Raw genomic sequence first — 126,365 nt, forward strand, 5'->3', positions numbered from 1 at the left:
ATTAAAATATATAAACTTACAATTAGATACATTGTATTAAATCAAAGGTAACAAGTACTAAACACTTATCACTTCCCAATTATTTTTCTATAGCTATTATATCTTTCTATGTGTATAGTGGAAATTCTTTATGACAATGTACTACTCATGTTCATAGCAGTGGACCACGTAGGTCTCACTACATAGGTCTCTAGAGCTGATTTAGTTACCATACTTCCTGAGACTCAATACCACTTTTCCCTGGGGCGATATGATTTTATCCTAAAAATATGTCTTTATTTGAACTAGTGACATTTCTTTGTATTTCTTGCAAGTTAATGTGCCTTAAAAAAAATAAACTGTTTCAAATTCTGTTTCTGATTCCAGTATAGAAACTATATAGATGTAGGGCAGAATATCAAGGTGCAAGTCCTGATTGTGTGACCCAGAGAAGATTCTTTAACTGACAGTCTCTCAATTTCTTCATCAGAAAAAAGTTAAAACTGCAGACATTTTAGTGGTTTTTAAGGTTTAAGATTTTACAGAAATGTTTCAGGCCTGGCTATGGGAGTTTAGAAGGAGGCTTTAAGTTCACAACGTCTGAACACCCTCCTATGTTCAGCTGGAAACATTCTGCTGTTATTTACTTTGTATTGGGGGGTTTCTATATCAGATTTCTTTTGACAGTTTCCAGTCGGTACTCCCCAGCCTACCCCTAAGAACTTTATAAGTTTACAAACTTTCCAGATCAATCTATCTCTACATTCTTTTCAGGCTGCTAAATCTTTCAAGGGCAAATATAAAATGTTCACATGCATATTACAGAAACATTTAAACATTTTCCACTTTTTCTGTTCTATTATTTATACTGTCTTCTCTGATTAGAGAGTTGCAAGGAAACCAAGGTGGTCCCATAACACAGCTCAGCCCAATCTGATAGCCTGCTTTGCACAGACATATTCATTTACCAACGTACTTCTTCCTGTGAATTCTGGCCCTGATCTGAAAATTTTGCTCAGCACAGTGTTCTGCATAAGCAATACCAATCGATTGGCTTTGGCAAGAAATGAAACTGGTTTGCCATCTCACTAAGCTTCTGTATGTATGTATATGGACTTACTTTATGCTATATTTGATTTCTCTGATGGTCCCCTCTTGGTGTTGATCTTCCCATCTGTTCTGAAGGCTGCCCTTCTGTTTGGTTATCTGCCCTTTCAGCAATTTCCCATCCAACACCTGACAGTTTGGGATCAGAGCCAGAGACAAGGGTATATAGTGGTTGTACCACCAGATACCTACTGGGTCTGTCCATATGGACATTGTACAGGAGAAAGTGTTATAAGTCAAAGAAGGTAAAACACTGAGTTGTGGCTTAAAGTTCTTGTTTTGGTATTTTCTTAGCAAATAAGGAAAATATCTACTGAGCATCTTCTTAAAGGTTTTCAGGCACTAAAAGCCTTTTAGTAAGATACTCCTTGGTTAAATCTCTTCAGGCTATATCAAAATTATCTACCTTTTCCATTAATTTCCAACTCTTCAATCAACCCTTCATAATTGAGCCAGTCCTCTAGTATATAACACATTCATGTAAGAGCATTAGGAAGAAAATCTACTTTTTATTTCATATAAACTTTTTATTGAAGTATAAGACGCATTAAAAGTATATACAAATTATAAGTAGACAGATTTATGAATTTTCAGGGTGAAAACACTGTCTACTCTGCATCAAGATCAAGAAATAAAATATGAACAGAACTCCAGAATCCCACTTAGCCATTTTCTAGTTACTTCTCTGCATCAGAGGAAACCACTATCATGATTTCTTATACCACGTGTGTGTATGTATGTATATGTATATATTGTTATTGTTTTTGAACATTATAAATGGAATAATATACTTGAATCTTTTGTGCTCACCTTCTTTGACTCAACTTTCTGTTTGTGAAACTCATCGACATGAATGCATGTAGTGGCCGCTCAGTAATTTCCACTGCTACATAGCATTCAGTTGTGTTTGAAAACACCACACTTTTAAAAACCAAATCCAAAAAATAATAAAAATAAAAAATAAAGATAGAAACCATATCTAGGCCACTGTTGATAAACATGTGGAGACGTTTTAGTCTTTGGCCCCTTACTACTATCTCTCTATGTGTCTTTGGGTACAAATAAATATTTATTTCTGTTGAGTGTTTCACCTATGAGTGAAATTAATGGGTGATAGGGTATACATGTGTTCAACTCTTGTAGTTACTGCCAACAGTTTTAGAAAGATTGTATTATTAGTCATGCTTGTGTAATGGATGGTCATTATATTGCTCTGAGGGTATTCTCTTTCAGAAGACAGCTTTTAATGGGCAGAGAAGTTTCGATCACTATAAGGCATGGAAATGACTATGGGGCAACTGAGAAAGGCCTCACTTATTTTCAGGCACGAGAAGGCTTTGCTAATAGCAGGTCTGAGCGGCTATTCCTTGTTTCCCAAATATATAAGAAAACAAGTTCTTGCCACCCAATGGAGGACAAAAACAGCAAGAATTGAACAGTGAGACACTTGGCAAAGACCCTGGAAATCATATAAAGTCAGAAACTATATAAATCAGCCTGGACAGATATAATAGTCAAAGTGGGCTTATTTCTTGTCTTAAAGTTAAGAACTTAAATGTGTACAACTGACAGCTTGGTTGTTGTCACCAGTGAGATCTGTAATAACAAAAAGGAAAGGAAGTATCAAGGTCAATTCACTGACCTTCAGCCATGGATCGTGCTGGGATTCCTCAGAAGACCAAAAGAATCTGATGGAACCCTGTTGCTTTAAGGCTTGAAGTCCAGCAGGATTATGCCAAAATATGATATGTACAAGGAGGACTTCAAATCACAAAATTTATTATTCCCAAATCAACCCTTCTCCACAACCACACTCTATCTCTGATCCTTCCTTGCCAACCCCTTGCTTTCTCCTTTCGGTCTTCTGTTTGCATTAATTGTATTTCCAGATATGCAACTTGGTTTATCAGCTCCTTTAGCCTCCGATGAAGTACTTTATTTCCTTGTCTTCTGAATTGCCTTTCCATCTTGGCCTCTTCCCCCTACAACGATAAAAAATTCCCTTCTTCATTTAATAAACATTTATTGAGGCCCTACTCTGTGCCAGCAGCTGGACTAAATACATGCTCTGGCCTAATAGAACGTAGACACAGCTTAGTTTAGACCAAGGGGGAAAACAGGGGACAAAACGCTGTCAGTTTGTCTTTGGGGGTAGAAGATAGTCAAAAGAAAAAACAGACCCTTAGTGACTTGGGTCATTTGTTTTCATAGCACTGGATGCTGAAGAATGGAGTTCCAGACTCCTAGTGGCTAGCCCCATGAAGACCAAAGACCAAGAAAACACTGTGACCCCAGAAAACACATCTCTCCCACCACTTTCTCCTTTAAATTTGTTAATTGTACCTGAAGATGGGGACAATATGTATGACAACTTTCCCAAGAGACAAGGGACTTCCTGAAGCTTTGCTCTTTGGCTGGTAGCTTCCCTCTGTCGGAATTGAGTGCACCTGCTGGTAGGGGGCTCGTATGCCCCGATGTAGAACCTTAGATAAAACTGCTCCTTTTTTTAACTAGTCAAGATTTCAGTGTTCAGAGTGAGTAACATAAGGTGAGAGGAATATTTTAATAGGAGTTTTGTTAAGCAAGACATTTCTGCCTAGGCATGACACATATTACACTTAAAGTTCACATTTCCAAAATGTAAAAGTCACTCATTTTTTGCAATTTAAAAAGTAGTGAAAAGTTAAAATAACTAGGTGATAGTATGGAATTTTAATAGGGAAGTAGTAAAGCAATTGTAGGGCAGTTGTAGGTTTTGAAAAGAGAAATGACATGTGAAAAATGCTCTGAAGTATTTATATATGCTTTACTGGTATGCTTGGAGCATTTTGGTTAATTCGGACCATGAGCTTGGAAGGTGATCACCTATTCAATTCTATTATTGTATAGGAAACTGTGTCTTCCAAAGCATTATAAGGTTATATTACTGAGACAGCAAAATCAAGAGTCCAAATCTTTTGCTGGCTAGTTTATCACTCTATATTGATAAATATGCTTCCTTGAAAAACCTTCTTTTGGCTTGATCCCTGCTGTTGTAAACATTTAAAAATGCTTCAGAACATTTCTTTCTGCTTAGACCATAGTGAACATAAATGAATGTTTTTTTGAATGTGTAGACTCTCACTGTGGAGTAGGGACATCTTTGGATATCATTAACGTGCAGGAGAATTGACAAAATTTGAAGAGGGGCACCTGGGTGGCTCAGTTGGTTCATCGTCTGACTCTGGATTTTGGTTCAGGTCATGACCTCTCAGTTCATAAGTTTGAACCCCGTGTCGGGCTCTGCACTGGCAGTTCAGAGCCCTTTTGGAATTCTCTCTCCTTCTCTCTCTGCCCCCACTCCACTCGTGCTCTCTCTCTCAAAATACATATATAAACTTAAAAAAAAGAAATTTTGCTTTTCGAGGGAAAGTATTGTGGACAGTTATAAACAGAATAATTTTTGCATACAGAGAGAGCTCTATCCAAAGCCCTGCAGATACTTGACAAACCTAAATCCAGCACCTCTCACAGCGGAACTTGGTTTCTAGCCAGAGAAATGACTTGCAGGGGCTATATTAAATTTATTTGAGCTAGAAAGAACATATATGCGTACTTGAAGTGCGTAGATGGAGACTTTCTGTCATTTTCCTGATCTGTAATATGATGCTACTGTGTTACCACCTTAATTCCCCTTAGAGCTCTTCGGCTTTTAATATGCAGGCAATAAAAATTCATCAGTCTGTCCAAGAATTCTGCCATTAGGCCCTGTTGGAAATTTATGAGGAAATCCGGAAATTGTGTTCAGTTCAAAGTAAACAATGCCAGAAAAAGAACTGTGTTATATATCCACAGAGTAAATGTTTCTTTAGGAATACTAAAATTTCCCAAAATTCAGAGAAGGCAGGAATTGAAGGAATCTTGGTGATAATACAAGGAGGCACTGAGCCTTCCTCACAGCATTATTGAAGAACTACAGGATAGAAGTAAAAGAAACATAACGTGATAGCATCCTAACATAAGCATGTTTTTGTTCATCTGCTACAGAGGATTTTTCTGTTTAGTGACTTTAAGAAAATTCCATTAGCCTGCATTAAAACAAGATATAACTGAGGTGTATCTTATGGATTACTTATAGGCAAGGGGTTCATGGGAAATGGAAATAGCAGGCTTTGTGTCAGAAAATCTCATTTTGTTTGCCCTTAGTCTTTATAAGAATTGCCTGAATCAACTGATCTAATTCCCTTTGGACTGCAGTTCAATTGAGACAACTGGATTTTGTCATTTACACCCTTAGACCCAGAATATTTTAAGGGATCCTGGCACCATTCCAGAGTCTAGAGACCACAGCTAGCATTACTCAGCCTGCCAAAATTGGGCCCAGGGGCGAGGAAGTGATGAGAATGTCACATACACTTTCTCACAATAGTGACACTGCCAGTGTAGCAAACCAACTTGTATAGCAATTAACAAAAATAGATGACACAATCACACTTATTCTTTTATATTTATACCAACAGCCTCCTCACAAAAGGGTATTTTTCAAGACACTTCTGATTTGTTGGATTAAGGTATGGTAATGTTTAAAAAACAACAACAACACCTATTAACCCTAACTAAAAATCGTTAGCATTCCCCCCATTAAAAGTCCAGAATCTGTCATCGTGTAGTCAAAACAGCCTTTGACTTAACCTGCCATCTTGACGACTTGAGCCACGCTTCTTTTTTATTTTACACCTGAAGGTGCAACTGCAAATTCTTCGTGACCTGTCAGGGGCCTTGACTTTCTCCGAGGGGTGCTACCGACGATCCAAGACCCACCCCGGCGTGCCAAGGCAAAGGGCCAAGGTAGCGGAAGGACGCCTGGACACCCTCGCCCACGAGGGCTCTTTTAAGTTCTGCTGACTTGGCCGTAGCCTGCGGTGTTGGGTTCTCGCGCAGTCAGGTGCTGCCGGGGGGCAGGCGCAGTTATTTGTGACTGCGGGGTGGAGACCCGAGTGCCGGGCGGAGGAGTAGGCGGGATCCGCCCCCTTCGCCGGCATCTCGCGGCCGGAGACCCCCCGGTCGCCCCAGCTGAAGGCCCCCTACAGGGTACCCCAGGCCGCACGTTTGTAGGGGTCGCTCTCGGGCAGCATCGAACCTCCGCACACCGACTTCTCGCGAGGTTTCGGCGCCCCCCCGCCCTCCTCTCCCGCCCGCTCCTAGTTCTGGTGCGGGCAGCTCCCGCAATGGCTGCACTGCGGAGGCTCCTGTGGCCGCCGCCGCGGCTCCCGCCTCCGCCCTCCCCTCACCATCCCTTCCCAGGGGCGTGGGGGCGGCCGGCGGGCATAGCCCCGGGCCCGCCTGGCCGGCCCTTCTCCTGCCGGGAGGAGGAAGAGGGGGCTGTGGCTGAGGCGGCTTGGAGGCGGCGGAGGCGCTGGGGGGAGCTGAGCATCGCGGCGGCAGCCGGCGGGGGTCTGGTCGGCCTCGTGTGCTACCAGCTGTACGGGGACCCTAGGGCCGACTCCGCCTGGACACCCGCCCTCGAGCGCCCCTCGGAGAGCTCGGCCTCAGAGCCGGAGGATCCGCCCCGCGGCCGGGGGCTGATTCCCATCCCCGTGGCGGCTGCTAAGGAAACGGTAGGTGCGTGAGCGCGTGCGCGCTCTGGGGCTGCCCCGAAGGTGACGCTGGAGGGTAGGGCCCCCAGGTGTTCCACCTGAGCTCGGGGAGGGGACGTGTGACAGTCATGCTCGGTGCGCTGGGGACTGTGGGCCCCTGTGACACCGGACATCGGAGGTTGTGGCAGCGTGAGCTCTGCGGCCCCAGACGGGGACCTCCTGTGAGTGAGACTGAGACCTAGGCCAGGCGGGCAGCCCAGGGGTTGGTCACCTAGCTGTTGGGAAGATACAGATGATGCTGCCATCGAGGCCAGGACCTTAAAGGTGGCTGCAGGTACCACCTGCCAACCAAAACCTCAAACCAAGACAAAATAAAACGAGAAAACGGCCGCCAAGAAGTCAACAGGCAGAAAGTGGGGAGCTGGGTATTTGAGAGATAGGAACTGTCAGGCTGGGCCGGACAACAGCAAATGATCCAGGAGGTCCAGTGCCGTAGGAGGAGCTTTGAAGCAGTGGTCTGAGGTCTTAGGAGCGGCTGCATTATTGTATAGCAGTTTAGTAGTCCCAAGGGTATTCTACTTCCGGCCCCCCAATTCCATCCTCAAGACAGAAATTCTTTTAAGTATAGGACAGCACAAATAGGAAACTGAATGAAGCTAACTCCTACAGAAGATCTTCAAATGGAAATGTTCAAGTATCATTATGTCATGAATAATATAAGGTAAAGATGAGAGAGTAAGACAAGTGAGTAAAGGGGTACGATGTGTTTTTTGTTTTGTGTTTTTTTTTTTTGTCCTATCAGTATGTTTAATAGTCATGTAAATGACTAGGAGTTATCTAGGAAAATTTCCTTTTTAAGACTTAAGAGTGTGAAGGGCTTAGATGACAGTAATTTAGAAAAGAGACAGCTATTCTGTTTTTAACTTTAATGAAAGGTATAGATGCTTTATTCTTTGCCCAAATATATGTTGGTTATATGATGTAAGTGCATTAGTTCTTTTGGTGGAAGTTAATGCATTTAAACCCAGGAATCTACTATATGGACCTTCTAATTGCAAATCACAAATACATAGCATAAAGTACTTTCATATGATGAATATTTAAAATACTAGCAGCAGATACCCTCAACTGTCATCTCCTACTCCTCTTCTCCCTTCCTCCTGATTGACCAAGACAGAATTTTTAATCAACCATGGTTGATCTGGGAACAGATTGGGCAGGTAGGGAGCATTACAACAGTATTTTCTTCTTTTTAAAAATTAATATTCCTTTTAAAGTTAAGAGACAGTATCATGTAGTTTTTTGTTTGTTTGTTTTTTGTGTTTTTTTTTTTTTGACAGAGAGAGACAGTGTGAGCAGGGGACGGGCAGAGAGAGAGGGAGACACAGAATCCGAAGCAGGCTCCAGGCTCTGAGCTGTCAGCACAGAGCCCGATGCGGGGCTCGAACTCACAAACTGAGATCATGACCTGAGCCGAAGTCGGAGGCTCAACCAACTGAGCCACCCAGGCGCCCCAGTATCATGTAGTTTTTAAAAGACCACGCTTAATAGTGTCTTCCTCATAGAATTAGGGGAGTTAAATGAGTTAATACATTTTAGTTAAAATTGTAGTGAGCATTACACTAGCATGTAGTGAGGGTTCAGTAAATTTGTTTTTGTAATTTTATTCATGTATTTACTTATGTATATTTATTATGACATAATTAGTGTTTGTAAAAATTCCTGTAAAAATAATACCAAAGCCCTTTTGTCTTACTCTTCCCGAGTCTCCATTCATACAATTTGATTGTTACTCCTTTGTAATCGACTTTTTTCCCTGCTCTGAAAACTTTTATAATTTCTTTTTACCCCTGGTATTTGAAACTTTCACAATAATGAGCTTTCTGTGGGCATTTTTTTCCCATTTATTGTATTGGAACTTGAGGAATAGAATATGGAAATTCATGTTAAAAGTTCTGTATACTTTTCTTGTATTATTTCTTTGACAATTTCGCCTTATCCATTTTCTCTGTTTTCTTTTTCTGGAACCTCTGTTAGCTTGAAGTTATACCTCCCAACAGATCCTAATCTAATCTTCTATTCTGACTTTTTAATCTTTTTGTTTGCTTGCTTGTTTGTATGGGAAATATCTTTGACTTTATCTCCTATCTGTCCTGTTGAGAGTTTTATTTCAGCTAGGCTGGTTTTAAATTCAAAACTATTTTTTGTTCTCTAATGTTCTTGTGGTGTAGCATTTTGTTTTATTTTTTGGCTGCTAAATTTATGGCTGCTAATAATCTATATTAAGGATATTAATTATAGTTTTGTTTTTAAATTCTCTTACCCTTTATGCATTGTATTGTTTCTTCTAGGTTCGATTTTATTCTTGTTTGATTTTTTAAGCCCTCACTTTCAATTTGGAGGTTTTCCTCACATATCTGGGGTTGTTGCCTATCTATATATGAGAGCTACTCAGAACTATTTGTTTTGTGTGTGTGTGTGTGCATTAAAATGTTTATGCTGCCAACCTGTGGTCTAAAGCAAAATTGGGGTAATCATAGAAATTATTGAATATAAAACTTAATATGCTTGTCTATAATGCTGTTTCACGATGTCTATTTGCTGATATATATACTTACAATTTACCTTCCTTTCTGTCAGTATATTTTCTTCTCTGAACTATTCAGAATGGATTCAGCAGCATTGGCTACCAAGAGAGTTTGGGTAGGAATAGAGTATGCAGCAAGCACAATTAAATGCATTTACATGCAAAACTAAGTAATGTGCAGAATTTAAATTTTGCCTTATCCTGCAGATAGTTTTTAATACTTGTATGTTCTTCATACAGAAGAAAGTGTTCCTTGCTTCACAAGGTCATGAGATTCTCCTGGGGCCCACAAATGCTGAGGCTGGACTTCTAGGCCTGATGCCTTTATATTGAACAAAATCAATCTTCCAAACCCCACTTCTGTTTGAACTCCACACTGTTGATTTTTCTCTTGGAATGGCAGAAAAGGACAACTTCTTCTAGAAAAAGACAGATACTCACAAGATAAATTTGTATAGCATCAACTGCAGCCATCTTTACCACATTTGGACTGTAGATGTTCAGTTAATTGGTCCACTTAAAATTTTGGTGAAAGCAGGGAGCTATGAAATAGTACATATATAATATAGATTTTATTTTATCAATTTAAAACATTTAAGTGTAAATGCCTCTGTTAATTTGGATGTGAAATCAGGTTATTTTCTTTGAGGAGGAGTCAAATGATTGGTGTTCTCCTTATCTTTGCATAAGTTGCTTCTATAATTTATCACCTGTAATTTCCAGATTCATTTATACAAAGTACATTTGTAAACTAATGTAATCTCAGAACCCTTCTAGATTGCTATGATTTGTTTTTAAAGCCAGGTATATTGAGTTATGTTTTTTGGGTGTATGTGTGTATGTAATCACCATCTGTCACCATACATTATTACAATCTTACTGACTGTAGTCCCTATGCTGTACTTTATATCTCCATGACTTATTTATTTTATAACTAGAAGTTTATACCTCTTAATCCTCTTAACTATTTTGCTTATCCTCCCACCCACCTCCCTTCTGGAAGCCACCAGTTTTTTCTTTGTATTTAAAGTCTGTTTATTCATTTGTTTGTTTTGTTTTTTAGATCCCACATAATCATGAAATCATATCAATTTGTCTTTCACTGTTGGACTTATTTCACTTAGCATAATACCATCTAGGTCCAACCATGTTGTCACAAATGGTAAGGATCTCGTCCCTTTTTATGACTGAGTAATATTCCATTATGTATATGTGCATGCCCCATCTTCTTTATGTATTTATTTATTAGTAGACACTAGGTTGTTTCCATGTCTTGGCTATTGTAAATAACACTGTGATAAACATACGAGTCATGTATCTTTTTGAGTTAGCATATACCTTTAGTCTTATACCTTTTTTCTTTGGGTAAATGCCTAGTAGTGGAGTTACTGGTACTCAGAAGCTATTTGTACATGAGGATGGCTTTTAATTTGGTGACCTAGACTTTTTAATAGAGTGGTATCCAAACGTCAGTGTTTTGTAAGTCCTTTTCTCTGGTGTCATTGAGTTACTTCAAAGAATAGGAAAGGTTGGAGGAGCTGTAGTCTAGATGCAGGTGCACGCGCACCTGTATGTGAGAGCCTGTGTGTTGGAGAAGTCTCCAGTGATGTTCTTACCTGTCGTTATCTAATGCTCTGTTTGCAGCCCCATCACTTCCTCTACTTTCACAGCTCCTTGGATTCCCAAGACCTTCCCTTTCTGGGGTCTGTAACTCGAATCAGCTTACTTCCATTTGGTCTCTTCCTCCACGATACTCCTGTATTGCGTTTGTTCATCTAACTCACTTATCACTGCTGCATCTCCTCCATTTTATAAAACTTTCATAAATTCTCTTAATCGTTTTGGTCTCCTTTTCTCTGGCTTAGTTCATGTATGCTTGTACCTTTATTTTTTTAAATTTTTTTTAATGTTTATTTATTTTCGAGAGAGACAGTGGGGGAGGGGCGGAGAGAGAGGGGGACAGAGGATCCAAAGCGAGCTCCGTGCTGACAGCAGAGAGCCTGACATGGGGCTTGAACTCACGAATCACGAGATGATGACTTGAGCTGAAGCTGGACGCTTCACCGAATGAGCCACCCGAGCACCCCTGCTTCTACCTTAAAAAAAAAAAAATTTCCTTTACTGTGATATTAATGTGTTTAAGAGAGGAAGGGGTTGAAAGAAACTCATGAGGTCTGTCTGCCATTTTGTCAGAAATATTTTAAACCTGTGTTGCCACTTCATTTATTATGCTTTTCTCCCCCCCTTTTTTTTATTATGCTTTTATTATGAATTTCTTGAGGTAGTAGAAATGATTCCTTTTGAGGTTTAAAACTGTACTAAGAAAGTTGATGCTTAAAGCCTCTTTTACTCATCATGTTACACTAAATATAAGCCTAGCAATAAATTAACCTGTACATGTGATGAGAGTGTATAATTTAACTGATAGGCATGAACAGCAGTAGCTTACAGATCCACAGTTCTATTACTGTAACCTTGAAGATTTTTGTTTTTAAAACATTGCCTCTCAACTTCCTGCAGAAGGCTTTCCCTTACTCTATTAAAATACCCCTGCTTATCCTACACTCCCAGATGATGACTTTTGCAATTCTATGTTAATTGTCTTCTCTGCTTTTTTTAGCCCTTTAAGAGGCATTGTGTTGGTCTTGGTCACCTTTATATCTTCATTGCTTGGTACGGGGCCTAACCCTGGTAGACACACAATAAATATTTGTCAAGTGAATAAGCCCATGCTAAACATTTACATGGGACACACACACTGAAAAGCACAACCACATTCTGTGAGAACTAATAGTTTTAGTATTTTGTTCCACTAAATGCTGGTTATTTATAACATTAGAATTGGGAAGACTTTAGTCAAGGTCAAAATTCCAGGCTTTGGGAGACCAATCACGTGACACTATTTATTTTAATTGTGCAAGTTTGGCCTGCCAAAATTTCTCAGTAGACATGGCCTTTATTAATATTATAAAAAGATGTTGACAAGATTCTGCTTAGAACCTTACAAAAGCATTATTTTTTATTAGGGGAAAAAATTTTGTTCTAGAACTGCCTTTTTGTTTAAGGTCCAGAGTAAAAAAATTTAGATTGCTTAATACACTTTCATCCATATTTTACTTATTGTACAGAACACATCTATTTTTGACTTGCATCTCTTAAAAAGTTTTAAGCAACTTAATTTAGTTTTACTCTCAAATGGAGAAGACAACAATATTTGTATCTCTTTGGTAGAGTTCTATAATAATTGCCAATAATCATGCATTTTTAATTTATTTCACTGTATATCTTTCCCAACTTCTTTTTAAGGTAACGCATTTTGAGACATGAGGTTATGCTTATTCTTTCCCAGAATATTGAAGAATTTGCTAGATGTATAAATGTAGAAGATTCCCAACTTTTTATAGACTGAGAGAAGCCACAAAGATGTAAAACTGAAGATAGGCTAATTCTGTGTAGAAGAACATTGTTGTAGAGAAGGCTAAATTAAGTGCCTGATCCCCTCTTTGGTCACTCTGTGACAAATCCACCAAATTCTACCCTCATTCCTTCTAGTGGCCTGTGTTACAGATTCACATACTATGATTTGGGTGTATGTATATATCTTTTTTCTAAGTAAATCACAGAATAAAATTTGGATGAATTTGAAAAAAAATATATCCTCTTTCTGGTTACATCAAACTAAGAGTTATAAAACCATGTGCCTCTTTTGTCTGGGTTGCAATGAAAGATAGTTACAGCATTTTATAGGTATCTTTTTATTCAGATTCACGCTGGGAATTAGGAATTGAAACTGTCATGACTTTCCACTTAAATTTAAAAAAAAATCTCATCTCTAATTCTCTTCTAAGACTTGGAAATTGTCAAATAATGCACAGCGGTCAGTTTGAATGAAGGTGTATACAGGTATTTTCCTTTGATCTATATAATCTCCCCTTAAAAAAAAAAAAAAGAAAAACATTTAATTCTATTTTGAATTGGAATTCAGGTAAATAGTATTTGGGCTTAACGTGACTTCCTAAATGATTCTAACATTCTCACATGTAATTCTGTTTATGTAATTTGAGACTGGACTGTTTATGAGTACTAAGTAAAATGTAGCTTCCCTCTCATTGATTGAATAAATAATTTATCTTTAATAATTTTTGAAAAATGGATGCCATTTTCTACCTAATGATTAAAGACACTTGAGATTATTAAAACAATTATATTAGTCCTAAATTTTTGAAGTGCCATTGAGAGAGGTTTCATTCATTCGCCATACAGGACATAAGCTTTGTAGGTCATAAGGTTTTAATAAATTCTTATTTAATAACTGAATGACTGAATTCTAAATCCCGAAATAAGTTATAATATCTTATGATTACAGTTCTTTAGAAAGCTTGCTTTTACAAAATCATCTCATCCATGCAAATTTGCATTTGACTTTAGAGATTAGAAAATTAGTGCAAGATAAAATAATGGATGTATTACCTCATTGTGTTATCTGTGAGGATTAATGATTGGACACGGAGTCATAGCATTTGTAGTAGATGTGAATTAATAACTAATTTCAGTTTCATGAAGTAGTAAACGCAGAGTACATACATTTTTGTTTCCTTCTCTCGCTCTAAGCATATGAAAAGCCAGAAGATTTATTCTCTTTCGAGTCCTTAGTCTTTCAGTATTAAATACTTTGTTTATCTTATTTTGAGATGGTTGCTTACTCTTGATTTTGGCTCAGGTCATGATCTCCAAGGTCGTGAGTTCGAGCCCCACATGGGGCTCTGTGCTGGCCAGCACGGAGCCTTCTTGGGATTCTGTTTCCCTCTCTCTCTGCCTCTCCCCTGCGCTCACCCTCTCTCAAAAATAAATAAATAAACATTAAAAAAGAAAGAGGCATAAGGATACACTGACGGATTTTTAGCATGAGGCATGAGGATGATATAATCAAATTTGCTTTTTTGGACTATTACTTGACTGGATGGGGAATTAGAGGGAGGGATGGAATGCTAAAAAGGAGGAGGCCAGGTAAGATGCTGTTGCTTCTCTGATGAGAATGTCAGAGGGTATGATTCTCTATATTCTTTAATTTAAAAAAATGCATGTTGGACAGTTTTTATCCGTAATATTTCTTTAGACAATAAATGGTTATGACTTTAGTAGAAGAATAGCAATGAAGCAATGAGAATTTGCCGCATTGGAGAGAGATTAAGGAGGTAGGATCAACAGGATTGGATTTTAGGGATGAGAGAGTTGGAAGAGTCTGGGGTGATACTCACGTGTTTGTCTTGGGCTCTAGGTGGACTGTGCAGCAAGTTCACAGAGACCGGGTCCTCAGGAGGAAAAAGTTGGGGGGAGTGTGCAAGGATTATGTTTTTAATTTGTACAGTGGATCAAGGTGTCTTTTGGACAGCGGAAGAGAAATCTCCAGTTGGATACACATAGGTCAGAAGCTCAGGGGAGAAATCTGTACTATAGCAATAGATTTGGAAATCATCAAGTGTTGAAAGTCGTAAGAATGGATGACATTGTTCAGAATATGTAGAACATGAAGAGAAAAGCACGTAAGGAAAGAGTCCTGGTGAGCATCAGTGACTTAAAAGACTGTCAGTAAATAGAACTATGCAAAAAGCCGAGAAGTAAGGTCTAGACAGGTAAAGCCAGGAGAGTCGTGGAAGCCAACAAAAGATAGTACTTCAGATAAGTGCTCTAGTCAGTTTCAGTGAGCTCAGCCAGAGGAGGTCGTCATAGACGAGAAAGTGAAAGTGTTCACTGGATTCAGCAATGCGATCATGGGTGATCTTGGTGAGGTCTTAGGGGTGAAAATCAGATGATAGTTGGAGAAGTTGAGATAAAGTTAAAGAAAAGAGGATGTGGGCAAGATAAGGTATGTGTTGGCAATCCTTTTATAAATTTGGCCTTGAAGGGGAGGAAGGAGAGACAGTAGTAGATTAAGAAACGTGGAATTGATTTTTTTGCTTTTGGATGAAAGATCCTTAAATATGTTTAAAAGCTGAAGGAAAGAAGAGGAACACTAAACCCCAAGGAAGAAGAGGGGATAATTGATTTGCCAGGGACCAAGATACAGATGAGAAATGAAAGTTAAAGCCCAAAAGAAAAAATGTAATCTTAGATAATAGGAACAATGCCATTTCCAGTGTGTAGGAGGAAGGGATGGGAAGACGCGGAGATTATACATGTTCACTGGCAACTACCTGAAGGAGTTCTTGCCTGATGGCTTCTGTTTGCTCTGAAATAGAAGATGATGTCATCTTCTGAGAGCAAGATAATAGAAATTTGTAGAGAAACCATGATAGAGATTTGGGGGAGAGTGGCATATTGAAATGGCCATTAAAAAAACAAACAAACAAACAAACAAGAAACCAACTAGAAAACCATGAAATCTTTTAATTTCCTCATGTTTTCTATTTGCAAGGTTAAATATGAGTTTTTAAATGGCAAAATGAGTTTTTAACTTGCTCATGAAATGTAGTTTTTCAATGAATATTTTTACATGATCACAGCTTTTGCTGTTTTAATTCTTCTTTATGTTATTCCACTTTTTAAGATATATAAACCTTAGTAGTATGATCTAATTAGTACTTTTTTTACCCATGATGTAATATTTAACTCACATAGGAAATGCAGCAAACTTATAATACAGTAGAGATTTTATTCTTCTGTTTAAACTTGATGGGCAAGTTTAAACTGGAGATTATTAATTCTCACTGATCTCCTGTAATTGTTGTAGCAAACACTGAGAATTTGAGTAACTTTGCTTTGTTTAGTGTAAACACTCTTGTGTTGAAGAAAAATGTGTTTAAAAAAATCAAACAAGTTTTATTTGTGATATTATCTAGCGTTAAAAAAAACACTTAGTCATTTGTGTACTAAACAGGATTTTCTAGATATGCTTTTTATCTTCCTCTTTGAGTAACCCTTTACCTCTTTATTCTCTGACATATTGATAGATTATGTAAGCTAAGTGAAATGTGGAAATTCAGTGCTGTATCATTACTTGATTATCATAGTAAGTGTTCATTGAAGAATTATTTTTCCAAATTGGGAAAGTAGAATTCATGTTTTCTGCTTTATTCCCCATTCACTAAATTACATTTTACTCATTTTAATACTCAACTCCATCTCCAGAATTTAGAATATAGCAAGTGTGTATAAAAGAATTTCAAATGATTCCATTTTTTCTGCTCTTTGTTAAGGATGATATCTATCAAATTGATAATGTAAATATTCCGTAGTTGAGATATTTAGATTATCCCTTTCTCTGGAAGGGATATAAGGGATTATTCAAACGGCTTGGAACAATTCAAAATGAATTTTCCTAACCAGCTTCACATCAGGTCAGAAAGGTTCCCATGGGTTTAAGGTCCAGTTTAAGCTAGCTCCAGCCTGTTAAAATGAGTTATATTCAAATAGGATCATCTAAACTTCTTCCAACTACAGCTGACCCTTGAACAACAGGGGTTTGTATTGTGCAGGTCCACTTATATGCAGGTTTTTCCCCCGTAAATATGGTACCATAAATGTATTTTCCTTATGATTTTCTTAAAACATTATCTTTTCTCTAGCTTACTTTATTTTATCATAAGAATACAGCATATAATATAACACAAAATATTTGTTAGTCGACTTTTCATGTTATAGGTAGGGCTTCCTGTTAACAGGAGGCTATTGGTAGTTAAGTTTGGGGGGAATCAAAGGTTATACATGGATTTTCAACTGCACAGGGTTTGGCGCCCCTAAGTCCTGCGTTGTTCAAGGGTCAACTGTAATTTTATTCTAAAACTTTACTACTCTAAAGATGGGATGAGACTTATGATTCTCTCTCTCTATACAAACAACATTTTTCGTCCCCAAGAGATTAAGAAAGGTTTTGAAGCTATTACTATGTCAACCTTAATGATGGAGCCCTAAGGGCAGTGGTAGGCGGCTTTTGGACCAGGGTTTGTGGTGAAAGGAGATCAGTGTGACTCAAACTTTCTTTGTCACATGGCTTTCTCCATACTGATTCCTATCCAAATATCCAAATAAATGGGTTACATTAGGATTTTATGTCCTCCTCGTAAAGAATACAGTCCTAGTGACTGTACCGGTTCAGTGCTGTGCACATGTACTGTACATATGTTCTCCTCTGATCTGCCAGCCCTGGTGATTACGTGATCCTCATGAAAGCCAGATAAGAGTTTTGATTCAAGTATTTTATAACACAGACTTAATCAAAGTGAATACATCCTATTTGGGGAGTAAGATTAAAAATCTCTAATTCGTACTTTGATCTGATATTCTAAGTTTTATTAGAAATACAAATACTGGATGTTATTATGAAGTAAATATTTAATTATCAAAAAGTAATACATATATATCACCAAATATTTAAAACGTAGAATTTATCCTGAATTATTATAGTAGTTATTGTCAAATTTTTATAAAACTGCAGGCAAGCGGGCAAACTTATCAAGGTTCCTGCCATTTGCTGGCAAATTCTAGGAGAGTAGCACTTTGTGCCTTTGGTGTTTTACCCGCGTCCCTCGCCCAGCAGAATTCAGAACATGGCTTAAGCCAGAGATTGGGTTGCACACTGATCTTTAGTAGAATGGTGAAAATTGAAAATTGGAAGGTTATGAAGAAGTGAACCAGAGAGGGATTATCTGAATGTCAGATAAATAAGAGCAGAAGTTACTCAGGTACCCAGGAGTGTATTATTTGATTTTAGGCTGATAGAGAAGTTCTTAAAATGGGTCTCTTTCGTATTTTTCGTGGTGTGTTTTATTAAGGAAGTTCTCTTAGAATCTACAAAGATAGTGGCTTTTTTTTTTTTTTTTTTTTTTTTTTTAGAAAGCTGCATTCTTTTTTTTTTTTTTATTTATTTTTGGGACAGAGAGAGACAGAGCATGAACCGGGGAGGGGCAGAGAGAGAGGGAGACACAGAATCGGAAACAGGCTCCAGGCTCTGAGCCATCAGCCCAGAGCCCGACGCGGGGCTCGAACTCACGGACCGCGAGATCGTGACCTGGCTGAAGTCGGACGCTTAACCGACTGCGCCACCCAGGCGCCCCTGCATTCTTAAATATACTGTAAAATTCAAGTATCTGCAGCTCTGCCTTCTTAATTATAGGAGCGCAGAGTGGCTCCCTAGGGAGTTAGTTTAATTCCTATGGTACTAGTACTAGGACTCAAGGTATGGTGAGACAGAGGGGTCAGAGGTACCTAACCTAGAAAAATTGGTGAAGGAGGGCACTGTGGTATCCTGCTGGTTCACTCATAGCACCACATCCTAATCCAAAAGCGATTCTGATCCTCATGTAATTGTCTAGCTTGGGACGATATAGAGCTTCCTCCCTTTCTTTTCCCTCACTTCCTCCCTCCACAATGATCTGCTTACTCATTGCTACTTCTGAGTGCCCTTTCCAACAGCTTTAAACTCAGGGATTAAAGAGATATGGAAATAACATAGGCTGAAATAAGAGAAAACAAGGTACAGTAAAGAGCAGATGGCTTGGGATCAAGAGAAATGAGTCAAGATAATGACTTTGCCTTTACTTACCTTGACCCCCTGTATAGCAGGGTCAGCACCTTTTAATTGCCTTTCACAAGTCTCAAAAAAGCACTTTTATTTACATTTTATTGGCCAGAATATAGTCAAAATAGTCATTTTTTTTAGCTTATGTAACTGCAACAAAGCCTGATGAATGTTACCTTTATTTTATGTGCTATTGTGCCTAGCTAAAAATCAGAGTTCTCTTTGTAGGGAAAAAAGATAATGAGTAATAGGTATCTATCAGTCTTTCTTAGGTGTGAAGTATATTGTATTAGGAAAATGACTTTTTTTTTCAAACTGACTTCTAAATGAAATGAAAATGCTCATAAATAATGAAATGCCCATTTAATAAAATAAATGGTTTAGACTTCTGGTTCTTGTAATACAGCGTACTATAAATCTGTCATAAAAATATTTCAGGCATTCTTTTAAATACCTTACTGTACTCAGGAAATTAAGGGAAATTGCCAGGGGCAGAAATAAGGAGGAAACTAACTAGAACAGCATGAGCTGTGGCTTACGTGGGCGAGCGATGGGTTATTATTCATAGAATTATAGGGACTTGGATTTTAATGCCGACTTAAGGATAGAAACAAGACCTTGAAAAGTTGAAGCTGAGACACCTAGAGCCCTCATCAGAAGAATGGACTAGAAAAATATCATTCCTCTCATTTTGATGACAAGGAGACCTGTAGATGTCTGCCTGAACTCCACATGGGAAAAAAAATCTGAGAATGTATAAACAGGGTCCCTTACTACCTCATATGGGTTCAGAGTTAGAACTTACGTTACCCAAACAGAAAAAAAGCTGATGTCGCTGACAGAAAGAAATACAAAACTTTTTTGAAGGAAATACCTTGAACATTAACTATATGTAATTCCTACAGAGAAGGTCTGGAAGAGGATAAACTCATAATCCAAAGGTACAAAATATATGAAGTTTTATTAAAAAAAAAAAGTTAAACTGAATGGATTCCTAACAAAGAATAGGATAATTTGGTTGAATCTGTAATTTAAGTATTTGAGAATGATTAAAGATAGTGAAAACTCAGTATGAAAAAGAATAGGTAGATTATAATAAAGAATCAAATAGAATTTCTAGAAATGTGAAATATAGACATTGAAGGTTAGGTAGGTAAGGCAGCATATAGGACATAATTGAAGAGGCAATTAGTAATCTGGAAGATAATTTTGAAGAAACTACACAGAATATAACACACTTTTAAAGAATTGGTAAATAGGAAAATTTGAGAGACATGAAAAATAAACTGGGTCTAAAATTTGTCTCTTAAGGGGTTACAGACTGAGAGAGAGAAGCAGTGTCCTAAGAGAAATAGTTAAACAGTTCTCAGAAAAGAACAAAGATGTTAATTCCCAGATTTAGAAAGCATAAACAAAGATACATCTGTATTTAGTCAGAATGTAGGAAAACTGTAAAATCAAAGATAAAGAGAAGCAGGACAGGTTTATACTAGGGATAGTAGTTGGCCTGATTGAAGGAAGGCTAATTTGTGGCAATGGATAGAAGCCCGAAGACAGTATAATATGTCTTCAAAATGCTGAGAGAAAGTAACTGCCATCTTAGGTTTCTATACCTAACTAAATTGTCATTTAGGAATGAGTATAAAATAAATTCATTTTTAAGGATTGAAACAGTTTACCAGTTTCAGATCATCTTTGAAAGACCTATTAAAGAGTGGATATGAGGAAGAAATTAACATAAAATAAAGGGTGAAATTCAAGAAGGAATAGTGAATAAATAAATAAATAGAACTACTCTATAATCCAGCAATTGCATTATTAGGTATGTACCCAAAGGATACAAAAATACAGATTCGAAGGGATACACACACCCTGGTGTTTGTAGCAGCATTATCAACAATACCCAGACTATGGAGAGACCCAAATACCAAATGTCCGTCGACTAATGATGAATGGATAAACGAGATGTGGTGTATATATACAATGAATATTACTCAGCCATTAAAAAGAATGAAATCCTGGGTTGCCTGGGTGGCTCAGTCAGTTAAGCGCCCAACTTCAGGGTCAGATCATGATCTTGGACTTTGTCAGCACAGAGCCCGATGTGCAGCTCGAACTCACAGCTTGGAGCCTGGAGCCTACTTTGGATTCTGTGTCTCCCTCTCTCTCTGCCATTCCCCCACTTGCTCTCTCTCTCTCTCTCTCTCTCTCTCAAAAATAAACATTAAAGGGGGTGCCTGGGTGGCTCAGTCGATTAAGCGTCTGACTTCAGCTCAGGTCATGATCTCACAGTCTGTGAGTTTGAGGCCAGTGTCAGGCCCTTTGCTGACAGCTTGGAGCCTGGAGCCTGCTTTGGATTCTGTTACCTCTGTCTCTGTCCCACCCCTACCTATACCATATCTCTCTGTCTCAAAAATAAATAAACATTAAAAAAAAATTTAAAAAAGAATGAAATCTTGAGTTTTGCCATGACATGGATGGAACTAGAGTGTGTTATGCTAAGCGAAATAAGTCACAGAAAGACAAATACCATATGATTTCACTCATGTGGAATTTAAGAAACAAAACAGAGCATATGAGAAGGGGGGCAGAGAGAAGAGAGGGAAACCACAAGAGACTCTTAATGGTAGAGAACAAACTGAGGGTTGATGGAGGGAGGTGGGTGGGGAGATGGGCTAGATGGGTGATGGGTACTGAAGAGGCACTTGTTTTGATGAGCAATGGGTGTTGTATGTAGGTCATGAATCACTGAATTCTGAAACCAATATTGCACTGTATGTTAACTAGAATTTAAGTAAAGATTTGACCAAAAAAAAATTGGTGAAAAAATGAGGTAATTCTTAAACATTGCATCCTACATCAAAAATAATAATATTATATTGAAAGTAGTTAAAACAAGGTAGCTCTCAAATATTGAACAGTGATGATAAGATTTGATTAAAGGTAAAGTGTTCTATGTGGGAAACAAAAATAAACTTAGATGTCTACTTCATGTCATAATAATCCAGGTGTCCTAAATATGATTTAAATCCAGAGTCCTAAATGTGATTAAAAAAAAAAAAAAAAACTTCCAAGATACTGAGAGGAATATATATGAAGATAAAATTTTGACCCTAGGTGGGGGAGGATTTTCAAAACAAGACAAACAGCACAATCTAGAATGGAAAATACTGCTACATTTCACTTCATTAAAACAAAAATACCTAATAAAATAGAAAGAAGTCTTGGAATGGCAGAAGATATTTATAATACATAGGACTTTCAAAGAATAAGTATCCAGAATAAATAGCAATGATCTGCAAAGCAAATTTGAAAAAAGACAATACAATAGAAAAATGAACAGGGAGTCTGAACAGGCCATTCAAGAGAAAAATACTCAGAGGACCAAACACATGAGAAAATGTTCAACATCACTAATAATAGGGAAATACAATTATAACCATTATGAAGTATTTAAAGTTTTTTCAAGTGTATTTATTCTTGAGAGAGAAAGCGAGCACATGAGCAGGGGAGAGGCAGAGAGAGAGGGAGAGAGCAAATCCCAAGCAGGCTCCATACTGTTAGTACAGAGCCCAAAGAGGGGCTCGAATTCATGAACTGTGAGATCATGACCTGAGCCGAAATCAAAAGTTGGATGCTTAACCGACTGAGCCACCCAGGTGCCCCTGAAGTACCATTTCTTATTAATTAGACTGATAAAATTAAAAACACTGACAATAACTTTTGGCAACAAAAATTCTCATACTCTCTTGGTAGGAATACAAATCTTTGGAAAATAGGTTAACATTATATAGTAAATTGGAGATTCACGTGTCTAATAACTCAGAAATTCTATTTAGGTATAAACTCTTGAGAAATGGAAACCTGTGCACAAGGAGACATGTTTAACAGTTTTTTACATGTCCCCAACACCTCAGTTTTTAATGCCACAACAGCGACTTGAAAATGTGTTTCTCTCTACCTACAGCACACCTCACTTTGCCCTGTCTCAAGTGAATGACCTCCATTTTTCACAGAGGAAATGATCTATCAGAAGTAAATTTGCTCATTTATCACTTCTTCACAACTAAATATGCCTTTATCTGTCCCTCACTTCTAGTTCAACAGGAATGAAGGAAACTTCCTGCAAAACTAAAGAAAGGAGTTTACAGTCTATGATTTTTCTCCAGCCGTACCCAGTAGCCCAAGAGGTGGAATGATAATGTATAATTCTGTCCTTGAGTTTTGAAGTTGGGAGTCAGACAGCTTTGAGGCTAAGTTATTAGAGGGGGCCATCTCCTTGAATGTTGAAGTTCTCTCTGACATGATTTGGAGTGATGGGGAAAATCATGAGTTAGGTTTTAGAGTCCTCTTTAATAAGTGAGGAGGAATGCCTGCAGGCTGCCATTGACAAGGTGGTAAATGATAGAACCAGGGCATATCTGCCTCCATCAGTATTAGTGACTCAGAACTTACTTGCCAGATATTAGTGCCTAAGTGAAGTTGGTGGCAGAGAAGAGCAGAGGGCCTTTGTCCTTTCAATGACAAAATACATAAACAAACAAACAAAAAAACAAAATTGATAGAAGACAGGCGACCAGATTTATTTAGTTCCATAAGAATGTTAAACTCGTGGGAGTATGTTTAAGGCAAAGTTTTACTGATTAAGGAAGATTCTTGAAAATGAAAATATTCCACCCTTGGCCACATAAAATCCTTGGATAGCTTCTCCTTAATTTGTAGAATATATCACATTTGTAATGTACCCTTCTCCAAAAAGAAATACTAGAATATCTAATTATAAACTTTCATTTTCTGTTTCTTGTCAAGACATTCACATCGTCTCCAAGATTTAGGATCAATTTAATGTACAGAATTGTATTCAAATATGATCTTATTAGGGTAAGCTAGTTTATACTAACGAGTAGACTTTCAGGTTTCAGTGGATTAACCCAAATAAAAGCTTATTTATTGTTTATGTGATATTTCTAGGGTTGTGTGTAGGTTGATAGAAGTCTCCTGTATGTGGCTCACCTTCATGCAGTCATTCTGAGATGTAGATTGATAGTGACTCTACCATCTTCAACAAGTGGCTTCTAAGGTTCCCCAGAGTGTCAACAAACGAGTTAACCAAAAAGGTGGTGGTAGTGGTTGGTGGTGGTGGTGGTGGAGCAGAGAGGAATACGCAGGGACAGTTTCACGGGCCAGGCCTGGAAGTGGCACGTGTCACTTCTAAACTGAGTCAGATGGGTCATATCTAAGTGCCAGAGATCCTGGGAAATGTACTCTAGCTGTATGCCTAGGAAGAAGGATTAACGACTTCATTAATATAATTAATATATATTTGTACCACCAATTACTTCAAACTTTTTAATTCTCATTATAGGAACTGTTAACTCCTCAAGTTTAAATGGAATTTTAATTGAAAGTATGTATATTAAATATCACAATGTTACGTGTAGATTTTATGTTGTCCTCAGGTAATCTGAGTAAATTGCAGTCTGCAAAAATAAATGTCACTGCACTGATGAAACCTAAAGAGTAAAGGAGAATCTGCCTCCCTACCTCAAGCCTTACAAGTTTCCTTGTGGTAGGAGAAATTCGTTGGCTTAATATCTACAACCACCACCTCTTTGAACCTGATCTGGAGCCACTTTCCAGGTGTATACTTCATAATGTGCTAGAAATTTATGAGCCTGCTATGGTTCCTGCAAAGAAACACTGCATAGTTCTGAATTTGGGGATAGCGAAGAACTTATTCTGTTTCCTTGAGCATCAGCCTTTTACTCTTTCTTCATAGGCAACTTTCTAGATGGGAATATTTAAACTTTCTCCTAGATTATGAAACTGAATCTCATATAATACTCTCTAAGTATAAAACCTTGGGAATGAAGTTGGAAACTATGTATTAATTATGCCTTTAAAAATGTTTATATCTCCGGGCACCTGGGTTGCTGTTGGTTAAGCATCCGACTTCAGCTCAGGTCATGATCTCATGGTTCGTGAGTTCAAGCCCCATATCAGGCTCTGTGCTGACAGCTCAGAGCCTGGAGCCTGCTTCAGATTCTTTGTCTCCCCTGTCTCTGCCTCTCTACTGCTCACACTCAAAAATAAACATTTTTAAAAATTGGGTTCAGGTTTAGTGTTCTGCCACAGTCTGTCTTTGTAACAGTAACTGAGTCATTTAACCTTTCAGGGTTATCACTCTTCTTGAATGTCATAGGAATCTATGACTTCTATGAAATGTCATAGATAGCATGATGGATTTGAATTTGTAAGGCCCATTTCAGCTATATAGTTCTTTAATCTTAACATCACTCTATTCTTCTTAATATTTTGATTATTACTAGTAGTTGCTTTAATCTTGTTCCCATCTTTTAATCCTCTCTAAACTTCATTTTTTGAAGTTTTTATTTTTATTCCGTTAATTAACATGCTATATTAATGTTTGAGGTGTACATAGCAATTCAACATTCCATACATTACCTGGTGCTCATCACAGCAAATGCACTCCTTAATCCCTATCACCAATTTCACCCGCACCCCTGCCTACCTCCCCTCTGGGAACCAGCAGTTTGTTCTCCAAAATTAAGAGTCTGTTTCTTGATTTATCTCTCTCTTTCTATTTTTTCCCTTTGCTTGTTTTGTTTATTAAATAACACATATAAGTGAAATCATGTGGTATTTGTCTTTCTCTGACTTATTTCGCTTAGCATTATACCCTCTAGCTCTGTCCATATCATTGCAAATGGCAAGATTTCATTTGGCTGAACAATATTCCATTGTATATATGTTTTAAATCCGTTTTATAAATTAAAACATTAGTTTATAAACTTTGTCCCAGATAATGCTTTTGAAGCTTTTATTCTTATTTATTCAAGGGACATTTATGTTCTCTCAGAAAATAAAATGCCAGTGTGTTGGGAATAAACTGCCAAAACTAAATAATATTATATAAACTTGTTAATCCTTTTCAATAATAATTTCTACAATTGAAAAATTGAATTGTTTTTAAGATTTTATACATTTAGTGCTTTTTTCTTATTCTCTTTTTGAAGTTGTTTTTGCTAAATTTAAAAGGTATGTAAATATTGTACAGTTGACCCCTGAACAATTCAGGGGTATGGGTACCAACCTCCTGTGCAGTCAAAATTCCACATATAACTTTTGACTCCTTCCAAACTTAATAGCCTACTGTTTACCAGAAGCCTTACTGATAATATAAATAGTTGATTAACACATATTTTGTATGTGATATGTATTATGTGCAAATATTATAATATGCATACACTTTATTCTGACAACAAGGTAAGCTAGAGAAAAAATGTTACTAAAAAGATCATAAGGACCTGGGGAAGATGGTGGCGTAGGAGGACACTGGGCTCTCTGTGTCCTGCTGATTGCTTAGATTCCACCCACATTAGCCTAAATAACCCAGAAAACTACCAGAAGACTAGCAGAATGGACTCACTGGAGAAAGCGTAGACAAGAGGCCCATGGAAGACAGTAGGAAGGGCAGAGAGATAGTGCATGCTACAAGGACTGGCAGGAGGGAGCCGGGGCGGTGGAGGGGCAGCCTACCCGGCAAGACAGAGCCCCCAAGTCTAGCTTGCAAAAACAGACGGGCTGGACTCCGTGAGTTCTGACAGCCAGCGGGACTTAAATCTGGAATGTTAAAAGTCAACAGCTCTGCTCTCAGGTAGCGGGGAGGGCGAGAGGACACCGGGAGGGAGAGTTGTTGAGCCCTGGAAGACAGAGCTCAGCTCGGCAGGGGAATAAAGGGGCTGGTAAGCACCATTTCCCTCTCCCATACCCCAGCTGAAATCCCAAAGGGAACCAGTTCCCATCACCAAACTTGCTTGCACCGTGCAAACGCCCAATGCTGTGCTTCTGTGGATCCATCCCTCCGATGGGCCTACCTCTTTCCCGGTGCTGCGGAGCCCCTCCCACAGGGGACCACCAGGGGCAAAGCGAGCTAAGCCTGCCCCTCCCGCCCCTGTGCACCTTGCGAATCTACCCTGGCTAATATGCCAAATCCCATCGAAGCAACACCACAAGTCTGGCAGTGTGCAAGTAGCCCAGGCAGGGGCCACACCACTCCACAGTGAGTCCTGCCCCTGGGAAAAGGGAAGATAAGGTACACACCAGTCTGACTGTGGCCCCAGTAGTGGGCTGGGGGCAGACATCCAGTCTGACTGCGGCCCTGCCCACCAACACAAGTTACTCCAGACAGCACAGGGGAAGTGCCCTGCACTTTGGAGCCACCCCAGGGACTACCCAAAATGAGGAAACGGAAGAACTCTCCTCAAAAGAAACTCCAGGAAGTAGCAACAACTAATGAATCGATCAAAAACGATTTAAGCAATATAATGGAACAAGAATTTAGAATAATAGTCATAAACTTAATCGCTGGGCTTGAAAAAAGCATAGAGGACAGCAGAGAATCTATTGCTACAGACATCAAGGGACTAAGAAATAGTCATGAGGAGCTAAAAAAATGCTATAAATGAGGTGCAAAATAAAATGGAGGTGGCCATAGCACAGGTTGAAGAAACAGAGGAGAGAATAGGTGAATTAGTAGATAAAATTATGGAAAAAGAGGAAGGTGAGAAAAAGATTAAAAAATCCAGGAGTATTAGGGGAGAATTAGAGAACTAAGTGATGCAATCAAATGGAACAATATCCGTATCATAGAAATTACAGAGGAAGAAGAAGTGAGAGAAAGGGGCTGAAGGTGTACTTGAACAAATCATAGCTGAGAAGTTTCCTGATCTGGAGAAGGAAACAGGCATTGAAATCCAGGAGGCACACAGAACTCCCTTCAGAGGTAACTTGAATCGATCTTCTGCACGACATATCATAGTGAAACTGGCAAAATACAAGGATAAAGAGAGAATTCTGAAAGCAGCTAGGGATAAACAGCCTCTAACATACAAAGGGAGACACATAAGAGTAGTGGCAGACCTATCTACTGAAATTTGGCAAGCCAGAAAGGAACTGCAGGAAATCTTCAATGTGATGAACAGAAAAAAATATACAGCTGAGAATCCTTTATCCAGCAAGTCTGTCCTTCAGAATAGGAGAGATAAAGGTTTTCCCAGACAAAAACTGGAGGAATTCATCACCACTAAACCAACTCTACAAGAGATCCTGAGGGGGATTCTGTGAGTGAAATGTTGCAAGGACCACAAAGTACCAGAGACATCACTGCAAGCATGAAACCTACAGACATCACGATGACTCTAAACCCTTATCTTCCAATAATAGCAATGAATATAAATGGACTAAATGTTCCAACCAAAAGATATATGGTATCAGAATGGATAAAAAAACAAGACCCATCTATTTGCTGTCTACAAGAGACTCATCTTAGACCTGAGGACACCTTCAGATTGAAAGTGAGGGGATGGAGAACTATCTATCATGCTACTGGAAGTCAAAAGAAAGCTGGAGTAGCCATACTTGTATCAGACAAACTAGACTTTACATTAAAGGTTGTAACGAGATGAAGAAGGGGCATTATATAATAATTAAGGGTCTATCCATCTGGAAGAGCTAACAATTATAAAGGTCTATGCACCAAATACAGGAGCCCCCAAATATATAAAACAATCACAAACGTAGGCAACCTTATTGATAAGAATCTGGTAATTGCAGGGGACTTTAATACCCCTCTTACAACAATGGATAGATCATCTAGACACAGGATCAATAAAGAAACAAGGGCCCTGAATGATAACATTGGATCAGATGGATTTGACATATATATATAGAACTCTGCATCCCACAGCAACAGAATATACTTTCTTCTCGAGTGCACGTTCAGTATTCTCCAAGATAGATCACATACTGGGTCACACAACAGCCCTTAATAAGTATAAAAGAGATCATACCATGCACGCTTTCAGACCACAATGCTATGAAACTTGAAATCAACCACAGGAAAAAGTCTGGAAAACCTCCAAAAGCATGGAGATTAAAGAACACCCTACTAAAGAATGAATGGGTCAACCAGGCAATTAGAGAAGAAATGTAAAAATATATGAAAACAAATGAAAATGTAAATCCAACAATCCAAACGCTTTGGGATGCAGCAAAGGCATACCTGAGAGGAAAATACATTGCAATCCAGGCCTATCTCAAGAAACAAGAAAAATCCCAAATCAAAAATCTAACAGCACACCTAAAGGAAATAGAAGGAGAACAGCAGATATCCCAAACCCAGCAGAAGAAAAGAAATAATAAAGATCAGAGCAGAAAAAAACAATATAGAATTTAAAAAAAACTGTAGAGCAGATCAATGAAACCAAGAGTTGGTTTTTTTGAAAAAATGAACATAATTGATAAACCTCTAGCCAGGCTTCTCAAAAAGAAAAGGGAGATGACCCAAATAGATAAAATCATGAATGAAAATGGAATTATTACAACCAATCCCTTAGAAATACAAGCAGTAATCAGGGAATACTATGAAAAACTATATGCCGACAAACTGGACAACCTGGAAGAAATGGACAAATTCCAAGCACCCACACACTTCCAAAACTCAAACAGGAAGAAATAGAAAACTTGAACAGACCCATAACCGGCAAAGAAATTGATAAGTTATCAAAAATCTCCCAACAAATAAGAGTCCAGGACCAGATGGCTTCCCAGGTGAATTCTACCAACATTTAAAGCAGAGATAATACCTATCCTTCTCAAGCTATTCCAAAAAACAGAAAGGGAAGGAAAACTTCCAGACTCATTCTGTGAAGCCAGCATTACTTTGATTCCCAAACCAGACAGAGACCCAGCAAAAAAAAAAAGAACTACAGGCCAATATTCCTGATGAATATGGATGCAAAAATTCTCAGTAAGATACTAGCAAATCGAATTCAACAGCATATAAAATGAATTTTTCACCATGATGAAGTGGAATTCATTCTTGGGCTGCAGGGCTGGTTCAACATTCGCAAATCAATCAATGTGATACATCACATTAATAAAAGAACCATATGATCCTGTCAATTGATGCAGAAAAAGCATTTGACAAAATTCAGCATACTTTCTTAATAAAAACCCTTGAGAAAGTCGGGATAAAAGGAACATACTTAAACATCATAAAAGCCATTTATGAAAAGCCAACAGCTAATATCATCCTCAGTTGGGAAAAACTGAGAACTTTCCCCCTGAGATCAGGGACACGACAGGGATGTCCACTCTCACCGCTTTGGTTTAACATAGTGTTGGAAGTTCTAGCATCAGCAATCAGACAACAAAAGGAAGTCAAAGGCATCCAAATTGGCAAAGATGAAGTCAAGCTTTCACTTTTTGCAGATGACGTGATACTATACATGGAAAATCCGACAGACTCCACCAAAAGTCTGCTAGAACTGATACATGAATTCAGCAAAGTTGCAGGATAGAAAATCAATGTACGGAAATCAGTTGCATTCTTATACACTAACAATGAAGCAACAGAAAGACAAATAAAGAAACTGATCCCATTCACAATTGCACCAAGAAGCATAAAATACCTAGGAATAAATCTAACCAAAGACGTAAAAGATCTGTATGCTGAAAACTATAGAAAGCTTATGAAGGAAATTGAAGAAGATATAAAGAAATGGAAAGACATTCCCTGCTCATGGATTGGAAGAATAAATATTGTCAAAATGTCAATACTACCCAAAGCTATCTACACATTCAATGCAATCCCAATCAAAATTGCACCAGCATCGTTCTTGAAGCTAGAGCAAGTAATCCTAAAATTTGTATGGAACCACAAAAGACCCCGAATAGCCAAAGTAATTTTGAAGAAGAAGACCAAAGCAGGAGGCATCACAATCCCAGACTTTAGCCTCTACTACAAAGCTGTCATCATCAAGACAGCATGGTATTGGCACAAAAACAGACACATAGACCAATGGAATAGAATAGAAACTCCAGAATTGGACCCACAAAAGTATGGCCAACTCATCTTTGACAAAGCAGGAAAGAATATCCAATGGAAAAAAGTCTCTTTAACAATTGGTACTGGGAGAACTAGACAGCAACATGCAGAAGAATTTGAAACTAGACCACTTTCTTACACCATTCACAAAAATAAACTCAAAATGGATAAAGAACCTGAATATGAGACAGGAAACCATCAAAACCCTAGAGGAGAAGCAGGAAAAAACCTCTCTGACCTCAGCCGTAGCAATTTCTTACTTGACACATCTCCAAAGGCAAGGGAATTAAAAGCAAAAATGAACTATTGGGACCTCATCAAGATAAAAAGCTTCCGCACTACAAAGGAAACAACAAAACTAAAAGGCACCCAATGGAATGGGAAAAGATATTTGCAAATGACATATCAGACAAAGGGCTAGTATCCAAAATCTATAAAGAACTCACCAAAAACTCCATACCCGAAAAAAAAATAATCCAGTGAAGAAATGGGCAGAAAACATGAATAGACATCCAGATGGCCAACAGGTACATGAAAAGGTGCTCAACATCACCCCTCATTAGGGAAATACAAATCAAAACCACACTGAGATACCACCTCACATCAGTCATAGTGGCCAAAATGAACAAATCAGGAGACTATAGATGCTGGAGAGGATTTGGAGAAACGGGAACCCTCTTGCACTGCTGGTGGAAATGCAAACTGCTGCAGCCACTCTGCAAAACAGTGTGGAGGTTCCTGAAAAAATTAAAAATAGACCTACCCTATGACCCAGCAATAGCACTGCTAGGAATTTACCCAAGGGATACAGGAGTGCTGATGCATAGGGGCACTTGTACCCAAATGTTTATAGCAGCACTTTCAACAATAGCCAGATTATGAAAAGAGCCTAAATGTCCATCAACTGATGAATGGATAGAGAAATTGTGGTTTATGTACACAATGGAATACTACTTGGCAATGAGAAAGAATGAAATATGGCCTTTTGTAGCAACATGGATGGAACTAGAGATTGTTACACTAAGTGAAATAAGTCATACAGAGAAAGACAGATACCGTATGTTTTCACTCTTATCTGGATCCTGAGAAACTTAACAGAAGACCAGGAGGGAGGGGAAGGGAAGAAAAAAAAGTTAGGGAGGGAGGCTAACCATAAGAGATTCTTAAAAACTGAGAATAAACTGAGGGTTGATGGGGGGTGGGAGGGAAGGGAAGGTGGGTGATGGGCATTGAGGAAGGCACCTGTTGGGATGAGCAGTGGGTGTTGTATGGAGACCAATTTGACAATAAACTTCATACTAAAAAAAAAGATCATAAGGCAGAGAAAATACATTTACAGTGCTATTTCAGAAATAAAAATCTGTGTATTGGTGAACCTGTGTTCAGGTGTGAACTGTATATCCCACCACTCAGAATTAATAATTGTTAACATTTTGATATTTTTTTCTAGTTTTCTTTCAGAGATAAGTACCGTCTATGTGTGCTATCTTTTTTAATAGCAATATTGAGGAACATTGGCCTCTAATAGAGTTTCTCTTCACTTTTTTTTTAAATAAACCTATAGTTTTAAGACAAAAACTGACAATGTGGTAGGAAGTTTACGTTTAAACAAAGTTTTCAAGGAAGCCTAACACATGCCTAGCAAGATTTTATAATGGATTTTTAGATGCAGGTCTAGACTGTGTCAAGAACTAATGGATCTCATGATTGAAGACAGCATTTCAGGTATCAGGTAATTCTTAGGATTAGAAAAAGTCTTGTTTTGTGTTCTAAAGTGAACCACTGTGCCAGTGTGAATGTTTAATGTCCTGAGACCAGGGCTTTTGAAATCATTCAACTTTTAAAGTGCTTCTGTGAGCTTGTGCTGTCAGTGCTGCGACCAGTGGCTTTAGGGTTCAAAATTCAAGTAACAGAGAGGCTCCAAGACTCTTCCATTCTGAGAGCATGGGCCTTTCTTCCCTACTTTCCCACTTTCTATACCACCTCTTCCCCTCCCCAAGTGCCTTGGCCAGTGGCTCGGATGAGCAAGCTGCTATTTATAACTTTATAATTGAAAAAGAAGCGTGTTGTCAACATCAAGAGTTAGCACTGCTAAGACAGAACAGTGGGCCTGTATGTGCTCCGATAGAAGACTTTCCCTCCTCAACCAGTTTCCATCCCACAAGTGGCAGCTGGTGATTTATTAACTCACTTAGTTCTTTCCTGGGAATAACATTAAGCTCAGGCAAGGAACACCTTGGGTGATAAGTTTCAGGCATTTTAAATAGTTTCTTATAGTCCTCATTTAGGTCACTGGTGACATTTTTTTTTTTTTTTTAAGATAAAATATTCTGGACGTAGAACAAAATCATCATTAAGTTGTTCTCTCCATTGTTACACCATTTTCCCAGTCAGGCCCCAAATTTTAATAAAAAATGATCCTACCTATCTCCCTTCGTACTCCATCCCTTGTACCCACAAATTACATACCAGTGATTACCAAAAACTACACTACACACACGCTACACTGTAAAAATGCAGCGTTAGCACTTTGGGGAAGCAGGCTGTGGGGTGTGGAGATGGTCTTTGAAGATCTACAGTATCTTTTGCTGTCCCACACACCCATTCTGCAGGTTTTGTCCTTCATGGAAGGCCTTCTGCTTTTCTCAGCAGAACCCAGAATGAGCTGCCTTGCACTACTTCTCCCCCTTCCCCTCCACTGGGATGGGTGTGCAAACTCCATGGCGTGGACGGGCTTTACTTGGGCTGCTGTAGAGCACAGCACACTGTGCTGACTCTTCAAAGGACATCCTGTCAAGCCACTCCTGTGGTGTCAAGGCAAGTAGAACTCCCTCCTCCCCACTTGAAGCCTGCAGTCAGGTATGACAGGGGCCGGTACTCGCGAGAGTGCATTCTTGTCATCTCTTTGTCACCATCCTCTGAAAGGCAGGAATGCCACATCAGCCTTTCCTCAGAGAAGGGTATGACCCCTTGCCCCCTGCCGTGGGCACTTGACATTGGCTTCCTTGGTGGGGACCAGGTCGTCCTCGTCAGATTTTTTCCATTTCATCAGGAACATGAGTTCTCTGCTGGAGTCTGTAGCTCCAGTCATCTGCTCCATCCAGCTCCAAACCACTGGCAAAGTCCCATGGCTTTTCTGACTCTTCTTTCTTCTTCTTTGGTTTGTTCTCTCCCTTATTTTCAGAGCCAGAGTCAATTTTGTGCTTGCCTTCCTCTGATTTATCTGTCCCATGTACTGTTTTCTGTGACTGTAGAAACTGGGCATTGAGGTCAGGGCAGTCCGGGTTGTCTTCTGGCTCCCATGTGTTGTCCTCCTCTCAGGACCCCTTGCACTTCAGGAGTATCCACTTTGCCTTTTCCACTCCATGTTTGGGAACCTTTTACACCCACGAATTCTTCCCCCTCTTCTAGCACCTCCTCCACTCTCTTCTTAATTGGTTTCTTCCCCACAGTGCCCGCCAGCTTTCTGGTCTAAAGGATGATGCTGCTCAGAGCTGTGCCCAAGAGCATGAGAGGAAACTTTGCCACACTGGTGGTGTGTCAGGCCGGTGGGGAAAGTGGCCTCCAGAAAAGAAACAAATCTCTTCACTTTTTAAAGCTTGTTTTTGTCTTAGCAATAGAAACAAAGGTCAATACAACATGATGGTTGAGATGTAGTCTTTGGAGTCAGAATACCTAGATTTGAATCTCAAGTCTTTCACTGCAGAACCGTGCCAAAGCTAATTAAATTTACATGCCTATGCCTCACTTTCCTCATCTGTAAAGTAGGGATAATAATAGTACCTACATTACAGAATTATTAAGAGAGCTTAAAATGGTCAGGCACATAGGAAGGTCTTGCTATGTGTTAACTTTTTTTTTTTTTTAATGTAATTAGATAGGGACTTTGTGTGTGGATAGCAGCACGGTTACTATGTCACATAACCTTCAAATCTACCCTTCATTGCCCTGCTTGTAATGCTGGTGTTGGAACTTGCCAACATTTCTTTTTTGCCAGTAGAGCTTGCAGCAGGGAACTGTAGGAGAAGTGATTTCTTTCTCGGACACTAGCGTACCTCTCTTCTTGTTCCTGGGGCAGCACCGTGAAACACCCAGTGACACTCATCTTCAAGCTGTTCTGTGCCAGGGGCCAGTCAGAAGATGGAAACCACATGGTAATTTGAATGCATAATGTTCAATATGAAGAATTATTAACTATTTATGATAGGAAAGCTACTGAGAAGGAATCAAAATTCAAAAGAATATTCTAGGGCCAAGAGAGAGAACCTAAGGAAAAAACAAACGTGGAAGGGCAGCTGCCTCCCCAGGTTGGGATTTAGGCCTCGTGAGAAAAAGTGTGTTCACAGCAAGAGCTTTTCCGCAGTGGCTGGGCTGAGGCTGGCAGACAGGGAGATACCAGCTAGAACTGGCAACCTGGAAGTCGCCTGCTGGTGTGCCCTTGGGCCAGTGTTGGCAGACAGGGAACCATGTGGTGGAATGTGCTTGCAGGAGATCTCCCACTGGGATGCAAGTAGGCCAAGGCTGGTTGGTGGGCAGGGAACTTGAAGTTGTGACTGGTAAGCGGGGAACCCCTCCACAGGGATCTAGGTAGGCCAGAGACTCTAGGACTGATCTTACTTAATGTTCGCTTGTTTGTTTGTTTGTTTGTTTATAAAGGATCCGACAGAATGGGTTCCTCCCAACTCAGATCTCCCAGTATTCGAGTTCCTCCAGAATAAAATGCCAGCTTGAGGGAAATGACCTGCCAGAACATTTTTAAGACCTGTATAAGTGAGTAGAGAAAAAGGGCCGATGAGTCACTCTGTGGTTGGTGTTCTGGACTGAATGTTTGTGTCCCCCCGAAATGTATATGTTAAAACTCTAGCCTCTCGTGTGGCTGTATTTGGAAATAGCATCTCTAAGAAAGTCATAAGGTTAAATGAGGTCATAAGGGTAGGCTCCTGGTCTGATAGGATAAGTGTCCTTATAAGAAGAGACACAAAGAGAGGGAGCTCACTCACACTTTCTGAGTGTGCCCACACACCGAGGACAGGCCATGTGAGGATACCGGAAGAAGGTGACCATCTGCCATCCAGAAGGACTTCTCACCAGAAACTTTCTGTGCTGGCACCTCAATCTTGGACTTCTAGCTTCCAAAACTATGAGAAAATGAATTTCTGTTTAAGCCGTCCAGTCTGTGGTATTTTGTTATGGCAGCCTGAGCTAACTCATACAACTGGGTAAGTTCAAGGTGATTCATTTAGGGTAAAATAGTACAGACTATTAATGGTGTGTTATGTTCATTTCTTTGACTTGCAACCTAGAAAAACTATCTTAGAGTCATGTAGGCAGGCCTAGAAGACAGTGGCTTAGTGCACAGCTAGAGATTTTGTCATTAAGGGTCAGCCATCGCTCTTAGGAAATAAATGAAATACCTACCACATACCGTATAATCTAGATGTTTGGAACTGAGCCAGAAAAACTGAGCAAAAGGTGCTAGAGTATGAGGCAGATGGGAGCCTCAAGGAAATACCAGGCCATCGGAATAGTTTTATCATCTTGAACATATTTAGAAACTTCCAACTGACAGTGCCACAGAGGCACTTGACATCGCAAACTTTACTCATGGAGCTGAGCTGCCCTAAGACTATTTCTGGACCCTGCTGATTAACAGAGGATTCTCGATGAACTGTTTCTGTTGGCCAGGGGAGAAGGAATTGTTCTCATGTAGTTTTCATTTGTCTTTGTAATTTGTGGAGCTAGTGTTTATTTGTCCATTTGACAGTTGAAAATGCTAAGGTTCAGAGACCTTATTTTTCCCAAGGTTACCTAACTGGGAAGTGGTGAACATAGGCCTGAAGGAGTAGAAAACAACGCACTTTTATTCCAGTGTGCCAAGCTGTCTAGAGTAGAAAGAAGAACACTGGATTTGGTCCTAGACTCGGGTTTCTCTAGGAAGGTTTCTCTAAACAAAGCTAGTAACTCTTGTCTAAAATTGGGCTAATAATATATGTGCTGTTTGCTTTTTAAAAAACAATACTCCATTCCACAACTTTTTCTAAAGTCTGTGTGTATGTGTATTTCTTTAAAGTGTGAATTTTGTTTCTCTTTTTTACCCATTCTTTCTTAACTTGGTTTATTTCACCCACTTACGTGTCCTCTGAATCTTACTATAGTGTCACCTCTTTTTTTCCCCTTTTTTGAGAGAGGGAGGGAGGGAAGGAGGGAGAGCAGAAACAGGGGAGAAGGGCAGAGGGGAAGTGAGAGAATCTTTTTTTTTTTTAATTTTTTTAAGTGTTTAATTTTGAGAGAGAGAGGGAGCATGAGCAGGGGAGGGGGAGAGAGAGAGACAGAAAGACAGACACAGAATCTGAAGGAGGATCCAGGCTCTGAGCTATCAGCACAGAGCCCAGTACAGGGCTTGAACTCACGAACCGCAAGAACATGACCTGAGCTGAAGTGGGATGCTTAACCGACTGAGCCAGCCAGGTGCCCTGAGAGGGAGAGAATCTTAAGCAGGCTCCATGCTCATTGCGGACCCTAACGTGGGGCTCTGTCCCCACAACCCAGGAATCATGACCTGAGCCGAAATCAAAAGTTGGTCACTCAACTGACTGAGCCATCCTGGCACCCCAGTGTACTATCACCTCTTAATCTACCATATCCTTTTTTAATAGCTATAGACTACTCCATTATTTAACTGTTATCTCACTCATGGAAATTTTGATTGTTTCTATTTTTTCAATATCAGAAACATTGCTACAGTGAATATCAGGTTTCTATGTAGACACACATGTTAAATTGCTAGGTCCATCGCTACTAAATTTTAATAGCAACTATTGAATTGTTCTTCAAAATGGTTGCATCCAAATATACTTCATCCCGATCGTCATGAACTTCTAGTGTCCCCTTTACTTAATATTATCAAATTTGATTGTTTACAATTCGAGTGTGAAAAATGTTTTGTCATGATTGTTACAAATTACATTTCTGAAAAAAAAGTTCCATTTCTGTGATTCCTGGTGACGTAGAGAATTTTTTTGTTTATAGTTTCCTGGGAATTGCCTTCTAATATCTTCATCAATTTTTGTTTTTTATTGACTTCTAGGACATGGCAAAATTTAAATCCTGTTCCTACTTTATAGATCATAAATGTTTTCTCTCATCTCAGGCCTTTAAAATATATTTACAAACCTATAAACTTAAACACATATATCATTTTCTTCGTAACACATATGTGACCATACTGTCCCTATTGTTCTTGCCTTTTAGACCGATATTATATTAAGAGATTATTATATCGATAAATCATAGATCTCTGATTCTTATCTTATATTTAGGTGCTATTCCAAACTATGGATATAATGTAACTTATGTTTAATATTGTTTATTTCATTTTCAGTGCTTTTTAAAAATCAGATTTGATAGGGGTTTATTTTATTGGTCTTTTCAAATAATACTTTTTAAAATTAAATTTATTTACTGTTTTATTGTTTTACTTCTGCTTTTATCTTTAGTAATTATTCCCTTCTATTTTCTTCAAATTTATCTTAATTTACTTTTTGGCTTATTGTATTGAATACATAGTTTATTTACTTTAAATTCTTATTTCAAATTCTTACTTTAAATACATTTAAGGTTATTAATTTTCCCCTGTCAGTAATGGCTTTGACCAAATTACACAGATTGTTAATTGTAAATCCTAAGTGTCATTTATTTTCAAAAAGCTTGTAATCTCAGTTTTAATTTCTTTTTTAACCCAAGAATTTCCCAGTTGTGTAATAGTATATCTTAAATTTCCCAAAGTGGTCTTTTTTATGTTGGGTTTTTTGCTAATAACTTTTAGCATTTTTCTATATGAGGGAAGGAATAAAACTTGAATGATTTTTTAAAATGACATATGTCCAACTTTCAAAAAAACAGTACATAGATAATATAATGCGTAGCTATAGATGCACTGACAGCTTAAAAAATAAACTGTTAGCATATATACCTCTGTCATAATTCTCTCTTCCCCAAAGAGATAACCACTGTTCTAAACTTGATTTTTATCATTCTTGTGCAAGTTTTCATAATATTATTATAAGTGAATGTACCCTTGAATAATATATACTGATTTTATAGTATCTTTGTCCAGTTTGTATTTTTACTTAATATTGTCTTTAAAAACCTTATCTGTATTGATACAGGTACTCCTGGTAAATTTATTTTTCCTATTCTCTAATACTCTATGAATATTTCATTGAGCCTATATAACTTCCACATTTTTATCTTATTGATATTTTTATGAAGAATAATATATGGTCAATTTATATATTTTGTTTATTAAAAACAAATAAACATCTTATTTGTTTTGTTACACAAATTTTTTTCTTACATGGTTTTGTCATTTGACCTATCCATTTCTAGTAGAGATTTGTTGACATCTCAGCCACGATTGTGAATTGGTCAAATTGCATTTTTGTAACCGGTTTTCCATTATAGAATTTTAAACTGTTTTGCCTTATGTGTGTAATAGCTTCTTGGTGAATTTTTTCTTTGCCCCATTTAATGCTTTTGGCCCTTAATTTTGTGCATTTTCAAGAATTCTTGGCAATGTTTAATTCTGGCTCTTGTAAGGAACATTTATATGACTTCTTAAAAATACAATGTGAGAGTTGCTCTTTTTTTTTTTTTTTACTGTTTATTTATATTTGAGAGAGACAGAGACAGAGTATGAGCAGGGGTGGGACAGAGAGAGAGGGAGACACAGAATCTGAAGCAGGCTCCAGGCTCTGAGCTGTCAACGCAGAACCCGACGTGGGCCTCGAACTCATGAACCATGAGATGGTGACCTGAGCTGAAGCTGGATGCTTAACTGACTAAGCCACCCAGGTGCCCCAAGAGTTGCTCTTTTTTAATGAGAATTTAACTCACCTATATTCATTGACATATTTGCATCTGTTTTTGCTGTATAACATGAGCATGTATAATTTTTTTCTCTTATGCCCTGACATTATATTAGTCCTTTTTTTTTTTTTTTGATTCTTTTCTCTCACTCTAGTGACTTGAAAATTATACATCCTAATTCTAGTCTTCAAGTGGTTACACATGCTTTTTGTTTTGTTTATTCATTTTTGAGAGAGAGAGAGAGAGAGGTAACAGGAAAGGGGCAGAGAGAGAGGGAGAGAAAGAGAATACCAAACAGGCTTCACACTTTCAGCACAGAGCCCAATGTGGGGCTCGAACTCACAAACTGTGAGATCATGACAGGAGCCAAAATCAAGAATCAGATGCTTAACTGACTAAGCCATCCAGGTGCCCCGGTTACAGATACATTTAACAGAAATTTTTAATTTATATATCTGAAATTTGAGGATAAATCCATATCAAAAAATTTCCCATTCCACAAAAGACAAATTATTGAACATATTTTACTGTATTGCCTTCCCAACAGCACAGTTTTGAAGTCAATTACATTGTTAATACCAGCTGATTATTGAGTTTTTAATATTATGTTTTAATTTTTAAAGGAATCCTTATTTAACAGTTATAATAAGTTTTATAACCACATTCATCCATTCATTTATTTAGCAAATATTGGAGAACCTGCTACAGGCCAGAGACTCTTGTAGGCTTTGGAGAAGCAGAAGCTTACCACTGTAAACAAATTCCTGCCTTTGTGGAATTTATATTAATTCAGAAGGGTACATGTAAAAATTTTGGATTTGTTAGTGTATTTATAATATGTAAAAACTAGATGAGATCATCAAGGGGGTAATCACAGATTTTCAAAAGAGATGAGGTCCAAGGACTTGCAGAGAAGCTCCAAGAAGGAACTGCCAGAGGAGTAAAAGGAAAGTCAAGAGAGTGGTATCTTGGAAACTGAGACAATTATTTCAAGGAAAAAAGAGATATCAACTGTGTCAGATGCTGTAAGATGAGAACTGAGAATTGGCCTTTGGATTTAGCAACAAAGAGGTCATTGACGCCCTTGGTAAACAGTTTTAGTGGAGTGGTAGAGGGGAGAACCTGCTGAAGTAGAGGAAGTCAGAGACAGGAAATGAATGCAGGAGAGAAGGTGGGAAGAAGGGAAGGGTAGCTAAATGGAGAAGTGGGACAGGAAGCCTGCTAAGACGGAGGAATACCAACATGTGTATGCTGGAGGGAAGTACCCAGTAGTAGAAAAATAGTGAGTTAGGTAGGCAGGGCAGGGGAGGTATTGCTGGAGCAAAGGCCTGGAATAGACCAAAAGAGACGCGATGTACGCAGTAAACCACGACGCATATGGCCTCGTTAGAGACATGCCTTACTTACATCATCCTCCTATCAATCGTCCTCAAAATACTGAGACAATATTTGTGAAAGTGCTTTGTAAACTTGTAAAGAACCTTAAAATGTACGCTACTATAACTACACGTAGAGACTTTAGAGTAAGTGGTCAGTTGCTTTTTTTTTTTTTTAATTTTATAACTTTGTTTGATCTCGGCCCAGGAAATACTATTGGCTGGTCTTCAGCTGTGTGTACTTCCACATGGACACACGTACCTAGCATCAAAACATTTCACCTAGAGTACTTTGGGATTTTCCCACACTGGGAATTTGATACTTAACCTTTCGACCACCCAACAAGCAAAGAAAATATTACCCCTTTTATCTTCTTAGAAGCTTTTAAATGAGCCTCAAGCCATTTGAGAAAGCCAAGTGTAGTACTTCCATGAACATCTTTTTAGCCGGAATAAAAATAGATGTGAATAAAATTTCATGATTCTTATCCTAAAAAATATAAAATAAAAGTCTAAATTTAAAAGAGCTTTGCTGTTTGGTGTTTTATGAAAATGTTAGTACAGTTGCCAGTATCAGGTGCGACCTAATAACAAATACTCAGCCTTCTACATGAAATCAAATAAATGCTTAATCATTCTTTATTTTTAAAAATTAGTATTGATTTGATTTAACATCAAACAGTTTTTTTAAAGAAACTAATAAGGATGAGTAATCAACATAATTTTGGTTAATACAAATGGTTTTTATTTTTCCTTCCATTTTTCGTTCTCATGGCTGTTTCTCACTGCTAAAAGGTAATACATTATACAGTGTTTAGATAATTGATATAATTGTTTCAAGTTACCTCTTTAGGGTATTATCAGCTTGTAGGCATCAGTTTCTCTAATTGTCAAGTAGTGAATCCTTTATCTGGCATTTAATCTTGCCTCCCTGGGAAAATCAGACGTTACCACAGGGTAAATTTTCAAATTGCTGACCTGAAGTAACATGAGACTGTGCCTTGGCAGTGAACCTTCCCTTTCTGTTATTCACTGGAAGGATAATGATGTACTCTGTTGCCTGCAGGCCCTTGTTTCACTACCTTAAGAAGTAACATCTAAGTACTAGTTGCAGAGGTCTGAGTTTGGAAATTCCAAAGAAGAAAATTGCGTTGACACAATATTTTTATTTCTTTTGGAAAGATGAGGTAATTAAAAAATGTAACTTTTATCATTTCTACCACTTCTTAGACCACTCATTTTGCCCATGTCAACATGACTCAGACATTCCACAAAGTTACCTAAAAGTGATCATTATTTGTTTTTATGAATACATTATGTATTTCATTTTATAGGTGTGTTTGAAATTTTCATTTCCATGTAGACTCTCCCATTTTTATAAGTAGGAAAACTGAGATTAAAATGTAGCTCACAATTTTTCAGTAAGACCAAAAAGACAAAGCTGTCTAGAGTTAGAAAAATAATTCCCTGAATGTTGTTAGCAAACTTGAAAAGAATATTTAGCAATTCCCATAAAATAATTTCCTAGGAGGTATAAAAGATAATTTCCTAGGAGGAATAAAATGAAAAGGCAAATTTAAATTCTTTTACCTTCAGGTGTCTCTGATTTCATTTTTCTGCTCTGTGGCTTTGCGCTTACAAATAAGGTAGCTTGTGTGGCCAACCCTGAGGTCCGTGCTTGGGTAGTTTTCAGTAGCAGTTTTACAAGATCTTTTTGACACGAAAAATTCAATTATCTTCACAAAATTTGCCCTATCTAAAACTTGTGCAGTGATGCCTTCCCTTAAACTTAAAATGTCTATATTTTCCTTGGCCCGCATGAAGCCAAGAATTCATAATTGTATTAGGTTTAATACAGTTAATATTTGTCAAAGTCACATATGCTGTAGTTTCATTATTTTGAAGTTTGATGATACTTTATTTTCGGAGTGAATTTTACTATATTAATGAAAGAAAGTTGTTAGAATTTAAAACGTGTATGTGTGTGGGGGGGGTTTTCAGGCATTTTTTTTTCTGTTGCTTAGACTTTCGATTTAGAGTTTTTTATTTTGATATTTTGATATTTTTAGTATATTTTGTTTTTAGGTTTTTTATTTTGATATTTTGAGTATAGCGATCTGTTACCAAATTTAGTTTAGGAATAACTCAGTTTTAGAATTGCAGAGCAAAAATTTGAAGACCATTATATTTTTCCCTGTAGATCATTCAGTTCGGATTTTGTAAAGTAAACTGTAGGACAGTAATTACTTTTTGGCCTCCCATAGATGATGCGGGGAGATCTGTGGAGGGAGAGCACAAAGCATCTGTTTACACTCAGCAGCTCCCACCATCGAGAATAGAGGATCAGACCCAGTGTTTTCTTAACTTCACTGCAGTGTTTTGTGAAAAGGTCAGAGATACATAAAAATTTTGCTAAATTTGGAAATACAGAGCTAGGGAGAGTGCACATGCAAACATTAAACTTCAAGCCAGTAGCGGCTGTGTCTAAGACTTTGGGAAGAGATACAGAATGCAGGAGATAAAATGTGTGGAACCGTCAACCTAAGTCAATCACAGCAGTTTAGTGTCCTGCAAAATTGATAAAGGTGATTTGGAAGTGTTCCCTCCCCTGAGGCTTCCAGTCCTACAGAAGTGGCTTGTTCTAGAAGTGAATCTCTCCAAGTCTTTGTTAAACGTACATATAATTCTAATATTTTTCTCCCTTGTCCTTTATATCCCATGAGTTGTTGATGTTGTTACCCCAAGTTGGTATGACAGACTGCAAGCTGTTGACCATAATCTCTTTTCTTCCCCCAAAATAGTTAGGGTTGTGGATGCCCAGTTGTTTTGTTTTGTTTTGTTTTGTTTCTTCTTCATTTTCCTTCATCTCTTAACACTTAAGTGTGGCCATGTGACTAAGTTCTCTTCAACTGCATGTGAGCAGAAGTGATTATACCACTTATAGGCTTGGCCAAGAAAAGTTTCTCACATGAACTTCTTGCATACCACCCCCCACCCCCTCCCGCACCTCAGGTGATAATGACATCATCTTTAGTCTCTGAATCAGAGTTCCCTGATCCCATCCCCAACCCTGGTCCTGAGCTCTTATGAGAGTAATGAACACACTTCTGTTGTGTTTGAGCCATTACATTTGAGGAATGTAGCCTATCCTATCTTACACAGAAGAGAAAGGATTGATTGGTGAAGGCTTTGATCACTGAGAAGGGAGGAAATGATTATTTTTTGATGAAAGTGAATTAATTTTGTCAGCTGGACTGGTCTCCTATATTCTTCTCATATGAAAGCTCACCTAACTAGACACCTATTAGGTTTACCCTGACCACAGACACTAAGACAAAGGAGCTTAATGGCTAATTGGCCACTTTTGACTTTATTAATGGAAGTGATCTCTGTGATTTAATTCTAGTCTTATGGATTCCTATCTTATACCCCAATGGCCTTATGCCAATTTTCTGGGGACTAAATTTCTTCTTTCTGAATCCAGGTTTCTCTTAACTTGGTCTACTCATCTCTTCTTTAAATAATGGCCTTAGGCCAATTTGCCTGCTGCTTGAATCTGCCTGTGTCACCTGTATTCCTGGCAGATACCACAGTCTGGGTCTTGTACTGGGTTCAGGATTATGCCAAATAAATCATATGCTCTATTTCCCTTACCTTTTCTGTTCTGGCTTCTCTTCCCTCCACTGCTGTACCCTCCTTTTAGTCCTTCATGTAGCAAAAAGGGTAACCTACCAAATTTGAGCATCTTCTAAATCATATTTCTATTTGTGTTTTTCTCCAACAATTACCACATACTTCTATGTTATAACTACCAGTATTCATTCAAATTGGAAAAGCTATATTCTCATCTCTCTGGCCTTCCCTAATCCATATACTGTTAAAAATTTCACCAGATGTACTGTCCATTTGTTTTTATTCCTATAATCAAAAGTTAGAATAATTTGTGAGTTTCATTAACCCCTTTTGGAAAGATATTATAGAAGCAAAAATTATTCTTTATTGTAGAAAAGAATTGGTAATATGTACTGAAAAACGCTAAGTGAAGTAATAGGCAGCTGGTAACATTGCAATTAGAGTTGACCCTTAAATAACACAGAGGTTAGGGGCACCACTGCCACCCCCAGCTGAAAGCCCCTATGTAACTTTTGACTCCTCCAAAAACTTAACTACTAATAACCTACTGTTGATTGGAAGACCTTGCCAATAACATAAGCAGGGGATTAACGCACATTTTGTGTATTATATGTATTACATACTGTATTCTTGCAATAAAGTGAGCTAGAGAAAATGTTAAAATCATAAAGAAGAGAATGTACACTTAAAGAGCTGTACTGTATTTATTTTTAAAAATTGTGTAAGTGGATGTGTGCGGTTCAAACCTGTATTGTTCAAGAGTCAAGTGTACTTTAAAATTTTAAGTATGTGGAACCATTTTAAAATCCAAATATGCAGTTTTTTATATGTTGTAGTCACTTGGGAGGGGTGCCTGAAAATTGAGTGTTCTACATTTTAAGACTCAAGCCACAAATTATTTTTGCCTGCATCCCTACTTAAGAAGATATTCATTTAACCAGAATTTTTACTCTATTAAAATAAGAAAATGAAAAATCTCATATGTCTTCTTATTACAACAGCTAAACTTAAGCATTTACCAGCATTAGTTTTTTTTTTTTAATTTTTTTTTTTTAACATTTATTTATTTTTGAGACAGAGAGACACAGAACATGAACAGGGGAGGGGCAGAGAGAGAGGGAGACACAGAATCTGAAACAGGCTCCAGGCTCTGAGCTGTCAGCACAGAGCCCAACGCGGGGCTTGAACTCACGGACCGTGAGATCATGACCTGAGCCGAAGTTGGACGCTTAACCGACCAAGCCACCCAGGCGCCCCTACCAGCATTAGTTTTAAAGATATGTTTGAACAACTTTTAAAAAACAGACACCCATAGGGGCACCTGGGTGGCTCATTTGGTTTAGCATCCGGCTTGGCTCAGGTCATGATCTCATGGGTCCTGAGTTTGAGCCACACGTCCAGCTGTATGCTAATAGCTTGGAGCCTGCACCCTTTTTCGGATTCCATGTCTCCCTCTCTCTCTGCCCCTCCCCCGCTTGTGCTCTGTCTCTCTCTCTCTCTCTCAAAAATAAATAAAAACATAGAAAACAAACAAACCAGATACCCATAAATTATGCCATACCTTTCTCACTAAAACTTTAGAGTATCTTTTTTTTTTAATGTTTATTTTTTAGGCAGAGAGAGACAGCATGAGCAGGGGAGGGGCAGAGAGAGAGACAGAATCCGAAGCAAGCTCCAGGCTCTGAGCTGTCAGCACAGAGACCAACGTGGGGCTCAAACCCACAAACCGCGAGATCATGACCTGAGCCGAGGTGGAACGTTCATCTGATTGAGCCACCCAGGCGCCCCTAGAGTATCTTTTATCATCTCTGTCTGGATTCCTAGTTTGGAATCAGAAGCTTCTCTTTTGATTGTGTCCTTGTTTACCACCTAAGGCAGACTCAGTCAGTATTCCTTTGCTAAGGAATCACGTTTTCATCCACAAGCATATATTTGTTTACTTCCACAATCATCATTTACCAAGCCTCTTAGATGTGCCAGGTGTTATGTTAAACACTGGTTAAGTCCTTATAAACATAAGAACTACTCTTCCTCTCAAGGAATTCATGGTTAAATGGCAGAGACAGATATGTAAACAGATCGTTGCAACTCAGTAGGACTGGGGGAAAGGAGTGCAAGTACCAGACCAGGGATGTATAAAGAAAATAACTAGGATTTCTTGAAAGTATAGTATTGACTCTCAGGGAACTCTCAACACTCTCACTGTTGTCAGAATTTCAGACATGTTATTACAAGGGATGTGATTAATTAGGACTGATTCGGTGCAGTATCTTAGGAGAGAGGGCATGGCAGCAGAAGTTTTCTGGCAGGTATCCTTTCTGAGAGTCTGAGCTGAAGAATCACGTAGACCATTTGATATGGAGCAAAGATTCATCTTCTTGGTAATAGCTGCAAAAGTATCAGGACTCACTTCCAGAGAAATTGAAAAGCTGAACAGGAAGCTGAAGCTAATTGAAAATACTATTGGAGCTGACTATAGCTCAGAGACTATTGTAGTTCCCAGGTACAGAGTGAAATTAGACTCATTCTTGTTTCTATGAACAGGTTAGGACCAGATGTTGGTTACTTATTAGCTTAGTTGGTTCCATGAGGTAGCGGCAGTAGACAGCCATGTTGCTAACTAGCAGATCTCTATAGCAGACACGAAAATAAAGCATCAAGGAGACCTGATAAAGTAGCAGTTTAACACCAAGTACTGAGGTGGGGATAAGCATGCATTGTAATCCCAGGGGAACTACTGAAGTATTCAGGAAAAGGTCTCAGGCACAGGTTGGCAGGAACGCAAGTACTGAAAGTGGGAAATAAGGGATGCGTTCTGATAATAGGAAGGAAATCGGAAGCTCAGTTCTTGGTTCCAGAACAGAAGAGACACCACCATCCAAATCTTCAAGGTACAAATAATATTAATTATATTTAATCTCCAAGAATTTTTTATTAGAACACATTTTTGAAATCGATAATTAATGAGCTATATACTTCACAGGTTGATGTGCTCCTTACTGCCTAACAAAAATTATGTTTCAGTCTCCTGGATTTAAGAGCTTCTTCATTGGGTCTGCTGATAACAGCAGCTATCTTTCACCTGATGTATTCCACCTTATAATAAGCCATTTAAAAGAAGCATCTCCAGGAAAGATGGAACACGGAAACTTTGTATGAAACTTTATATTGTGTCTACTTTGAAGAAATTATTTCATAGAAGCATACCAGTCTTCAGCTCTGTGTATGCTTCTGCTACCCTCCAGCTTCTTGGAGAGGCCATTTCCCTTATAGCCATTATAAACTTGAGGGTTTTCTCTATAATACTCCTTAGCAATGTGAAGGCTATCACTTCCTCAATTTCCCAAATGTGTGTTTTTTAGTTTGACCATCAACCTATGGAAATGAAGAATTTTTCTTAAATGACCATGACTTCTAACTTCTGTCAGTGTTTTCCCTGCAGTTCACAGATGGTCTAGTTATACTTTACCACTTTTGAAAGCTTATTTTTTAAGTACATAATATTGGATTGATAATAAAGATTTTCATTTTGGTAATGTTTTTACACCTAATGGTATATAATTCAGGTTTTTTGGTTTTCAGGTTAGTTTTTCCAATCACCTTAGGTACATTATACTTATGAATGAGTTTTTCTCTACTGGGAATTTGTGATGCAAAAGTATTATTTACTGAAACAGTACATGTTAATGAAAAATGTTTAGGTTAATTTTAAGCTTTAGGAATTAACTTTAAAAAGATATATTGGATTGAGATGAGCAAAAAAAGGTATTAAAGTAGATCAGCCAGTGAATACACACGTACTTAGCCTGTCCCTTGTAATATCAGGATTATCCATAGATTCACACCAATTGCTACAGGGAAATGGCTGTATTTGTTTTTTAAAATGCTCAGAACATTAACATGATACAAGATCATCGTCATTTGTAAGCTAATAAGGCTTCCAAGAGGATTAGTAAACTGGTTTGAATATCATTTTTCCCTTTATTTATTGGTTCTTATTTTTGAATGTTTATAATAGTGATGTTAGAACTTAAAAAGGTTTAGATTTTCTAAACTTTAGAAAATTCAAAAGCAAAGCTGTATCTTTTAAAGGTCTGAGAGTTCTATCTCATATTTTGGGAATCTACTAATATGAATCTGTCCCTTTCCTCTGAGATTCTAGTAATTCATGGACCGCTGCTCCTTATCAACCTCCTAAACACTTTAAAATTTAGTGTGGTTAGAATTGTACCACATTAAAAAAAAGAAAAAAATTACTAAATTCTTCGTCTGTGCCATTAGGTCATTCATTAAGAAAATAGTCTGTTCATAAACTCTGGAGAAAGAAGCACATGGACAGTTGGAAGGTTTGAAAGTGATTAGGCATATATGTATGTAAAACATGATCAAACTAAGATTATTCATATTTGACTCTAAAACAGTTTTAGATTAAGTGATCTTCCAGCTGATTATTTTATAATGAACTCATTTGCATATAGTAGGCGCACAAGAAGTATCTATTGAATGAATGAATTTACATTAGCTCATTAGTTGATTTTAAATATTCATCTTGGAAACAAAATTGTTAAAAGATTATATAAATAATAGAGTTTGTCCAATAACTTTTGAGTTTTTGTTTGAGGATTTCTGTTTATGCTTGTACTTGTCTAGCACATTTAAAATTTTTGTTTGGGGACTCATATTTATGCTTCTGTTTTGGTTTAAGAAAAAAGGTAAAGAAGCAAGAAGACCAGATGATCTCTGGTCATGACGACCATTCTAATCCAAATACATTTATTTCCAGGGAGCATAGGAAAACAGGTAAACACCCATTGCTGATTTCAGGTAGACGATAATGATCAACATCAACAGCAGACATTGCATTTAGTGGCAATTCATTAGAAGCATTCTCTTCAAAACATGGCACAAGATAAGAATGCTTACTATTACTGATAACTGTTCCACATCTTATTTAGAGATGTGGACCTCTCATAATTAAGGCAATGAAAACGACTATAAATATTAAAAAGGAAAAACTACCAACTGTCATTATTATGAAAGAATTTATGATTCTTTACTTAGAAAATCCAAGGAAAAAATTATTAAAATGAAGGAATTTTAAAAGGTAATTGGATACAGGGAAAATATACCAAAGTCAGTAGCTTTCCCATTCATTAGAAATAGCCAGTTGAAAATGTAACAGGAATAAAATGTTCCATTCACAATTCACAATTACATAGAAACTATAAAATGTACCAAAAATCCACCAAAGATATTTAAAACTTATATGAAGAAAACTGTGAAACTTTACTGAGAGACATAGTTGAAGACCTGAATAAATAGATCTCCATCTTCCCAGATGGGAAAAATAAAGTCTCCTAAGTTATACCAAAATTGAATGTCATCCCCAACAAAATGCTGGAGGTATTATTTAAATAGAACTTGACACATTGATTTCAAAGTTCAGTTAGAGGAGAAAATTGAGTATCAATCACCATGAATATTTTTAAAATATTGATAATAAGATGAAATCTCACTTTACCTAATATCAAAGCATAACTACATGCTATAGTAATTACTGAGTACGAAGAGACAAGTAAGTCAGTGGAAATGAATAGAGAATATAAAGCCAAGGAAAGGGGGTGCCTGGGTGGCCCAGTTGGTTAAGCGTCCAACTCTTGATCTCAGCTCAGGTCATGATCTCACAGTTTGTGGGTTCAAGTCCCGCCTTGGGCTCTGGGCTAATAACATGAAACCTGCTTGGGTTTCAGTCTCCCTCTCTCTCTGCCCCGCCTCCACTTTCTCTCTCTCTTTCAAAATAAATAAATAATAATACGCTTTTTAAAAAGCCAATGAAAGCACTGATTTCCTGTTTTGTTCTTCATCTCATCGCATTCTTCAGCCAGATGAACCCATTCCTTACAGTTGATGGTAACCAAACTGTTCTAGGATCATTCTAGTATACTGGGTTAACATGGGAAAATTAGTTTTTACTTTTTACCAGTTTATGTTACATTTGAGTAGTTCCAGTATATATTACTACACTATATCATTTATCACACTAAATTGAGAAGAGGCAATGGAGGAAGTAACAAGTCTACAGTAGTAGGAGGTCCATTTTAAGCACCCAGGCTCCAGTTATCGCTTTTTTTATTATTTTATTATTATTTTTTAATGTTTATTTATTTTTGAGAGAGAGAGAGAGGCAGACTGCAAGCAGAGGGAGGGGCAGAGAGAGAGGAAGACACAGAATCAGAAGCAGGCTCCAGGCACTGAGTTGTCAGCACAGAGCCCGATGCAAGGTTCAAACCCACAAACCATGAGATCATGACCTGAGCCGAAGTCGGTTGCTTAACCAACTGAGCCACCCAGGCGCCCCTCCATTTATCTCTTATACATAAATCATGTTCTTCCCTTTTAAGGTATATTTTTTTTTGTCTGGGGCACAAACCATTCCAAATGCCTTCCCAGTTCTTCTTTTAAGGTGGTGGTAAATAAACGTGAAGTCACCACCTTATGCCATTATCAAAACGATGGGTACTATTATTGCTAAGGCAACAGTGGGTAGAATTCATACAGTGGAGTTTTTTTGTTGTTGTTTCAAAAATTTATTTAAATTCTGGTTAGTTAACATATAGTGTGATATTAGTTTCAGGAATAGAATTTAGTGACTCATAACTTGCATATAACACCCAGTGCTCATCACAACAAGTGTCCTCCTTAATGCCCATCACCCCTTAAACCCATCCTCCCGCCCATCTCCCCTACAGTAACCCTCAGTTTATTCTCTATAGTTTAGAGTGTTAGAGGGCACTTGGGTGGCTCAGTGGGTTGAGCGCCCAACTCTTGATTTCAGCTCAAGTCGTGATCCCAGGGTTGTGGGATCGAGCCCTGTGTTGGGCTCTGCCCTAGGCATGGAGCCTGCTTAAGACTCTCCCTCTCCCTTTCTCTCTGCCCCTTCCCCTCCCATGTGCTCATTCTCACTCTCTTGCTCACTCTCTCAAAACAAAAAAAGAAAAAAAGATAAAGTCTAAGTCTGTCTTATGGTTTGCCTCTCTTTTTTCCCCCGTTCATCTGTTTTATTTCCATATATGAGTGAAATCATGACATTTGTTTTTCTTTGGCTGACTTATTTTGCTTAGCATAATACACTCCAGCTCCATCCATGTCATTGCAAATGGCAAGATTTTATTCTTTTTGATGGCTGAGTAAGATTCCAGTGTGTGTGTGTGTGTGTGTGTGTGTGTGTGTGTGTACACACCACAACTTCTTTATCCATTCATTAGTCAATGGACATTTGAACTCTTTCCATAATTTGGCTATTGTTGATAATGCTGTTGTAAATATCAGGGGACATGTATCCTTTTGAACCAGTATTTTTGTATCCTTCAGGCAAAAACCTAGTAGTGCAATTGCTGGATCATAAGGTAGTATCGTGGTTTTTTTTTTTAATTTTTTGAGGAACTGCCATACTGTTTTCCAGAGTGGAAGCAACCAGTTTGCATTCTCACCAACATTGTAAGAGGGTTCCCCTTTCTCTGCATCCTCACCAACATCTATTGTTTCCTGTGTTGTTAATTTAGTCATTTTGACAGGTGTGAGGTGGTATCTCATTGTGGTTTTGATTTGTATTTCTCTGATGATGAGTGATGTTGAGTATCTTTTCATGTATCTGTAAGTCATCTGGATGTCTTCTTTAGAAAAATGTCTATTCTTGTCTTCTGTCCATTTCTTAACTGGATTATTTGTTTATTGAGTTTGCTAAGTTCCTTATAGAACTTGGATACTAACCCTTTAACAGATATGTCATTTGCAAATATCTTCTTCCATTCCAAAGGTTGCCTTTTAGTTTTGTTTCCTTTGCTGTTCAGAAGCTTTTTATCCTGATAAAATCCGAGTAGTTCATTTCTGCTTTTGTTTCCCTTGACTCTGGATCTAGTAAGAAATTGCTACAGCTGATGTCACATTTAGGTCTTCCATCCATTTTGAATTGATTTTTGTGTATGGTGTAAGAAGGTGGTTCAATTTAATTCTTTTTTGCATGTTGCGGTCCAATTTTCCCAACACCATTTGTTAAAGACACTGTCTTTCCCATTGGATATTCTTTCCTGCTTTGTTGTAGATTAGATGACCATATAGTTTTGGGTCCATTTCTGGGTTTTCTGTTCTATTTCATTGATCTATGTGTCTGTTTTTGTGCCAGTACCATACTGTTTTGATTACTACAGCTTTGTAATATAACTTGAAGTCTGGAATTGTGATACCTCCAGCTTTGCTTTTCTTTTTCAAGATTGCTTTGACTATTCAGAGTCTTTTGTGGTTCTGTACAAATTTTAGGATTGTTTGTTCTACCTCTGTGAGAAATGCTGCTGGTATTTTGATAGGAATTTCATTAAGTATGTAAATTGCTTTGGAAAGCATAGACATTTTAATAATACTTGTTCTTCCAATTATGAGCATGGAATGTTTTTCCTTTTGTTTGTGTCATCTTCAGTTTGTTTCATACAGTGGAGTTTGAATGAAAACCTTAAACTCTTCTTGGTCAGATTTCTTTTGATACCATTACTCAGGTGGTTAAAGGATTCAAACTGTGTTTTCTCTTTCTATCAGTAAAGGATGGATTAGAGGCAAAAATCACAGGTAGGGCATTACTGTAAAATTTTAGAGAAGTAGTGAGTGCTTAAACAAAAATGGTGGCAGGGGTGGATGTGAGAAATTAGAGGGAGAACAATAGGTTTTGTTGATTGATTGTTAGTAGAAGTTGAGGAGAGGGAGAAGTTATTAGCATTAGGGCATGGAAGGTGGATCCCATTCCTAGCTGCAGTGGTCCAGCAGGTTTGGTGTCCTGGGACCAGTCACAGCCGCTTAGGGAAGAAAGTTTGATGAGAAAACACAGGTACATCATGAGCAGTAATGGCAACAGCAGGTAAGGGCAGAAGTCACAGATCAAGTCCATATTAGGTCATAACGAATAAAGATGCTAGAGGCAAAAATTGTGGTTCAGAGTGTTAGACTGAGGCATGACTTCAGATTGTGGTGCGGAAACCATGAGAGCGCCACACAGAGGGGACCTTCAGGAAGTTCATTGGAAATGGGTCTTGGTTGATTATGGCCAATTAGGTCCAAGGAAATAGACTATCAAGAAGAAAGCAGGAGAGTAAACTGTGGTCACAGACAAGATTGATTTCCCTGTGCTAAGAGGAAGAAGAACCCCCTGGGATATATGTGTAGAAAAGGACCTAAGATGTTAAACTGATCGCTGAGGAGTATTGAAGGAGATTATTGCCCATCATTGACATTAAGTTGTTCAGTGTCCCACTTCTCACCCATGGCAGTGCCGAAACAATTTCACAATACCTCTGGATCACCTGAGTGTTATTAATACATTGCTGAGCCAACTCTGGTACTGAGTTGCTTTATTCTTCTAAAGCATCATTTTTATGTCATTGCTCTATGTAAGAAGATTCTATGTAAGAATCTTCTAAAGCCATGTTGTCTATCATTTTAAATTACAGTGCTTTAGTCTGGCATTCAGAAATCATTTTTCCATGAATGCAAATCCTCTGCTCCAGGGAGGTTATTACCATTTTCAAATATGTTGTGTAGACCTAGAGTGTTCATATCTCTTCCTGACATTAAAATTCATATTTTTTTCTTCCTGAAACCCTCTTATTAACCTCAACCTTTACAATGCTTTATTTCTGTTTACTCTAACTGGATTCACTCCTTTCTTCCATGTTTGTACCTTTTGTCTCTCCAACTAGTATTTTTCCCCTCTGTATAGATTATATATTTCTTAAAGGCAGAGACTATATAGTCTTATCTTTTATACATACCATTAAAAAGTAGGGCGTGAACCTTTCTTTTAGTTTTTATTTGACTACTTGTACAATGTTTTTAAAAATATTAGTGTTCAGAATAGTGGGAAAAGATTAGTCATTTGCCTGGCTTTTCATTTAATAAAGCATGACTTAGAAATATAAAATGTAGTCTCCTTGTTGAAAGTTTTTATGAATTGTTTTGATGTGACTTCTCAAGATATTAGATACTTAAATAACTTTAATAGTCTATACACAATCGGCATTATGACTTAGTAGACGTAGAAGAGACAATAAAGAGAATAAGCTTGCCCTCTTAAATAAGAATTTCTTATGAAATGTGTAAAAATGTTATTTTTGTATTTTTGATAATCCTGTAAATTGCTGTTAACTCCATAGAGGCAGAGTGAAAATATGTATGAAAAGGTTTTGTTTGACTAAGCAAATCCACTCATAAGAATTTATCTCAACTCTTTGTAGATATATTTAAATATATATATTTTAGGCTGGTCATTATGACATTGTTTTATAATAGTAAAATACTGTGAATCACTTAAATATTCAACCATGTGCAATTCATTAATTGTGCTATGCTACATTCACTATGAAATATTATACAACTACTAAAAAATAGTCTACTAGAGTAGTGACATGGGAAAATAGTCTTGATATATTAGTAAGTTAAAAATAACAGATAACTGAACAGTATAGTGTAATCCCATTTTTTGCCAAAAAAGAAAAATCTATGTATCTGTAAATGTTTAAAATTCTGTCTTCTAAATAGTATACAATAACTATGCATCACTTTTGTAATCAGGAAAAAAAAACCTATTAAAAATAGATTTGCTGTAATTCAGAGAGAAAATAAATAACAGTGATAAAGATAAAATTATTTATCTATGAGGACCAGTCTTGCAATTAAGGAAAACAAGAGACTTCCTTCCCCCCCACTCCTTCTAATTCTGTAAAATCTTAACCTTAGGTAGAATTCAGAATGATCATTGGTGGTAATTATACTGTTGTGATCTAGAGTTACCAACTTCAGATCTAATCTAAGCACTGCCACTAAGTAGTTTCCTTAGGGGTAGCCCTGAATAGCTTTCTGGGTTTCACTTTCTCATTTTATTTTATTCTTTAAAATATTTTTTAACGTTAATTCATTTTGAGAGAAAGAGAAAGTATGTGCATGAGAGCAGGGAAGGGGCCGAGAGAGGGAGAGAGAGAATCCCAAGCAGGCTCCATGCTGTCAGCCCAGAACACCACGTGGGGCTCAGTCTCACAAACTCTGAGATCATGACCTGAGGCCAAATCAAGAGCGGATGTTCAACCTATTGAGGCACCTAGGTGCCCCTAACTTTTTTTCTTTTTAGAAAATCAATAGACTCTAGCAAATAGACTTCTAATTAGATAAATAACGCTACATAGAGAACACATAGCAGGCGTTCAGCAAGAGTTAGTGTTCTTCTAAAGAAGCTACTAGCTCAGAGATCTAATGTTCTCTGAAAGTAAAACTTAATCACAGGTCCTTTAAAGTGCCAGTTCAGAATTTTCAGGGCCTTAATGATATTTATTGTTGGATCTTTCACACATTGATTCATTTTATTCATATGGGTAACTTATTTATAAAATGATTTAGTTCTCCAGAAGACAGTATTTTCACACTTTTTCATTTACTCTGTTGATTCACTTTCAACATAATTAAAAGCATTTAGGTTCTAGAAGATGTTATTTCTCACAGTCCAAATTTATCTGCTTTCTTTAGGTTGCTATCAGCAGAACAGACATTGAAGACTTAGATCTCTATGCTACATCTCGGGAAAGAAGATTTCGTTTGTTTGCTTCTATAGAATGTGAAGGACAGTTATTCATGACTCCATATGACTTTATTTTGGCTGTTACAACAGATGAGCCCAAATGTAAGTATATTTTCTGAATTCTCTTAATCATTTTATAAGATTTTTTTCTTATCTCTAGTTTGGAAAAGGGTAGAACAGTATAAGTTTACAGAACAACTAACCCAAGTAATGTGGTATTTCAAAAGACGTGATGCTGTGCAATCTTACTAGACTAATATTTCTTATAAACTCCTACTGGCATCTCTTTCCTTTTCACAAACTTTTATTTTCTTTTTCTCAGTTCATCAAACTTAAAAACACCTTACTCTTCATATTTTTTTAAGTTTATTTATTTATTTGTTTTGAGAGAGAGAGAGAGAAAGAGAGAGTTCCAGCAGTACAGAGGCAGAGAGAGGGGGAGAAAGAGAATCCCAAGCAGGCTCTGCACTGTCAGCTTGGGGCCCAAACTCAGGAACAGTGAGATCATGACCTGAGCCAGAGAGTTGGACACTTCACTGACTGAGCCACCCAGGAGCCGCATATAATAGGTTTATATTCTCCCTATTCAGTTCTTATATCTAGCATGAACAGAGTAATTCAGAGGACTGGATTTGAAGCTAGACCTAGGCCAAGAATTCTACCTGTACCTCTTCTGTATTTGTCATGGCTCCTACACTGTAAATATAGACTGATTGTTACTCATCTTTCCATATGTTAAGAGCAATGGTTCTCAACTTCTTTGGCATTATGTACATTCTTGGAAATCTCATCAGTGTCTGATTAATAGAAGACAGCTGTATTCTCACCTCCTTTTTTTATTTGGTACATTGCAGTGTGTTGTTTTTCACGAAGTATATTAAGAAAATCTGCCTCACAGATAAGTAGGCAAAGGGAAGAGCATTTTAATAGCTTTTTCAGATATTTGTAAATATTCTTCTTGGTTATTCTGTCAACACTTGGCTAGTGGTAGTTTCTTAAAGTTTTGTTGCAATGTGGAGTTTGAAACTTTTGACATCTGTTATGTTAAAATCCAGTGGTTTATATTGTGCTTTGAATGGATCTTTTACCCTTATAATCTTGTAACATCAAATGGAAGATACTGGTTCACTAAGTTATGCAGATCTTCTAAATGTTGACATATTTATTATACAATTTTTTAAAAAATCACATTCATGGATATTATCATAAAAATCTTTACATATTGGAAAGCTCATGGTGGTATATACACGTTTTCCCAAATTCTGATTTTCACTTGAAAGCTCAAATGTTTTGACTGGCAACAAATATTGTTGCTGGTTATCCTGAAGTGATAGCTGACTGTTCATTTGTAAGAGAAAGCCTGCCAAATACCGAAGTCCAAATAACCATAATTTATCTGTCATTTGTTCTTTCAAGTAAAAATGTGTTCCATGAAAAAAGGTTCAGTTCGCAACTCACAGAGTCACAGTGCTTGTTCTCAAGACAACCACAGTACTTTGGAATGCAACAGAAGTGCTTTATGCACACTTCCCATTTCATCTCACAGCATGTTATCACATGTATGTAAAGACACCTATCAAATGCCAGGTATTGCACTAGGCACTGGAGATAAAATGGTGAGGGGAACAAAAAAATAAATAAATGCCCTCCACCCTCATGATGCTTACAGTCTGGTAGAAGGAATCAGTGCTGATCAGTGAAATAGACAAATCAACAGCAAACTGTATCTGTGTTCAGTGCCACGAAAGAAAGATACTCGAGGCTGTGAGAGTATATTTTTGAGAAGTAACGTAGTCGAGTAGCTCAGGGAAATCCTCCCTGGGCAAATAAATATCAACGTGAAATACGAATTGTGAGTAAGAGTTAACTAGGCAAGTAGGATGCCGAGAGTAGACAATTTCAGCCGAAGAAACAGCATGGATCAAGACGCCATGACAAGAGGGAATGTGATACACGGGAGGGGAAACCGATCTGGGAGGCTGTAGGGCAAGGAGCAGGGAAGGATATGGTATAAGGTGCGGCTGGGGGTGTGGGGTGGTGCCAAAGCTTTGAGCCTGGAAACTTATATTAAACATTTCTGTTTTTATCCCAAAAGTAATGGAAAATCATGGCAGTAGTTTAAGCTGCAGAAGAATTTGGTATGTTAAAAAAGAATTCAACTGACTACATTTTAAAGACCTTTTTGTCTTTATTCAGTGATTCATGAGTCAGGCAGCATCCCATCTAGCAGACAGAACGGAGCTCCAAGGAGCTGTACAAAAGACATATAGGCAGAAAGGAACAGGAATAGGGATGTCATACCAGGCAAAAATGTGGGTTGATTATCGCAAGGTTACTCCCCTTTAGAGGATGGCAGGGGTCTGTCAAGCAGATTACCTAACTAGTGCTGATTGACTGATTTAAGATTCCATTTCTGGCAGAGCAGAAACTGTAATTAAGTTAAGTTTTGGCTTGGTGACATGGGTCTTAGCATAAGCAACTCTGTTGGACCTATTGCCTTGTTTTTAACAGGTACATACCATAATTAGATTGTGTTTTGAAAAGATTTTTCAGAGTGGAGATAGATTGGAGAGGGCCAGGGTGAGCGTGAGCAGATCAGAGAGCAGACTCTTGTCCAGGCTTGAAAAGCTTCTAATGATGGTAGCAATGGTGATGATGGACTAATGAGTACTAAAAATTTCTGGCTGGTTTAACTGTATGGATGACAGTAGGGACCAGGTTTGAAGGGAAAAATTAAACTTCAACTGTGGACATGATGGATTTAAGATGCCTTAGACATCTAAAGAGGAGATATTGAAGACACAGTTGTGTCTGGCTTTTGATCATTCATTTCAATTCTTTGAAAAGCAGTGTACTAAAGAACCAGTTGTTTGATAATCTACTTGAAACTGCCAAACAAATGCCTGAAGTTATATTAGAACAAATTATAGCCATTTGTTTTTTCTTCAGAGACAGGGATGTGACAAAACCTTAACATGAAATCCTCAAGTTCTAATATACAGCATGGTAAACATAGTTGATTAATACCATATTGTGTAATCATAAAAATTTCTAAGAAAGTAAATCTTAAGCATTCTCAACAGTAACCAAAAAAGTAACTCTGTGAGGTGAAAAAAAAATTGTAAAAGTTCAAAAAAATTAAATCCTAAATAATTTGGCAAATTGGCTACTTTGAAAATTAGCTTTTAATCAATTAATTTTTGATACTTTATATTATTTCCATTGGAGATGAGGGGAGAGGGCTGGGTAGAGTATATATTTAGGGTTCATCTGTACGTGGTTATTAATGCAGTATGTATGGATGAGATTGCCTAAGCGGCAGTGTAGTAGGAGAATACAGAGGACCAAGGACTAATTCTTGAGGAATTCCTAGACTTTAAATGGTGAAGGTACAAAGGCTTGGAAGATGAGTCTCAAAAGGACACCTAGGAGTATCCAGAGACATGGGAAGAAAGTCAGGAGTATGGAGGCATCAAGGCCCAGAAACACGAACAGAATGGTCAAATGAAACGTCAAGTTAGATGAGGGCAGAAAAATGTCCACCAGATTTAGTAATTTGAAGGTGATTGATGATTTTTAAAATGATGTTTCAGTGTAATGATTAGGGCAAAGACCAGAGATAGCAAGAGTAGAAGATGAAGAGATGAAGACAGGCAGTATAAAGGACTCTTTCAAGATGTTTGGCTGTGAAGTAGAAAGGAAAGGAAAGATCATAGTTGAAGTAGAGGCTTTTATCCTGCAATATTTTGCCAGGAGACGCTGAGGATAGCACTACAGGAGAGGAACAAACACCTGAGATGAAGAGAGTCAGCGGTAGTCCACTTTGGGAATATGTAAGGTAGTAGCCAGAGAGAAGGCTATAAATTAAGTAGGACTCTTTTTGAGGAATTTGAAGGCTGTGGTAGGGATTAGAACTCTGTGTTCCTTTAGCCACTCTTTCTTCCCTCCCTTCTGGAAATATTTATTGAGAACTTACCATATGCCAGATACATATTTTGCCTTGGAATTGGTTGATACTTTTGTCCTCTTAAAATATTTTAAGCTTCATAAATGTAGAGACTGTACGTAGAAAAGACCCTTATACAAAAATATATACGTGTTCTGTACTTTTTTGTTTAATTGATGTCATACAATGTGGATTTTTTTAAGCTAGCATATATTTGATAAAACTATTAATGTATTTTTTAAATATCAAATGGCATTTTTGCATCAAATTCTATAATTTTTGTCAAACACATATTTTTTTAAGTTTATTTATTTATTTTGAGAGAGAGAGAGAGAGATTGAGAGCACAAGTTGAGGAGGAACAGAGAGAGAGGGGGAGACACAGAATCTGAAACAGGCTCCAGGCTCTGAGCTGTCAGCACAGAGCCCAACACGGGGCTCGAACCCACCAACTACAAGATCATGACCTGAGCCAAAGTCAGACACTTAACCTACTGAGCCACCCAGGTGCCCCTCAAACTGGAACTTTTAAAATATAGTTAAGAACAATCACTAAAGATCAAGATATTTGTAAAAACTTTTTTTAAAGTGTAGGGTTATAAAAAGAAATATTTGCCTCAGAAGAGAAAATAGGTTTCACAGACTGAATATTATTAAATCATATATATATACGATTTATATATATATATTGGCATATTAAGATGAGACAGACTTGTTTTTAAATGTTTGTTTATTTATTAGACTTGTATTAAAATTTTTTTAAATGTTTATTTATTTTTGAGAGAGAGAGTGTGAGCGGGCGAGGGGTAGAGAGAGGGGGAGACACAGAATCCGAAGCAGGCTCCAGGCTCTGAGCTGTCAGCACAGAGCCTGAAGTGGGGCTCCAACTCAAGAACCAGAGATCATGACCTGAGCTGAAGTCAGATGCTTAACTGACTGAGCCACCCAGGCGCCCCTGGACAGACTTGTATTTAAACCTTAGCATTCAGTTTCTAGCTTTGAAAACTTTGTTATTCAATCTTTAGTCTCATCATTTATAAAAATAAAAATAATAGCAACTTCACAAGGTTTTTGAGGATTGAGTGATATTGGTTGTGTTCAGTATAGTACCAGACAGACAGTAAGCACTTAATAAATGTTGGTAGCTGTTATTGTCATTGTCACCATCATTGTCATTGTTTGAATCTATAATCATAATTAAAAACAAATCTTTGATACAATTTTATGGTGACACCAACACGAAAAAAAGGGGTATGCTGTGTGAACATTTGCTTAACAGTTATAGTTTAAATAAATGTTAATTGAGATATACATTTGATTGCTGATCATAGCTTTGTGTTTGAAATCTAGAAAATTTCTTATTTTACCTACCTAAATAGAACCTAAAAGGTAAATTTCCCTTCTGGAACTAAAGTAGGTAATTGATTACTTTCACATAGTATTATTTTAATTTTAGTTTTAGAAAATATATTGTTAAAAAATTTCAAATATACATAAAAGTATTAAAAATATAATGAACATCAACCTATAGCTGAAGAAATAAAATACATCTATTAGAGTTGAAGTCCCTCTTCACCCAAGTTATATTTATATATGTAGTAACTTAATATGAAATAAGGAATTCCGAAAATCAGAAAATCCTTTGAAGAACAATCTTAATGGCTCTTTAGTCTTTATAAAAAAAAAAAAAAAAGCTAATAATACTGAGCATGGTAACACATCCGGCAGAATGAATATGTCTTTTGTGAATAATGTACCCTGGAAATCTCATAAACCCTACAGAGCTCAAGAGTGTGTCACTTCCTCTTCTGATAAATAGCTTCTGAACATTGCATAAGAGCATGTGCATGTACTTTTGTACCATTTATTTTTCTTCTGTTCTCATTTGCCATATTTCAATAGCAACAGAATAATAAATATTATTTACAATGTTCTGTTCATTATGGAAAGGAAGATATCTTTATGAAATAGGTGTATTATAGTTAAGGTTAAATGCTGAATTCTTCTTTGTAAATTTGTGATTTTAACCTTTCGATTACATGTTTGTATAAACTATCTTAGGTAAAGAAAGGATGTTGTTGCTGCATAGAGAAGAAATCTATCTCCATAAAAATCAGCTTGCTAAATTTTAGAATATATTTCTATCCTTCCAATCTTAAAATGACTTATTACATTGCTTAAAAGAAGAGAAAGTTACATGGCAAAAACTGCCTATCTCATAATCTTCACTTTGATATACTGTTTATAATAATTGTGGTTAATTATAAAGAAATAGCCACATTGCCATGTAGAATAATTATTGGCTGTCATTATTGTAATGTAGCTGAAATAATTAATATTTACCAGTTCCTAATGCAGCTGTGTTATAGGACTTAATCACATAGAAACCTGGAGATGATTCTTAGGCAGGCATTCACAGTTTTCAAATCCGAGTAAAGGAAATAATAATGTTGACTGTCCATTTATTCCAATATTATAAGACTTATAGTGTTTTATGTCTTCAAGGGTGTGAGGTGGAATCAGTAGGTAGTAGTACCTACTTTAGTTCCTACTTTAGTAGGAGTCAGTAGTGATTCTAGGTATTTTATTCGACTATAACACTCTTGTTCCAGAAATGAATCTTAAATACAGGGAAAAAATGGAAAACAGGATGAGGGTCCCCCTCTCACATTACCTGCTCTCTCCTTCCTCTCTTTTTCTCATTGCCCCCATTCTTCCACTCCACCCTAGAGAGACCAGGCATCTGAATCATACCCAGAGATACTAGCACAGCAGAGATCATGGATAGTGAAATTATAAATTCTCTGTTAATATTTTTATTCTAGTATGAATATTTAACAAATATCAGTATTTGTGTTGTAAGCCTAAAAGATTTTTAACATGGATTAAGTTAACTTTATAAATCCAGAAACCCCCAAAGTAAGATAATGATTATGGAAAATGTTTACTACCCCACTGACATTATTTATTATACCTAGTTTATAGTACATGAAACAAATACATAACATAAATAAACCATATCTTGGATCTACATCTTGAAGTTAAAAAAACATTGCCTGTTAGATATAAAGTCTGGTGTTATGAGTTATGGCTGTAGATTGGTTACTGAATTTGGATATACATTGCATGAAATATTTATTATCTAATTCTTTTATATTTATTGCAGTTGCTAAGACGTGGAAGTCACTTACCAAACAGGTAGGTTAAAGCTCTTGGTGTCATATACATGCACACTATGTATATGCATGCCCACTTTGGAAAATTGTTTGGCATCATCTTCTAACACTAAAGATACACATACCCTAGACCTAGCAGTTCTACAACAGCATACATATGCGTACTAGTAATGTTAAGCTTGAATATACCCTGTGTTCTAGTAATTTTACACTAATGTGTGTACATAGAGAAGCTTATGCTTTCAGGAGAGGTTCACAGGAATACTATTAGATTATTCATAATTGACCAGAAAGACTACAATATAATATCAATAGTAGAAGTGATGAATAAGCTTTTACATATTCATACAGCAGTTGCTATACCGAGTGAAAACAAATGAATTATACCAGTGCTTAAACTAGATGAATCTTGGAAATGTAATGACAAAGTAAGCAATCGAAAAATATATAAATTACAAAACTAGGGGGGGAAATCATAGTGTTGAAGAATGCAGTCATTGGTGGGAAAATGATAAATTTAAGGAATGATAAATTTAAGACAATATTTACCTCTGGGAAAGATGGAGGGATATATCATAAGTAAGAGCTACAAAGAGGCTTATAAAGTACTGGTAATTTTCTGTTTCTTAACAGTTTCTACTTTATTTTTTTTAATTTTTTTAATGTTTATTTACTCTTGAGACAGAGACAGAGCGTGAACAGGGGAGGGGCAGAGAGAGAGGGAGACACAGAATCTGAAACAGGCTCCAGGCTCTGAGCTGTCAGCACAGAGCCTGACACGGGGCTCAAAGCCACGAACTGTGAGATCATGACCTGAGCCAAAAGTCGGACGCTTAACCGACTGAGCCACCCAGGTGCCCCAACAGTTTCTACTTTAAATTTTAATATATTCTTTTTGTACTTTTAAATGTATGATAAACTTCAATATTAAAAAAATCAGTATTAGGATAGCATTCTAGGGAACTTCTTTAAACAGTTAAAGAGAACCCTCCCAAAGCCTGTAGCAAATGCAATGTTTACATGTGAAACTTTAGACATTCTCTTTAAAATTATGTATGATATAGGGGTGCCTGAGTGGCTCAGTCGGTTAAGCATCCGACTTCGGCTCAGGTCATGATCTCATGGTCCATGAGTTCAAGCCCTGCATCAGGCTCTGGGACGAAAGCTCAGAGCCTGAAGCCTGCTTCAGATTCCTTCTCCTTCACTCTCTCTCTCTGTCTCTAACCCACTTGTGCTCTCCTTCTCTCTCAAAATTAAATTAACATTATAGTAATAATAATATAAATAAAATTAGATATGATATAAATATGTCTCCTATCACAACTGCTAACTCCCTGTTTTACTACAGATCAAAGCTAATGCTGTGTATTAGTTTGCTAGGGCAGCTGTAGCAAATACCAAAGTTTGGGTGGCTTAAATGACAGAAATTTATTTTCTCACGTTTCTGAAAGCTGGAAGTTCAAGATCAAGGTGTTGGCAGCATGGGTTTCTTCTGAGGCCTCTCTCCTTGGCCTGTAGGTGGCCATCTTCTCCCTCTGTTATCCTCACATGTTGTTGTTCTGTGCATGTCTGTGTCCTGATGTCTTTTTATAAGGACACCAGTCATATTGGATTAGGGCCCACCATAATGACCTCACTTAACAATCTTAATTACCTTTTTAAAGGCCCTTTCTCAATACAGTCACATTCTGGTGTACTGAGAATTATGACTTCAAATGTAAATTTGAGGTGGACATAATCCAGGCTATCACATGTAGTATGACAAGAAGAAAGAAAGAGGTTCTAAGGATTAGCACAGTAGGAAGCCATATGGTTGAGAGAAAAATGTAAAAATACATAGATTTCAAATGTATTCAAATTTAGTAAAAGTTTAGCAAGGTTGCTGCTGAGTATAAGATCAATTAACCAAAGTTAATAAAATGTTTCTGCACCAGCGATAGCAATTAGAAGCTGTACTGTCAAATAAGATACTTTTCACAATAGCAACAAAAACTATTACTTTGTGTGCCTAACAGAAGATGTGCAAGACATTGTTATATTTTTTAAAAGACATGAATAAACCGAGAAATAGATCATGTTCATGGATGATTCATTTGGAAGAGTAAGGATCCAGAATTTTCAGAACAATTCTGAAAAGGAAGGAGGGGAAAACATCAGGATGAGAATGATTGGGCCTGTGTCATATTAAGACTAATAATAGAGTTATAATTAAAATAGTATTGTATTACTGCAAGAGTTTTTTAATTAGATGAAAATAATAGAATATAGAGTTCGTAAACAGACCCATGCATGTATGGAAAGATCTGTAAATCGCTAGAGAATGAATTGACCTTTAGATACTGAAACAATAGTCTTTCCAACATGGAGGCAAACAAATTAAATACTAAACTGATCACCATACACAAAAGCAAATTTCAGATGGATTAAGTTCTTATTTTTGACAAACAAAAATTCTGAAATATTAGAAGTAAAATAAGGGATACAAGAGGATTCTTTAGATAAGACACAAAGCAAAGCTCAAAGGATATTTGGGCAAATTTTATTAAATTAAATATGAAAAACTTTGGCATACCAAAAGAGTGTCAACAATGCTAAAAGATGTATGATAGATGGGAGAATATGCTTACAGTGTATTAACAGAAAACATTGAGTGTCTTGTACTCATATAGAACTCCTGTAAATCAATAGAAGAAAGATAGCCAGCTCAATAAGAAAAAAATGAGTAAACATAGAATGGCCAATAATATATGTAAAGGAGCTCAGCCTCGCTACTAATCAGGGATATGCAAATTAAGCCAATAATATGTTGCTATTTCACACCCGTCAGATTATCAGCTGCCAGAAATCTCACAATACCAGTAATTAGCACCGACAAGAAGAAGAAAGAACCAAGGTAGAATGCAAATTTGTATATTCACTTTTGAGAGAAATTTGTCAATATCTAATAAAGTTGAAAATATATAATCAAGAGCTCTACTTCTAGAGATGTATACTAGAGAAATAGTTACACCAGCAGTCCTGTACATGTTTTCTGTTTTCTTCTTTCTGCAGCATCAATTGTAATAGCCAAAACACAAAAAAAACAATATAAATGTTAGTTGAGAAATGAATAAAAGAATTGTCACCGAGGCATATCAAGGACAAATTCAATGTATAATACAGAACTATGGTGAATAAATACATTAGAGCTATAGGTATCAACGTGAGCCAAGATCAAGAGTTGGACGCTTTACTGACTGAACCACACAGGCGCCCCTGCAATATAATTCTGATGCTACCCATCCAAAGTTAGTTTCAGACTCCATAGATTTAAGGACACAGTCCCCAACAAGACTGCTCTCATTTCAGATGCCACATGCAAGTTCAAGGGTCCCGAGGCCACCCACACTTCTGACCAACTGGCTACAAATCCAAGAGGTTCCTGTAATTCTCCTCAAGTTCAGTAATTTTCTAGACTGACACAAAACTGACAAACATTCTGTATTTATTAACAGTTTATTCTAAGTGCCACAAGTCAGGACTAGCCATATGAAGAGACTCCTCGGACAGGTATAGGAGGATCCCAAACACACGCCTTCCGTGCCCTCTCCCCACCTCGCACATCGGCATGTTCACCAACCTGAAATCTCCACTGAGCTTGGGCGTTGAGTTTTTATTGAGGGTTTCATTATCTAGGTATAATTGGTTCATTGGCCAAGTGCTTGAGCTCCATCTCTAGTCCCTTTTCCTACCCCACCCCAGAAGTCAAGAGAGCTCAAAGCTCCAACTCTCTGATCCCACGGTGATTCCTTCTGGCAGTCAGCAGCCCACCCTGGGTGTGACTCAAGGATTCAGAGTCTCCTAGGAGCCAGGCAAAGGCCAAGCAAAGCATTTATTACACAGCACCACTACCTATAAGAGACCAAGATAGGCACTGAATGGGGAGGGAGATTCACATTCCGAGTGGAAATACAGATTTTAATACATTTTAAAACTTCTTAAAGTCAACAGGAGACAAAGATCAATGTGTTAATTGGATAATCTAGACCAGAAGAATATGAATTATTACTAAAGTAAACTGCTTGGTCAGTAAGGATCTGGCCCATCATTTAGAAGTTGTGTGACCTTGGGTGAATTTCTTATTCTTTTTAAGTCTCAGTAAAATATGCAGAATGAGGTTTGTTTTTTAAAATTAAATGAGAGATTGTATTAGCCCATTGTTAGGCACATGGAGGGCACTCAGAAAAAGGTAGCTATGATTTTTTTGATTGTAAACTCAAGTGGAGTTTAAACTAGAAGAGATGGAATTGAATACATGGAAATAGTTAAAATGGAGGAGTGAATATTTGTTTAATAGATACGGTATACATTAAAGTGTATATAATATATGCAAAGTGTTATTTTTCATCTCTTGCTCTAACAAAAATATTCATGAGTTTACTGTTGTTTAAGCAGTAAGTATGTGGCTTCTCATTGTTGTTCATACCTGAATTCTTACCTCTGTGCTGTTGCTGCCCTACTCAGACACTACTGATTGTCCGCTGGCATCTGTTACTTGCAATGCAGAGATAACACTACACAACGGAAATGAAAGCAGGGTTCACAGATGGACTTCAGGGAAAACCCCTAAAAATAACTCTCCCAGGGATTCTTTATTTGCCTGCTAACTCAGCTTTGTAATGAAAAAAAAAAAAGTTTATAATGTCACAGAATATTTTTAGATACAACCGCATCAGGAAGGATTTGTCTAAAGTGTTTCTCAAAGTGTAATGTGTAAAAAAAAAAAAAAAAATCACCTGGAGTTCTTACTAACAATACAGATTCTGTTTCAGTAGGTCTGGGAACTGAGACCTCCTTTTCTTACAAGCTCCCAGGTTATGCCTGGGGTATTGGGGAACCATCGTTGTGTAGCAAGAATCAGGTCTGGAATATAGAAGTGGTTTCTAGTGTTCTTCAGTGTGTTACTTAGCAAACTACCTTTTTTATTTCAAATTATTTCAATTTATCTTACCAAATCCCTTAATAATTTTTCTTCACAATTAACCAAAATATAATTTTCATTTAATTATTTTTAAGTATTAACAATAAATTCAGAATTCCTTTGGTGTCTGAGCAATGATTCAAATGTTTAAATTTTCAAAATAGTTCCCCAACCTGCTGTGATAGTTTGATTTTAAAAAGGCAGACTAAGCAATTGCAGTCTGTGTTTTTTACTGAATATTTAAGTTAAAATTAGAAAAAAAAATTGAAAGTGGCCACCATAACTCAATACCCTTGAACTCCTGCTTCATCTGATGTCACCATTCTTTGAGTCACTACTAAAATATTACTCATTCTTTCCCAGTATGACCCTCTGTCCATTTACTTCTTCCAGCTCCTTAAATCCAAGACGGCTACAGAGAAGAGACAGTATGTGAAGCCAGGTCATCATCTCTGACCTTGATAAGGAAATCCACCTTAATTATGGCTTTCATGAAACTCAGTGTTTTATCTTAAATTGATTTTTTTATATATATTCCTCCAGTTGCTAAACTTATCTTAAATTTTTGATAGCTCTAATTTAACTTAGCTTCTTTATTATTTATTTTATGGTTAGACTGTGGGCAAATACTAAGTTTTGTGGTTGAATGAACCACAGGTATAGAATAGAATAAATACAGCCATGTCTCAGGTCCTTTAAGTGAAGAATTTTTTTGCATAGGCATTTAAATACTTTTTATTTATAAGTAAGTGGTTTACCATTAATATTGTGATACCTTATGTCATAGGAATTAAATCAAATGCTCTCAGAAACACCACCAGTTTGGAAAGGATCCTCAAAGCTTTTTCGCAATCTTAAAGAAAGAGGTAAATTAACTTTAATACTTATGCATTTTTAAATGGACACTATATTATTTATACTATTTATATATTTTTTCCTCATACTTAAAGTAATTTTATTCATATGTGTGTGTGTGTGTGTGTGTGTGTGTGTGTGTGTGTGTGTGCGCGTGTGTGTGTGCATAGAGAAAAAACTGAAAAGAAAAATAGTAAAATATTAATACTGATTGTTTCTGGGTAGTGGGATTAAAGGTGGTTCTTATTTTTATATATATTATTCATGTCTTTCAAATTTTTTACAACAAAGTGAACCTTCATAGTACAAAAAATTATTTTTTAACCATATTGAGAAGTGTAGGTTAGGGGCGCCTGGGTGGCTCAGTCGGTTAAGCATCCAACTTCGGCTCAGGTCATGATCTCCCAGTCCGTGAGTTCGAGCCCCGCGTCAGGCTCTGTGCTGACAGCTCAGAGCCTGGAGCCTGCTTCAGATTCTGTGTCTCCCTCTCTCTCTGACCCTCCCCCGTTCATGCTGTCTCTCCCTGTCTCAAAAATAAATAAACGTTAAAAAAAAATGTTTAAAATAAAAGAGAAATGTAGGTTATATTTACTTACAGAAAGCATTTTTTAAAAATACTGATCTCCAACTATTTTTCTTCCTTCCATTTTACTTCTAGGCAACTATAGATATTTAAAAATTTAATCAGTATGAAAAACTTATTGGATGTCTTTTGGCCACCCAGTTTGAACATGTTTCTTTTAAAAACAACACTCACTGCAAAATCCACCTGTTTGATCATACTATTTTAGCTATATCTATTTGTCTAAGTCATGGATTCATACACTTCCTTGCAATCAAATTATACTCATTTTATTGCTGTTTTCTTTGACACTGTACTTTTTGTTCATATTTGTAGAAAACACTAACAAAATCTCTTTAATCTTACAAAGTAATTTCTCTTAAAAATACACTTTTTAACATGCTCAAGTATAAGAGTATATAAAATTAAAATGTTAAAGAAATTATATGAACAATTATTGGTTTGAAAATAATTATAGTATACTCTAGTATGAAGACAAATATTTTAAAGGAATAGTTATAGTCTATATATTTTATCTGAGTAGAATTAGAAATTCAAATTGCTTTCACCTAGTTGACATGGAATCTGAAAGGAGTAGACACTTTACCTTTTATTGCAGGATTTTTCATAACTAGAGTTTTAAAATTAGGGCCATGGTATCTTTAAAGCTCTTAGAAATTTTTTCCTAGAAGTTGTCTTAAAGGTCATTCACATCTTAGGGTGGGATGATAGAATCAGGAAAATTCAAAGCTCAGAAAGAGAAGTTAGCAAATTTAAAAATATTTACTTAATACTTCTAGTGGGAAAATACAAATTGGATCAAGTATAATCTAAGAAAAATAAATGCCTGGAAGAAGGAAATTCTTTGTAGTTAAGGAGACCGTTAAATCTGGAAGCCCTAAGTTTAGGCCTGTCCTAATCTTCTTTATGATGTATGCATATTAGCATGTTTTTCGGTGGACATGAGCTATTCAGTGCTACCCCACAGAATTATCTGTATAGTGATGGAAATGTTGTATTTCTGTCTTGTCTCCCATAGTATACTGCCCTTAGCCCCATGTGGCTTTTAAGGATCTGAAAATGTGGCTATTGTAACTGAGGAAGTAAATGTTTTATTGTGTTTAATTTTAATTGTTTTAAGTTTAGGTAGCCACATCTGGCCAGTGGCTACCCTGTAGGACAGTGCAGAGCTGTGTCACAGTGATTGGATTATTGAAGCAATCCTTATACCCGAAAAGTTTTAGAACCTTTAGGTTAGGCGAAGTAGAATGTTACAGGCAGCCTTGCTTTTTTTATAAATAGGTTTAAGTGGCAAAGGAATTTTAAAGCTAAATCTTTAGAGCTATTAAAGATTAGTTTACAAGTGAATTATATCTACTTAAAATATTTCCCAGCAAGAAAATGCAGTTTTACAAAAAGTTAATTGAAATGCAACATTTATGAAAACATTATCCAGACTTAGTCATAACAGCCAACTGTAGTGCGTCATAATAGAGGAACTAAATAGTATAATGTTTTTAAGGAACTTCCCTTAGAAGTTTTTTTGTTGAATTTTCAAAAGAAACCTAGTTGGCATCTTTCTTACCCTCTTTTTTAAAGATCACAGCATTACTATATGCTTAGCATATGTATTTATTTTATTTTACTTTTTGATCTTGGGTGGCCTTAAAATAAATTGAAGGGCCAGTTTAATAGTTTTCCATTTTTGTAATTGGAAAGCATTAGCATTAAGAAGTTACAGTTCATGTTTAGTAGTATTTTCTCTTTTCCTTGATCATTTTTATTAAATTATATCATGAGCTTCACTTTGTTCTCCATGCCTGTGGATTACACCACCTCAGAAACCATTTGGTCCTACAGACGGGTACCTACCATGATAATTGTGATGAGTGCTCTCACTGTTAAGAAGTAATCATTCCCTGTGGGAAACCTTGAGTTAATTATCAAATAAAAGATGTGTAGTAGTTATTAGACTTCTTTATACCAACCAGCATCTCTGTATTCCACCAGGTCAATCAGAACGACAGTCAGTGAGATGGGATTGTAAAGACAGAGCTTTCTTTCCCATCCCATTTTCCTTTCTGTTTCTCTTCCTTTCTTCCTGTCTCCCTTTCTCTCTTTTTCTCTTTCTTCTTTTTTCTTTTCTTTCTCTCTCTCTCTCTTTGTTTTTTTTTTTTATGAGGGATCCCTATGGAATCTAGGTATTGTATCTTTATATACGTTGGCCATTCCAGAATCTTTCTCCCATAACATTCATGGCAGTCAACCAGAACTATCTGTCTATAGGTCACAATATTGTAGTATAAACAAAAGAAGGGAATGCTTTCACAGGGCTTCTAGCTAGTTCCCTTCAAGTCTTCTGACAAACTGCCTGACAGTGACTCCTGTCCTCTTTGTTCTGTAACAAAGAGGGGAGCCTCAAAGAGCATCAGGGAAAATGGAGTTTCAGGGTTCACGATCTGATTATTTAAGGATTTTTGTATACCCTTTTACCAAACTTTAGGACTATCTGATATCTGGAGAAGTGTTAATTGACTTATTCCTGACTGTGATTTTCTCAGGATCCTCTTGGAAATTCAGTGAAGCATGAATTCTAGTTTGGGGTGCTATGCCCAAAAGTAAGAATTTGAGTAACAGAATATATATCTTTATTTACTCTGAACACCTTTCGAACTTTGTAATTCTGGGATTATAGAGAACTCGGGATGCAGTATTCAGAAAGTGTAACCCATTTAATTAAAACAAAAATTTCATAAGAGTACATTTAATAGAAGCATTGTTTGTCAAGAATAATAAATGATAACTTGAAAGCAGACAAGTTTCATTTTTTAAGCAATACAGAAATTAGATTTGTAAGCAAGAATATCTAAATGTTTTTTCTGAAAGTTTCAGCACTTTACAGTTTAGCCTTTTTATTTTATGCTAGATTCATCCATTGAAAACTAGCAGCAAGTTTACAGCTAGCTATAAGTAAACATTGTAATTTTGCTTTCCTTGTCAAAATATCTAGGAGCATTAATGGGAATTTTACATGGGTTCTACAGAGGCATTGTGAAACAAATTAAAATTTGGGTTTTTTTGGCCGTGATTTTAGAATAGTTTAGTCTTGCTTAAAACAGTACTTAGCATGTTCTTTAAAGCGGTAAGTTCCTTATTAATATTGCATATTATAATAATATTTTACTTGCTAAATATAAAGTAATATTTTATATATAGCATTACTAATACTATTTTTCTTCTAGGTGTGATTTCTTACACAGAATATCTTTTTCTCTTGTGTATTTTAACAAGTAAGTGTACTCATAAGTCTATTTTTGGATCCATTTTTCTTTTTTAATCAGAATCTTGGAAAACAAATCTTAGATTCTCTTACTACTGAAAATCAGTTTAGGTTTACCCATGGTTATTTTGCGAAAATCAGCAAATGCTAAGCATAGCACTGTCAAGAGGCAAAAACGTAACTATTTTTATGGTTCTGGAATAGTAATAAAGTGCTCATAAATTACAAATTTTACATCATATATCAATCCTTGTGGTTTAATCTACATGAAAGCCTAAAGATCAGGTCAGATGGCAATTTGTAAATTTCCTGCCACCCTCACAGAAATCACATATTTTTTAAGACTAGCATGAAAGAATGAGTCTTTTAACTAGTGAGTGTGTCAGAATACCCATCATCATCCTAGAACAGCTTTGTTACTCTCTTGCTCTCGTATGCAGCAGTTTTTATGAAATCTACAGAGGGCTTACTCGTGTTTTTAGTTAAATTTCATTGCATTTAATGCAGGATCTTACCTGCTCTAGTTCACTGTGCTCCAGCCACCTGGCTTTTGTGTTCCTTGAATTCTCACCTCAGGAATTTGTACTCTCTGCTCTTTCTGCCATCAGTGCTTCTCTCCTCAAGATCCTCATGATAATAAACATTATCCAGGTTTCTTTTGAAATGTGAAATGTGAACCTTTCCTGACCATCCTCCCTCTCCTACCGCTCCCTTTTTCTCCCTTTACCGTGCTTTATTTTCTTCATAGCACTTAAAACTATTTGAAAGGATTCGTTTATTGGTTTATGTGTTCTTGTCTTTCTCCCCATACTTGAATGCAAGGTCCATGATGGCAAAGGTTTTCTCTTTTTTGTCCATTTCTGTATCAAGAACAGTGTCTAGCACATGGTCACCTCTCAAAAAACTAGTTGGTGAATGAGTGAAAAAGAGTAAATGAAAGAATATCGCTAGAGGGATTTCTGTTTGTGGGGATATGTGGAGATGTATGGGAACAAGAGTATCAGTGAAACTCTGTCATTAGAAACAAGTCATAAAATTCCTTGTACCTCTATGATTAGAAAATTCAGAGCCACTTTGTTACTCTAAATTTACTAATGAATGGTGTTATGTTGGAGTTCTATCGTAGGAAGTTTGGGGGGGAGTATGTGTGTTTCAAAAATTATCCTTTATTCTTTTTTGTATTTTTTTCTTCCGAACTCAAAATTAAAACGTTGGTGCTGAAGCACGAGAAGTGTTGTATTAGTGGTTACACTAAGGGTTAGTGGTTAGTAGTAATTAGTGGTTAGTAGTAATACAACTGTCTGAGGTTGTTTCAGACTGGAAAGCCATTACAATTCAAGCCCAGTCAATGATGAATACTCCGTGAAAATCAAAGGAGTGTCAACCAGTATCTCAGAGACTTGTAAAAAAGCTGTATTGTCAGCTAGAACAACTTTGGTTGCAAAACCATTCATTTGAAATACCTAACACAGCAGAATGATAGGCAAGAATATAACAGAACTGGCTAGGGAAGCCACTTACTGAGATGGGACAGGGTGTGTGGTTAAATGTGTAAGGAAAACACCTGGTGGATGTGCTTACATGGAAGAGTTAGGATCCTGGGACACAGTGAATCTTCCTTTGGAGTTCAGGACCCATTTTAGAAACTTGCAGGAATTTCATTGAAAAATTATGGATGTTTTTTAGATTAGAACAAAGACCAAACGTGAAAACAGAGCTGACACAAAGTGGGCTACGGAATCTGTGTTACCTGTCTGTAGTTTTCTCCTCTTTGCTTGTTATTGCTTTAACTTTATTTTCCCTTCCAAACACTATGTGTAAGGACTTCCTGTCTGTGTGTTTTCAGGATCATCTCAAAGCTTAAGACTTGGTTATTAGGGATGATGAAATTTTTTATTTCTTTTTCAACTGAATGCTAATGAAAGTAAGTTTACATTCCTAAGCTATAAGCAAGAAATGAGCTTGCATATAAGACTGGCTTCTGTTTCCATTAGAGACAGCTATTACCAGTTAAGAAAGTAGGGTAACGTGCTTCTCTTTTGCTAGCTTCAAGGTTTTACAACAGGTAAATACCAAATGTATCTGTGGGAGGCCTCTCTTCCAAACTTTTTGCACGTCATCTCAAAAGAAAGGGTCAGATGTTTCTAAAAGGCATGTGTACTGAGCTTCTCTTTGAAGGACACGTTCAAGTTTTCTTCTTTATGCTTTAGAAGGGAAAAGATATTGAACCTCCTTATAAGATTCATAACATTAAAGCAGCTCTTAGTGTGTAAAAGTATGTCTTTCTCAGAAAAGCAATTGTTCCTTGTATTTGGGGGGAATTGAGAATTATTCAAGCCTCTTTTATATTTCTGTTTTTGAGGCTTCTAGAGGTTTAAACTCAGATATGTAATATCTTGTGCTTGACATTTATTTTCATAGGTCATTCGCACAATAATTTCCCTAAGAATTACAACTGGTCCATTGTGTCATGTTTTAACTTTTTTCTTTGAATCTAAGTAGTTGAACATATGCGATGATTTGATATTTCCCTTTTAAAAAAACTGACAGACTTTGGATAACAAAAAGAAGTATTTATTTTTGCAAGTAATGTTAGTTAAATTTTACTGTCTGTGCTATGCAACAGTTACCACACAAATACTTCTAGAGTGTATTATCAGTTTTGTTACTAAGTGTGCTAATACAGGAAGCAGAAATATGTATACATATATAGCTTTTATTATATTTAACTAATAGTAACATGCTGCTTTTAAATCCTTGGTTAAAGAAAGTATTTTTGTACAGTATATACATAACTGCTTACAACTGTACTTTATAAACATTTTTCCATTTCACAAGTACTTTTCTATTTTTTCTGGCAGAGCCACATGCAGGATTTAGAATAGCTTTCAACATGTTTGACACCGATGGTAATGAGATGGTGGACAAAAAGGAATTTTTGGTGGTATGTATATTATATGCTGCATTTTATCAGTAGTTAAGTATTGAATATTTATATTCTTATGTTTTTGCATTATTTGAAATAATGTAGAAGGAAGAGTGAAAAAATTATGCTTTCACCTTAATTTAATAAAGAAGTATATTCTTACGTACTTTAAATAATTTTCATATTAAAAAATATATAAATTATATTCATTATATAAAGGTGATTATAGTTGTTACACGCTTTCTGAGCATTTGAAATGAGCCTGATATTTCCCAGTGGGTGGGTAACGAGCAGTCTGGGGGGTGTTTTCTGTGCTCAGTTCTTCTCAGACCCCATCTTCTCAGTGCCCCCAACCACAGCTTTTTGCCACAGGAACTTCCCTTCCTTCTCATGATCGGATCTGTGGTTTTTCTTTCTGCTTTCCTCTTCCATTTATCGCTGCCTTATGTTCCGGTCTGGTCCCCATTTTCCTATTCCCTTCTCCTGTCTTTGAATGAGGTCTGATGTAAAGTGGGGAGAGTAAGATTGTTCTTAGGTATTCACCTTCAGTCTTTCTCACCCGACCGACACAGGACTGGTGCTGGTGTGGCAACATCACAGCTGCTCACTCATCTTACCACTCATCTTACCACCTCCCACTTCTAGAATCTTCTATTTCTTTTCACCCAGGGATTCTGCATCTACTTCTATGTCAAAAATGTCTGTTTTTTCCCCCTCAAAGTAGAGATCCTTCCAGTAACAAGATATATACCCTTAGCCCCTAGTAAAAAGAAAAGAGAAAGACGGCATATAAATAGCCATTTTGTTTTATATTTTCCTTTGTAACCAGCCATTAAAAATCCCTCAAAAAACCTCTTAAACAGCTTAGTATTTTCCTCAGAGGCTGGAACATGGAAGAGAAACTATGAAATCATTCTTTTCTGTGCTAGGAAAGAGAAGAGATAAAAATCCTTGTCGAAAGCTAATTAGTAGCCATTCAAAAAGAAGCAAGCCACTACTTGCTGGGATCTGTCCCATGGCTTCCTCTAACACCCATGCAGCCCTCGCTCGGACAGTCCCTGAACCAGGCCATTGGAACCACAACAGACCCCTCATTCCAGTGTTTTCCAGGATGATGGGGGGAGGGGGGTAAGAGTTTTCAGGTTCAGTGCAAAGGTAGAGATATGTTCCTACCATCCCAAAGTCAACAGATTTAGTTTAATATGGTTTTGTTATGATAGCATAAAACTCCATTTTAGGACTTTCAGAATGGGCCTAGTACTCTAAATAATTTTTAGTAAGCTTTCTGTAGAAACTCCCAAGTTCTACCCCATTGATTAAAAGATTAACTTTTGGAACTCAGTCCATTGAAAGTCGCCTGTATAGAGATGTCCTTTGGAAAGCTGTCTGTGGAGACGGGAGGTAAAAACGTTCATGCAGGACCACGGCTTCTGCTCTTTACTCTTGTGAAGGCGATGGTGTGCTCCTTGCCTTTGTGGTGGCTGTACTGCTGCCTCAGGTGTGATGGCTTTTGTTTGTTGTTTTAGTCTGTTTGTCAACAGCAAAGAATTCCTGAAAGAAGGAGGTAGAGTTGAGCTAACTTAGTTGTTAGAGTCTAAAATCTAGGATTACCCTGCCTATTTATGAAATGAGTATTAATAACCTTTGCTGAAAACTCTTTTCACAAAGAAAAAGTGTGGGGATAAATGTACTTGTTCACAAAATCATTTATATTATGTACTGTATTTGTGTTATTACCTATGTTGGGAGGTAATACATTTCATCTGACTTTCAACTATTGCCTTATGAAATGAAGAGTTGAGATCGCTGTTCAGGTTACACAGACAAGAATACTGACCTCACCAGAAAGCTGTGATAGAGGTAGGATTAGGCTTCCCTTTGTAAGATAGAATTTTAAAGAGGAAATAACAGCATTAATAATAATAAATGACATCTCTTGAGAAGTTACTCTGTGACAGGCAATGTGCTGAGTAACTATGTGTAATATTTACTCTGCACAACATTCTTACAAGACCTGGCGATTACACCTCAATAAAGCTGGAGAAAAAAAATATTCCTGTAAGGGAAGGAGTTACCTCCTTGTTCTGGATGTGGAAAACATTCCGTGAATGATTAGACTAACTTACTCAAGGGGTTATAGGCAGAGCCCTTGCTCCCGCCAGCATTCGGTTACCTGAAAAGGACTTCCGAGGCCATCTCATTCCACGTGAGCAAACTGGGGCCTCGTGAGGGATGAGTGACCTGTTCACCATCATGAAGTTAGTGACAGAAGATGGGCTCCAACCTACAATCCTGAATTCTGTTCCAGTTTTCTTTATACCCCAGTAGGCTTTTTTATTTGTGGGTCACAGACTCCCTGTCTGTATGTCTTAGAGATAAAGTAAAGCTATAATCTTGTACATTTAACTTAACCATAGGTTGCCAGTAGCCAAGGGTGTGTTTTCTTTTTCTCAGGAAAAAAAAAAAAATTGGTACCAGAAAATATATCTGTAGCAGTATGAATGTTCTCGGTAGATGTTTTTAGAATATACCTAGCACAGGGTGGTAAGTGGGGCCCCGGAAACTCACTGGATATTTGATTCTTGATCACTTTCTTTGTCAGCTTCAAGAGATATTCAGGAAAAAAAATGAAAAGAGAGAAACTAAAGGAGATGAAGAAAAGCGTGCAATGCTGGTAAGAATAATTTATGGTAGTTTCAGGTGGGCCTTCTAGCTGAGAGTCGTTTTATTCATGCTGAGACACAAGAACTACAGTTGGTAACTTTACAGCTATCCCTTGCAGGAAAGCTTCCTAAAGTTCTTACATAGGAAAACTGCTTCAGATTTCTATGCATCTGTATCAATATTATCTTAAATATTGATATTAAACATCTGTGTCCATAATCACATGCATTTTTTCATTTTCATCCATATTGTTGTTTTCCATGAGATTTGAAGGGTATATCATATAATAGATGAATACAGATCATTATGCATGAAAAAATTTAAAGGTGAATTGCAAAGATTTAATTCTACATGTGAGTGGCTTTAGTGGCACTGTAACAATATGGATGTTGAAGCAAAACCAAGGAAATAATATATTTTTTTGAGTTCTTAGAAATAAGAGATTCTTCTGGGGTGAGTAAGGTTTTCAACTTACTCTGAAGGTAGAGTTAAGCAGCCTTTGCCTCCATTTCCCTACCAGTCTTCTTTCTGTTTGTCCCAAGTATTTCCGCCCGACAGTATCCCAGGCTCACATAATACAAATAACAAACAGGTGCTGAGATCTTACTCTCAGGGACTGTGCTGGATGCTTGTCGGCCCACCAGTTAAATTAGTTATCTTATTATCTGTAATTATGGCAAGCTAAGATTTGAGTCCATGGTTGGGCAGCTCCAGATCTGTACTTTAACCATTATAGCCTATTTCTTCGTCTGGTCCTTAGATAGCAGAAACACAGTTTTGTTGAGATGTAAGTGATGATTGTTTCATTTTAAATTAGTGGCCCTGTGCAGCAGCTTAGTTGGTCTACCTACAGAGCTGCAACATTTTTTATTATTCTCATTGTTATAAGGATATATATCACGTTTTTTTAAAAAACATGTATTATCTGTAGCAGATGGTGCCATATTTAATCCCAATAGATTGTGTGTTTATATTTAAATTAATAAAAGCAGATTATCAGGATTATGGAATACTTATTATTTCATAAGCTATTTGACTGTGATATAATTATCAGTTTTTGTTGAGTCACCCTCAGTATTCTAACTGACAAAGCTTATGGAAGACACAAAATCAAGAGCTGGTTATAATGTTACTCAGGTATTAAAAGGGGCATTACGAGTTCTCTAATTCAGGTCTCGTGATTTTCAAATTATAATTCATAAATCCCACGTGAATTAGCTCTATAATGCCATTTTTTTAGAGTATTAGCAATAACATGAGAGAACTAAATACCTTCGTAAATTTTATTTTCTGTAGATAATATATGGAAAGTGTAAGAAGTTATTTTAATTTTGATAGATTAGCTATATTTAACTGCATAAGCAAATTGTTAATAAAATATCATTTAGGAGGCTGAATTACGTTGATTAACCTTTTGCTATACCTCGGGAACAGAATAGATCATATTTCAATGGACAGAAATTTAACTGGCTTTTTTTTTTCAGTATAGTTGAAACACAATGTTTACATTAGTTTCAAAAATTTAACAGTTTTGTTTATTTATTTATCTATACTGCTTTCAGAAAGGGCTTGTGAATCTTGCAAGGAAAACACAGTGCTGTTCTAATCATTAACATTTACTAAAATACGTAAGTCAAGTAACAAAGGGAGAGAGAAAAGGGAGCAATGACAGCAGACAAGCCACACTGGGAAAAGCTACATTGTCAGCACAAAGCTTGGCTCTGAGCTTTATTGCAGCCCAGGAATAGTAAATTTAATGCTGGTTTAATGAAAATAGTTCATAATAGTGATATAGTAAAACCTTATTAACTTTTATTAATTAGGGAAAGTCTATCCGAATTTGAAACTTAAGTTATATCAACATACCCTAAATTGTATAATTTTATATGCATATAGGTCAGTGAAGCTTCCTCTAGGAAATACATGGAGGAGACTTGTTTTAAAGAACAGATAAAAGTGACTTATAAGTAATATACTGTATAGCTTGTTTATATATAAGGAAACACTAAAGCTATTGATCTCCACAGATACTTCATAGGTATTTACCTTACAGAGTTTAATTAGTGCTCTTGAAATTTATTTGTATAATTTAGCCATCAGAACTATTTCTTAAAGCAATTCAGAAATAATCTTTAGACAGCCTCTGAACTAAATAAACAGCACTCTAAGACAATACAGCTCTCTATGGTAATCTATTGTTAATAGATGCCACATTTTAAATAATGCAAATCTGAACTGGTAAGATTTTTGAATCTTTAAGCAATTGAAATTTAGCTTATAGTGAAAATACATTGATTACATTAGAGAGACAGTAGAGCACAGGCTCAGGAGCCAGATTTTCAGAGTTTGAGTATCAGCTCTGCCATTCATTATCTGCCTGACCTTGAACAGGTCCTTAGCCTCTGTGTGCCTCAGTTTCTTCATTTGTGCCATGGGGATAATAGAAGTAATGGCCACATGTGATTGTTATGGGGATCAAATGAGCTAAAACCTGTCTCCGCTTAACCGTATATGAAATATACTAAATCCTCATGAAATAAAACTGTGCTGCGGGGGTCAAGAGGGAAACAACGTATCTTGAGACACTCTGTGCTATGTCCATTGTAAGTGTTGCTCCCATTTAGTCCTCATTACATTTCTGCAGGTAAGTGTCATACTGTTTTCCAGAGGAGGAAGCCATCTTAGAGAGCTTCATTGACTTGCCTCAGGTCATGGCGCTAAAAGGAGCAGAACACGATTCCACTGCAGGTGTCTCATACCATATCCACTGCCATGCTGCCACATCTAGAGTTTTCCCCTAATCCATATGGAATTGCTGAAGCATGTCAGTAAAACCGTGTACTTCAGAGGAGTGTTTTACTCAAAGCCATAGTTCTGTCAGAAAGTTAAAACGAAGATGGTTGAAATGAGCACAGATTCACTTAATATTTAATTGTATGAAATTTGAAAAACTTTGCTACTCATCTTTAACATTTATCCCACTTGTATTGTGTGTGTGCTCTATATAGAATGTAGCATAATGATTTGCCCTTCCTAATTGATTATTTTGTCGTCTTTTTCTTTTTTTCTTTTGCTATACTTGGGTTCATTCTGAAATGTGACACTTCATTTGGCCCTTTGTGCTCTATGTCAGCGTCTTCAACTTTATGGATACCATTCTCCTACTAATAGTGTATGTACAATACTTTAAATGTTCTTTATGTAAATATCCCTCACCTGTTGTACTTGATGATGTTATTTCTTTGTATCCAGCTATATCTACTATTGAAAATGTTGAGGAATTTATTGAATATAATAAGGTGCGGCCAAGCCAATTTTTTTTATTTCCTTCCTAGATTTATAAGAAGACTAAAATTTACAAAGCAGGTGTATATCTTTAACTTTAGATTAAAATAAGGGAAAGGTGAGTGAACAACTACCAAAAGCTCTGATAGAATAATCAAAATTTTATATTTTTCAGCAGTATTTGAAGAGTTAAATACAAATTATGGAGCAGATTCTCAGGCTATGCTCCTGCAGAACACAGGTATTTTAAGTACTAGATCTCTCCATTTGATAATAGTCTTTCTCAGTTCTGATAAAGAGGAATATTAATAGATAGACTTTTCTTGGTCATCAGTATTTCTGTAAAATTTTTCTAAAATCTTGAATGCCTGCCTACGGCCTGTGGTCTGTACAAAAGTCTGGTATGATACTTGACATGTTTAATATATCATGTTATTTCTCGAAGAGGATTACCACTTTCAGACTCTTCTTTTCTTGAAAAAGTTGACAGTTCTGCAACGGATCTTCCAGATATGCTTATGCTCAGTTTTCTTCTCCTTTCCTTCCTCCTGGAAACTCAGAGCTTGTTGGTTAGCCCAGCTACTAACAACGGAGCATATAGGCCATGGCCCCTTTTGAATGTAAACATGCACAGTTCATTTAGTTTCCCCAAGGATCCTTAAGTCATTTAGAAGGATCCTTCAGTAAACAAAGTCCCCCTGAGAGAAGCCCCTGAGTTCAGGGTTACTGACTCCGTCTCCTGCTGAAAGTGTTAGAGTTACAGTGTGCAAAGCAGGCGTGCGGTCTCCTGTGTCGGAGACTTAGCCAGAATTCCAAACTATAAAAATTAACTCTGTTCTAGCTTTGAACATACACTGGAGGATGATTCAACATAAAATAAACCCACGGTATCTTGCTTCAGTCACAAGGAATGGACCTAGAATGGGTTGGAGAACAACCCAAGTCCATGGGACCCTTCTGACTACTTGTTTTGACACCTTACAAGTGTTTTAAATTTTTACTACAAAGTTCACTACTTTTTCCATTAAATACAGTTTTCCATTTTCTTGAAAATTTTAATGTTCCTCTGTTAATCATTTCAAAGCTTTGTAAGAATATATAAAATGAAAATCTCACAGATTATTTTTTTTAAGTTTGTTTATTTATTTTGAAAGAGAGTGAGTGAGAGAGCGGGGAAGGGCCGAGAGAGAGAGAATCCCAAGCAGGCTCCACACTGTCAGCGCAGAGCCCTATGTGGGGCTAGAACTCATGAACTGTGAGAACATGACGTGAGCCAAAACCAAGAACCAGACACTTAAACAACTGAGCCACCTAGGCGCCTCCATTTTTTTTTAAGTTTATTTATTTAAAGAGAACGAGTGAGAGAGCGGGCGGGGGGGGGGGGGTGCAGACAGGTAAAGAGAGAGGAAAATCTCACAGATTATATGTACTGTGAAACTTAATAAATGTTAATACTTGTGACTTTATTACTTATTTTTCTAATCTCATGTGTCATTGAATGAGCCATTTTTCCAACTGTGGCATTTTATATTTTTCCTTTAAACTCAAATGATTTTCATATAGATGATTTTCAGAGTACTCTTGTCAAAAGGAAATAGATACTAACATAGCTCTAGTTTAAACTACACATACAAATTGCAATCACTCAGACATTAGTTGAATAATATTGAGAAGTAGATTTAAATTGTCTATTTCATTTTTATTATGCTTGTGTATTTAATAAGAAAGCAAATATATGATTTTCATCTTATTGTAATATTTTAAATTTTTTTATCACATATTTTAACTGAAAATATTTTTTCCATCTAATAATATAAAATACATATTTTAAAGTGGTGTAACTTGGTGTCATTTTTATCCAGTCTTATTAAATGGATTACATAACTTTTTAACTCCCTTAGGTCTTAGTTGGTTATATAAACTGACTTTTTTTCCCCTCTGATAGAGCAGTTTTTGCTCAGAAAGGTATGATTATTTTCGAAACAATGCAAGCAAACAAGGAAAATGTGTTTACAATTAGAAAAAAAGGTCAGTTGGCCTGAAAATTTATATCAAACATCATTAATGCATGTAGTGCACAAATGTATTAGTACGATGTTATAAATTTACTGGCAGTTATGTGCTAGTTTCCAAAATTGCACATCAGCTGGAATGCTAAAGTGCACAGTGTGAGTATAGTTCATGGAGCTGAATACCGCCGGAGATCCTACCTCAGGAAGAAGTTGCTTCAGGAAAGGTGCAGGGACCCTCCTAACTTTGCCTATAGAGAGATTCTGTGGCCTCTGTAAGAGCCTCTTACAAAATTCAATCACCCTCACAGTAGATTCTGCCCGTGTTATGTCAGATTATTTCTTGCCATCCTATAAGGTTGAGCATACCCCTTTGTATCCAAGAAGATGGTTACCTTGTTGCCTTTTCTGTTGCAAACATCTGTGATTCTTTCCGCGTTTCTCATATATTCAGCTCTTGATTATCTGGCCACAGCAATGAACATAAATGTAAAAAACGAGAAAGAATAAATAGTGCAAAATCAAGTATAATTTACTTTGAAATACCCTATTTGATTTTTAAAAAGGTTTTTAAAGATTGTTTTAATTACTCTGATTCCATTGTAGTCAGAAAATGCACCAGTTTTTATACAGTTTTTGACATGACTAAAACAATGTCTCTGTATTCTCCAATATGGGGTGCAGGGTTGTATTCCATGTAAGATCAAACATGTTAATATGTGTTTTAAACCTCTATCATTATTAATGTTTTTGTCAGCTTGCTCTGTCAATTATTATTTTAAATTATACATTACAGCGATAGACTCAATTTCTGCTTGTAGTTCTATTATTTTTAAATTTTATATATTTTGAAGCATTGTTACTGCCTCTCACAAGAATATAGATTTCTTACATCTTTTTAGTTAATTGAATTGTCTCTTTATATACTATCCCCAGATCTCTAGAAATGGTGGCTTTTTTTGCCTAAAAATCAATATGGTTGTCAAAATAAATATATCACCTCTAGTCTTATTAATATTTTGCATTATTTTCTATTTTTTTGAGCTTATTTATTTGTATTTTTGAGAGAGAAAGAGAGCACAAGCTGGGGAGGGGCAGAGAGAGAGAGAGAGAGAGAGGGAGAAACAAAATCTGAATCTGAAGCAGGCTCCAGACTCAGCTGTCAGCACAGAGCCCAACGTAGGGTTCGAATTCACAAACTGTGAGATCATGACCTGAGTCAAAGTCAGACGCTTAACTGACTGAGCCACCCTGGCGCCCCATATTTTGTTTTGTTTTCTGTTTTTTCCTGTAGTAATGATGAAGTTTTCCCTTAGTTTTAAAATATATTTTTTAGTTCAGGGATGCCTCAGTCATTTAAGCATCTGGCTCCTGATTTCGGCTCAGGTCATGATGTCACGGTTTGTGGGTTCAAGCCCCGCAGCGGGCTCTGTGCTGACAGCAAGGAACCTGCGTGTGATTCTGTCTCCCTCTCTCTCTGCCCCTCCCCCACTTGCTCTAACTCTCCCTCAAAATAAATAAAAACAAACTTAAAAAAATAATTTAAAAAATACAATATATTTTTTAGTTCAGAAACTTATGGCAAATAAAATGTAAATATAAAATAAATAATAATAATAAAAATATAACCCACAGATCAGTAAATAAAACATTGCCGTGCCCCCAAACACCCCTTCATAGGTCTTTCCTGTCACAATCCCTCCCCTTCCTCCGTAAGATAACCACAATCATGACTTTTATGTAAATCACTGCTTTGCCGTGTGGGTTTACCACCCACTTAATGCACCCTCAACAACGTGGTTTAGTTTTACCCATTTTTGTGCCTCGTATGAATGGGATCATATTACAGGAGTTTTTCTGTTTCTGCTTCTTTGACACGACAGATTGTTGGTGTCATCTACACTGTTGCATCCAGTCCTAGTTCACTCCCTTTTGTTGCTGTAAGCAGCACTCCTCGAACATTTTTGTTCTCAGGATCCCTTTACGTTGTTGAAAATCATAGAGGACCCGAAAGAGCTTTGGTTTATGTTGGTTGTATCCATACTTGCCCTATTAGAAATTAACACCGAGAAGTTTAAAAGTATTTATTAATCCATTTAAAAATAATAAACATAAACATTTTTTTAAAGTAACTTTAAAAACGTAGTGAGGAGAGTGGTATTTCACATTCTTCGCAAACCTGTGTAGTGTCTGGTCTAATAGAAGACAGCTGGTTTCTCGTGGCTGCTTCTGCGTTCAGTCTGCTGCAGTCGCATTGTTTTGGCAACAAATGCTATCATTCGTTTCCCTTGAAGTGACAGGCGTGCTTGGTTCAAAAAAATGTCTGCCAGATACCAAAGTCTGATTAACTGTAGTTTTTCTACCCACTGTTCTTTCAAGCAAAAATGACAGTGCCTAAAAAAAGTGACCAGTTCACCTTGCAACACAAACCCTTGCACACATGCTTTTTCTCAAGACAACCGCTGTGCTGGAGAACACAGAAGTGTTTTATGCTCCTAGTTTCATCCCAGTGAATATTAAAGAGACGTGTGCTCACAGGTGAATTTAAAAAATTGTATTTTATAACTATTAATATGCAAGTGCAGCAGATACATTCACAGCAAATACATTCTTAAGTGAAGTTTTTTTCATGTGAGTATATGGAACCGAAGAATGTCATGACTTTGGTCTTTGGTGCCAGTGCTGCTCTTGTACTAAGGCAGCGAGCAAGCAGGTCTCCCCACCATTGCTTTGGCACCATCAGTCTACACAGCAGCGGAGACAAATAATGTCTCTACAATGCTTGTAAGAAGACGTATCTACTTTGTGTTTTGTCCAGCTTTTTCAGTTATTAATGAGAAGGTTGGCTGTCATTAATGGAAGCCTAGTACATCTTTTTCAGTCTCTCTCCTTACATTTTGATGTGTCTTTTTTATTTTAAGTTTATTTATTTTTGAGAGAGAGAGAGAGAGGGAGGGAGGGGCAGAGAGAGAGAGACAGAGAGAGCATCCCATGCAGGCTGTACCCTGTAAGCATGGAGCCCAATGTGGGCCTCAAACTCAGAAACCGTAAGGTCATTGTCTGAGCCCAAGTCAAGAGTCAGATGCTTAACTGACTGACCCACCCAGGCGCCCCTGATATGTCTTTTTTAAAAGCATATATTTTATGTATTTTATTGGTTCTTTTTTATGTGGGGTGATAATTTGTACTTTTGAAAATTTCAGTCAATTTACATTACTGGGATTATTAATTTATTTAGATTTATTTTAGCCATTCCATATACTCTTCTCCTTTCTTACCTTTCTTTTGAATTAACTAAGGTTAATTTTTCCTCTTTATTTTCCTCTATATTAGTTTAAAAGACATTCACTATATTTCCTCTATTTTCACTATTTTTCCTCTTTATTTTCCTATATTAGTTGAGAAGACATTCACTATATTTCCATAAATATCCATAAGTATACTTATGGTAATGAAGTCTTAGATATGCCATATCTTCACCTCTTCCCTAAAAAATAGTCTTAAAGTGCTTTGATATCTCCCATTCCCCTCCTGGCCAGGACACTTGAACTTGTACAAAGTTTGGTTTTTTGTCATTTTTTTAAATCCTTCAAATTAGGCTTCTGAAATATATACTGTCAGTGTTAGCTTAGAGTTACTTATATATCTGCCATTTATTAATCCCCTTTTTAATCTCATCCCCTCCTAAATCTCACAGTCTTAATCTCAGAAAGATTATCTTCAAGTGAGGGTCTCCCTGGAAATGTTTTTATTTTGCCCTTATTTTTTCCTAATTTTGTTGAGATATAATTGACATATAACACTGTATCAGTTTAATGTGTATGACATAATTGGATATATGTATACATTGCAAAGTGATTACCACAATAAGTTTAGTTGACCTCTGTCACTTCAGATTGTTACAAATTGTTTTCCTTGTACTGAGAACTACTCTCTTAGCAACTTCCATTATACAGTACAGTGTTATTAACTATAGTCACCATGTTGTACCTTACATCCCCAGGACTTATTTATCCTTATAACTAGAAGTTTATACCTTTTAACCATCTACACACACACACACACACACACACACACACACACACGTATATCTGTGCCCTTATTTGGAAAATAACCTTACTAGATCTGTTGTATAGGTTGACATTTATTCTCAGCAAATTACGGTATCATTCCAGTTTCCTGGCTTCTTTTATTGAAATTGAAAGGTCAGTTCCGAGTCTAATTATTAGTTTGTAGTTAATCTTGTTTTCCTTTCTAGCTACTTTTAAAATTCTGTTTGCCTTTTGTATTCTACGATTTGACTACAGTATACCTTTTTGCCTTTTTTAGCATGAAATGTATTGGGCTTCTCAAATACAGGGATTGTATTTTTTCATCAATTCTTGAATATTCACCGCCAGTATCTCTCTGGATATGGTCTCTTTCCCATTTTCTCTATTACTGGTTTCTGGAACTTTTATAGATACTAATGTTCTCTTCTATGTCTCTTAACTACTCCTTAATAATTTGTCATATTTTTTTTCTTTTCGTGTTGCGTTCTGTATAACTTATTCACATTCTATTCCAGTTCACTAATTTTCTCCTTAGGTATGTATAATATGATACTAAGTTTCAGTGGTTAATGTCCAGAGGTTTTATTTGGTTCTTTTTTCTGATCAGCCAATTCATTTTCAGTAGTCTGTTCTTACTGGAAAGTCCTTTCAAATACAGCTTTATATTCTTTAAACTTACTAAACTTATTTTGTATTCCATACCTAATAATTTCAATATCTGAAGTCTGCAGGTTTTGTTCTATGGTTTGTTGTTTCTGCTGGGTCTCACTCACGGTGGTTTATGTTCTTTTGTGTTTAGTAATTTTGTATTTTGAGTACAGATTTGTTGGAATGTGTCTGTGGAGATTCTTTAAGGACTGGGTTAGGTGTGTGTTTTTTCCAGGAGGGCGTGTGTGTGTATTTGTATGTGTGTGGGTGCGGCTGTGGGTTATTCTGTGATACACTGGAGAGAACTGCAGTCCTATGTAACTTTATTTTTTTAAGTTTATTTATTTTTGAGAGAGAGAGAGAGTGAGAGAGCACAGGAGGGCAGAGAGAGAGGGAGAGAGAATCCCAAGCAGGTTGCACACTGTCAGTGTAGAGCCCTATGCGGGGCTCGAATTCCTAAACCGTGAGATCATGACCTGACCTGACATCAAGAGTCAGCCGCTTAACTGACTGAGCCACCCAGGTGCCCCAGTCCTATGTAACTTTAAATTATAATTCTTGGATAATAGTTTTTCAGGCCATAGTTGTCATAGTGGCCCAGATTATTTTTTATTTGTTTGCTTTTATTTTTCTATGTATGTTTTTGAGTATCACTAACAGTAAAGACAATTTACTGTCTGATTCCATGGGCTGCTGCTTTGTTTTTGTTTTTCCAGTTTGCCTAATCTCTAAGTATAACCTTTCTCAGATCCTAACTGTATATAGGTATTTGCCTCTCTGCATGTGGACAACTTTAGGGAGCCATTATTCTGCTTATCACAATGGTATGTTCCCTTCTTGAAATCAGTCGTCTTTTTTACTAAATTGTTTTCTCTTCCTTCTGTCTTTCCTTTCTCCCTTCTTTTATTTATTTATTTCCTTCCGCCCTTCCTTCCATCCTTCCTTTTTTTCCTTCTGTCTTAGCCAATTCGTGTTGCTATAACAAAATACCTTAAACCGAGTGGCTTATAAAGAACAAACATTTCTCACAATTCTGGAAGCTGGGAAGTTTAAGATGTTGCTGACAGATTCAGTGTGGTAGCTGATGAGGGCCTACTTCATGGTTCATACATAGCACTTTCTCACTGGATCCTCAAGTGGTGGAAGGAGGCTAATGAACTCTCTCAGACCTCTTTTATAAGAGCACTAATCCCATTCATGAAGGCTCTGTCCTAGTGACCTAATCACCTCCCAGAGGCCCCACTTCCTCCTGATACTATCACCTTGGGAGTTAGTATTTCAACATAGGAATTTTCAGACCTTTGCTCCTTCCTTCCTTCTATCCTTTGTATCATTAATGTCATGGAATGCCTTCAGTAGGATGCTACTTTGGCTCATCCAAAAAGGCAGAGGAAATTCTTGACCAAACTTCAAAGTTTAAGGAAGTTCTAATAACAGGCTCTAAATTAAGCAAAAAAAAAAAAAAAAAAAAAAGAAAATCAGTCTTAAAAAGTATAGTACATGTGGGATATCATTTTGCCTTTGCCATTCATTTTTGAAGTTCTTCTGAACTATGTCTTCTGTTACCTCTTTTAATAATTTCTACACCTAACAACATTCTAGTAAGGAGGCCTAAAGCTCATATAGTAATGAGACACTGAGAAGACTTCAAGAAGTCTTTGCAAATTTTCCCACATTTACATATCAGAGCATCATGATATCTATTTAAGAACCATCACAATGCTTAGTGAGTTATATTTGGGCATTTCCCCTCTCAGTATTTTCTTAGTCTGCATTGCATATATTCTGGTTTTGTATTTGCTTTGCCTTTCTTGCTATTAAAATCTAGGCTGATTTTCATTGCTACTTTAAACTTGTTTTAAATATTGTGTTATATTTTTCTGATATTAAAGTTTTCTACTAGTTTTGCATGTTCTGAAAATCTACCCTCGATTTCATCCCCCAAATTAATCCCTGAGTCATTATCAAAAATTAAATCCTGTCTCCTGAACATACACACCTATGACTGTGCCAAGAAAATCACTGATGTATTAGCTTTTACCCCCTCAGTACAAGGAATGACATATTAATATGAGGAATGACAATAATTGCTGTAAGAATATTGTCCCTTTCCCCAGAAACTCTATAATCTAAGAGCCTATGGATAAAACAACATATATTGGCAGTTATAGCAATTCAGTTATATATTCTATCATAATTTAATCTTTGGAGCTAAATGTTGAGTGTGAAAGCTTTCTACAGGAGGGACCATTAAGCTGTTATGTTCTAAGTAAGATATTTTTATTGAAAAATATATTATCCTGATAGATAAATATACATTCTTAAAATATTTTAAAATATGGGTAGCAAAAAGAGGAAAATAAAACATATCCCAATCTCATCATTCAGAGATAATCAGTATGTTTGAATACATTTACGTCTTTTCTATGCTCAGAAAATGTAGAGATCCACATCAGTATAGTCTATCAAACTAATTGTATCCCTTAATATGTTATGAACGTCCTTCTGATGTCATCAGTGTTGGTGTGTGTGCCTGTGTGTGTGCATGTGCGTGAGTGGCGATGGTGACCAGTGTCGGAAGGAGAGAGGCATGGCTTCACAAAGTGAATCATTCCTGTTACCCTCCAAATAACAGGGTAGTAAGCCTTATTTTCTAGTTTGATAGGTTTAACAATCCCTTTCTTTACCATAACCTTCTCAGTTACAATAAAAAAATGTATCCATGTTGAAAATATTAAGATAATCTTTGCAGAGTACCTAATCTAGCTAACATTTACTGAGGTTCTACCATACTTATATAAAGACACGGACTTTGTTCTAAATTCAGCTGATTTTACTCACTTGGCTTATAATTGCTTAGTTACGTTTTATTTTGTTACTAGAGGGGGTGATGAGCAGATCCTCTGGTATATTGCTGCATTTACACTGATGGTAATAAGTACCTCTATGTTTATAGAAGTGATTTCTGCTAAATTATACATTATTATTAACATCTAAGATTCTATTAAAATATGAGCAGTAAGCAGTGTTTTTTCCCAATTAATAATGAAGTAGAGTTTAGTGTGTTGAAATAATTCCCACATGCACTATGATTTTATTAATGGCACCAGACTTTTAAAAATTAACACACACAAAAATAAAAATCATCAGCCGCTCCTAAGTACACCGAGCAGCATTTTCTTCTCACAATAACCAGAATACCAAGCCTGAGCACCTGTGAAATCTTCCCTGATAAACCGTGCCAGAAACTGCGTGTAATCATGTTTGTTTACAGAGACCCAAGTTAAGCTTGTAGTTGTGCATTTTCATATGAAGATTAGACTGCGTTTCTTACCGTTGGTATCCATCGCCTTCTTCAGTCTAGCCAGTACTGAGATAGAAGATTAGGAAGTCCCTCATCTATTCACAACAGACACAGCTACCAAATCCCTGAGTAACTTCAGGTGGTTTAACGTAAACTGGCACATTTATTCTGTATATGTTTTAGATTAGTTTCAGCTTTGTTCCTCTAAATGTGAATGTGGGCATTTGACTCTTTGATGCACCGACACAATGTACACTAGCCAACAATAACTGATTTTTAAATTAAGTATCATTTTTATAGATCGCTACAAAATTACCAAAATATTCTCCAAATGAATTCACATAAGGTGTGAATAAAATGCTTATTCCACACTTTCTTAGAAGTTACGCATGTTTCGGTAGGCAGCATGGGGGAGGGCCGAAGAATGCGATTCTTTTTGACAAAGCCACATTGTACGTGGAAATAGTGGTTATATACCATTACACCTTTGAAAAAATACCCCGGGTTTACCAGCAATGTAATATAATACTGTTGTGCGCAGCAGAAAACAAAACAGGTAAGTTAATGTGTTTTCTTTTCAGGGTTGGCTAGAAGAGACTTAAAGTGTATAAATTATCATTCTTTGTGCCTGTTCTTTAGATTTCAGATGTACTTCTTAAAACTTCTACAGGTACTTAAGACAGATGCTGAGGAACTGGTCTCCAGAAGCTATTGGGATACACTGAGACGTAATACAAGCCAAGCACTCTTTTCAGACCTCGCAGAGGTACAATTAAACCTCAAGCAGGACGTTGTACTATTTGCCGTTTTGTAAATCTGGTCTTCATTTCATTTCAGAGTTACAGTGATGAAACCAGCAATAATTTTATATTTTCCCTTTTCTCCAGTAAAGCAATAATTCCCGTGTCCGAACGGTATGTTCGAATATGTCTTCTGTGCTGGCAGTGGCTGCAAAGCCACCTATAGTGGTCTATATTAAATCAACTTGTGACTTTCCAACTTAATTAAAAAGAAATATTGCTATTTTTAACTTAAGGCTCACTTTCAGGAAATTTGAAAGTACTATTTTATTGTTTCACTGAATCTTTTAACCTTATAATTTGCAATGTTACATGAAGGCTGAAACTTTTAACTTGGTAAAAGATAGCTAATGCTTTAGCGTATGGTAGATTTCAATATTACATTTCCTAATATTCGCGTGTAGCTTACCAAGGGGGATAGAGGAGGTATGCTAGGAGAAGTCAGTCAAGGAAGGGAGGGATATTTTAACTTGACACTGTTCAGGATTGCCAGTGCATGGAAAATTAAAAAACGGACTGACGATTATCCATTATTGTTCTTGAATTCTCTAGAGACATGTACCTTATTGCTGCACTCAGGTGGGGTGCACCCACCACCGACTCATTATGCTGCTGTTATTAGGGATTTTTCATTTGTTTTGTTTTGTTAGCGATTTGTCATTTTTAAAGATGGGCTATGTCTTTTACATTAAACACTATTTTATATTTTCTATTAATTTTTAAGAACTTTATTAGAAATGGCTGTCAGTCTTACCACAAAGAACTTTTCAGTAAATACTGAAATACATTTTTCATTATTTTTCTCTTTAAAGTTAGCTTCTCGTTTCTTTTTCTAACTTTGACTTTTTTTTTTTACATTTTTTTAATATTTATTTATTAAACAGAGAGAGTGAGACAGAGTGTGAGTTGGGGAGGGACAGAGAGGGAGGGAGACACAGAATCTGAAGCAGGTTCCGCACTCTGAGTTGTCAGCACAGAGCCCAACGTGGGGCTTGAACTCAAGGACTGCGAGATCGTGACCTGAGCCAAAGTCGGACGCCCAACCGACTGAGCCACCCAAGCAGCCCTAAACTTTTACTTAAAAATTACACCTAAAAATCTGAAGACGTGAACAGGAATCCAGGTGTGACTTCTGTTACCCATATACAGTGTTACTCTGTTGGCACCCCTAGGCTAGGCAAACACTTGGCAATGTTAGTTTTGTCAATTGTGCTCAATTTTAAAATACAAAAACATAAATAAAGCATTTTTCCCTTTCTCCAATTTACCTCTGATATGTAAATATGATGTAATTATGACCAGTAATTAACCCTTTAAAATTACCTTTTAATTTGAACCATTTTTAAGGCATAAAGTGGTAATTGATGTTCCATTTACAGGTATGTTAGAAGTACTTACTTCTGTAATCATTTGTGCAGGCACGTGGTAGTAAATGCCTGAAATAAGAGCAACTGGGGACATGAGCCCTGGAGTCCCTACAGCCCAACTGGGACCTAGCTTCAAACTAACAGTCGTGTCCCTGCTCTCTTTCCATCGGAGACTGTCTACCTCTCAGCCTCCAGCCTGTCTTTAATCTAAGAAATTTCCACAGGTGGACACAATCTGCTAATTCGATGTTGAATTTAATCCAGATCTGGGGAGGTTTAATATCAGAAGACCAGTCAGCTCTTACATATACTCAAAGATTATATGTATGCATAAGACCTTTTGAAGATGTTTTTCACTCGTCAGAGGTGTGCTGGAGCTAGATTTTATGGCTTCCTAGAGCTAATTCTGCACATCTCTTCCCAATTCAACATTCCATGACATCTTGTTGGTCCTTGAAAGTGGCCATGATAGAGGAATTAATACCATAGAAATTGGCCAACACTACAAATCGGGGTTGTTGGGTTTTTTTTTCCTAAAGAGCTTGTGTACTAGCACACTATTGGCTACGATCAACCTACACTTCACTCATAAGATGCTAGATTATTTAATGAATTGATTCAAACATCATGAAAGTAAATCGGATAGAAGAAAGAAGAAAACAAAACTTATATTGTCTTCTAAAGTAAAATAATTATTTGGGGATTATCTCTGTTACTACCGTCCCACATGAGAGAGGATAATTGAGAATTAACTGTAGTTAAGTTACAGCTCATCGTAATTCCTTATCGGTTCCTACTGACGCCAATGTACATCGAATTGTTTATAGTATCAGTATTTCAGAATTCACATTAGTTTGAAAGAAAGCTTAGAAATCTGTTTGATACGCCACCCTTGGATAGAGTTTGATAAGATTATTATACTACTGTAATCAATAAAAATATGTTGAAATATATTTTAAAAATTTGGAATATTTGACATTTTTAATTCCATGCAAATTTATTAATTTATTTTATTTTTGATGAAATCTTTTAAAGTAATTTTTAAGCCCCAAAAGATAAGGGTCTTTCATAAATGGCCATAGGGTTCTTTTGTGGCTTTTTCTTGCTTTGTTATGAAAACACCTGAATTCATTTTATTTTAACAATGAGCACAAGAATCAAAGGGATAAAGTCTCTATTTTGTCCCAACTCCCCTGTGATTTAAGTTACATAACACTGCCAGGATACTAAGGGCACTGGTATAGTTTTCAATGACTCCCAACAGTGCTCTGTTTCATTGAATGGGGGGGAGAAAAGTTTTCACCATTTCCATTTTCTAATTTTTTTTCTCTAATGTCAAACTGTTACTTATGCCTCTGTGGGTCTGGATTATCTGGATAAGTGCAACCTAAGTCTAATAAGATTTTGATGATGAAAGACTGTAAACGAAGATCTGCTCTGTTCAGTGGGCATGAGAAAAGCTGGAAGAATGAGGTCATTCTTTAAAACCTGTGTAAAACAAAGCCATCTCATTTCACTGTGTCAGGTCTTGAGGTAGAGGACATCACAGCACTAAAGGAAAACAATTCATGAGGGTGTTATCGGAGTTCACTAACTTTTGGTGTTCTCATTTGAAGGCTTTTTTTTTCAGGTCTATATAACATATATGGGCAGTTTCAGTTAACAAAAGAAGTAAGAGTGCACCATGTAAAACTTTTTTTGCATTAAGCGTCAACATTATCATCTTTTCTGTCTCGTCTAGTCCTTTTTCAACTTCTTGAAATATATTGATTTGGCAAAAATAAACAATAGCCAACATTTGTTAGGCATTTACAGTATGCCAGTTATAGTGCTAAATGATTTCATGTGTTACCTGAGCCTCACAACACTTCAAGGTAGGTACTATTATTATTCCTGAGGGTACTAATGTCCTCAGAGAGGTTAACTTCCCAAGGTCACCTAACTAAGCGGTTAAAATTCAGGATCCGAAGCCAGAAATCTGACACTTGAGCTCACCGTCTTATGTGCTCACCACACCACTACTTATTTGTGAAGTAAGCAGCTTTTTCTAGAACACCATGGCCCCTCTTTTTACCCACTTTATACCTCCCCCACATTCCCTTCCTCTAGCTTCTAGATGGATACCCACCCCCACCCCGTTCTTCATACTGACTTCTGATTGGATAGAGCTTCCACTTGATGCTCCATTTAGTCATGCCTTCTCAAATATTTCCTCCCCCTGCTTCCTTAAGCTGTTCCATGGATAATGATGGATTAGACTTGATGATACACAATCACAAAAGAATGTTTATAATTAACATGAGAAATCTCTTTTTTCCCAACGGTCTTAATGCTTTACACCAAAGCAGCTTATGACTGCCAATAATAACACTTGTATACTTGACTTACATTCATACCCTAATTTTATCCTCACATTCATTGTCATAGGTAGGTTTGTGCCTGTTGTATAGATAAGGAAGCTAAAGGTCAAAAGATCCATAAACATGGATCTTCTGATTTTAAATCCTGTCCTTATGGCAGTCTGCCTCCTCCACCTAAAGCCACTGGTGGAGGTAATAGTGCCTTTTGAGCACTACTGAAAATTATACTTGCCTACTATCAGTAGGGAGTTCTGAAAGGCTGGCACCACTCATATTCCTCAACATCCATCATCTGCTTGTTCAATAAGGTATATTTAAAAGATAGTATGGGACACCTGGCTTCCAGGCTGTGGTGTTTTCTCCCTGGCGATCAGATCTTCAAAGAAGTTGGATATATTTCAGGAAACTTCTAAGTTATTCCAACTCCTGAAAATCCTGGGAGTTGTCAGCAAACTAAGAAGCAGTAGAGATCTTTCAAACCAGTTAAAGGAGGTTATATGCTAGGGATTACCTAGGAAAATCCAAGCTAAATAAATATAAATAAGACCTATAGTCTTACTAAAGAATTTCACCAATCTGAGATCATTTAAAGTGGAAGATACCTACATGTTGGAGTTTTTAAGAAAGACCTGAGTAATCACCATAGCAAAGAGACCACTTTAGAAAAACAGGGATTAAAAGAAGGCATGTGGGAGGGAAAAGACAAATCACGAGATGTAGTCTCTATAACATTGAACTAGTCATTAGTAGTTAATAATAGTTGGTCTAGGGAGAAGGGAAATAAAGATCCAACAAATATTATGAAGGATAAAATTGCTGTCTTCGTGAAAGATTGGGAAGAGAACTATAAAGAATCAAAGGATTACCAAAAGTTAATGTGTGGAAGATGGGTAAGATGAGACATTTTGTCAGGGAACACAGATCACAACTTACTCCTTTGTAGAGAAGTATATGCTGTTTCTTCTGTTTTCTATAAAATGCCGACAAAATTCTCACCAAGAAGTAATATTTCAGATATGTACTTTTAGATGGATATTTATGACTGTGTTTTTTTTTAATACAGAAAATAGTAGTTCTTATTTGACCTCTTATTTTTCTTACATTTTCCAGGATAATATATGGGAGAGTTACGGTCATTTGAATTTTAATTTTTATACCTGAGTTTTATAAGATAGGTATGAGTTATTGGCCAAGTGAGGAAGGAAGGAGAGAAGAGAAGGAAGAGAAAAGAATCAAAGGGGAGAGAGGGGGAAAAAAAGGAAAATTGATATCGCTACATTAAAGGAAAGGACTGTTTTCATAGGCCAGTAAACTTTATAAGGACTAGAATTATGTGATTTTAAGAATACGCTTGTTGGAAATTGCAGGAAAAAATCCTCTGGAATTAATTTCTTATCCATTCAAAAAATAATGTAAGAATTTTAAACAAAATTATAGATGGTGTAATTTCCAAAGTAATAGTTTCAAAATATAGTATCTTCAATTTAAAGTATCATAAATGTGGAATACAAAAGGAAAATGTGATGCTTAAAGGAATCTATTTTGTGAAGCTTCTGACAGTTCTTTTGTCAGCCCCATGTTTCGTACATCTGAAGAATTTACCGCCTTTGACATCCTTAAAAAACATTGATTTTTTGGGTTGATTAGGAAAATCCAAACTAAATGACTTATATAGTGAGAAAACATTTAGGTGATTAGTAAAGGATTTCAGCTATCTTAGATAATTTAAAATACAGATAACCTATATGTATACTTTGAGTTTGAAAACTCCTTAAAATATAATCCTAATCTTTAAAATTTTTTGAGGATAAAGATCAATTTCAATCATATTTTTCTGTTTTCAAATATTGAACTTCATTTTGCCAATAATGGCATTTATTAATGCACCCTTATGCTTTTCATTCTAATGTTAATGTTTGTATGTTCTTGGTATTTATATGGTGATAAAATTCTTTGAGGGATGTTGGGTATCCCTACTCTGTTTATTGCAGCTCACCTTTAAATTGTGATTTTTTTAAGCGTGCTGATGACATTACAAGTTTGGTAACAGATACTACACTTCTTGTGCACTTTTTTGGAAAGAAAGGAAAAGCTGAGCTCAACTTTGAAGATTTTTATAGGTGAGCTTACCTTTATATTTGTATTGAAAAATGTTAACATGCTGAAGTCAGAAAGGTCTCTAGGAACGATCTGGTGCAGAAATACTCACCTCTTGGCTGCTTTCACCTTAACTGAATATATCTCTATAACAAATACGCACTTCCATCAGTACCAGCATACTAGTGGTTATCTTGATAAGTGTAATAGGAAGTTGCTGAATGATAAGAAATGCCTGGATATCTGGATTGATTATGTCCTGTATATTCCTGAGAAGGTATCTCCCCCACTCCTTAGTCTCAGTGAACCACATTAGTAAACATGGATATAGTGTCAATGTAGTAATCGCCTGGCACTGCACAGTAACTCTCGAAAAGTCTCATTGCTCCCCTGCAAGGTCTTTGTGTTATCCCCATTTCACAGATGGGGAAGCCAAAGCCCCCACCATCATTCTTCATTTATCGTATTCATTCTTTATATATTTTGTCATAGATTCATGGATAACCTACAAACAGAAGTTCTAGAAATAGAATTCCTTTCCTACTCTAATGGGATGAACACTATCAGTGAAGAAGATTTTGCTCATATTCTTTTACGATATACAAATGTGGAAAATACATCAGTATTTTTGGAAAATGTGCGTTACAGTATACCTGAAGAAAAGGTATCTAATCACCCATATCTATTTTGTTACATATGATACTATCTTGTAATTATATAGGTCTATAAAGTATATTGTCCTTTTCTTAATTCTTTTTCTCTGCTATGGATTAATAGATATTTCGGATATATTTCATTCTTTTTTCCTCAGTGTCCTAAGTGCTCTGGCTAATTTTCAAAATTTGATTAATGTAAAATTCTGGGTCAATATCCATGTCTTTCTTAGAAATGCTGAAAACCTTTAAGATTATTAGCAGTTGTGTAATTCAAATTATGAATATCATTTTTGAAGAGAATTCTACTGAGCTATATGCTTTGACTACCACATCAACATCACCTCATATAAAATAGTTTATATCGACATCATTTCAGTAACGCTTTATTCCATAATATCCTTAAAAAAAGGTCATTTGAAGACAGCCTTTGATGAGTGAGGGATCTTATCAGGAAGTGAAGTGAGGTTTTCAAAGAGTTTGGATGGCACGAATGGTTAAGAACCTGGGACAACTGATTGTCTATTTGTTTAGCAGCAAATGTGTTGTCAGCAATTCTGAGCAGTCGCATTATCTAGTGGTATTTGAATGCATCATTGCAACCAAATGGAACTGGTGTTACAAGTACCCCTTCAAGCATGAGATGTTTTGGATATATTGCCTTCTATTTGTGTTTATAGAAGGATCAAGTTAATCTATCCAAGAAAAACTTGCAAATAGTTTGACTTTGTTTAAAGTGGCTACACTGTGACAGTGCTAACAATTCTCCAGGTCTCCTATGGAATGAGAAAAAAAGGCTTGATGCATTTGGCCATTAGTTTACATAATCTCTTAGAGGACTTTTATCTGTTTTGTATGATAAACTGAATTTTTTCCAATTGATACCCAGATCCCTAAAAATAAATATCGGAAATTGTACTACTTTGTCAAGCTGCTAGAATATTTAGAGCTTTAATGAATCTGCTTTTCTTCGTCTTTTACCAAATGGAAACAGCAATCTGTAACTCAAAAAGTTCAGTTCCAGGGTAAAGAGTGTATGGGAACGCTTATACTGTTTTTGCAACTTATACATCAAAAAATTATCTGAAAATAAAAAGTTTTCCTTTAGGCTAAATTCAGTTTCTGAAAACTTATAATTGATAGAAGTATCTTAGTTTTACAAATCATTACAGTTAAAAAAAAAAAAAAAAGAAAGAAAATTTGGCAAATGAACCAGCATCAATTCTCCTGATGTTTGTTTGGTTTGATATTACGTCATCAATCCTTAGAACAGACTTCCAGATATTGACATTTTTTCTTTTAGAAAAAGTGAAGCCGAGTCTTCTCAGATACTTAGACACTTGTTCAGGGAATCAAACCCAAGACTGTAAGCCAATGATACTCCTACCACACCCTACTTATATCTTTCCCTTCCTCTCATTTCTCATCCATTTCCTCCCAAAAGAATAACAGGTACTGCTACTTGGATAGCACTTGACATTTCTAAAATACTTTAATTTTCATCCATGTATCTAGCAGATATTGGGCATCAACCATTTATGAGACCTTATTCTAGCTACTGTAGATAAAGTGACAAGATCAGCAAAATCCTTCCCATGGAAATACCTCTTAGTGGAGAGACACAATAAACAAGTAAACAAAAAATAAATAAATGATTTATTTCCAGATAATGATAGATGTTAAACAAAAGTCATGAGGACTGGAAAAGGAGATGGACTGTTGGGGAAAGGTTTTTTTGAAGAGGTAGCTTTGGAGGAAAGACTGTGAGGAATGACCTATGCAAAGAGGCAGAGGAAACAGCAAATACCAAAGGCGTGGGCACAGAAGAAGCTGAGTTTATTTGAGAAATAGCAAAATAGGGTAAAGTAAGCGCATAGGAAAGTAGTAGGAGATGGAGAGACTGAGATGGGTTAGGTCTTCGAGGAATTTAGATTTTATTCTAATGGTGATTGTAAGAGTGATGGGACACTACTACATTATTAAAATTTGAAACAGGAGTCAGCAAACTACCTACCTCCTCTGTTTTCAGAAATAACACTTTATTGGAACATAGCCACACTCATTCTTTGAATGTATCGTCTGTGAATGCTTTTGCGTCCTAATAGTAGAGTTGAGTAGTTGCAGCAAAGACTATATTTCCTAAACAAATAAAAATACTTCCCCTCTGGTCTACTCTAGGAAAAGTTTGGTAGCCTTGCTTTAGAACATAGGCCTGTGTGCATTCATCCGTCAAGTATTTATTCAGCATGCATTCACTGTCTGCTGTGACACCTAAATATGTGACTCATGGGCCACATATGATCTGATTCCTCCTTCAGAAGATCATCATGGCTGGTATATTCAGAGTACACTTCAGTTGGCCCAGCTCTGAAAGGAAGAGGCAAGTTAGGATATTGTTATAGGAGTGCAGGCAAGAGATGAGCATGGCATGGACCAGGGTGAATGTAGGGAAAGGTGGTGAGAAATTGGATCATTTAAAGAGGAGAGCTGATAGAACTTGCTGCTGGATTAGATTTCAATGTGAAGGAAAAAGAAGAATCAAGAATTCCTAGGGTTTTGGCCTGAAACACATTGTGAAACAGCAGTACCATTTTCTGAGCTAAGCAAGACTTCAAGTTTGGGGTTTTAGGAAAGAATGAATGGTTTCATTTTGGACAGTTTAAGTTTGAGATTCCTATGAGATATCTCAATGAAGAAGTTATGTAGGCAATTGGATATGTGACTCTAGCATTTAGGGGTGTAGTCACTAGTGTATAGACCTCCAAATTATGTCATTCCTCTCCAGCCTTTAGTAATCATTGTCAATTTCCTGTCTCAGTGGATTTACTTATTGTGACTATTTCATATAAATAGAATCATGCAATATGTGACCTTACATGTTTGGCTTCTTTCATCATATTTTTGAGGTTCACGCATGTAGTAACTTGTATCAGTACTCCATTCCTTGTTATGGCTGAATTATGCTCCAATGTATGTATACTGTTTGTTTATCCATTCATCTGTCCATAGACATTTATATATATATATATGTTTTATATATATATAAATATATTCATATATATATATATATATATATATATATATATATATAAATTTTTAGTTATAGCCATCCCAGCGAGTATGAAGCAGTATCTATGTAATTACCATTACCTTCACCCTAAATAGAATTCTTTATTTCTTCATATAGCTTTGAGTTAGATTCTGGTTTCCTTTCTTTTCAGCCTCAGTGACTCCCTTTTGCATTTCTTGTCGGATAGATCTGCTAGTAGCGAACCCCCTTGAGTTTTATCTGAGAATGTCTTACTTTCTTCATTTTTCAAGGATAGTTTTGCCACATGTTGTTTACTTGAGAACATCTTAATCATTTCTGAAGGATAGCTCTGCCACATACAGAATTCTGCCACATACAGAATGGTCGGATGTTTTTCTTTTAACACTTGAACTGTCCTACTTACTTTTGGCCTCATGGTTTCTGATGAGAAATCAGCTGTTAGTCTTATTGAGGATCCCTTCTCTATGAAGAATCACTTCTCTCCTGCTGCTTTCAAGATGGCCTTTGTCTTTTGACAGTTTGAGTATGTGTCTTGGTATGGATCTTTTCAGTTCTTCCTGCTTCATGTTCATGAAACTTCTTGAACGTGTAGACTTAGGTCGTACATCAAATTTTTGAGGTTTTCAATCATTATTTGTAAAACTATTCTTTCTGTTGTCTTCTCCCCTTTTATTTCTGGAAGTCCCATAATTTGTATATTGGTACACTTGATGGTGTCCCCAGGTTCCTTAGGTTCTGTTAATTTTCCTCATTTTTTTTTCTTTCTGCTCCTCAGACTGAATACTTTTAACTATTCTATCTTCAAGTTTGCAGAATCTCTATTTTGCCTATTTAAATCTGTTGCTGAATACCTACTCAACTTTGTGTTTCAGTTACAGTACTTTTCAGCTCCAGAATTTTTATTTGGTTCCTTTTTACAATTTCTATCTTGATATTCTTTATTTGTTCATAGGTAGTTTTCCTGATTTCCTTTAGTTCTTTATCCATAGTTTCCTTTAGCTCTTTTGAGTGTATTTTAGTTGATTCAGAGTCTTTGTCTGTTTAGTCCAGTGATTGGACTTCTTCAGGGATGGTTTCTGTTGATGTATTTTCCTGATGAATAGGCCATATTTTCCTAATTCTTTGTATGCATTATAATTTTTTGCTAAAACCTAACCATTTTGAATATTATACTGTGTTAATTCTGAAAAACCAAACTCTCCCCTACAGCTGTGTACGCAAAATAGCTTGGCGAAGTCACTAAATAAATGGGGGAAAGTGCATTTCTTGTCATGTATAGTCACTGAAGACTCTGTTCTGTTATCTAAGTGATTAGCCAGAGAACTGACAGAGATCCTTACATCCCAGAGCCAGGAAGAAAAACATAGAGTGTTCTCTTTGCAACTCAGCTCTGAGTTGGAGCATTCCTCCTGCACTAACCCAGGCTACCGAAGCCTCTTCCTTTGCCTTCTTCTCCTGCCTCCACAAAGCCCACAGATCTGCAAGAGGTGGTAACCTAACATCCGTAGGTATTTTCAAAGCATGTGGCAGTTCCTGGTTACGTTTAATTTCCCAGGTATCTACAGTGTCCCTGTTAGCCCCTATTCTAGTACCATTCTCCTCAGCCTTCCCTTTGTCAAGTTTTTGGATTCTGTCTGCCACCTGTCCCATCTGTCACCCCTTGTGTCAGGCAGGCACAGAGTGTGCATGTCTTTAAATCTTTTGATAGATGTCACTGTCCCCAGGAAAGCCCAGGAGGGAGGGGCAAAACAAAAGTCAGCCTCTTCACTAGTCCCTCAGAGAACCACCATACAGGTCAGATCGCATGTGGTAACATTTTAATAACAACATTTTAATTACCAATACATTTTATATTAAATAACACAACATTTAATAATCGCATACCATAGTAGCCCTCTGGCACCAGGAAGCCACGCCGGGAACATCAGCACTATCCCACAGCACCGAAAGATAAAAATGGTAGTTCAGTGGACAGAAACACCACAGTGCTCTCTCCCTGAATTCCAGCTACCCTTCTCTTCATTAACCAGTCCCCTCCTTGCTATCAACTATGGATTAGATTCCAGAGTTTGAAAAAAGTTAATCCTGTCAGTCTTTCCCAGCTAATGGCTGTTTCAATGGAGGGACCAATTTTTTAAGCACCCTACCCTGCCATTTTCCATGGCATGACTCCCCCCAGTCTCGTCCTAGTCTTCTAATAATTATTTCACGCTTATGTACCTCAACCAAAGATAAAACAGGTGCACACACTGGGAGCTCCATCATGGCTGCAGATAGAGCATGGTATCTGCCAGTACAACCAGTGTAATCACGCTGCAGCTTGAGATCTACAGCATTTTCTAGTTTGTCTCTTGATTGAATTATGTCTTACCAACTCTCTCGGTTTTGTTCACTGAGGCCTTGCCACAGTTCCATCCAAATGGACTTACACATGCTTGTTCACATCCTGAATGACATATTTCAATAGTATATGTAAATTTTTATTATAAAAGACACATAACATAAAATTTACCATTTCTCCCTTTTAACTATTTTAAAGAGTAAAATTTGGAGGCATTCTGTTCACAATGTTATACAATCATCATTAATACTAGTTCCAGAACTTTTTCATCATCTTAAACAGAAACCCCATAACCCATTAAGCAGTCACTCCTCAGTTCACCTCCCCCTAGCCCATGGCAACCACTAATCTGCTTTGTTTCTATGAATTCATCTATAATGGATATTCATAAAAGTGCAGTCATATAATTTGTAATCCATTATGTCTGGCTTCTTTAACTTAGCATAACTTTTTCAAAGTTCATCCATATTTTAGCAAATAATGGCGCTTCATTCCTTTTTATTGCCAAATACTACTTTATTATATAGCTATATCACATTTCCTCTGTTTGTCAGTTGGTGAATTGTTTCTGAGTTGTTTCCAGTTTGACTATTCAAATAATGCTGTTATGAATATTCGTATACAATTTTTTCATGTGGACATGTGTTTTGAACTGTCAGAGAATTAAATATATACTTCAGGGTAAATAGCTGGGTCACATGGCATCCTTAATTTTTAACATTTTAAGGAACTACCAAACTGTTTTCCACAGTAGCCACAGCATCTTATAATCTCATTAATAATGTCTGAAGTTTCTAATGTTTCTACATTTTTCTCCACAGTAACACTTGTTATTGCTTGCCTTTTTAATTTTAGCTATCCTAGTGGATGTGCAATGGTATCATTGTGTTTCAATATGCATTTCCCCAGTGAATAATGATGTTGAGCATCTTTTCCTGTGCTTGTTGGCCATTTGTCTATCTTCTTTGGAAAAATATCAAGTCTTTTGCCTATTTTTTTAATCGTGTTGTCTTTATGTTACTGATTTTTTTTTACTTTTATTTTTTATTTTCTTCATTTTTTAAATTTACATCCAAATTAGCATCTCGTGTAACAATGATTTCAGGAGTAGATTCCTTAATGCCCCTTACCCATTTAGCCCATTCCCCCTCCCACACCCCCTCCAGTAACCCTCAGTTTGTTCTTCATATTTATGAATCTCTTCTGTTTGGTCCCCCTCCCTGTTTTTATATTATTTTTGTTTCCCTTCCCTTGTGTTCATCTGTTTTGTCTCTTAAAGTCCTCATATGAGTGAAGTCATTTGATATTTGTCTTTCTCTGACTAATTTCACTTAGCATAATACCCTCCAGTTCCATCCACGTAGTTGCAAAAGGCAAGATTTCATTCCGTATGATTGCCGAGTAATACTCCATTGTGTATATATACCACATCTTCTTTGTCCATTCATCCATCAATAGACATTTGGGCTCTTTCCATACATTAGCTATTGTTGATAGTGCTGCTATAAACATGAGGGTACATGTGTCCCTTTGAAACAGCACACCTGTATCCCTTGGATAAATACCTAGTAGTGTAATTTCTGGGTCATAGGGTAGTTCTATTTTTAGTTTTCTGAGGAACCTCCATACTGTTTTCCAGAGTGGCTGCACCAGCTTGCATTCCCATTTATGTTATTGATTTTTAAGAGTTCTTTATATGTTCTGGATACTAGAATCCTGTCAGATACATGATTTGCCAGTATTTTCTCCCATTTTGTGTGTTGTCTTTTTACTTTCCTTGATAGTATCCTTTAATGCACAAAAAATGTTTACTTTTGACAACGTCTCATTTCTCTATTTTCCTTTTGTTGCTCATACTTTGGGTGTCATATTAAGAAACTATTACCAGGAAGAAAATACAACAGCTCTTCCTCTTTGAAAATAAAGAATATATTGATGTAAAAAAAAAAAAAAAAAGAGGAAGAAACCATTGCCAGTTCCAAGGTTATGAAGTTTTTGTTTCTGTTTTTTTGTAAGATTTTTATAATTTTAGCTATTAAATTTAGGTCTTTGACCCATTTTGAGTTCATTTTTGTCTATGAAGTGAAATAAGAGTTCAACTTCTTTCCTTTAGTGTAAATAAACAGTTGTCCCAGCCCCATTTGTTAAAAAGATGTTAAAAAGAAAGAGGTTCTTTCTACAATAAATGGCCTTGGCACTCATATTGAAAATCATTCTATCGTAGATATTTGGGTTTATTTCTTGATTCTCAGTTCATGTCTTTTTGATGCTTTAAATTTTTCCGTTATTATCATCATGTTATTTTTGCTACAGTGTAAGATACTTCTTTTCATTCCACTTCTCACAGTTAGGACATTTTCCTTTCAAGTCCAAATGGTTCATTACAAAAGTGATTCTGGTGGTGAGACGAAGAAGAAATGACTCTACCTCCTGACACTGTCGTTCTCTCGCTGCTGTTAAAAATGGAGTGCTTTAAATTATCAAAATGAATTCCCTGTTCTTCAAGTTTATGATTCTCTATTTCCAAACACAAAGAATTTAATCTACACAGAAGAATAATTATATGGTGTTGAATCTGACCTATCTTTCTGAAACATGACATCACTCTTCTGAAAAATCTAAAGATTCAGATGGTGAACATTGTATTCTGTCATACCTCGATTTGCTTTTTAATCTTATGCTCCCTAAAAGAATTGACATTTTTGTTTACACTTTGCTTAAAAATTGCTGTGGCAGCTGGCCACAGCATAAACTGATATAGAACCAGAACAGTGACCGGTTTCCCTAGCAACAAGCTCTCCACATCAAGACAAACCCCTTCTGGCTCACTCCCCCTAATTGATTCAAACAGCCCTTCCTGGAAAACATGGCAATTGGGATCAGGTCACAAAACAAAATCCAGGGTTGGAGTGGCCATAAATGAATATAAGAAAAGAGGAAGAGAAAATAGTGAAGAGAAAAGACAGTGAGAATTCTCCTTGCAGGTAAAAAGCATTGCAGGTGAAGTGGAAATAATGTATACCAAAAATTGGTATTATTATTTTGATAATAAATTGATAATGAATATGATTCTGATAATCGTTTAATCAGTAATTGGCTTATATGAAAGTAGACTTTTCTGGTTCTTTCCCTGCCTTTCCAATGCTGCCTCGTTAGTTTCCCTTTCCCTTTTCATGTATGTTAAGGTGAGAAATTGTTAAGCCTAAGCTCTTAGCCCTATGCCCTTTTTCTGTTTACTTTGTCAATTGTATTAGTTTTGCTGAGAACATAACAATTTAAATGTAGCTCTTCATGGCCAAATGTACATTGTCTGAGATACACGGTGCGTTGAGCTGGTAGTGGTGGTAGTCCTTGCAGTTTATGGAGATGACGTTCCGGGGTCCTCTCCGTGGGCCCAGAACTGTGTGCACTCACGGGGCCTTCTCGTGCTGTCCTGGCAGAGTTATCGTGGCAGAAACAAGTGAAAGTACCCTGCCTCTGGCCTGTTCAACATTTTGATTTTCGCATTGTCATTGTTACAGACATTAATGGCCAAATGCTGAGTTATATTTAAGGAATACGTGTACAGGAGAAACTGGTGTTCTAGGGGTGGTTTTCCTCTCGTGTTCTTCTTCTTAATCATCATACTTACTCTTAGGGTTTAAAAAACTTAGGCCTAAAGTACAGTTTTCAAAATTGAAGCTTTTTGGGTTTTTTTCCCCCTCTGTTTATTCAGCTTTTTACTTGTTAGGACAGAGTGGCTGCTTCCAAGTTTCTTTCATGCTAGACTAGAAACCAGAGTCCTAGGACACTTCTGTCACCTGAAAAAAGTGCACTGTTGCGTTGTGCCCCTTCCCTGTCCACCTGCCCTTCCGCAGCCCCTCAGCAGCCACTGATCTACTTGCCGTCACTTTACATAACTCTCGTCTGTTCTAGAATTTCGTATATTGAAATTATATCGCATGTGGTGTCTCGTGTCTGGCTTCTTTCACTTGAGCTTCATCCATGTTGCCAAGCCATAGCTGGGCCCTTTGGTATTGTTAGACCACTACTTGTGTATGCATTCACCTGTCATCTGGGGTATTTCCAGCTTTAGGACATTATGAATAAGGCTGCTGTGAATATTTGTGTGCAACTCTTTGGGGAGACGTGTGTTTTCATTTCTCCTAGGCAAACACCTAGGGATGGAATGGCTAGATTATATAGTAGCTGTTTGTTTACCTTTATAAGAAACAACCAAAGAGGTCTCCAAAGTGGTTGTAAAAGTTTTATTCATTTTTATTGTATCATTTTTGAAACTTTGTGCAGATATGACAGTGTTTTAAAAATATTTTCACCTGTCATGCTAATGGTAGCAACCCTATGCAGTGGAAATAAATCTGAGTGAATTTTACATTCCATTTGAGGAAGGAGGCTTCAGAATGTGCCCTGGAAATGTTTACCTACATGAGATATGGCAAGTGCCTAATCTATTTATGTCTAGTAAGTACAGATGCTTATTTTAATAAATTTGGCAATACTAAATATATTTCCATGTATTCTCCCAATATAGGGCATCACATTTGATGAATTCAGGTCATTTTTCCAGTTTCTGAACAACTTAGAAGACTTTGCAATAGCCTTGAATATGTATAACTTTGCAAGTCGCTCTATAGGGCAAGGTAAGTAATCGTCTTTCAGTACTTAGAGGCAAAAAATAATGATCCTATCTTGTTTCTAGGAGCTTTGATAACAAATTAATAAAGTATCTCATATTAGCCATCAAGTCACCTGAAAGTGTGATACATACTTTGATGGGAAATCTGTTTTCCAGCAGAGTTTAGGGAAATATGCTAAATTTTTCCATTAAATTTATTATTGGCCTTCATTTCATCTTATAGAGAAGACTTTAGTGATGCTTGTAAAGATTCAAAGAGGAAGAAACCTCATGGCCGCTGGTAGCATTGTGCAGTGCATGTGCACCTATGGAAGAGCCAGCTGGCCACGCTCAAACGTCATCACAGGGTGATGTTTGTATTTCTGATCTTTTGCTCAGTCCCTGCTGATCGAGAAGCCTGAATTTTGCCAACAGAGCCCCCTCTTTGCTGTGGACTTATGTTAATCAAGTTTTAAGAATCGCATATAAAATTGTATGTTGATTTTGCTTAATTTCCAAAGAAATACACTGTCATAGAATTCAGAATGCTGTCGTCCTCAGGATCAGCTTCATTCTTTCCTTATAGACAAACTAACGAGTCCAGTCCGTTTTCTAAGATTCTGTAGCTGGGACCAATTTCCCTTCCCTAATGTGTCTTTTGTTTACCATTCTTGCCATATGAGGACTTGCCACTTACGTCTTTGAGGTAATTCTACCTGTGTCTGCCATAATCTAATAAGTGCTAATTCCCAAGTTTAAATCTCAGAGGACAGTCTTGTTTTTCTATTACCAAGTTCTGGGGAGAAGCCAAACTGTAGTCCCTAAATGCTCATAAATTCTGTCTCCCCCCAAAACATAGATATTGAATCCCTCACCTAGCTTCATTCATGTACTCGCTGAGTTAGAGAAACCTGAAAATTTGTCCTATTTCACCCTTGTCTAGTGCAGATGTTCAAAAAAGACATCTCAGCTCAACTACTTTTGTGTTTGAAAACCAAAACTTTGGGAGCCCTGCTTTCACAGACCGGCAGTTACTGCCATGATGAACCCACTAGTCAACCTTGAGAGGAAAAAAAAGTCAGCATCTGCTTACCTGGTTCAGAATGGAAAGTTGCTCTTTTACTGTATGGAACTAGGAATGAAAGCAATCAAATGTGTGCCCTGGCAGGTGCTCGGAATCCGTCTCTCTTTGTTTGCTGTTGCTGCTAGCACTTACTTTCAGGTGTTTACCTCTCAGAAGGACCATTGCGGTGGCCAACCCTGTGGTATTCCTGCCATTATCCACCTTCCTCTCTGATGTTTCCTAGACAGCTCACACAGTGATCTCTCTAAGACGTGATCCCTTCTACGACACGCCTGCTGTGTAAACTCCTCCGTTCCACACTTGCCTGTTGAAGACTGTCCAGGCTCCTCACCTCAGAGTCCCTGTGCAGAGCTTCTCCACCTTCTGCGTGTCCCCTGGGCTCTGTCCGGACCAGACCACTTGTTGCCCTCCCAGCGTGCCCGAGACTCTCCTCTTTCCCCCCACGCCTGTGTTCATTCTTGTCCCCTCCTCTGCCATTTCCCTCATCTCCACAAGCAGAATTCATCCATCCCTCAGGGTTCAGCTCACATACAAATTGCAGCCTTTCCTAATCACTGCTCTTCTCTTTCCTTTCCTTACGACTCCACACTACAGACAGAAGTAGTCACTCTGTCCAAGTTCTCATACACTTCGTTAATATTTGTGTGGTCCTGTGTAACGGTTATTTGGACAGCTGTCTCGTCATTTGTCTGAACTGTAGGTTTCTTGGTAACTTATTCAGCTTAATTTCTAGTACGTCTATCACTGATAGTAGGTGTTCATTAAACATCATCAAATATGAATGCATTATTAACCTAAGATACAGCTACTGCTTGGCCTTTTTAATTCAAACAACATAAATTCTCTGTTCCCTTAAAAGACAGCATGATTGATGAAAAGTCGCGTGTTACATAAAGTCATGACCCATGGTCAGAAAAACTTCTTTTATAACCTTTCTAGTAGTTAACATATATTATAAAAATAATATTAACTATTTCCTCCTTTTCTGTAACATTTATCCAGATGAATTTAAGCGTGCCGTCTATGTAGCTACTGGCCTCAAACTTTCACCACATTTAGTGAACACAGTCTTCAAGATTTTTGACGTTGACAAAGATGATCAATTAAGTTATAAAGAATTTATTGGAATTATGAAAGACAGACTCCATAGAGGATTCCGGGTAAAATAAATTTGAAGCCTATTGATATCCTTTTTAAAAACTGAAAGAAAAAACTCATCTCCGTTTCAGAAGCAATTTATACAAATTTTTAAGGATAGAAACATGAAATGTCATATTTGAAAAGAAAACACATAAGGTCATACCTATTTTCAAAAACACTTTGAGATGATTAAAGTTAACGCTTTTTGAAAATATAAATCAGTTTGAATTTCAGTAACTCACTTGCATATCCAGTTAATATGTTCCTCTCCGTTTGCGGGGAGAAATGTCAAATATTTTTCGATTAATTCAGTCTGCACACAGGCAGTTCAGACTTGGTACTAGACAAAGACATAGCATTTTGTACGATGCAGATTTCCACTAGGCAATTTGAGGCTCTTCGGTCACTGCATATTCAGTACTTTTTAAATGGAAAATACACTAAAAACCTTTGTTTTGTCTGTTGAAATATTTTTTCCTGTTAACATCTTCTACTGAAAATTACTAGAAATTTAGTGATTTTTTTTCTCAGAAACATGGTTTAAGTAATGAAATGTAGCATGAATCAACAAATGTTTGCACATTTAACATGTTTGTGGATGTGCCACAAACGGAAGGTAAAAAAAAAAAAAATTTTCTATTAACAGAATGTTCAATCTTCTGTCTTTGGTAAGAATACCCCTAAATGTTGTACATCTAAAAAGAGAAAATTTATATATAAAAAAATTGAGATTCATCTTAAACAATGTTTTTAAAGATTTTTAGTGATTTTTTAAATTTGGTAAAGATACCGTGTACTTAACTGCCACCTAGTGGTGAGCTGTTAACACTCCCAACTGAGGTCACAAATACCTGAAAGGACATACATTGAAAATCATTTATTTTTCCTCAAAAATTTTAGAGTAGCAGAAGCAGATTAAAATATAAACCATGCTACAAATCACTGTGTTTATCTCTTAAATGTTATATGTTTTTATTTTTTCTTTATTTATTTATTGCATACCTGTGGCCCCATAATATTTTGTGTACGTTTACATACTGGTAATCCTCTGTTCCGCAGGGTTATAAAACAGTTCAGAAGTATCCCACTTTCAAATCCTGTCTAAAGAAGGAACTTCACAGCAGATAAGTATGTAGCTTCCCTGTTTGTCTAAATTTGTTCAGAAACAAAGAATCATAATTTATTTTTCTATTATGACACTTAGGAAATAGCTGAAAGAAATAGACTTAGAACTTATTTTTGTATTTTAGCCCATTATTTCAGTTGAAGAATTACACTTCTAATGATTTCATTTTAGACCAGTAATTTAATTTAAGAATTAATCATTATGACAAAGCATGAATTTGCAACTATTACACTGTGATCCAAAAAGGAACTAGAATAAATACTCATCTGACTGGAATTCTCTTGGATGTCTTGAATGAAAAATTTTCTGTTAAGCCTGCAATTTTGTGTGTGAGCAGATACAATATGAATCCAAATAGGATTTTTATGATCTGGGACCATTAGCGTCTAAGGGAATATTAGTTAACTATTTTATAGGACCATGTCCAAACATCTGCTGTAATAATAGCAGCTGACTTTTTTAGAATTATTTTAGGTGTCTGGCCCTCTAATAGGTGTTCTTGTACATGTAGTATCTCATTTAATCTTCACGGCTGGATACTCCATGTGACAGCAGAGAAGATAAAGACATAGTGAGTAATTTGCCCAAGATAACTTGCTGGTAAGTGGCCAGCTAGGATTTGAGCCTCATTCTGTCTCATGGCATAGCCGTGTTACTTACTGTTAACTAACCATCACCATCGAGTGCCGTAGTTGAGGAAGATGCCCAAGATTCGTTCCGTTTGTGTCAACCCAAAGAAGTAACTCCTATTTGTTGCTGATCTCCAGAATGAGAGGTTTACTTTTTCTTTTTTCCTTTTAAAAGTGTGCTATTGTAGCTACAAAATTTTGGTTTATTGTGATTTCTTATTAGTTAGGTCTCATCAGTAACAGTTTTGTTCGTTTATATATGCTTGTCAATATACATTCTCGCTGTTTCCCTCAAGCCTGAAACATTTGTATTTGTCTTTAGCAATATTTCCCAAAGTGGTTCCATAGGATATCAATGCGTATTACTCTAAAAAAACAACAACAACAAAAATCTACTTAGCCAATCAATTAAGTTTGAGAAGTATCCTAATTAACATGATACAGTAGGTTTCTTCCCCCTTAGAACTTATCAGATCTTAATATGCCACTATTTATGTGTCTTTCTGAGAGAAAACCAAGTGTTCACCATTTTACAAAGCTTTCAAAGCTTTCTTTCTTTCTTTTTTTTTTTTTTTTTTTTTTTTTTTTTGTATGGAACTCATTTGGGAAACTCATTTTGGCTCTAACATGTTCAGTGGCAAGTAGGCTTATTTATTTACGGTGGTAACTGTTGAGCTAGCAAAAGAAGTCAGGTCTCCCTCCTCTCTATTTTAAGGAAGTTTCCACTGCCTTAGAAACTTCACTAACATTAAAACAAAAAACAAGTAGGACCGTACCCTTTGTTCATATAGGTAGTGTTCCCCACCAACCCAAAATAGTGCCACGCTGACACTACTAATCCTGTGTAGTAAGTAGTACATGGAACCCTAGATAAAAACGACTACCTTTATTCTAGACCTTTCGGTTAGCCAAGTTACTTAGCAAAATGCTGAAATTTTAAGTTAAACGAAATGTCTTATGTTAAGTCTTTGAATCTTATATTGTCGAGTGTTTTTATTATGTGCCTTACTGTTTCACATTATTATAATAATAGTTGATTAATGTCATCACCTTTTGGTTTCATCGTAAATAAATATTGCTAATATTTTTTCTCATTAGGTACTTCTAAAGCAAAGTTTAAAGGATTATTATCTATATGATGATCCAAGAAGCAAAAATTTCAGAGTAAAAGCAGGTCTCAGATCACAGCATGTAGAAATGAAGGAAAAGAAGAAACACTAAATATAGTTTTTCTTGATTGAATTCTTGAACATAAGACAGATAATATGCATCTTCTCACTAACTGTAAATGTTATGTGTTATCAAGTTGAGCTTTTGCATTGATTTACTGAACTCTGTACTTTTTCATTCCTTTCAGAAGTATATAGATACTTCCAATGACTATGTAAGAATGTATTTTAAATACTTTTTATTTATTAGAAATTTACCTGATTTCAAAATAATATATGACTCCTGGAATCTAGATCACTTAAAAATTAATAGCAACAACATATTTTCTTTGGTTTTAGACTGTGAAGTTATTTTCAGAAAAATGAGTATTACTTGAGATTTATCTTAGGCCCTTAGAGTTGTTGATGAATCCCCATTATTACCAGGTTTTTAATTACATTAAAATAATTTTGAAAAACAAATAGAAATTAAGCTACTATATAAATATAATATGATGGTTTACATTGTACTTTTAACTTTTAAAAGTACTTTACATACACTGTGTGAATCAAGTAAAAGTTTTTAAAAGTTTTTGTTTATTGGCCAAAGTCATCAGAATGTCTGATACTCTTTTACGTGTGCGGTAAAGCAATTTCAAATGCAGATTCTTTTTTCTCCAAAAAAGTCACATCTTCATGGTAGAAACCGTGGTGGCTACAGTACCTACTGTCCTTGTCGTGACCGCCTTTAACATGCCGCTGCTCCTGACAGCAGATGGCATGTGTCGTAACGCCAGTCGCAGTGATGTCTTGCAGACGTGTGACGTGCTGTTCGGGAGTGTTGCACGGTGCGGATGTAAGACGTACACGAGTGATGTCTGTCTTTGGTAGAAGTTAAGATTTTGTTTCTTGCAAAAGGACCACGTGCAAAAGTGATGCCAAACAGCTGGTCATAATGAATAACTTAAGTAAATTAATTCTTTCAAAATGATATTTCAAATTCATTAAGTCAAAAGACTTAAAGAGAAAAGAAAAACTTTCTAGAGAGAAACAAAATTAGGTTTTCACATGGAGAAAATAATTTGATAGCATTTAATGGAAGTTTGTTCAGTTAGAACGTATAGTTTATAAAAGGATACTGTACAAAAATAGAACAACGAAATTAAGTTAATATATTTATATATTGTATGTGGAAGGTAAGTTCATTTATCTTCTTTTCTGAGATGTATTTAATGTAAATTGCACACACTCCAACTATCACCTTGCTTTTGCATATGAAAATAGGAAATACGGACTTTGTTTTTATAAGTTATAAATGTGAAATTGGTAGTTCTGCATCCGCCTATTTATAAAAGTACTGTTATTTCCAAGAAAATGTTACGATTAGCATTGACTATGTATTTGTTAAACTTTGTACATTCTTTATCTGGCATTATTTATTACATTGATATAGAAATATATATGATTCATGGATTTGAAGATTCCATGCAGTATAATCATTTAATTTCACCTGCTTTGAAGGTTGACTCAGTTGATTGACTAAATGAAAATGCCAACCCACTCATTTAACATGTCCAAGGTCTAGTCTACCTTACACTGAATGTTCTCAATAGTAATTATTTGCTATCCAAAATAATTGAAGACATGCAATTTACTTTCATCTTTGACTAAAAGTTATATTATCTTACACACATGGAGAAATTGCTATTTGGAACACTTCTGTCAGTATAGATATAAAAATGAATTAGCTCATGAAAATTCTTTATAATTCTGTCACTCTCCCAAGGCACACTACGTATGCAGGCTTTATTTTTTATCAGTATAAATGAATATTTATTTATAAGGCTGCAACATAATATTAAAAAGGGAATAAATAAAATATTCTGATAAATTAAAATGAAAAAGTAACAAATTACAGTGGTTATATATTATTACCCTTGAACTTTATCATCTGTAAATTGGGAGGTAAAAATATCTCACTGGATTGTTGTTTACATCCATTAAAAATTTTTAATGCTTTAATAGTAACATATGAAATACATGTATGCCGTTATTCTCAGTATTTCCTTCTACAAATTATTCTTTAGAAACATGAAACTATACATAAATTTTAGTATCGTACTCTACAGAAAGCCTACATGGTAAAAAGTTTATGCTATTTTCTCAGTGTCATTTCATATTAAGAAGTTCATTTAATTTATCCAGTTCATTGTTCTTATTATAAAATATAATTGTAAAGCAACCTGTTGTACATTCTTATAGTATCTTAAAATAAATGTACCTGCCCTTGAATCAAGAAACTTAGTTTTTTGTTTGTACATATATCTGTGGATTAATGTCTTTCTTCAAACTTTGAAAATTTTTGTTGGTTACCAAACCGACATTGATCTTAGTCCCTCTGGTATGGTAATACATGCCAGTGAGATTAATCTTATCAACATTTTAATAGGTGTAAATAAATCACAGAGCCATAAAGCTTCTCAAAGTGTATAATAGGAATTCATACATTATAGAATTATAGTCATGGGTACTAAAAAGCTTTTCAGAAAGTTTTTCATGGTGACTTAATGGAGTATGAATTTTGCTTTACAGAACTGATTGTTTAAATGGCTTAAAATCCTTAAGCCAACACTACAGCAGCCCCCGTTTTACCGATGTTGGCATTTTGTAGGCACTGTTTTACGAAGACAGCTCCTAGAAATTTACTAGTTTTCAGAATACACTCTACCTGATGTTTTATAGTCTATAATGTGTTAACAGTTTTACATAGTGCTTTTACTTCCATAGATGTAAAAATATGAATTGTATAATATTCGCAAAGTATAAAATAAAAATTGTAAGTGTTAAGAAAGCATTGTGGGTTTTTTTTTCTCTTAATTGGCAGCATTGTTACTTTTTAGTAGTTCATGAAATAATTGTGTGTCCTGCAATCAGTCACATCTTATATTCCGTGAAATACCATATGATGAACATCAGCACAAAGAATTCTCTTTATATCTTTGTGATTATCATTAGGTCGCGATCAGTATTTTTGGCACGCATCTTGAAAACCAAGGATTGTGGCTATAATTGTGACTGTCAGCACATCAATGTACAATGCTTAGAGGAAATGAAAACCTTATTTTAGGGGCGCCTGCGTGGCTCAGTCGGTTAGGCATCCGACTTCAGCTCAGGTCATGATCTTTCAGTTCGTGAGTTCAAGCCCCACATAGGGCTCCGTGGACCTGCTTCGGATTCTGTGTCTCCCCCCCCCTCCCCCCCGCCCTTCCCCAGCTCACATTCTGTCTCTCTCTCTCTCTCTCTCTCTCTCTCTCTCAAATATAAATAAACATTAAATTTTTTTAAACCTTACTATAAAAGTTTTCTGGAATAAACTTTTTCCAGTGTCATAAAGGAAGAGAAGGACAAACAATTATGAGAAATGGAATAGAGAAGTAAGAAGAGACTGGAGGAGGGATTGGAATGAGGACAGATTTTTCAATTGGGATTGAATAGACAGTTTTTAGGAAAATAAATTTAAAGAAATTCAAGTTAAATCAATAATGGCAATACATCCTTTCCCATACCAGATTGAGGAGATGGGATGGTTTGGAATATGCAGTGTTGGTTAAGCATGTGTAGCAGTTGCTGGTGAGGCTAGAAATTTGAGTGCAGCATCTTCAGAGGGCAATATAGAGTCATGCCTCCGAGTTCTGACCTAGAATTTTACTTCTGGGATTGTACTGTCCCAACACACACATTCGCAAGTTTGCATGTCACCAAATACATCTTTACAATGAAATTGCATGTAACTGTGAAAAAGAATGAAGTCCGCTGCTCATGCTGATACTGACAGAGATGATCTGCAAGGTATTTTATAAGAGCACAGCAAAGTACGGAGGAGTCTACAATATACTGTTTCTGTTCACAGCATAATTTAATTGCATAGAATTACATTTTAATGTATCTATAGCTACAGATACAATGCTTAGAGGAAATAAAAACCTTGTTATAAAAGTTGTCTGGAAAGGATAAACTTTATATATATATGGATAATATATATTATATATATATAATATAGATGGACGATATAATATATATATACATATTTCTAAAACTCAACTCTCGAGGGTTTAACAACCAGCATCTCTCTCCCCATCAACCCTCATTTCTGCTTCTCAGAGTCTGTCACTTTCCAATCTTGTAGCAGTTTCTTTTGGTGTCTCCCTTCCTATTTCAGGTTAATATGTTATACTGATATTTCTTGATTGATTTCATTTTTTAGATTACTAACTGCTGACTTCCTACAAAGGAAGGTGGGGATTTGGCTGTCTCATACAATCCCCCGCTAAGACACACATTTCCCTTCCCCCATCCTTTCAGTATATGTAAAGCATAACTTTAGTTAAATCAATTATTACATCATCATCAATTATTATATTTCCTTTCTTCTACATCTTCTTACTTTCCATAGAGTTAAAATTTTCTCCTTTTCAGTTTGCTTCATTTTTTATATACTTCTCATGTGCCGACCCATCATTAATCATGCCCATACTCCTCTCCAGAATAAACATATATTGTTAATACATTGCAACACATCAGGTAATATGTAAGTTCTTACTTATAATGTTAGAAATGCCTCCTGGGACTCCCCATCTTATTGTTCCTTCCACAGTGGTTGTTTTCAGTCCTGATGCAGAACATTTTAGGATTTCCCTTCTCTGTCTCGAAGATTCTATTTTACCTTCTCCATATCCCTGGCCTTCCTTTAATCTTCATATTTTGGAGTGGAACACAATCCTCCATTACTTCCTGAGAAAGGCTGCACGATAAATGTTTGAGATCTCGTATGCCTAAAAATGCGTTTACTCTACCTCCTGCGTGGTGACAAGTCGTCCAGGGATAGGAATCTAGGGTGGCACATCTTTTCCCTGAGAACATTGAAAGCATTGCCCTCTTGTCCTCCAACTTTCAATAATTTTCTCAGGAAATCACATATCATTCTGATTCCTGACCTGTTTGGTCTTTTCTCTCTCTCTTCCCCCTCCCCCCTCTCGAAGTTAATAGAATCTTTTTGTCCCTACTGCTCTGAAATTTCACACTGATCTAACTTGGTAAAGATCATTGCTCACTGATGTGCTGGGCACTCCACAGTTCTTTTAATCTAAAATCTTAATTCAGTTCTGCAAAAATAATAACAAAGCAATAATTTCTTCAAGAACTTTGTCCCCTCCTTATTTTCTCTGTCCAGTCTCTCTGGAATTTCTGTTGATACTCAGTCCCCTACATTCTGTCTGTAATTTTCCTTTACTCCTTCTTACTGTTAATCTTTTTATCTTTCTATCGTCACCTTTTAAAAGATTTCTTGAGATTTTTTGAGAACCTCCTTACTGTCCATTCTCTTGAGCTTTTTACTTATTCCGTCCTATTTTTTAAACTTGTTCTTCAAATTTACCTCCTGTTCTTACTTTGTTTATTTAGTAGCATTTATCCTCTCTGATTATTTTCGTTTCTTTTAAATTTTCTTCTCTTCATTGACTCTTTTTTTTTTTCTGTTTGTGTTTTGGGTGTCTCATATGTGGGGCTTTTCTCAAATATCTGGTCATCTTTTGCTATATGTTCATATTTTAAAACAAATTACAAGCTCTGTGTATATGGAATTAACTTTTGACTGGTGAGTCTCACTGCTTTTCTGGCTGAGTCACTTCGTATGACCTTGACTAGAGTATTGATGGGTCTTTCTCTCTGGTCCAATTTCTTCTGCCTGTCAGTGCAAAGCCTAGCTGCCCTTTTGTTCTGAGTTGTGTAAAGGAAGGAGTGCTTTATTTAATACCCTTTCCTTCAAATGTACTCGTCTCTCTGCACATGGAATACCCATGGTTTGACCTCTGAAGAGGTTTCTCCTGGTGTGTGAGGGGAGAGGGGATTGGTACAGGAGGGAGCTTGAGATCAAAATGCTTTATAAACAGAATTGCAGTCAATCCCATTTACAGTGCCAGCTTCAGAGGTTTCTGGATCCTTCCATTCTGAAGCCTTTCTGGAACTCTGCAGTGTCAACCTGACTCTTTCAGGGGTCTCTATGTTGCAATCTTTTAAGTTCTCTTTGGTCCAGAAGTTAATTACCATCTGTTTCCGAGATTTGAAAATTGTGTGCCTGTACTCTCTTGTCCTTGAGAAAGAAAGCTATGCGTCTCTGCCATTTTATACAGTTTCAAGAAGGAGTGGGGGAAAGGTGTGTCCAAAAGAATATATTTAACCTCCATACTTAGAATATATCAGGAAGTCCCCATACAGAACTGAACAATAGCCACCTGTGAGGATGGGGCCACAGGTCTATTAAATGAAGGGGACCATACGCTCATATATTTAATGAGTTGTTATTGGACTGTTTTGGTGTTTCTACCATGTTTTTGTTTATTTTGTCAAGAAAAGCACATTTTTTAAAACTTAGGTTCTCAGTCCAGAAAAAGTCGGAATAAACCATGAAGGTCAGGATTTGGGGGGATTTATTCACCAAATCCAGAGTTAGGTAAGTTACTTCTTGAAGTAGACAGAGATGGTTGTAACAAAAATGAGAGGATAATGATGATTGTGAATTTATGGAACATCGCATGATTTCAGCTTGGATGGTGGGAATGGGAAAGGGACTCGTTGATAAGGGCCGACCGTGGAAATCAGTCAGTAGACCTAAAAAGTCGAAGATCGCAGCCATGCTCTCTCACAAAACATATTTTAGTGATGTTTGCCATAAGAGACCAAGAACTGAACTTGGCTCTTAGTCTAATTCAGTATGACATTTTCTATCGTGTATTTTCAAGGATGAAGCGAGCAGCTTGAAAGTAAGATCAGTCTACTAGCAGATTTTAAACGGAGATAAAATGAGTTTAGGAATGGAAGGCAATGAATAAAGATACTTCCAGTCTGTGGCATAGAATGCTTTACTCTGCAAGCTCTGGGTGCTATAAGAGTTAAAGATTCAAGCTGGAAAATCTACAAAAAAAAAAAAAAAAAAAAAAAAACATACACAACACTCTGAAAATCTATACTTTTTTAATGTCATTGCTCGTTGGTGCTAAGAGGTTCTCAAGAAAGTATCTTATATACCGTTTGTGCTGTAATATTTTATTACAGTGAGTGTACAGATTAGCTGTCTCAAAGATTCTTTTGAAATCAGATTGTACATCAAAACTGCATTGTGCCCTGCTAAGTAAGCAAATTTAAGAAAGAGGAGAAGGTGATGTCAAGACTTATTGCAAAATGAACAAATAAAGGAAAAAGATTTGCTTGGTGTTCAGCCTATTAAAGCATAGCAAAATGTCAGTCTTCATTTGTCAACTTAAATGTGTTTTTCTAAAATTTACAAAGATTCAGTCTGCCGAAAGTATCCTTTAGCCAGTGTTTGGACTCGAGAAATAAATTAGGCAACCCGAGAATGCAAAACAGGTTATACCAATAATTTCTCATAGTGATTATTTACCGCATAAATATGTACATTACTAATTCAGATACAGATAGCTGTTGACTTCTTTGTTCTTCTCCCGATTATAAAATTAATACGTGTATTTTTGTTCCCCAAAAGGTCAGAGGTAAATGTCTCTTCCACAATAGCTAGACCACCAGTTACAACACGCACAAGCATTTCTCATCTCCAGGGATTTTTCCCTTCAAAAAAAAAAAAAGGTAAACATAAATTTTTAGAACTCCAAGACCTGCCCCTCAAGTAGCCAGAGTGAAGAATTAGAAATAACCCAGAACATAGGTGACAACCAGGAACAACCAGCCAGGGCAGCAGACTTCGCAGGTGCCTGGAACCTGAAGAGGAGGGAGCCTGCAGGCTTTGTGAAGGGGCAGGATTGGCCTGAGGCCAGAGTTCTGTACTGCCAGCAGGTGAGCATATGGAACCTTGGAACAGCAGGCAGGAGGAGAACCTGAATCCAAGGTCCCCTCCTCCGGGCTAAAACCTTCAGGCAGGCCCTGAAGGGTCCTGAGACCCCTGTACCCACCCAGGGACACACACCGGCTGAAAGAAGAACCCAACAGGACTCTCCTGGGTTACAGTCATAACCTCTTAAAGGCAGGCAAACCCAGACACGGCCAGCCACTGTGAGAAGCAACAAAGACTGCAAATTAGACCCCAACAAATCAAACGTTGGAACTGAACCCAGAATGCACCAGGGCCCCTTAGGAAACAAGCTGAAGTCACCAAAATGAGTTTCACAACAACACAAAACATTGGGATTAAACAGATGTACTTGCCAGATAGAATTTCTAGAAATATTTAATTGCTGGACTCAAAATCTCAATTTAGAGTTTGGGGTCCAGCCATGGCTGAGTTATCCTTCTATCCTTCTATCATGCCGCACATACGCAGGGCTAGACTCCACGAGGCTGCATGGCAGAAGGCCACTACTGGGGGTCACGCTGCGCCGGGGGCATCAGAGTTCAAACCAGCAGGATGTGAAGACCTTAGGGAGCAACCCAACAATTCGATGAAAGACATGGCTTAAGAGTAAGACTTCTCTGGGGGCGCCTGAGTGGCTCAGTCCGTGAAGCGTCCAACCTCGGCTCGGGTGACGATCTCACGGTCTGTGAGTTCCAGCCCCACATCAGACTCTGTGCTGACAGCGTGGAGCCTGCTTGGGATTCTCTCTCCCTGTCTCCTCCCCCCCCCCCCCCAACCTGGCTTATACCCTCTCTCTCTCTCTCTCTCAAAATAAATAAATAAACTTGAGAAAAGAGAGTAACTCTACTCTAAAAGCAATTCTAAACCCATCCTAATAAAACCGAAAATTAATCCACAATAGGCACAAGCTGATCTGCCAGTATAGTGACCACCTGCCCAAACAAAAGTATTCTATACCCTAAGCAGGAAAATGTGACCCTTGGCCAGAGGTAAAATGGACCCTAGAAACGGACCCAGTGGTGGCCCAGATGCTTCAATCAGCAGATAGAAAGTTTAAGAGCACTTATAAATATGCTAAAGGGTTTAAAGAAACAGACTTTGAAAAGGGCACAGCTTTGACTCACCAGATGGTGAAGATGCTGAGGTGCCTCCTAAGTGAGACTTGCTGGAAGTCTGGGGTACCGGAGAGGACGGTCCACAGAGCAGTCAAGCCCTCGGTCATCACAGTGTCAGTGGTGAGCCCTGGGGCTCATCAGGTGCCGGCCAGGGCTGCAGGTGGGTGGGCACAGCCAGAAGCAGGAGCCTTCTGCCCAAGTGGCACACTTCCAAGGTTGGCCTGGGATCCCCCGGCCGAAGACAGGATGTGGGAGCAGTGATCGGGGTCAGGGCCCGGTCCCACGCTATCGGGATCCCAGATATACCACAGTTGCCTGAATTGAGCAGTGGGGGAGGCAGGCGGTCACCAAATCCTGGAGGAGGTCGTATCCCGCAGGAACTTAGCCCTGGAAAGACCACACAGGGAACAGGTGGAGCCTGGGAGCCTAGAGACTGGGCCACACCAGGAGGAGAAAATCCCTTCCTCCTCCGGTGTCCTTCCAGAACCCCGTAACTGACAAGGTTTAACACCAAGCTGGCTGGCAAATCAGAAACATTTACAAAGCCCATCTTTATGACAGAGCAGGCAAAAGGGGGGAATTGGGAGCTAAAAGGAAATTAATTGATGAAAGCATAATCCACCCCTTTGACACTCAGCTTTCATATGTAACCTCTACACGCTCTGGAACGCCATACGCAAGTGAAACTCAATTATAAGCCCAACAATCCCTCGATACACCACTGTGGCTGTTATCAATTACCCCTCAAAATCCATGCCAGTTCCACGGAGTATTCTGTTGCCTAATGACTAAACTATAAAATTTAGCTCTAACAATCTGTATAGAAACATTTTTAATGGAAAGGAAAGAGAAGAGGAATATTGTTGACATGTACCCATAAGCACATACCTATAAGAAGCAAAAGGAAAATATGAAAAGCAACTACAGTCATTTCTGTAACTGGTCACAAGGTCCTAATTGTTATCGATGACTTCTTCCACTATCTGCTCTTTTTTTTTTAACATGAAATTTACTGTCAAATTGGTTTCCATACAACAAACACCCAGTGCTCATCCCAACAGGTGCCCTCCTCAATGCCCATTACCCACTTTCCCCCCTCCCACCTCCCATCAACGCTCAGTTTATTCTCAGTTTTTAAGAGTCTCTTACGGTTTGCCTTTTTTTCCCCTTCCCCTCCCCCATGGTCTTCTGCTAAGTTTCTCCTGATCCACATATGAGTGAAAACATGCTGTCTTTCTCTGACTTATTTCACTTAGCATAATACCTTCCAGTTCCATCCACATTGCTGCAAATGGCAGCATTTCATTCCTTCTCATTGCCAAGTAGTATTCCATTGTATATATAAACTACATCCTCTTTATCCATTCGTCGGTTGATGGACATTTAGGCTCTTTCCATAATTTGGCTTTTGTTGAAAGTGCCGCTATAAACATTGGGGTACAAGTGCCCCTATGCACCAGCACTCCTGTATCCCTTGGGTAAATTCCTAGCAGTGCTGTTGCTGGGTCATAGGGTAGGTCTATTTTTTGTGTGTGTGTCCCTTTAGTTTTCTGTTAACCCTTCCTTCCTACTGGGTATGGAGTCCTAAGAAACCCCACAATATATCCTGGGTTCCATACACAGTCCTTCTTGCCTCTACTGGGTAGCAGAACCCAGTTTCTTCTTGGTAATAGGGACTAATCACTCCACCTAGAAGAACAACCCATCTTTCTGCCTGCTGGTTCAGTGGCATGGGAGTCCACAGTAGCCAGATGGCAATCTCTTCTTTCTCCAATAATGGAAGCATTTTTATGTCCCCTGGTGGAACCATGTTCCTTCTAAGGACTAAGGTCTCCAGACCAGCAGAGCTCAAAGATGCCAGAATGAGAAGCAAAATACTCTCTAAGTGGGTAGTAGGTATAATAATGACAGGAGCCATTCTCATTTCTGCCCCTGGATTCCTGAACCCAAATGCTCTAGCTGTGGCAGGAGAGAGTACCATGGAATTATTCTCTCTGGGAGAGTTAGTCTGATCACGTTGTCCCACCATTACCAGAAGCGAAAAATCCCTTTGTTTTGGCACTGTTTGCTTACCATTGACATTGTTATCATTTACACATTGTCGGCTCATGTTCTTTGTCACAAATATTGAGGGTTTAGGGTTTTTAAAATATTTTTTTAATGTTTATTTACTTTTTTGATAGAGGGCACAAGCAGGGGAGGGGCGGGGGGGGGGGTACAGAGGCTATGAAGAAGGGTCTGCACCAACAGCAGCGAGCCCTACACGGGTTGGAACTCACAAACAGCGAGATCATGACCTGAGCCGAAGTCGACACTCAACTGACTGAGCTGGACAGGTGCCCCCAGGTCTTAGTTCCTTAAATCTCTCTTCATTTGATTTCTTTGTGTATAAAAATATAGCCCTTTTTTCATATAAGTTGTGAATAACCTTCCAGTGTATTGTTGGGGATATACATATATATAATCTCAAAGGTTCTCATTTTTATGTATTTGAATGTGATTTTTTTAAATATCCCATTTCTTCCATTGCTTTTAAGCTTAGAAATTCTTCTTCCAATTTGGTAACTACTCTGTCATATATTTTTATAGTTTGTATTTTCTTTGCATTTAACTAAAAAATTCACTAGGATTAATTTTGTGAAATGGTAAAAAAAAAAAAAAAATGAGGACCTAACCCTATATTTCCCTGCAAATATCTAGCCAATTTATCCAGCACTATTTACAGAATAATTCTTTTTGCCACATAATGTAAAGCAAATTATATTTTAAATATTTTTATATACCTGAATCAGTTTTTTTTTTTTTTAATTTTTTTTTTCAACGTTTTTTATTTATTTTTGGGACAGAGAGAGACAGAGCATGAACGGGGGAGGGGCAGAGAGAGAGGGAGACACAGAATCGGAAACAGGCTCCAGGCTCCGAGCCATCGGCCCAGAGCCTGACGCGGGGCTCGAACTCACGGACAGCGAGATCGTGACCTGGCTGAAGTCGGACGCTCAACCGACTGCGCCACCCAGGCGCCCCCTGAATCAGTTTTAAGATACTATTCTCTTCCTTTGGATGGTCTATCCTTGTAACCACATTTTTTAAATTATTGTAGCTTTATGTTTTCATATTCCATAAGA

General features: G+C 36.9%; 1 protein-coding gene and 1 pseudogene across 6 annotated transcripts; one reads left to right on the top strand and one right to left on the bottom strand.

Moving 5' to 3' along the window:
* Positions 1–6,099: 6,099 nt before the first annotated feature.
* MICU3 (mitochondrial calcium uptake 3) lies at positions 6,100–117,094 on the top strand. Of its 6 annotated transcripts, XM_060653085.3 has the most exons (16): positions 34,738–34,831; positions 35,334–35,447; positions 56,114–56,267; positions 63,277–63,308; positions 69,034–69,112; positions 72,906–72,953; positions 75,805–75,887; positions 78,472–78,543; positions 81,667–81,705; positions 92,502–92,597; positions 98,378–98,478; positions 98,948–99,119; positions 109,033–109,141; positions 111,203–111,360; positions 112,400–112,468; positions 114,194–117,094. In XM_060653085.3, the coding sequence occupies exons 3-15, from the start codon at positions 56,219–56,221 to the stop codon at positions 112,466–112,468; spliced, it is 1,107 nt and encodes a 368-aa protein (XP_060509068.1). In that variant the 5' UTR covers positions 34,738–34,831; positions 35,334–35,447; positions 56,114–56,218; the 3' UTR covers positions 114,194–117,094. The 6 variants fall into 6 exon arrangements, 5 of the variants coding, with proteins under 5 accessions (XP_060509062.1, XP_060509064.1, XP_060509067.1 ...); XM_060653079.3 differs by lacking the exons at positions 34,738–34,831; positions 35,334–35,447 and adding an exon at positions 6,102–6,683; XM_060653084.3 differs by lacking the exons at positions 34,738–34,831; positions 35,334–35,447 and adding an exon at positions 6,779–7,383.
* LOC132692811 (chromobox protein homolog 1 pseudogene) lies at positions 33,295–34,830 on the bottom strand (annotated as a pseudogene).
* Positions 117,095–126,365: the final 9,271 nt, after the last annotated feature.

Source organism: Panthera onca, chromosome B1, assembly GCF_046562875.1.
Source record: "Panthera onca isolate mPanOnc1 chromosome B1, mPanOnc1 haplotype 2, whole genome shotgun sequence".
In the NCBI taxonomy this organism is placed as follows: domain Eukaryota; kingdom Metazoa; phylum Chordata; class Mammalia; order Carnivora; family Felidae; genus Panthera; species Panthera onca.

Excerpts from the sequence above, each read along its gene's own strand:
- MICU3 (XM_060653079.3), top strand. The coding sequence starts at position 6,294 with ATGGCTGCACTGCGGAGGCTCCTGTGGCCGCCGCCGCGGCTCCCGCCT. Across the intron at positions 69,113-72,905 it reads TCGCAATCTTAAAGAAAGAG|GTGTGATTTCTTACACAGAA; the intron begins GTAAATTAACTT and ends TTTTTCTTCTAG. Across the intron at positions 111,361-112,399 it reads GACTCCATAGAGGATTCCGG|GGTTATAAAACAGTTCAGAA; the intron begins GTAAAATAAATT and ends TCTGTTCCGCAG.